Genomic DNA, 144,179 nt, shown 5'->3' with positions numbered 1-144,179 from the left:
TTGTAAAAGAAAGCCTGATGGTCACTGCCTGAGGAAAATTCTTATCTGCCTTCATGACCTTGCAGGAATTCAGGCCTGGTGAGCTGGCTGGAGGGGCAGGATTGTTTGGGTATATAACTGTAAAGCTAGAGACTGAGAGAGGATTAAAGCAAGTGGACTAAAAAAGCTCGGTGTCCTGAGATTCTTTTCCTGAATTAAATCTCACTTTTCTGAGCCCCTGAGAAGTAGATTACTAAGATTTTACTTCTTATGAAATTTTCTCATATTTCAGGTAAATTTTAGGTCAGAATGCCAAGTCTCTTTGAAAAAAATCTGTGGAATTCTTATTGGAGTTATTATAAGCACATTGAGCTTTATACATGAATTTTAGAAGAACAGACATCACAATGATTAAACTTCCTGAGTGATAATAATACCATTATATCGACTATGTGGATTTTCCCTATTGCTACCCTCTTATGTTACATGTGTGCCTGTTTGGTTTATAGTACTATAGTTATCTGAATTTTCTACTGTTTACTATTAACATTTGCAACTTTGTTTTGTATCCCATAAACTTGCTAAACTGGAAATTTAGTTCAATAGCCCTGTGATGCTCTTTATCAAGATAGTATATCATATATTTTGTGACTACTTAGAGAGGAGAAACATAAAGGCTCCAGCACAAAGGAAAGTGAGGAGAAATGAGTATTAATTATTCTGACTTGAACACTAAATGTTGTATGCATGTATTTAAATCATAAAGTACAATCACTGTGTATTCACAACATTTAACAAATGTGACTGAAGTGGCCCAGATCCACAAAGACAAACACTGAATCTTCATCTCATATGGAGATGTTTGTTACAAAGGTTTAGCTTTGTATATTTAATTTCTTAGTGTCTGCATATTCGGGAAATTCTAAGGGGCCCATGGAAAGAGAGAAAGGAAGACACCATAACATTGGGAGGGCATTGTAGAATACATGCTATATGAAGAGATTAAATACCTGGGATTAAAATTTTATACAGAGATGGAGCTGTATAATTTTTATCAGAAATAAAGAGATCGTGTGAGAATATGATTTGCAGTCTGCGAAGAAAATAGAAACATAAATGAACTAACCCAGCACCAAACCTACATGCTGCAATATTGACATGCTAAGTAAAGTTTGCCTAATGATATAATAGTGGCTTGGACAATTATGAGTATAATCAAACATTTTCACATTTAATTTGAGGATTGTTCTCCAGAAAGGAACTTGTACCTGACCCTGAAAACTTAGTAAAAATTACATGAATTAGGAGGTCATGGACAGTTGAATGGAATTGACTACTTTGCTAAATGGTCATTTTTCAAAATTGTCTTCTAATTGTTTTTGTTTAGAACCATACATAAGTGGTATTTTCAACCTTGGAACAGACAAACTTCCTTTTGCAATGAGCAACAGTCAATACAGAGACTCATAACGGGTCAAGATGCTGAGAAATAGAAACTGTTTGGTGTTCACCCTCAGAGAGCTTTGTAGAAGAAGGGTTGAAAGAATATATGAGTGAAAAGACAGAAATGGAGAATTCTGTGGAATGTCATCTAGAGATGACATGACATTTGCACTCCTGAATTAATGGAGCTATGGTTAATCTGTACAATACTTACACAAGGCCAAAAACTGTTTCAATATGGGTGTGAGAGAGACTCATGCGGCTCCACTCTTAGCTGAAGAGCAATTTGTAATAGAGAAATGCATTTTCCTTAGAGGTTCTGGCCACTGGTAGATTGTCTGTGCTTTAGTGGGTGGCTCTGTACCTGTGTTCATATAGGCAACACTAATTAGACTCAATGAGTTGTACTTTTGTTCACTAAAATAGCATGTTAAGGTTGTACATGAAGTTGGGGCTATAGTACAGGAGGACAGAAATTTTGGTTTGTGAAACTTTGGTTCATGAGGAAAGATGAAACATTTATTTATAAGGAAAGATTGATTAATAAGTGTTGGAGTTATAATAGAAAAGTCTGAAGACAACGGGAGCAGAGAAATTCCTGATTTAGTGAAGTCCTGGGTAAATGTATATTGTTGACATGACAATAGCCATGCCAAAGAATTCAATGCCTCAGGTCCATGGGAATGACTAAAAAAGAAGCCAAAGCCTTCCTTGACTGTCCAAATGGGAATGATTGATGTGTACAAAAACTAGAAAATAAAGTCTCCTCCTGGAAGTTAGCCTTCAGAGACCACAAACCTTGAAGCATGTCTTAGATTTTGTTATTCTTTCTCCTTTGCATTTTTTTTTCACTAATTTTGGTTTGGGTCTTACCATGGACTTGTTTTGAATTTAGTTTGCTTTTCTTTTTCTAAAACTTTGAGTTGCATCATTGTCATTTATTTGTGTTCTTTCTGATATTTTTAACTACCATTTATTTAATTTTTATACAATATATTTTGATCATGTTTTTCTTTTTCCCTAACTCCTCCCAGATCCTATTGTATATACTTCCTTACCCACCTAAATCCATTGTGTTCTCTCTCTCTCTCTCTGTCTCCCTCTCTCTCTCTCCAACCCAAAACAAACAAACAAAACTAAAACAAAATCAAAATAAAAGCATACAAACAGAAAACCAATAAAACAAACAATTTAAAAACAGCATGAAACAAAAAATATTCCCACATACAGATAAAATAATTATTTTGTCTGTTTTGGCTAACTACTTCCAGGCACGGAGCCTGCCATAGAATATGGTTGATAGACTTAGTGTCACTTCATTGTAGAAGACTGACTTTCCTTTTGCAAGCATTTATCATTTTTAAATAGCTTCTTGGTTAATCTTGGGACCCTGTGTCCACTCCCCCATCTCAGTGCTGGAACTTTATTTTGTTTGAACCTGCATTCTCATTGAATTCATATATAAATCAGGCATGTTGAGCCTAGAATATACTGTTTCCATGGAGTCATTTACCACTTGTGGCTCTTACAACCTTTCAGCCTTCTCTTCCTCATGATGCTTTCAGGGATCAGTTTGATGTGGGCTACCAAGATATGCTCTATCAGAGAGCAGCCTCTGTATGCTGCTGAGAAGCTTTGTTTGGGTGCTTGGGTGAAACACTATGTTAAGTCTATTTGACATATGATGTTATTTAATTCTTTTATTTTTCCTCTTAATTTTTCTCCAGATGATATGTCTTTCAGAAAAAGTGAGAAATTGAAATCACCTAATATTTAAAGGTTGATGTAATCTTTTTTCTTCAAATCCAGTAGTACATTTTTTTTTTTTTAAATGAAATTGGGTACACCAGAGTTTGGTCCACGTATATTTAAGGGAGTAATGTCATCTTGGTAAACTGTTCCCTTGATTAAAATGATGTTCCCTTCTTAATCTTTTCTCATTAGTTTTACTTTGAACTCTATTTAGTCAGATTAAAGGCTGGTGAGACTTTGTAGTATTTTCTCCATCTTTTTACTCTAAAGTTGTGCCTATTTTCAAAACTAAAGTGTTTCTTTTAAAAAAACTGATAGATGAATTTTATCCCATCTCTTACTTTTGGTTAGAGAATTGAAGCCATTGATATTTAGGGGTATTATTGAAAGGAGTATGCAGATTGCACTCATTGTGTGTCTGCTATTTGGTGGTGTTTTCTATTCTCGTTGTTTTATTGACTTTTTATATATTTCTCCACATCTTTCTCTCTTCCACTTGAAATACTGGCATGATATTTCATGTAACAAATTGAAAAATTAAAACAAAACTTTGAAAAACAATAAATAAATTAAGTAGTATTTCAGGATTCCGAATAAACTTGTACAAATCAGTAGCTCTTATATACTCCACCAACAAACATAAGGAAAGAGAGATTATATACAGACTTCTATTCAAAATAGTCTTTCTCACTCTTTCTGTTCACTCTGGCAGACATTCCTTTCCCAGCCATAAGCCGTGCCTGCCAGAAAACCAGATAGGCCAGCCACCACAGCCCTCACCCACTCCCAATTCCATCAGGCAAACACCCCATGCGCAACCACAGGCAACACCTGCCAGAAGACCAGGTAGGTCTGCCAGCCAATAAACCTACTCCACTCTCTCAATGTCCTCTCTAGAACACTATCCCCAAAACAGGTCCCAGCCTCTAACTCAGGTAGAGACTCCTTGCTGGATCAGAGACCAAGCAGGCCACCATAACTCTAGGCAGGAAGCTGCCAATAAATCTCTGCCATCCTCTCAGTGACTTTCCTTCCCCCTGAAACTGTCCTCAATCGCCACTTCCTTTCTCATCTCAGCCCCCAACTGAGGTGGTCACCCTGTGCTCAACATGACATTACACCCACCACCAGAAGTCCAGCCCTGAACTCTGGTGGAGACACTCACCCACGCCCCACTCAGGCTAACTACTGGCCACACAGGCTGGAAGACTGGAAAGAAAATAGAAACCAAGGAACAAAATATCCATCCAACAAGACAAACCCAGAAATTGTCAGGTAGAATTATAATCAGCCCAATTCTGGGTACCTAGATGCCAGGGTAAGAACACAATCAACAACAGCCATATCAATGTATCACCACCAAAGCCCAGCAATCCTACTACAGTAATCTCTGAATATTCTAACACAGCTGAACACAGTAATAAAAGATCTTAAAGCCAATTTTATGAAGATTGTAGAGGTCCTTCATGAATGAGTAAATAAATCCCTTCAAGAAGTTGAAGAAAAGTCATGAAAAATTGGAGCAATTTAATAAACTCCTTCAAGAAAGCCAAAAAAAGAAAGTGGAAATAAATGAATAAAACTATTGAAGACATGAAAAATGAAAATAGAAGCAATAAAGAAAACACAAACTGAGGGAATTCTGGAAATGAAAAATATATGTAAGTGAAAAGGAACCACTGACAGATGTAAGCATCACCAATAGAATACACAGATGGAGGAGAAGATATCATGAGTTGAAGGTGTAATCAAAGACATAGATACAGTTATCAAAGAATATGTTAAATCTAAAATAATTCCTGACACAAAACATTGAGGAAACCTGGGACACCATGAAAAGGCCAAACCTAAGAATGATAGGAATAGCAGAAGGGGAAGAATCCCAGCTGAAAGGCACAGAAAGGATTTTCAACAAAATCATAGAAGAACATTTTCCTAACCTGAAGAGGAACATGCCCAGAAAGGTGCAAGAAGTATTCAGAACACAAAATAGATTGGGAGAGAAGAAAAAGTTCACTTGCCACATAGTAAAGAAAGAAAGCAAAGAAAGAAAATTAAAATCTCACAGGGAAAAAGAGTAAGGAACTTATGTGCCAGAGACGGCTATGAAAAGTCTGACGTGTTGCCAGTGGAATCTATGCTGGAGGTCCCCAAGAATGAGGACATCAGTCCCTCCAGTCCTGCCCCACTGGATATTCTACTAAGCCCGCCTTCTGTGGGCCAGGGAGAAAACAACCCTTGTATCCCGGGGCAGACTTTATGGCATATGCATGTCATGTTCTCACCCATCCAACTGTTACTGGTTCTCGTAATCCTCCTCCTCTATTTGTTCTTTATGATGTTCTTTCTCTTTCCTGGTAGTTTCCATGAAATTAGAAATGATATTGAGATTGTGACAATGGCAGGAGTTAAAGCTGCTGCTGTGGGATGGTCTGCATGTCAAATTACTCTGATTGGTCAATAAATGAAACACTGATTGGCCAGTGGCTAGGCAGGAAGTATAGGTGGGACTAACAGAGTTGAGAAGAGAAAGATCAGGAAGGCAGAAGGAGTCACCGCCATGTCAAGCAGCATGTGAAGATGCCGGTAAGCCACTAGCCATGTGGCAAGGTATAGACTTATGGAAATGGATTAATTTAAGATATAAGAACAGTTAGCAAGAAGCCTGCAACGGCCATACAGTTTGTAAGCAATATAAGTCTCTGTGTTTACTTGGTTGGGTCTGAGCAGCTGTGGGACTGGTGGGTGACAAAGATTTGTCCTGACTGTGGGCAAGGCAGGGAAACTCTAGCTACAAGCTGCTATGCAGGTCATGGGAAGAACCCAGAAGGCTGGTGGCAGAAAACTGTAGATTGAGTGAAATATAGATAGGATAAAAGACAAGAGTTTTCAAGAGCTAGTTAGAAGACAACTTGATGAATTACAGAGAGATGAAGGATTTAGGCTTAGAGGAAGCTGGCAGTCTGGTACCTTAAACCATTGCTCGTATTTCTGTGCTTTCTGAGAAACCACAAGTAGGTGGCCTCTGGGGTGCTAACCTCAGATGTTCTGATAATTATTAACCTGTGAAAGAATAAGCTGCTATGCTTTGCTTTCTTCCAGGGAACTTCTATGTGCAATCAAGGGGCATGGGTATACTTTGCTGATTTACAAAAAGAACTTTTTAAACTATTGTGAAGAACCCAATCACCTGTTGAATTTTATCATCCCCTCTTTCCTTGTTTTATTACAATAAAAGACTGGGGTTGAGTCAGGATGAGATAAAGCAGAGAAGATGCACATCTTCAGATCTGACAAGTTTTTTTTTATTTTATAATTTGATTTAATTTTGCATATCAGCCATGGATTCCCCTGTCCTCCCTCCTCCCTCCACCTCCCCCCTCCCCAAACCCACCTCTCCATTCCCATCTCCTCCAGGGCAAGGATTCCCCTGGGGATTCAGCTCAACCTGGTAGATTCAGTCCAGGCAGGTCCAGTCTCCTCCTCCCAGGCTGACTTTGCTCAGATCTGACAAGTTTGCACCAGCTCTTGTGTCCCAGTCTTTTCTTGTGCCTGCCAGACATCCCTGCCCTTTGAGACTCTCAAAACTGCTGAGGCTGGCCCCAAGCACTTATGAAGGTAGATCTATTAGAATTATTATACCCAACTTTTCTTTTTTTGTTTATTTTTGCATTTGTATTTTTTTCAAGACATGGTTTCTCTGTATAACAGTCCTGACTTTGCTAGAACTCACTTTGTAGACCAGGCTGATCTCAAACTCCTGGAGATCCATCTACTTCTGCCTCCCAAGTGCTGAGATTAAAGGCATGCATCACCTGTCCAGCTTGACACCCAACATTTCAAGGGAGACTCTAAAAGCCAGAAGTGCTTGGACCAATGTGCTGTAGAATCCAAGAGATCACAAATGCTATGCCAGACTACTATACTCAACAAAACTTTCAATAACTATAAATGGAGAAAACAAGATATTCCCTGATAAAGTGAAATTTAATCAATTTCTAACTACAAATCTAGCCCTACAGAAGAAAACTCTAACCTAAGGGGTTTAACTATATCCATTAAAACAATAATAGTAAAATAATCTCACACTAGAAAAACCAAAAGAAGGGAAACACACACTCACTCAAATTTATACAAATACACTCCAACAACAATGACAACAAAATAACATGTACTGTGATATAATCCTTCTGAACACTGTGAGAATATGTTGCTCTCATTGTTAATAAAAAGGTGATTGGCCAATAGCTAGGCAGGATTTTTGGTTCAGAGAGAATGCTGGGAAGAAGAATAAGGGCTGAGTCTGAGGAGTTGAGAACCAAATGCAGAAGAAACAACATCAGAAGTTCATAGATGAGGTAAACAAGCCTCAGGGCAGCACATAGATTAAAAGAAATGGGTTAAGTTATAAAAGCTGGCTGGAAACAAGGCTAAGCTATTGGCTGAGCATTAATAATTCCTATTAAAGCTCTAATATGGTTATTTGGGAACTGGCTGGCAGGACAGAAAAGTCTGTCTATAAACGGCATTCCAGTGTGGGGTTGGAATTTCCATGTTAAGATCTAATAAAGTTTAAAAAATGTTTCTACACACACAAATGGAGCCACCCTCGGATTCCTGATACTCATCTTTGCCCAGGTAGGCTTGGTACTAATGACAAACAGAGAATAACACGGCAGAGCTCTTCTCAGAGTCCCTGCTATTGAACACTTAAATGGGGTTTAAGAGCCGTGGGCAGCATGCTGCTTGGTGACAGCATGGACCCAACAACTTCCCAGAGCTGGGGCAGTAAATATGACTCCCACCAGTTCTTCCCGAATGAGGCTAAGCTCTCAGGGAACCACGTGGGGAGGAGCAAGCCACCAACTGCCATGTGCTACCACCGTACACTGAGCAGAGCAGTATGGGAGGCTGGCATAGCAGTTTAAAATCCATATCATGCAATCAGAGAACAATACAGATGCTCAGTAAAGACAGATCCAAACAGGAAACAAAAAACTCTAAATGGGTTACAGTGTATTTAAAAACATACATAGGCTAGGGAGAGAAAAGAGAGAGAGTATGAACACTAGATTAAAACTTAGAAAGTAAAGCCCTTAAAAAAGAAATAAAGAAGTAAAATAAAATAATAATAATAATTAATAATAATAATAATAATAATAATAATAATAATAATAATAAAACACATAAAATTTCGAGTGCTGGGAGGCATGTGCCACCACCACCCAGCTGAAACTATAATTCTTATTTAGTAACTGTTCTATCATATATAATTTTACTATGTTAAAATTAAAACCTTCCTTTTTGATTAGACAAAAAAGGGGAAGTGCTATGGGATGTCTTTCTGTATGCTGTGAATATGTGTTGCTGTGATTGGTTAATAAAGAAGCTGCTCTGGCCTGTGGCAAGTCAGGAGCTAGCTAGCAAAAGGCCTGCCATAGACCATACAGTTTGTAAATAATATTAAGTGATTATTTTATAAGCGATTATGGGACTGCAGGGCCAGGTAGGACCGGAGAAAACTTCTGGCTACAGTAGTTGATATATGGAAGAACAGAGATCAGGAGGAACTTTGAGGACTTGAAGGAAAGGAGGCTGTGGTTAGGATGTATTACATGAGAGAATTGTAAATAATGGAAAAAGAAAGAAAGAAAATAAAATGAGATGTTTTGAAATAAACATAACCAAGGAGGTAAAGGACACTTACAATGAAACCCATCAATCTACCTTAATCCTCTGAAAAAGACAAAAGTATTAAAATATGGAAAGACATTACAAACTAATAAATGGAATTACAGAATTAATAAAATGGCAACAAACCAATAAAGTGACACATTTAATGCATCCCAATCAAATTCCATTTTATTCTTTAAAGAAATTGAAAAAATTCTAAAATTCATATAGAACCACAAAAGACATTGCATCCCCAAAGCAATCCTAAGCAGGAGAACAATGTTAGAGGAATAGGCATTCCAGATCACAAGATAATTTTACAAAGCCACAGTGATAATATATATATATAACTAGACAAAGCAAGCAAATGAAGTAACTGTTGGGAGCCGTGCAGCCTCCAATCAGCATATGAACCTGTCCAATATGTTTCCTCAGGGCAAGGCACCTGTGGAAATGGACTCTCACTTAACAATGACCAGTAGTACACAGGACAGCACAGGACTTTGTAAAATTCATGCAGCTTATAGGCTTTTTTTTCTCTCGTTATATTGGTGATTCTTTGGGTGGTCTTATCTGGAATGACTAACTACAAATCCTAATCCTGGGAACTTTTCTGACTCAACAGAGATAGGTACATATGAGAAAAACACACTGGGAACATTAGCCATGGCTCACAGTTCTGGAAAGGAGATGCATAAGGCATACATACACAGACTAGAGGAAAAGTCTCAGGAATACACATAGTGCCAACTGTTGGGAGTAAGTTTCCTGGACACCAAACATAGAATCATTGGTAGGATCTGGTATGCACCAAGAGGAAAGAATACAATGCAAAATGTGGGAAAAATAGATCCATCTTGACCATAATCAGGAGCTTATATTGGTGGAAGAATTCTGACATAGTGAGATGAAAAAAAAAGTGCCTTATCAAAGTCTGTCTTTCACAGAGAGACTGAAGCATGATACCCTCTTGTAGAAAGGGAACTGTATAAAAAATATCTTGCAGACATGAAAGAACTGTCTGGGTTTAAATATTGTTGCTCTCAGAACATTGTACCCATGTCTATTATTTTTTTAACTTTGTAACCGCGAGTAGCTGCCTGCTGACAGCAGGATGTGTCTGACTTGATAGTTAACTAAGTCTGCAAAAGTGCTGAACTCTGTCTAGAATAAGGTTGTGTAGGGGTGGGAAGGTGTATTTGGAGAAGGATAAAAGGGAACAAGGGGGGCTTTCATAAGGATCACAATGTATTCCTTAAATTATGATGCAGTTTTTAATCGAAAAGAGAAGCCAAAACTAAAGTTGTTCATGTAACACTGGTAAGAAAAACTCTGATTAAGTATAAATAAAGATGGCCTGAGCTATTCAGAGCCACTTAATTGCAATTTGCTTGGTGGTCAGAATTTTTCATTGCACCAACACCCCTTCCCCAACTCAAGACCTGAACTTGAGCTGAGGCTGGACTCAGTAACAAATGGAACAAAATAAAAAAAAAAAACAAAACAAACTGAATCATGAGAACATGTAACTTCATTCATTTAATATTTGACAAAGATTACAAAAACATATACTCCAGAATAGAAAGCATTTTTGACAAATGGTGCTGGGAAAACTGGGCAAATATCTAAAACCTTGCAAAAATTAATTCCAAATGGATCAAAAATTAAACATGAAGTCTGAAACTGCAAGAAGAAAGCATAAGCATTACCTTACATGATGTAGTTGCAGAAATAAGGTTTCTGACTAGGATTCCATCTGCCGAGTAATTAAGGCAAAACCTAATAAAATCAGAAATCTTCTGCACCCCTTAAGTAACAACAAATCAAGTGAAGAGGAAGCACAGAGAATGGGAAAAAAAATCTTTGCAAGTTATGCCTAGTTATATAACAAACTCAAAACAAAACATAGATTCAAAGAAACAAAGATCCATTCAAGGAAATGGGCCTAGGATCTGAACCAAGAGTTTTCAAATAAACTAAAAATGGCTAAGATATATCTCAAAAAATGTTCGTTGTCTCTTACAGTTATGGAAATGCAAATCCAGCAACTTTGATAGTTCTTCCCTCAGTCAGAATTCCAAACTCAACAAAACAACTAACCACAAAGGCTGGAGAAACTGAGGGGAAAGGGAAACCTGTTCACCACTGGTGTGATTGTGAACTGGCACAGCCACTCTAGACGTCACTGTGGAGAATCCCAAGAAGGTAAAAATAAATTTACCATATGACATAGCTCTACTGTTTCTTGACACGTGAGCTAGACAATGTATTAGACATTCTGTTTCACAGATACTGGCACATCCATGTTCATTGCTATTCAATTTACAATTGCTAAAAAGTATAAAAAATAAATATTTTTACCTAATTAATGAATAATGAAAATGTGGTGTAAATACACTAGATAATACTGACTAGCCATAAAGAAAAATGTAATCATGCAATTTGTAGACAAAAGGATAAGACTAGAAAAGATCATATTGAGTTATCTAACCCGGACCCAGAATGACAGACACATATTCTTTCATGTCTGGGGTTCCTAGTTCCAAATCACTGGATGTAAGCTTATAACCTAGAATAATTTCACAAACATGGAAATTAAAATGGAATTATTAGTTGAAAAATAATAGGAGAGAATCAGAGTAAAAATGATTGGGGTGAATGGGTAAAATGTGGAGGTTCTAATGAAGGAGGAGGAAGGTAAATACAGAAGAATGTGGGAGGGAGGGTAAAATAACAGGAAGTATGTCTGAAAAACTTATAAGGAATCAGAATATCATCTCTCTACCTAGAAATACCTCTAATATCCCTAAGTTAGTGTATAAATATACATATACAGTTTAAATGAAATATTTCTATCTGGGCTGAAAATAGTCCCCAGAAGAGTCATAAACTATATAGCAAAAGCCCTAATGCCAAGCATGAGAGACCCCTCTTTGAGTCAGGAGTATCTAAAAGACTAACATACATTACAGGATATGACTAATTGCCCTGGGTTGTACCCTAGAAGTACAAGGTATATCTCTCTAGCTGAACATATAATAGACTTCAGACACAGAGCCCAGGAGAACAAAGCCAAATTAGCAGTCAAAGTCATCTTTCAGGGGATTAGTTTTCATGATTTCAGAAGGTGACATGAAAGCTTCCCATATGACAAACAAGGAATCAGCTAAAATGCCCACAAACTATAATGACCAGCATGGCATGATGATCTATGTTTGTGGGAAATTTTAAATATATTTAACCAAGTAAATTTTTTTAACTTCTAGAATTTATTTCTTTGAATTTCAAAATCATAATGAAAATATATTAGTCTGGTTTTCCAAACATGATCAAGCTCATGCTTATGGTTGAAGCAAGCAAAACACACCACTAGAAAATTAATCCATTAAAACACTGACCAAAATGTGTAAAAACCCTTATTATGGAAAAACTGTGATGTGAATTTAATGTCTAAAGTCACAAACATTATCTACCATTTGACAATAATGGGGAATTTTTTTAGAGAAAAGGGTTCTTAATTATGTTGAAATGTGTTCCCTCTTCCTTATTAAAGTGGAAAGAAAACTGAAGCAGAAATAGGTTATAGGATATTAGAACCACAGAGAGTAATGAGATAAATATCTACTTTTTTTGTTTTTTTTTATTAAGAAATTTTCTACTTACTCCACATACTATCCACAGATCCCCCCCTCCTCCCACCCCCTGCCCTCTTTCCCGAGCCACCCCACATCCCCATATCCCCCAAATCAAGGTCTCCCGTGGGGAGTCAGTGAGTTCAGCACACTGAGCCTAGGCAGATCCAAGCCCCTTCCCACTGCACCAAGGCTGTGCAAGGCATCACACCACAGGCACCAAATTCCCAGAAACCTGCCCATGTACCAGGGACAGATCCCGATCCCCCTGCATGGGTGCAGACTCAGAAGGACAAACATAGTATGTATTCACTCATAAGTGGATACTAGGTGTGAGGAAAGGGATGGCTAGACTGCAACCCACAACCCCAGAGAGGCTAGCTAACAGGGAAAGACCCTAGGAGGGACACATGGATGACCCTGTGAAGGAGAAGTGGATGAGATCTACATGAGCGGACTGGGTGTGCAGGGATGGTAGAGGATGAGGAGTGGGGGATGAGAACATAGGGAAATGGGAGGGTAGAGCTGGGACAGGGACAGAGTGGGAGGGCAGGGAGGAAGATACCATGGTAGATGAGGACATCATGGGAATCAGAAGAGGCAGGGTGCTGGGGAGGCTCTCAGGAATCCACAAGGTTGACTCCACCTTGTCTGCTGGCAGTGATCCAGTGAGTGTCTGGACCGGTCTACTCTGGTGACCAGCCTAGCAAATAACCTAGCTGTCATCACAGAGCCTTTGTCCAGTGACTGATGGAGGCAGATGCAGACATCCACAGCCAGGCACCAGGCTGAGCTCCGGGAATCCAACTGATGAGATAGAGAAGAGATTCTGCAGGCAAGGGACGTTGAGATCATGATGGGAGGATGTGCAGAGATGACCGGCCACACTAGTGGAAGCCCAGGAACTGTGGACTGATGGCTGTGGAACCCCCATGGGACTGGACTAGGCCCTCTGGATACGAAATATCTACTTCTAATAGCAAAAATATCCAAAGTGAAGAAGCTAATAATGAAGCATCATTTAGTGGCATTTCTCTGCATTGTCATGTTACAGAAGATTGAAGGATGAAGTTAAGTGATGTACCATGGCAAAGCAAGCAGTAAATATTCTCAGTCCCTCTCTCTGGGATTGTCTGCCAGTCAATTTACTGACTACAAATAATAATAATGCACATTATAAGCAAAGCTGACAGAACCATTCCACATATCATTCAGTGATGAATAACATGAACTTGTCAAAACAGAAAACAATATTTTTATGAGTCATTATACCAGCAGATCATAATGACTATAATCTACACAATGAATATTATTGTAGTGCAGTTTTTAATAGTAGAAAATATAAACTATCTTTCTCTGAATTGTATGAATGAAATGATTTAAATATGTGCTGTTATGTCCCTAATCACATAATTTTCCCAATTACTAGATTATATAGATAACATAAATAAAACACTTAAATGAGTTACTAGTCTTTTTACTGTGTCTTTTGACTATCTTTTTTGTATGTTTGAAGTATTTTTCAATATCTGATGATTTCTGATAATTTTTCTTTAAATTTAAAAATTTGACATTAAAAGTTGATTGAGAGTGGGCTAGAGAGATGCCTCAACTTTTAAGACCACTTGCTGGACTTTCAAGATTCTGGTTCAGTTCTTCACTCACATGTCATTTACAACCTTTGATAATTCCAGCTGCATGATATCTGATGCCCTTTTCTATTTCTGAGGGTACCAGGCTCTCACACCACACACTTAAATACATATAGTCAAAACATTCATACTTAGAAATATTTAAAAAAAAGCCATCCCATCAGTTGGTTACCCAATGCTACGTGGTCACCCTGAGATCATATACAAATATTGTATGAACAGAGAAGATCACATTTATATATTTAGGGATATGTATAGAAATATATATATATATATATATATATATATATGTGTGTGTGTGTGTGTGTGTGTATACATATATCTGTATACTTGTTACAACCATTTAAAAAAGGTTATAAATTTGAAAGTGAACAAAGAAGTACATGGGAGGGGCTGGAGAGAGGAAACGGAAAGGAAGAAATAATGTAACTATATTATAATTTCAAAAAATATTAAAATAAAACTGATTGAAAAATTTTGTGTATTGATGAATTCTTAAAAATACTATACACAATGAGCCCTGCTACAACATGTAGTACACCACCAGTTATCATTACACACAGTAACGGTAGACTCGTCAGTATTCCATAGAAGTTTTGCTTGGTCTACTGTGCTTCATGTCGTTGGGATATAGATCAATAGTCTAAGGCAGCCAGTCACTTCTCATTATAGAAGCTTTTTTTGGTCCCAGTACAGATTCCTGTGCATGTTTTCTGAGAAGAAAACCACTCTTCCCACAGGAGGAGAGAAGGCAGACCCTTGTCTAGATGGTAACGGCTTGGGGTTGCTTGGTTATCGTTACACAATTTATAATAGTCCTCTTTTTAACATCCCCTCCTAGCTTACATGTCTTTAGAGATGTGGAACAAAACGCTAATCATTTCTATTGAAATCTGAAAAGCTTCTGCAGTGCTCTTGAACTGTTCAGAAAAGAGGCCATCCATTTGAAAAGCAGAAAGAGTGCCTTGAAGGGCTGGAGGAAGGAAGCAGACAACTCCGAAACTGTGAGGATAGGGGGCAGCTTGACAACCTTTGTCATCTGATACTGTGTGGCTGCTTCTCATATATTGTTTTATTTTTCTCATCTGTGGCTTCCTGTCCATATGTCCTTGTACATTTTTTCTATAAGTTAATTTTTGTTTCACTGAAATTGTAAAATTGATGGTGATATGTATGTGTATACAAGGTTGATCACTTTTTTGCCACTGTGACAAAATAACATTAAATTCATGAAACATGAAAGATTCATTTTTACTCAAACTTGAGAGGATGTACCCTGTGATTCTTTGGCCTTATTGCAGTAGTCTAGGTGCATCATTATGACATGCATACAGTCAAACACAACCATTTGCTTCATGGCATCCAGGCAAAAGTGTGATACATGTATTAAGATATTGTACACTATGTGAAGATACATGGCTGTGATTAATGTAATAAAAATGGAACAGCCAATAGCTAGGCAGGAGGTATAGGCAGGACTTTCAGGCAGAGAGATGAAGTAGGAGGAATAACCTAGATGCATGAGACATACTCATGGAGATACTGAGAAAGAAGGATTGACAGTATGTAACAGAACACAGAGTAATAGAAATGGGTTCATTTAAGTTATAAGACTAGTTAAAAAACAAACATAAGCTAAGGTCAAGATTTCACAACTAATAAGTCTCTGTGTTATTTATTTATTTTTGAGCTGCTGGTCCAAAGAAAAATTTGAATATATACATATATGTGTATAAACATATACATATATATGTAGCTTGATTTTTCCGCCTCGCCCACAGTCAGGACAAACCTCTGTCACCCGCCAGTCCCACAGCCGCTCAGACCCAACCAAGTAAACACAGACACTTATATTTCTTTCAAACCGCATGGCCGTGGCAGGCTTCCTGCTAACTGTCCTTATCTTGCTAACTGTGTTTTTATCTTAAATTGATCCATTTCCATACATCTATACCTTGCCATGTGGCTGGTGGCTTACTGGCGTCTTCACATGCTGCTGGTCATGGCAGCGGCTGCAGTGTCTCTGGTCATGGCGGCGGCTGCAGCCTCTCTGGTCATTGCGGCGGCTGCAGCCTCTCTGGTCATGGCAGCGGCTGCAGCGTCTCCTTCTGCCTTTCTGTCCTTTTATCCTGCCTAGCCACGGCCGATCAGGTTTTATTTATTAACCAATCAGAGCAACTTGACATACAGACCATCCCCCAGCACAGCCAAGTGCAGACCATCTCAAACACCTGCACTCAGGCCCATGGTCCTAATCATCCTCTATACGGACCTGCTGGGTAACGCCACAAAGAACCTGAGAATGGGCTCCCACAGGACATACAGAACATCCCACAGCATATATATGTATAAACATATACACATATACAAACACACAAATCTATATCTATATCTATATCTATATATCTCTCTATATATATGTACTTAGAGAAAGAGAGAGGGAGGGAGGGTGAGAAACAGACAGACAGAGACAGGTGACAGAGGGCCAGGGAGGCAGAGTGAGCCTGAGATGAAATATATCCTTTAAAAGCTTCAAGGCTCCAGTATCCTCTACTTCAATCAAAGTCCCACATCCCACCTCCTAAATCAATAAGCTAAGAATTCATAAGATTACTTGATGAAGTTAAAGAACTCATTTTGAAATCACCTTTCATGGTCCCACTTTTGAATATAACTTCACTGAGGACCAACCCTTGAATACACAAATATCTGAAAGTATTTAACAGAGGTAAAACAACACAAAACAAAGTTTAATAAAAATCTCAGTTATAGAGTTGGCTAAAGGAAACTTTTCTTCAGATATGTTTCTTCCTCTATAATTTGCTCCATTTCATATTATCTGTTAATCATCCATCATTTTCAAAATTCATCCAAACGTATATTTAGTTTAAACAGAATTTTTCTTCAGTGAGATATTTGACATTGAGTTTTCAGGAGCATCACCATGGCAATTTCTTTTCTTATGTTAACGTCAGTTGTGTAATACTAGGGTCAAATTAATATTGACTTAACCTTTTTATAAACAAATTTTTTATTGAATGTTTGGGCATTACACATCATAAATACCAATCTCACTCATTTCCTGGTCTCTCTCACTCTGCCCTTCACCCTAGTTTCATTCTTCCCAAAATGAAAACTTAAATAATAAACACAAAATAAAAATCAAAAAATTCAAATAAAAATGTTAATTAAAATCCCCAAACAAAACAAATCAAGCAAAAGCCACTTCTCTCCTTCATCTTTGTTGCCTTTCCATTGTCTCTCCATTTGTCTTAGCGGCACTGGGAGCTGCAGTGTATCATGCAGTACACCCTTTGATCCAAACAGCTTTGCTTGCAAATGTTCACATTTGTGTAATGCATTCTTGGCGTGGTACAAACCCCTTGGCTTCAGGTCCACAGTCAGTACTGGACCCTCACCCAAACTCCTCTCAGACATCCTGCTGTTTTCTGAGTCATGGGGATTCTAGGGCTGTGATTCTGCGGGACTTCTCTTCACACACTCCAGCAGGTCACAGATGGGGTAGTGTCGTTGGATTTTCTTTATAGCGCCAGCTCCCAAATAATGACATATAGACTTCTTATGGAGACAAATATTATGAATGCTTGGCCTTAGTTCAGACTTGCTCCCAATTAGCACTTATAACTTAAAGGATCCTATTTATATTAATCTATGGTCTGTCATGTGCCTTGTTACCATACTGCATGTCTGCCTTCCTCCACATCTTGCTGGAGAAATAAGATTATTTCCCCAGTGCCTTTCTCTGTTCAGAAGTCCTGCTTTTTCTCTACTGCCTAGCTATTGACCATTCAGCTCTTTATTAAACCAATCAGACCCCAGCTGCATTAGGACCACAGATCCAGACATGGCATCAGCAGCAGTTTGGGTCCATATGTCACCACATCCCTGGGTGGCAACAGAGGCCGCTCAGATTGGCAATGGCCCAGCAGTAGCATGGTACCAAGATTCAAATATGGCCCCAGGTGGTGGAAAAATTAACTTTTATTTCATTGTTTTTGGCTTTGTTTAATTTTCTATTTTATTTTATTTCATGTTCACATTTTATAACTGTTCTGAGGTTTTGTGTGTTACTTAATGGATATTATAATCCCTTAATTTTCATTCATAAGTTTAATTATCTTATATTTATTCCTATAGTAGTGGTATTCTTCTAATGTACATATTTTATAATTTAAATTTTATGTGTCATTAATATTCACCTTATTCATGCCACACGTTGTATGCTATTGCTTTAAACATATTAAAAATATTTGTATGGCACATACTTTACTAAAAATGTTAAATAAAATATATTTATAAAGTATATGTCTATATAAATATGATTTTCTATAAATGGAATATGATAAATATAGCTATATTATTATGATATCATTTTCACTTTTCTTCTCTATTTCCTAGTTACTCATTTTGGAAATCTTCATAAATATAATCAGGTTATTAATACCTGAAATATAAACACAAAGCTGAAGTTATTGCTTATGTCAAGGATAAGCAGTGCTGTTAGTCAGAATCTCTGTATAGTGTAGACTACCTGTCTTGTCCACATTTAGGAGAATGTATATTTTAATGATTTCTGAATTGTGGTGACTATAATATTTTTAGGCCTCTGAAAAGTATAAGGAGGATGATAATTACTTAAAAAAGACTATTGTAGATAAATTGTCTATCAAAGTGTATAAACTGGGGAGATGTTTTGATATTCTAACTACGATGGACAAGGTTCTGTAATTGGGCGATGCAGAAAATGATGCTTAGCAAGGAAGAGTTTGTTGAATGTAAAAGGTCTGAAACTAGATTATATTTCTATGATGTTGATAATGAAGTCAACATGTTTTTGAAAATTCTAGGTACACTTCTTTAAAGAACATATAAAAATTAAATCAGAGACTGTTTAGGAATAAGTATGTTGTCTATTCCATTTTATCAATGACTACCTACTATTGTGGTGCTTTGTGATGGCGAGTGTTAGTTGTCAAATAGATGACATCTATAATAAATAGGAAACATGTTTCTAGATATACCAGAGTGGGATAATTTTATATAGGTTAATTGGTGTGGAAGGACTCACCTACTCTGGGTAGCACCATTTCTTGGGCTAGGATTTTCTTCCTTGAACTGTACTTTTAAAAGATAGTTATGTGGGCATATGATTTCATTACTCCTTCCTTTCTTGAGTAGACACCATGCAACAAGTCGCTTCAAACTTTTAGTTCCTTGATTTCTGTCATGATGGATTGTACCCTTTAGTTGTGAACTGAGAAAAAAAATTCTCTCTTGAATTGTTTTTGTCAGGAGTCATCACTACAGATAAGAAACAGCAAATTGTTGGTGGATCTGTAGCTTGGTAGCTTAGTTGAGGTTTCCATTGCTGCAATGAAACACCATGAACAAAAATCAAGTTGAGGAAGAAAGATTGTATTTTCTTGACCTTCCCTGTCATTGTTTATTTCCACAGGAAGTCAGGAAAATAACTCAATAGGGCAGGAACTTGGAGGCCAGAGCTGATGCAGAGGCCATGGAGTAATATTGTTTATTGTCTGCTCCCCGTGGTTTGCTCAGCCTGCTTTCTTATAGAACCCATGACCACCAGCCTAGGGATGGCACCACCCACAATGAGATGGACCCTCCCCACCAATCACCAATTTTAAAAATGTCCTAAATGAATGCCTGCAGCCCAATTTCAGGAAGACATTTCCTCAAATGTGGTTCCCTTCTCTCAGATGACTTTAGATTGTGCCAAGGTGACATCAAACTCTCCAATACACTTTGGGAAGCATGTACATGTGCTTCTTAACCCGTGAAAACTGGTTTGTGGGGGAATTTTAAATGATTTTGCAAGTTTGAGACAGAAAAAGCAGGGACTCTGCCAGGAACTGGGCAAGGGGCCATGTGACATTTTGGCTAGAAATTTGGCTCTGTTCTGCCTGTACACTGATAACTTACATGAAATTATTTTAAAGATAATGGCTTAATCTGTCAAAACAGAGCATTCAGAGTGGTGCTAAGAAAGCGACTATAATTGGTAAGTAAATCAGGACCCTGAAGAGAAACTTCCGTTGCAGCACCAGGAAAGTACAAACGCTTTTCAAGAGGAAGGGGAAACCCACCCATCAGAGTTTCAATTTGAAAAGTTTCAATTCATTTGAGAGAAGAAAGCCTAAAGTGAAAGGATTCATTGCTCCTCAAAAGCAATGGCCTGTGAAAGAGTTTTATCAAGATTGGCTCACAGAAACTAATTTAGCTGTGGACCAAGTTGGACAGGCTACCTCTTGAGCTGGTAGGAGAATTTGGCAACACAGTCCATGTGCTACTGGTTCTGGGAGCTAGAAAGACAGAAGACTGAGCAGGCTTGGCTTCATCATTTCAGAGAACTGCTGAGGCCAAACTAGTGGCCTGTAAGGAAACCAGTTTTCTGTGTGACATATTTAAAGGGTAGCCCCAGTAGCAAATGGAACCTTAAGATGTTGGAAATGCCAGAGCCATAGATGCTAGCTGAAGAAAGCTATATGCATGTAGTAGAGCTGATGGAAGTTAGAAGTCAGTACATCAGTCAGGATAGATGGAATTTTGAGGCTAGCTCTCCTGTTAAAGAGTCAGTTGAAGCCGGGCGGTGGTGGCGCACGCCTTTAATCCCAGCACTCGGAAGGCAGAGGCAGGCAAATCTCTGTGAGTTTGAAGCTAGTCTGGTCTACAGAGTTCCAGGAAAGGCACCTGTCTCGAAAAAAACAACCAACCAAACAAAAAGAGTCAGTTGATTATGTTATGAACTGCAGATAAATGACACTGAACTGAATTATTTGGTTCTATTCCTGCTGCATGTTTTTAATGCTTATGTTCAATCATCATTCATTGCTATATCTTGTCTTTTTTTTTCTCTTTTGGAATAAGAATGTCTACACAGTTCTATTTTATGTTGAAAGTATGAAATTATGCTTTTGATTTTATAGGAGTTCAGTTAAGAGACTAGTTTTTTTTTTTTTTTAAAGTATTGATACTCTTAAGCAGTCTGACATTGTTGAGGTTTCATTGAAGTCATATTACATTATAGCATGGTCATGAGCTTATGGGAACAAATGGTGAAATATTGAAGCTTAAAAGTGATGCTATGGTATCAAGTTGAACAGTTTGGATTTGTTAGGGCATATTATTCTGTTAACAATAACCACCAAAAAGGTAAGACACTTACTTTTTTAAAAAAATATAAAAATTTAGAGATTTTCCTTTATTACTGCCTATGATATCTTTTCAAGAAACTCCTACAGGGAAGTTTTCTCATGAAATGTATGTGCTTCTATTTATATTATTTGTTTTATGTATGCATATAGGCATACAAATGTTATTTTCTATTAATATTATGCAGAAAACATTAAAAATCCTAGTATATTCTCTAAATAGTGCTCTTAACATCTAATTCATCTACTCAACAATATTTATTTTATATCAGTAATATGACCATATGAATTCTAGTCCACGCTGTATGAAGAATGTGTGTATATATATATATGTATATATATATATATATACACACACACACACACACACCCATACACAGAGATGTAGAGTGAGAGAGACAGATGGAGAGAAAACAAGGAGATTGTAGAGCTCAACAAGGAAAGACATTTTAAGTGGAAATATTCACAAATGACTCATTTTTTATTAGTGTGATCAATGTTAAAATGAAGGATAAAATATTAAGTTTGGGGTAACAGTGTCATTGAGGTCTTTTAAATTTAAATTCAGATATAAAATATGGATAACATTTAACTGAAGAGAGTGTAGATAGTTAAGAGTAAAGTAAAGGCTCCTGAAAAATGTGTGTACAAAGACTTTGACATACAAAGACTCATTTTAATTTCTGAAAAGAAATTACTGTACATAGTGTAAGGAGGTAAATGATGGAGGAAGTGAAAGGATAATAGAAATATTCAGAATTTAGCCTAAGAGTGTCGAAATTTATGTGAGGAGTGATTCAGTGAAACAGACACACAAAGCTGTTGCATGATGAGTTAGTGGGAAAGAAAAAGGAAACTCAGGAGGCAACTTCAGGAGTTGCTACAAGGGCAGCACACTTTCTCTATTTTATGACCGAGAAATGCTAAGAAGGAGTCATACCCCAGATATATTTGGAAGGAATGTTGCATAGGAATTGGAGATGAGTTGTATATGAAGAAAATTTGCTATTTAGAGAAAGCCCACACTACTGAATAGATAGTTGCAGAAACTAACTTCTCTGGTAATTATAGCTGCAAGCAAGATACGATAGTCATTTCCATTAAGAGGTTTATCTACAAGAGAATAATCAAGCCAATCTACTCAAAAATCTCTCTAATTTTCTCCACCTTTTAGCAGCAAATCAAGATAATAGTTTTAACTATTTACTTGCAATTCTCTTTGGAGCAATAAGATGTTGTTGATAGTTTAATCTCCTACACTATCACACAAATTGCCTTTGCATCAAAGTTGAATTTTAAAAAAGTAAAGCTTTCAGCTAGTCTTTATTTCAACTCTCAAATTGATTATATATAGAAAGAGTATAGGATTAGATGCTATTTATCTCAACATCTATATGACAACAAAAGCTGTGGTCAGTCCTATTACTCAAGAATCTCTTTAGTGATTCATAGTATTCAATGCAAGACTTAGTGAAGATGACTTCAATTAATAGATGTAGTTATCATTGGACATCTATAATGTATCTGCATCTTTCAGCGCTTTTTTTGTTTGATTGTTTTTCCAATAAGGAATGTGAAATAAGCCTTTATAAATTGTATAGTTTTCATTTTTTTGTAATGGATAGCAAGAGGAATTTTTATTGTTTACAGAAGATGCTATTCTTGGGTTTTTACTCACTCATCATGTTTAGTTCAAATTCCTTTAAGACACAAATTTTTCCAGTCCATAGCACATTCAAATGCCCATTTTTCCAACAAAGGCATGCCTCTCAAGACACAGATTTATATATATTATCCATGCTTGCATTAAAGAATACAGCATCTACTCATTGTGTGTTGACTTTCCTTGTTCTTAAGAACTGAAAGTAAACAGAATACTTCAGCAGTTTATTGTCAGTCAATTAAATAGTAATGCGCTAGGCAATTTTAACAAAATATTTTAAAACTAAATTAAATTTTAATGTACCAAAATAATAGGTTAAAAACAGTACTAAGTAGGTTATATTGTACATGTATGGAAAGGAAGAAGGAAATCAATACATTATCTGAAATCAACACAGAGGTGAAGCTGCAGCCCAGGAATTTATTTGCACAGGCCATACCATTCCGTGTATTTGGTTGTCATCAATAATAAAGGAGATAGATTTACATACACATAATACAAAGATTACAATCGATTCTCTTTAGATTAATTTCTTTCTCTATTTTCCCTTACTAATAAGGAGAAAAATACAAATTCCTAAACAAATGTGAATCAAGTTTGTTAGCAAAGTTTTAAATATAAATATCTATTATAAAATCACATATTTACAATAATTTCTAAGCTATTATAGGACCGATAAGAGTTACATGTTTCAGGTGAATCTATGAACAGTAATCCATATCGTGGACCTCTTATATTCAGGCATGACTAACCCACTGATCAGTGGAGAGGACTTGAATGAGTCAAGACAAAGTCCTCAGCCTGCTAATCTGAGAAGATTGCATCCCACAGCTTACAGTGTAAAACATATGATAAAGAATTAAAGAAATCACCAGCTAGTTTTGTAGCTCAAACCCCAAAAGTAAAATCAAATATCCATCATGTAATCACTCTCGTTTGAAAATAATTCCCCTTAAATTTGGGGTGGAAATAGGCACACATTTATTGATTTAAGTAGATTACAATCCAACATGTAATGAAAAAGCATAGAATTAGATGGTTACTATTTATTTCCACATTTATCTTCTTAATAAAGGATATATCATTAACTAGTCATTAATACACTTTGTAAATATTGCACCACTTGTCAAAAGTAGTTCTTTAAACATCTGAGAGCTACATTTTGGATTCTGAAAGTTTTCTTGTTATTAATTCAAATATTTAATAAGATGTATTTTAAAAGGTGCACAGAGAGCTGAGAGTTAAGAACATCTGTAAATATAAAACTTTATGTAAACCATCACTTCCCAAATAAACAAACTTATTGTGCAATAATGAATGTTGCTGTATGCATGTATACGCTACACAGGTAGATGCATTTTCACACTAGAGAGGTGGACACAGTTACACACTAGCATTGCGAGTACATTTACACAACTAATTAGTTGTAGTTATAAAGCAGAAAATGAGTATTAAAGAGTGATATTTAATTGCAGTTACGTGGGGAACTATTGGAGAACTTTGTATTTAAGGTTGAAATTCACTGTGTTTGGATAGGTCTCTCAGTTCAGCACAAAATGGAGAACTCCCTTTCTCAGCAGGACTCATCTTCTCTGCCTTACCTTATTTGGAGAGTGTCCCTAATCTCATATGCCTGACTGTACATGGAGGATGGCTCTGCACAGATCTCCCTGCAAACACCGTATAACTCAGCTCATAAGTTTCCCTCTTTCTTCTCACATGCTCTGGTATTTGAACTGATGCATCTTTAACATTTGTCTGTCTTCCATTAGGTCCATAAGTGAAATTTAGGTGTATTCTTTCCCTTGTTCCTTTATCCTCCCCTCCCATCCCTGACTCCAGCTATAAAATCTTGCTCTGTTGCTTCAGTAAACTGAGATGTCTCTCTGAAGCTTAATCCCAGAAATTATTTCCATTATGCTCACAGTTGTCTGAACCCTGCTCACTGCTTCTGCTCTTTTTGTCCTAGTGGGTTGGAGGCAAACAACTCTGGAGGAAAACCTCTAAGGAAAACAGAGAACGTCTAAGGAAAAAAAATACTATAAAATTAGCATTAATGTACTCCCCCCCCCTTTTTTTTTTGGTTTTTTGAGACAGGGTTTCTCTGTGTAGCTTTGCGCCTTTTTCTGGAACTCACTTGGTAGCCCAGGCTGGCCTCAAACTCACAGAGATCTGCCTGGCTCTGCCTCCCCAGTGCTGGGATTAAAGGCATGCGCCACCACCAGCCGGCAAGCGGATGAATTTTAGAGAGGAAGTCATTTGCTCTACTCATGTTTTTCACAATAATAATTATCAAATAAAGACCCTAATAAGAAAAGTTCACATCAATTTAAATATATATATATATATATATATATTACATAAATTATATATCATATACATCACATATATATTATGTGGCACTATAGATAGATGATGATAGATAGATAGATAGATAGATAGATAGATAGATAGATAGATAGATAGATGATAGATAGACAGACAGATAGATAGATAGATGATAGATGGGTAGATAAAGAGATGATAGACAGATGATAAATGAGATAGATTTAGAGAGAATAGTTTAATTAAAATCAGGCATATAGGACCAAACCCTTAACCTATATATAGAAATGTGCTGTGCTTCTAAAGGGTAACCATATTATTACTCACCATTTGTTGCAGCCTCTCAGGGATTATAAAGAACACACACTATTGCCATAGAGGCCTACAATAGGAAGCCAAGTTTAGTAAGCAAACTAGCTGAAAAATAAATTGCTGATCATGAAATTTTTATTTTCCCTTTTCTTTTATCATAAGCATCTGTTAAAACAGCAATTTTAAATGTAGCCTTGTGTCAGAAGAATGATCAGTAAGCTAGAGACCTTGATTCTGGTGGTATTGGGACTTTTTATCTAGTAAAAAGAATACCCCTGGGATACAAAAAAAGCATAGGTTAGCAATTCTTTCAGAAACCAACACTTTATGGCATTAAATTATTTTCTGTAACTTCAAATGACTCTGAAATACACAATTGATCACTGTGTCATTAACACGCCAGCTTCACTGGAGATATTTGTTCTACCGTAGGAAGATTGAGCATAATTGCATAGATTGCCCTGGAGAAAGAAAGACCAAACAGTGCTAGTAAGGTCAGGGTCACTAAGACTGGAGAAATGGGCAAAGTTTTGGACAGTGACATTTCAGGCAGAGGAACTGGAAGTAAACATGTGTGAGAAAGAGAGCGCACACTAACTGGGGAAAATGAAAGGATGATTCAGAGGAGGTGTGGGATATAGACTAGGAATTGCAACCAAAATATTGTTATAATTCAGATGATCTTAATGACAGGAGCCACCCCTCTCACATTCATTTCCAGACTGGAAACACACATGCACATATGAGTGGAAGCAGATCTTACAGTCGCTCTTATTACGACAAACTTTTCCTTCTTTTTTGAGTTTGAGGTTTATATTACTGTCATGGCCTTTGAGAAAGTTTTGAGGAATTTAACTTCAGTTATTTAGAGCATTGTCACAAGATTTTAATTGGTAATGAAGGAAGATGGTCTGTGTATATGACAGAGTAGTAAAGTATGTGTTTAAGGTGTATATCGAATTAATCCAATCTCTCCAGAAATACAGGAACACACACAAACATACCTACACACACAAAGGATACAACAGTGAAGTGAACTGTTTTTTTTAAAGTAATCTAAAACAGCCAGTAATTTGGTACTATAATACACTTTTATATTATTTCTTCTAAATATGTGTTATTAATATTGTTTAACTTATATGATGAATTAAATTGATATGGAAGAGCATGGTATATATGTATATAAGTATATAAGTATTTGAAATAGGTTGATAGACCTACAGCCTGTTCATGTGTGTGTGTGTGTGTGTGTGTGTGTGTGTGTGTGTGTGTATTTGTGATAGTTTGAGTGTAATTGGCCCCCATAAGCTCATAAGGAGTGACACTATTAGGAGGTATGGATTTATTGGAGTAGGTGTGGTATTGTTAGAGGAAGTGTGTCATTCTGGGGCAGGCTTTGAGATCTCTTTAGCTCAAGCTTTGCTTAATGTGACTGTCAGTTTATTTCCTGCTGCCTTCAGGGTGTAGAACTCACAGCTACTACTCCAACACCATGTCTGACTGCACACTGCCATACTTCCTGCCATGATGATAATGGACTAAATATCTGAAACTGTAAGCAAGCCACCCCAATTAAATATTTTCCTTTATAGGAGTTACTGTGGTCATGATATCTCTTCACAGAAACTGAAATCCTAATGAAGAAATTATTCATATCAATAACATTTTTCTGAAACGATGAAACCAATTTTACTTCATTGCCTCTTATGTATTACCTTTGTGATTTAATTTTCTTCAATCTTTAATTTTTACAAAATAATATTTAATGAATCCCATTCCAACTTTAATGTATTCACTTTTTAAATTTGTCTGATTAAGAATAATTTTGTATTACCCTTTAATTGCTTTATATTTGTCAAATTTACTTTCCAGCTTCAAGGTCAGCTTATCATTATTCATAAAATATTTCTTCTGATATGTGTGTTTGGCTAGATCACACATCTACATGACTTATATTCTTTTCTCTCATCTTCAGTTACAAACAGTAATATTTTACTTTTGATTAATATATAAATTCTTCATGGATATATACTAGGTACCAGACATCATATCAATTTCTGAAACCCTAATAAGTTAAGATAATACTCAAGATCCTGTCTCAGAAATTTAAATTTTCTAATAGAACAAATAGGTTGAAAAATAACATTTGATGCCAAAGGGTTAAGCTTATTGTGAGTAGGACCACACCCGGGCTGGTGGTTCTGGGTGGCATATAAAAGGAGCTGAACAAGTTATGAGGAGCAAGCCAATAAGCAGCAACCATCACTGATCTCTGTGTCATCTCCTGCCTGAGTTTATGGCCTGGATGAGTTCCTGTCTTGACTTCCTTCAATGGTGGACTAAAGTGTGAAAGTATGAACTAAATAAATACTTTCCTCCCCAACTTGCTTTTGTTCATGGTGTTTCATCATATTAATAGTAACCCCTAGTAGGACACACACAGACACACACTAACACATACACACACATGCAAAAATATTGGTAGTATATACAGAGCCTTGAAAAATATTTCCATGCTCACATATGGAAAACATTTTCATGTGCATACATGTACACACATTCATTCTATATACATGAATACACATATGTACACACACATACATACAAGTGCACACACACCTTTATTTATGCTTGTACATTGAGGTATACCTGCACACATAGAAATATGCACATAAAAATGTGTGTTTACTTCTTTACTTAAGCATAATATATAAATAATTTTGTGTGTTCTATGATGTATGAATTATAGAAAGCATATAAGACTATGGTGAAACGTTCATTTTGATCTTGTCTAGGAGCCATCAACATAGTGTTAATAGCAAAAGCCTCTTTGAAATTGTGATAACAGTTCAGGACTGTCAATCTTGTTAGAAAATTGAGGCTGTGCCATAAGGGAACTGAGGAGCTGTATACAAATAATTATGAAAAGCTTACGTTGAAAAGGAATTAACAATTGCAACTTTTATTTCTATACATCTCATGGATATATATATATATATTTACTTCTTAAATACACTTATCATTTTTACCTATTATGTTTTCATAGCTTTGTTTTACTTTGAGTTCCCAGAAGTCACATGAACATTTTCAAGCTATTAACTCCTATTTCTGTTAATGGTTGGTCCAAAAAGGCTATAACTTGATTTTGGCCAATGGGAGAAGTTAATCATATAATATTTAAAATCAATTATAAAAATTTTTATTTTCCAAAATAGGTCCATTATGGGAGATCTGGAAACTAGGACAAATGAAGGGTTTGGGGAGAGTTATTTGCGATAATTATATCTTGAAGCAAACAAATATTTTTAAACTAAGTATAAGCTCAGTAAACTTAAACATTCCTTATTTATACTGATTAACTTTACAGCACTTATCTGTATTTATCATTTGAGCACAGGAAAGTGTTAGTGGAGAATAAACCAGCACATTTTCTTTTTTGCAAGCTGAAGGCATTTATTTCAGCCTGCAGGGATTACACTGGTATTCTATTCCCATCATTTAGAGTGAGTGTGTTGTAAAGGCAAAAATCATCTCCTGATATGTTATTCTGCAGCTGAAAAGGGAGCTTTTGCCTAAACTCTATCAATTTAACAGAAACTAAGATAAGCAGTTAACTGGAGGGCAAGGTTTGCACAAGCAGGCAGTTTAACAGAAGCCAAGATGAGTTAGCTGCTGCATTATGGTCTTGAGTTTCTAGAAAAGAGTTGAATAAATATACATGGTATTTTTATCAAGGAGGTCAAATTCTAAGGCCTGGAGAAGAAAGAAGATTAAGGAACCTCTTCAGTCTCCTGCATCCTGAGCTGTCACAAATTTGCTCTATGTAATTTTCATTTTCTTTGTTAATTTTTTAAATTATTTCAAACAATTTTTAAATTAAAATATATTATGATCATATTCTTCCCTTCCTGAAAGTCCTTCCAGATCCTGTCTCCCTCCATACCCACCAAACTTTTAGTTCTTTCTCAGTTAACAAGCAAAAGCCAATTGAACAACCAAATCTCCCCAAACTAAAAATAAATAAATAAATAAATAAATAAATAAATAAATAATAAATAAATAATAAATAAATAAATAAAATAACACCAAAAAGGAAAACAAAACAACACACAAAACTGTAACCAAATAAAAGAACACATACACATAAAAACTGTGAAGTCCATTTTATGTTGGACAACTATTGCTGAACATGAGGCCTGTCCCAGAGTGGTTGGTATACCCAGTGTCACTCTATGAAAGAAAACCGACTTTCCTTTTTTCAACAGGTATAAATGATAGTTCAGTCGTTAATATTTACCCTAATGGCTACATTTTTATTCATGTTTTTAAAATATAACAACATAAAATATAATAAGATAAAACAAGAGCTATCCCATCGAAGTTGGACAAGATCAAACCACCAGAAGGCAAAGAGCCTAAGAGAAGACACAAGAATCAGAACAACTTGTTTGCACCAATCCCATAAAAACACTAAAGTGGAAGCCATACTATATGTGCTGAGGAGTTGGTGCAGACCTGCGCAGGCCTTGTGCAGGCCACTTCAATCTGTGAGTTAATATGAGCTTTGCTCATGTTGATATGGAGGACTTTGTTTTCTCGGTGTTCTCCAACCCTCCCGGCTGAGTGTTGCAAGGTCTTTCACTCTCCATGTAATGTTTGGTTGTGGGTCTCTATATTTGTTTAGACAATCTTTGTGAAACATCACATGTTGGGGGTCTGTAATAATGGCTCAGTGACTAAAAATAATTGATGCTCTTTGAGAGAACTTGAGTTCAGTTCCTAGCACCCACCTCAAGACTTTCACAACCTCCTATAGTCCCAGCTGCAAGGGTTCTGATACCTTCTGTCGTACTCCAGAAACACCCATAGACATGTGGCAATGCTTCTCACAGGCACACCCGCCTATATATTAAAAAAAAAAATAAGAAACTATCAAACTCTTCTCTTTTTTGTAGTAGTGAGGTAAATTAATGAGATAGTTTGAAAGCAAAAGACCCTCCAACTGCCCAGAGACCCCTGTTTCTATGTTTGAACGTTTGGTCCCCAGAACCATGTGAGGAGGATTAGAACGATTAGGAGGTATGTCCTGTATGGTATGTCTCTATGGGTGGGAATTGAAATTTCAAAAGCCCATGTCAGACCCACTCTTTCTTTTTCTGTCTCTCTGTCTGTCTCTTTCTCTATTTCTCCTCCCCTCTTCCTCACCCTCACCTCCCACCCACATCTGCTGCCTGTGGATCAGGATATAAAGTGCTTAGCAAGTTTTCCAGAGCCATGACTGCCTGCATATTACCATGCTTCCCATCATGATGATATTGGAATACTCTAAGCAAGCCCCTAATTACTTTTTTTTTTTTAAATAAGTGCTGCATTCATCGTGTTTTCTCTTCATAGCAGTAGAATGGTAACTAAGCCAACTGAACTAAATGCTCTTAAATTTTATCAGTAGCAGTACTTAAGATTGCTCAAAATGTGGTATTACTAAATATAATTATTCAAAACTGCTATATAGGACATAAGTGTGTATTTTTTGACCTGGTTAGATTTAATGTTTTCACATTTTTCAGTGGAATATTAGGTATTTTTAAGAGACATTGATACCTTTTAATTTCTCAATTTCACAAAACAGTGAAGTGTAACTAGCATTACATATAAGAAGAAATTATTATTAGGTATATTATATGAAAATTTTCATGTGAGATAAAGTTATTACATGTAGGAATCACTTAAATAGAAAACAATAATATACTGACATATTTTGAGACTAGTCACTTACTTTAGTCATGCCTCATAGAGTGGTTTTTGAGGCATTTACCTAATTATTCTTTATTGATAAATACTCGAGTCAGATACTGAGGTAAGAACCTGAATGATCAAGGAAGTGGTGATGTGATAAGTGACCTCCTCTCTCTCCTTCCTCAATCCAAAGGGCCAAGAATCTCTCTAAGCCCCACTCTACCACTTCCTGGATCTCTCTACATGTCCTTGGTCTTCCAAAACCTCTGTGACTAATTTTGGTCAGCTAGTAGCTAGCTCCACTCTCTAATTAGAAGAAAACTTTATTGGCAGACTGAGGAGTGTCAGAGTGCAATCAAAATATCCCACAACATGTTTGAGTAAGAATGTCTCCCGTATGCTCATGTATTTGAATGCTTAAGTGACACTATTTGGAAAGGAAAATGAAGGGTGTTCATTCATATTGTTGAAGGAAGTGTGTCACTAGTGTGGATTTTGAGCCTTCAAAAGCTCACAACAGGCACAGTGTTGTGCACTTCTCCCTGTTGCCTGCAGATCAGGACTCTCACCTACTCTCAAGCACCTTGTCTACCTGTGTGCTGTCATGCTCCCTGTGCTGATGGACTCATCCTCTGAAGTGTATGGAAGCCTCAATTAAATGCTTTCTAGTATTTTAAATGCCCTGGTCATGGCCATGGTGTCTTTCATAGAAATAAAGTAGAGACTAAGACAACTCATCATTTCTTAGTTTTGTTGACTTGTTTTTTAGAAACTTTACTAAAGAAGGATTTATGGATGTTATCCTTTCAAATATAGTAAGTGTATTCCTAACCACAGTATTAATTGAAATAACATCAGGTAGTGCAGTATGAGCAACAAGTATGGTATGCAAGAGTCTTATATTTTTTGTAAAATTGTGAATAAATTTATATTCAATTCATCTATAAACAGAAAAGCAAATTTGATTTCTATCATTAAGTATTGATTTCTGAAAACATATTTAGAAATTATTATCAAAACTTTTATTGTGAACTTATGTGTGCAAATTTCAGTATATCCATATATGGCTTATTATTACAACAAACATAAAATTTGATTCTAACACTGTGGAATTTCTAAAGAGAAGACCAAGCAATTGTCACAAACTGGAAAAGACTACAAAGCACTAATTGTATCCTGACAGTGGAAGAAAGGACAATAATGGAAAACTATTGAAATCCCGTGGTATTAGTTATATTTCTCATTACTGGAAGAAAAAAAATTAAAAGCTGCACAAAGTAACTTTAGGAAAGTAGTGCTTATTTAGCTTCTAATTTTAAGGAATGGAGACCATTCTGGCAAGTAAAGTGTAGCTCAGGACAAAGAGATGTGGTTAATCATTCTGTGTCAACAAGTAAGAAATGAAGAACATCATTTGCATGTACTCATATTATTTTCCTTTTAATACAACTGGAACCACAACCACTGATATTTTGGTTGGGTCTTCTGACCTTTGTTAACCTAATCCACATAATTCCTCACAGATTCAAGAGCAGATTTGTTTCCATGGTAAGTTTAAATCACATTAAATCAACAAGATCACATCTGTTCTAGTTTTGGTGTCCTTACATGAGCAGATTAACACATCTCTTGGTATATGTTACACAGTACTGATCTAGCAAATGCCTTTTTTCAATACCATAAGCAGTGTCCATAAGGAGTACCAGAAGCAATTTGCCTTCAGTTGTCAAAGCCAGCAGTGAACATTTAGAGTTTTACTTCAAGGATATATTGACTCTTTGGCTCAGCGTCATAATTTAGTTCAAAGAGAGCTTGTTCATCTTAGGGATATACTGAAGAACAGTGGGGACATCTAGCCTCATGGATTTAACAACTATGCTGTGGATTATGCTTATTGTTAATTAGAAAGTTGATTGGTTGGTAGCTGGGCAAAAAGAGAGTGAATGTGAAAGTCAGATGGAGAACTCTTGGAAGAGGAAGGGCAAAGCCAGAGTTGCTGGCAGATGCAGAGGAAGCAAGATGACAACGTCATACTGAGAAAATGTACCAAGCCATGTGGCTAAGCATAGATAAGAATTATGGGTTAATTAAAGAGCTAGTTAGTAATCTAGGTGGTAGTGGTGCATACCTTTAATCCCAGCAATTGGGAGGCAGAGCCAGGCAAATCTCTGTGAGTTCGAGGCCAGCCTGGTCTACAGAGCAAGATCCAGGACAGGCACCAAAACTACACAGATAAATCTTGTCTTGAAGAAACCAAAAAAAAAAAAAAAAAAAAAAAAAAGGCCAACAACAACAAAAACAAAGGTAGTTAGTAAGAAGACTGAGCTACTGGCCTATCATTTATAATTAAAATAAGCCTTTGAGTGATAATTCAGGAAGTGACTTCAGAATGAGGTGAGACAGAGAAAAGCCTCCACTTACACAACTACAATCTTCTTGGATTTTCCACTAGGAAACCGTCATTGTTTTATTAACTTGACCACAACCTGTAAGTTACTCTAATAAATTCATTTTTTAATACACATAAATCCATTCTATGAGTTCTCTTCATCTACCAAACTCTGACAGCTGCATCCCTTGTAAACTTGATCCCCAAAGAGAATAATCTTAAGAAATAATCATCTAGTCCTTGTCTCCATGGCCGCATGGCTATTGGAGATTGCAAAACATATTCAGTCCAACTTCAAGAGTTTTCATAGACTTTTCTGATTCCAACATTATTTAAAACACCAAAGCCCAAGTACTGAGACTAAAGATAACCTTTTATCTATGTACCCATATGAAATACAAAGCAAGCAATAAATATTTTATTTTCATACAATGGCACAGAATCAACATTCTCTTTAGAAAAAGGCGGAGGAACAACAAGCAATTATTCCACTAAAGCAAGACTGAAGGCAAGTATAGAAACCCCACACACATTTGGCAGCTCCATTGTGGATTCAAAAGTACTTGCTTAGCACCACACAGATATATCTAACTCCAATAGCATATATGGTCTCTCTATTGGTCTGGTTCCACTCCAAACCTGCAGAATTATTAAGCCATATAACCTATGGCTCTGAACCCTTAGATATGCTTGCATTCCCATAGTAATGTAGGCATCACCTTCATAGTTTCAAGAGGTAGCCTCTCAGGGTCTTTTTACAGGGACTCAAACACTCTACGTAGTGCCTGACTTCAAAGCTTTCTCAAGCCATGATGAGTGACACCATGGCATCCTCAATCTTGCATCTTTCATGATTTCAAAAATAATATGTAGATGTGCCTACAACATGAAAATTGATCTTAATCCCCATACATTTATTGCCCTTTTTGTACTGAGCCTGTGGAAATACCAACTGTGCTGTTTTACACCAAGAAGTCTACATTTTCTGTTGAAGCACTCTCCTTTAAAATGAGTTTTCATGTTTACAACATGGAATCTTAAATGTTTGGGTTCCAGAACACGTTTCCTATTGTCCAAGTGCTAAGCATAGAGTTTCTCTTCTATATTAATAATGTCTTTAAGAGCTATAAATTCTTAGTCATCCTCACTCTCATTGTCTGACACTTTAAAACTGCTCTAATACCTTCCCTCATTCCAACTTTAAAATGTCTTACCCTTTTCTTTCACTTACTGCTTTCTTGCTTTTAAATGGAGAGAAACTCAAAGCAATTTCACTAAAATCAGGAACGAGGCAAGGCTGCCCACTCTCCCCATACTTATTCAATATAGTACTTGAAGTTCTAGCCAGAGCAATAAGACAACATAAGGAGATTAAGGGGATACAAATTGGAAAGGAAGAAGTCAAGCTTTCCCTATTTACAGATGACATGATAGTATACTTGAGTGACCCCAAAGATTCCACCCAGGAACTGATAAAGCTTATAAACACCTTCAGCAACATAGCAGGATATGAGATCAACTCAAAAAAATCAGTAGCCCTCCTATATACAATGGACAAAGAATCTGAGAAGGAAATCAGAGATACATCACCCTTTATAATAGCCATAAATGACATAAAATACCTTGGGGTAACACTAACCAAGCAAGTGAAGGACCTATATGACAAGAACTTTAAGTCCCTGAAAAAAGAAATTGAAGAAGATGTCAGAAAATGGAAAGATTTCCCATGCTCATGGATAGGCAGGGCCAACATAGTAAAAATGGCAATTTTACCAAAAGCAATCTACAGATCCAATGCAATCCCCATCAAAATACCAACACAATTCTTCACTGACCTGGAAAGAATAATACTCAACTTCTTACTTTTGTTCTGCATGAGAGCAGTGAACAGTAAATAATATACATCCTGAATGTTATCCTGTCTTGAAATATTTTGCATCAAAAATTTAGTCGATTGTCTTTAAATCAATCTCACTGAAATGCTCAGGGCATAGGCAGAATAAAGTCAGATTCTTTCCCATAATATTATGTAGCTTGAGTTTTCCTGCCTTGCCCATAGTCAGGACAAATCTTTGTCACCTGCCAGTACCACAGCTGCTCAGACCCAACCAAGGAGACACAGAGACTTATATTGCTTATGAACTGTATGGCCATGGCAGGCTTCTTGCTAACTGTTCTTATATCTTAAATTAATCCATTTCCACAAATCTATACCCTGACACACAGCTCGTGGCTTACCAGCATCTTTTCATTCTGCTTGTCAGGGTGGCGGCTGGCAGTGAGTCCTTCTGCCTTCCTGTTTTTTTTTATTTCTCCTCTCTGTTAGTCTCGCCTATACTTCCTGCCTAGCCATGGGCCAATCAGTGTTTTATTTATTAACTAATCAGAGCAACTTGACATACAGACCATCCCCCAGCACAGCCAAGTGCAGACCATCTCAGACACCTGCACTCAGGCCCGTGGTCCTAATCATCCTCTATGCAGACCTGCTGGGTAAAGCCATGAGGAACCCAAGAACGGTCCCCCACAGGACATACAGAACATCCCACAGCAATATTATATGATGGTTGGTAGGCAAGTTTCTAGTAAGGTGATTATCTTTCACTGAAATCTCATGAGCTTGTTGCCACTGTCTATATTTCTCTAAATATTCTTATGTCCATAGCTCCTAAAGTCATAAATCATTAAGCTCTACTTACAGTATTCATTAGCCTTTTATACAAAGGGCTACAGTTCTCTCAGGGTGCTGAATCTTGAGCCCCACCTACAGTTTTCTTTCTTTCTTTTTTTCATTCATGTTATATATCAACCACAGATTTTTCTCTCATTCCTCCTCCTGCTCCCCTGCTACCTTTCCCCCTACCTGTCATCCCCTCCTCTAATAGGATAAGTTCTCCCATGGGAGGATAGCTAAGGCTGGTAATTCAGTTGAGGCAGGATCAAGATCACTATATCATCAGTGAGAAAGGTGTCCAACCATAGGTAATGGGATCCAGAAAGCTGGCTCATGCACCAGGGATAAATTCTGACCACACTGCCAGGGGGGCCTCAAACAGACCCAGCTACTCAAATATCTCCCATAAGCAAAGGGTCTAGTCTGGTCTCAAGAAAGTTTCACAGCTGTTGGTCTAAAGTTTGTGAATTCCTTTGACCTTGGCTCATTTGTCTCTGTAGATTTCCTCATCATGATCTTGACCTCCCTGGTTCATATCATCCCTCCTCCCTCTCTTCGACTGGACTCCTGGAACTCGGCATGGTGCATGGTTGTGGATCTCTGTATGTACTTCTATCAGTTAATAAATGAAGGCTCTATGATAACAGGGTACTTACCAATCTGATTACCAGGATAGGCCATTTCGGGCCCCCTCACCACTGTTGCTTGTGGTCTTATCTGGGGTCCTCCTTGTGGATTACTGGGAATTTCCCTAGCAGCAGGTTTCTCCCTTACCACATAACTTCTCCTTCTGTCAAGATATCTCTTTCATTGCTTTCCCACTCTATATCTCCCCCAGATCAACCATCTGGTTCTATCTGGTTCTCATCCCTTATCCCTTACCTTCTATTGATCCCCATCCCTTGTTTGCTCATCAGCATCTGTACTTGTTTCCCCCTTTCAAGGTGATCTATACTTCTTCTTAGGGTTCTTCTTCTGTCCATGCTTCTCTGGAGCTGTGAGTTGTAGTCTGATTATCCTTTGCTTTACATTTAGTATCCACTTATGAGTGAGTACATACCATGTTTTTCTTTCTGAGTCTGAGTTGCCTCACTCAGGATATTTCTTAGTTCCATCCATTTGCCTGCAGATTTTGTGATGTCATTGGTTTTTTTTCCCCACTGGAGTAATACTTCATTGTGTAAATGTACCACACTTTCCTTATCCATTCTTTGGTTGAGGGGCATTAGGTTGCTTCCAGATTCTGGCTATTATAGATAATTCTGATATGAACATAGTTGAGCAAGGGTCCTTGTGGTATGCTTGAGCATTCCTTGGGTATACTCCCAAGAGTGTTATCTTTGGACCTTGAGGTAGACTGATTCCCAGTTTTCTGAATAACCACCATGCTGATTTCCAAAGGTGCTGTATAAGATTGCACTCCCACCAACAGTGGAAGAGTGCTCCCCTTGCTCCACATCCTCTCCAACATAAGCTGTCATCACTGTTTTTGATCTTAGCCATCTGACATGTATAAAATGATATCTGAGTCAATTTTATTTGCATTTCCCTGATGACTAAGGATGTTGAGCAAGTCCTTAAATGTCTTTCAGCCATTTGAGATTCTTCTGTTGAGAATTCTCTTTTAGATCTGTATCCCATTTTTTAATTGGACTGTTTGATATTTTACTGTTTAGTTTCTTGAATTCTTTATATGTTTTGAAGATCAGCCCTCTATCAGATATGGGGATGGTGAAGATCTTTTCCCATTCTGTAGGCTGTTGTTTTGTCTTATTTACTGTGTCCTTTGCCTTACAGAAGCTTCTCAGTTTCAGGAGGTCCCATTTATTAATTGTTGCTCTCAGTGTTTGTGCTACTGGTGTTATATTTAGGAAGTGGTCTCCTGTGCCAATACATTCAAGGCTACTTTCCACTTTCTCCTCTATCAGGTTCAGGGTAGCTGGATTTATGTTGAGGTCTTTGATCCACTTGGACTTGAGTTTTGTGCATAGTGATATACATGGATCTATTTGCAATCTTCTACAGGTTGACATCCAATTTTGCTAGCACCATTTGTTGAAGATGCTTTCTTTTTTCCATTTTACAGTTTTGGCTTCTTTGTCAAAAATCAGGTGTTCATAGGTGTGTCAATTAATGTCAGGATATACAATTCAATTTCCATTGGTCCACATGTCAGTTATTATGTTAATACCAAGCTGTTTTTATTACTATAGCTTTATAGTAGAGCTTGAGGTCAGGGATGGTGATGCCTCCAGAAGTTGCTTTATTGTAAAGGATTGTTTTAGTTATCCTGGGTTTTTTACTTTTTCATATGAAGCTGAGAATTGTTCTTTTAAAATCTGTGAAGAATTGTGCTACAATTTTGATAGGGATTGCATTGAATCTGTAGATTGCTTTTGGTAAGATTGCCATTTTTATTATATTAGTTCTTCCTATCCACGAGCATGAGCAACCTTTCCATTTTTTGACACTTTCTTCAATTTCTTTCTTCAAGGACTTAAATTTCTTGTCATATATGTCTTTCACTTGTTTGGTTAAAGTTACCCATGGTATTTTATATTATTTGTGGCTATTTTAAAGGGTGTTGTTTCTCTGATTTCTTTCTGTTTATCTTTTGTGTATAAGAGAGCTACTAACTTTTTTGAGTTAATCTTGTATCCTGCCATATTACTGAAGTTGTTTATCATTTGTAGGAGTTTCCTGGTAGAATTTTGGAGATCACTTATGTAGACTATCATATCATCTGCAAATAGCAAAAGTTTGGCTTCTTCTTTTCCAGTTTGTATCCCCTTGATCTTTTCTTTCTTATTGCTCTAGCTAGGACTTCATGTACTTGAATGAATATTGTACATTGAATAGTTATGGGGAGACTGGACAACCTTGTCTTGTTCCTGATTTTAGTTGAATTGCTTTGAGTTGCTCTCTATTTAATTTGATGTTGGCTGTCTGCTTGTTGTAAATTCCTTTATTATGTTTAGGTATGTCCCTTGTATTCCTGATCTCTCCAAGACCTTCATCATGAAGGGGTATTGGATTTTGTCAAAGGCTTTTTCAGCATCTAATGAGATGATCATGTGGTTTGTATCTTTCAGTTTGTTTATATGATAGATTACATTGACAGATTTTTCATATGTTGAACTATCCCTTCATCTCTTGGATAAAGCCTACTTGATCATGATGGATGATTTATTTGATGGGTTTTTGAATTTGGTTTGCCAGTATTTTATTGAATATTTTTGTATCAATGTTCATGAGGAAGAGTATTCTGTAGTTCTCTTTCTTCATTGCATCTTTGTGTGGTTTGGGTTTTAGAATAACTTTAGCTTCATAGAAAGAGTTTGACAATGTTTCTTCTGTTTCCATTGTGTGGGACAATTTGAGGAATATTGGCATTAGGTCTTCTTTAAAATTCTGGTAGAATTCTCCACTGAAATCATCTGACCCTGGGCTTTTTTTGATTGGGAAATTTTCAATGACTACTTCTATTGCCATAGGAGCTACAGGTCCATTTAAATTGTTTATCTGGCCTTGATTTAATTTTGGTATGTTATACCTATCCAGAAAATTGTCCATTTCTTTTAGATTTTCCAATTTTGTGGAGTACAGTTTTTTGAAGTATTACCTGATGATTCTCTTGATTTCTTCACTATCAGTTGTTAGGTCTCTCTTTTTCTGATTTTGTTAATTTGGAAATTCTCTATTTGCCTTTTAGTTAGTTTGCATAAGGGTTTGTTTATCTTGTTGATTTTTTCAAAGAACCAACTCATTGTTTCATTGATTCTTTGCACTTTCCATTTTGTTTCTATTTTATTGATTTCAGCCCTGAATTTGATTATTTCCGATGTCTGCTCCTTCTGGGTGAGTTTGCTTCTTTTTCTTCTAGATCTTTCAGGTGTGCTGTTAAGTTGCTAGTGTGAGATTTTCTATCTTCTTTATATAGGCATTTGGTGCTATGAACTTTCCTCTTAACATTGCTTTCATAGTGTCCCAAAAATTTGGGTATGTTGCACATTCCTTTTCATTGGATTCTAGAAAGTCTTTAATTTCTTTATTTCTTCCTTGACTCAGTGGTGATTCCATTGAGCATTGTTCAGTTTCCATGAGTTTCTAAGTTTTCTGTAATTTGTGTTGTTGTTGATTTCTAACTTTAAGGCATGGTGATCCAATAAAATACAGGAGGTTATTCCAATTATTTTGTATCTGTGTGACTGAATATGTGGTCAATTTTAGAGAAAGGTCCATGGGGTGCTGAGAAGAAGGTACATCTTCTTGTGTCTGGGTGGAATGTTTTGTAGATGTCTATTAAATCCATTTGAGTAATAATATCTGTTAGTTCCCTTTTTTTCTGTTAAGTTTCTGTCTGGCAGATCTGTCCATTGGTGAGAATGGGGAATTGAAATCTCCCATTATTAGTGTGAGGGGTTTGATTTAAGCTATATTAATATTTATTTTTTTCCAAGACAGGGTTTCCCTGTATTGTTTTGGTTCCTGTCCTGGATCTTGCTCTGTAGATCAGGCTGGCCTTGAACTCACAGAGAACTGCCTGGTTCTGCCTCCCGAGTGCTGGGATTAAAGGCATGGTATCACTGCTGCCCAGCTCTAATGTTTCTTTTACATATGTAGTTGCCTTTGTATTGGGGGCAGAAATGTTCAGAATCGAGACTTTATCTTGATGAATTTTTCCTGTGATGAATATGTAATGTCCATGCTCTCTTTTGATTAATTTTAGGTTGAAATCTATTTTGTTAGATATTAGTATAGCTATACCAGCTTGCTTCTTAAGTCCATTTGAATGGAAAGACATTTCCCAGCCCTTTACTCTGAGGTAGTGTCTGTCTTCAAAGTTGAGGTGTGTTTCTTGTATTCAGCAGAAAGATGGATTCTGTTTTCATATCCATTCTATTAGCCTGTGTCTTTTTATAAGTGAATTGAGCCCATTGATATTAAGGGATATTAATGACCAGTGATTGTTAATTTGTGTTATTTTATGGTGGTAGTGTTGTGTGTTTCCCTTCTTTGGTATTTATTGGTGTGGGATTATCTTTTGACTGTGTTTTCATGGGTGCATTTAACTTCATTGGGTTGGATTTTTCCTTCTAGTGCTTTCTGTAGGGCTGGATTTGTGGAAAGGTATTGTTTAAATCTGGTTGTATCATGGAATATTTTATTTACTCTGTCTATAGAAATTGAAAGTTTTGCTGAGTATAATAGTCTGGGCTGGCATCCATGGTCTGCCTTTATATGTTACTTGGCTTTTTCCCTTTGCATCTCAATATTTTTTTTTTATTCTGTATGTTTAGTGGTTTGATTATTATTTGGTGAGGGAACTTCTTTTTTGGGTCCAGTTTATTTGGTGTTCTGTAACTTTCTTGTATCTTCATAGGCATTTCCTTCTTTAGGTTTGGAAAGTTTTCTTTTATGATTTTGTTGAATATATTTTCTAAGCCTTTGGGTTGGTATTATTCTCCTTCTTCTATCCCTATTATTCTTAGGTTTGGTTTTTTCATGGTGTCTCAAATTTCCTGGACATTTTGTGCTATGACTTTTTCAGCTTTAATGTTTTATTTGACAGACAAATCTGCTTCTTCTATTATATTCTTCATGACAGAGATTCTCTCTTCCATTTTTGTATTCTATTGGTTATGCTTGCATCTGTAGTTTCTGTTTGCTTACTAAGATTTTCTGTTTCCAACATTCACTCTGTTTTTGTCTTCTTCATTGTTTCTATTTCCATTTTCAATTCTTGAACTGTTTCCATCACCTGTTTAATTGCTTTTCCTTGTTTTTCTTGGCATTCTTTAGGGTTTTTATTGATTTCTTGCAATTTTTTGTTTGGCTTTTCCTCAATTTCTTTTTTTTTTTTTTTTTTTTTTTTTTGGTTTTTCGAGACAGGGTTTCTCTGTGTAGCTTTGCGCCTTTCCTGGAGCTCACTTGGTAGCCCAGGCTGGCCTCGAACTCACAGAGATCTTCCTTGCTCTGCCTCCCAAGTGCTGGGATTAAAGGCGTGCGCCACCACCGCCCGGCTCCTCAATTTCTTTAAGGAAAATTTTCATTTCATCTTTAAAGGCCTCTATCATCATCTTAAACTCATTTTTGAAGTCATTTCGTTTTGGTTTTTCTACATTGTGATGTTCATGTCTTGCTGATGTAGAACCACTAGGTTCTGGTGGTGGCACATTGCTCTTCCTGTTATTGAACGTATTATTTTACCGGCATCTATTTATCTCTTCCTCCAATTGGTGCAAACAGTTTCTGTGTCTCAGGGAGCTACTCTTGGTCTAATTGGAGCTCTTGGTCCTGTTTTCTTGGTAACAGTAAATTATAAACTTCAGTTTTGAGAGTCAATGGACATTAAATTACTATTTTGAAAAGTGTAGGTATCTGGAATTTGTTCTAAGTTCAATTTCAAACTCTAGATGGAGAACTTGCATTCAAAATTACCAAGAAGAGATGAGGGAAATCGTAGCCCCGCTGCCTCCCAGAGCCTCTCTCAGTCAGGGATTTGCAGCCACATTTAAGGCACCACTGCAGAGTCTGCTGTGAGGCCCTGCCCACACTTCTGAGATTTTACTTTTCTTTTTTTTCCTGTTTTTAAATTGAAAATATTGTATGTTATTTTACATATACTAAGACAACTTTCATGTTAAATAACATTATCATAGAATCACCTTTTGTAATTTTAAACAAAGAATCAATTTTCAGCCTATAAAACTCCCTCAAAAACACATTTTAAAAATCCATTTTTTCTTTTCTCCGTTATTAAACTTTTAGGTCACAAAGCAGTACCCAAATGGCAGTATTGTTAACAATGTTTTAAGAAGATGGCCATTGTGTAATCTAGGGCAGATTCTTATTGGGTAAACAGAATGGTTCTTTCCAGTAAACAGAATGATTCCTATCATAAACCAGCATCCTTCAGAAACCTCACAAAACAAGTTTTTGTTTTTCAAGATGCTGCCACTTCTCTTCACTCTCTCTGACAGTCTACCGACTGAGGTAACATGCAGTTCCCAGTTAACCCCAACATCCTGCATCAACTCAAATACCCCAACCCTGCTTACTGTCTTATAAAATCCTCTTGTTTTTCTACTCGCTGATTCTGTCTACTTTCATGAGATAGTCTGACTTCTTGCACACCAATAAATGTTTGTCTACCTATAGAGTTGTCTGGTTCAGTGGTTTTCCTGTATCCTATTACAAAGATAATTTTATTTAAATTAACATAAAATAAAAACATCTCACTTATAAGTTAAGAATGTCACTCAGTGTGCATCCAGATGTGATGAGAAGTGGGGAGAAACTGAGAGGAATAGAGAGAGGGGAAACTGCAATCAAAATATATTGAGTTGTCTATTTCAATGGTTTTACTGTATTCTCTTACAATGGTCATTTTATTTAAATTAACATAAAATAAGTACATTTCACTTCTAAGTTAAGAAAGTCACTCAAAGTGTGAATCCAGATTTGATGAGAAGTGGGGAGAAATTGAGAGGAATAGAGGGAGGGGTAATTGCAATCAAAATATATTGTGTTAGATAAAAAATTTCAATTTCTAGTAAAAGGAAAAAAGAAAAAAGTCACTAAAACATTTGCCCATTAATGTATAGTCAAAGTTATCTATATAGTAGAATGCCCATTCTTTCTTTGGTTAGGGATTCACATTTGCAGAATCAATTACACTTTATACACTTTTGAACACAATAAAGAAAAACAAAGTTATGGAGTTTAAACAAGGAAAAAATAGCTTTGATCCACTTGTGTGACTTGTCATTTGCCTTCATTTTATCCTTCCTCATGACATTTTATTACTCTCTCTTCTTCCCCTTTTTAAAGTTTATATTATGTGAACAATGACATCTGCTTACATGAATATACCTTAATATTATGGGCTAAGATCCACATATAAAGTAGATTTTGCTTCCAATTTTGATTTTCTTTCTGTGTTTGAGTCTTTGCTCCATATTATGATGTACAGGTTTGTTGATATTTCTACAATATAAACCTTTATTTCTGTTTATCAACTTATCAGTTATATGCCAAAGGCAAAATGTACTTTCCTGGGGACATGGAGGTATCTAACTCTTTTTCTGAGGGCCTCCTTTTTATTCATTGCTAGTAGCTTGATTTATTTATATTTCCATTTGCTGTATGGCAGCTGCCAAAATTTACAGCTTGCATGCTCATTGTTTTTTCCTTAAATAACAAAAGTTGTCAAATTTCATTTATAGAGAACTTCTAAATTGTACCATAGAGACTAAAAAACCAAAAAAGAACCAGTTTCCCCAGTAACTTTCTACAAACTGTATCAAAGCCTAAGAACTATGAAATAAAACAGAGCAATGCTAGTTGATCTGGAAAAGAGGCTGACACATAATTCACAATTCCTTCAAATATCAGGCTTATTAAAATTAAAAGACCTCAAGACTATGATTGAACTTTGGGTTTAGAGGGGGCCATTAGACAGAAAAGAAAATATATATGGAGATGTATACACAGTGGGGTTTTAAAGGGAAGGATCTCTTCTTTAAACCTCGCAGAGGAGGTTCCTTAACAGTGAAAAAGAGAAGGAAGCACAACAAGATGCAGACAACTTGCATGGGAGAGCTGGCAAGAGAAGCCAGAGGAGTCTCTATGGAGATTGGCCTTCAAAGCAAATTGTCTAAGAAGTTCCTGGAAGAACGTTTGCAACAAACCACAAGGAAAAAAGCAAGGTTTAACTTTTCATTACCTTTTCAGCATGGTGGGAATTTTATATCATGGGAGTTCAACATAGGGAAAAAGCAAGGTTTAACTTTTCATTACCTTTTCAGCATGGTGGGAATTTTATATCATGGGAGTTCAACATAGGGTATAGGACAATAGAGTCAGGTAAGGGTTAAAGGCCTAAGTCAGGAATGTCTTTTTGGTTCTAGCCCAGACAGCTTCTTCACTCCCTATTCAAGAGAGCACATGCAATGAGGTCTATAGTGTAGTCCCATGTTACAAAAGAAACCACAAGGTTGGGTTAATAATAGCAACTTCCTTATTTCTCATTGATTTTCTCATCCCTCATGACCCTGAAACACATCATCTGCACTTTTCTTCTATGAGGTCCACTCTTTATTTCAATATGCAATATTTATTTTTCTATTACAGTAACAAAATTGATAATATTCTCATCTTTCTTAGGTCTAAAAATTGTATAGATCAAATCAAATGTAGCTTTTACATTGCCATTGTTCATTCTTACATGGTCAATTATTTTGTTTTATTTTATATCTTGACACTAGTGAGAAATACCAAAGTAAATATTATAATTTAGCTATTAATTGACTTTATTTTTAATATTTATGCAAAGAAATTTAATAGCTAATTACATTTTAATTATACTTTTGGGTTTTAAAAAATATATCTCCATGGTTTCTTGATGCTTGCTGAGATATTACAATTATATTTTAGTGAATCAGATGCTCACTTCCTCAGTATTCTAAACATAATTTAAGATTTTTGTGTTTTTATAATAACTACTCAGCTGGAGTAAAATGTCTTATTTTGATTTTTAAATTGATAAATGCTTGGTAATGACTTGATTTTGAACCATTATTAATATGCTTCATGGCTATTCATAAGCTTTCCTTTGAGACATGACTGATCAACTTATTGCCTGTTTAGAATATATTATCTAATGTTTCAAATAAAAAAATTGAAGACAACTGACACATAATAAATGAATACTACCAATATGAAAACACTTTTATATAAGTTACTCTACCGAAATATTTTAGTTTAGTTGAATAAAATGATAAATCGCTGGATACCTATGATAAGGTAAGGCTGAACCATGAAGAATCAGAAACATTGAGAAGAGAAATGAGTAATGAGATGAAATTTATAAGTAAAGAAAGTATTTTATGGAAGAATAATTTCTAACAGATAAATAATATCACTGTTTAAATATATCATTAGTTTAATTAATAATTAATAAATATTTTTATCAACTGATCATAAGCTATTGAAAAAAAGATACAGATTTGTCCCTAAGTGATTCAGAGACAATGATTACTCTGATATCAAAACCAGAAAGTAATACGAAAAGTTGAAAATGTACATTAATACATCTTTAAAATATAGATGCAGAAATACTAAAGTATTTGCAAAATGAATGCATTAATACCTCAAAAATGATAATATACAAATCAAATTTACCAGATGGATACTAGAATTACTCAATTTATGCTCATCAAAACTGGATCACAGACAAATAAAAAAGCATATATTGATATTGGATGAAAAAATGAATTCATTACAATCAAATATCCCATCAAGCTAAAACCTCTCAGCTAGCTGGAAAAAAAAAACACCATACACCAGCACAGTAATCCATATACATTAGAAAACTGCATATGATCTGGAATTGAACAGTGAATAGTTGCAGATATTTCTCTTAGCAGAACAACGTGACATAGATGTGAATACTCACATTTTTGATGCAACATGAATTACAGTTTCTAGCCTTGGAAACTAACCAAGAGAATGAAAGACATGGCTCATCCATATTTGAAAGAATGATTTTAAATTGCCTCTGTTTGCTTGTGGTACATTATCTTATACAGATAAGGAAAAAAAATTCTATCAAAACATAGTGAAGATTGATGTTGGCTACAACAGTGAAATTGCAAGATACAAAATAAACATGCATAAATTATTATTATTCCTATGTTACAACAGAAAAAAACTGAATGATAAATTAAGACACTAATCTTATGATATTATGTATAATATATTATAAATAATATATTATTTATGTAAAAAATACAAATATAACCAATTTAGGGGCCCTTCCTTCAGGAAGACTCTTATACTTTCAGCATCCTTAGTTGCCAGTATTTCTTTGTCCAGGGTGGAGCACTCATGAGTCTTTTCCTTTTCATGTGAATGTGTCTGTGGTAGTTTGAATAATAATGACCCCCATTAGCTCATATATTTGAACATTTTGTCACCAGGTAGTAGAAATACTAGAAATGATTATAAGGATCAGGGTCTATAGCCTTATTGGATTGGGTGTGGCTTTGTTTGAGGAAATGTGTCACTGGGGGTGGACTTTCCACTTTCCAGTTTCAAAAATACATGCCAGGTCCAGTAGCTATCTTTTTCTCCTGCCTGAAAATCTGGATAAACCTCCCAACTATCTCTCTAGCAACATGCCTTCTATACTCTCTGGCATGCATCCTTCCATGGTTATAATGGACTAAACCTATGAGATGTTAACCAAGCCCCCAATTAAATGCTTGCTTTTATAAAAGTTGCCGTAGTCATGGTGTTTCTTCACAACAACAGAATAGTAACCAAGATAGAAATTGGTGCCAAGGAGTGTGGTATTTCTGTGACAGGCATGATTATCCTGCTTATTGGAGGGAAATGGAATACTTGTGGACTTTGGACTAGAAAATCAGTCAGACATTTTAAGCTGGGCTTAAGGGGTCATCCTTGCAGATGCATGATGAAGAGTGCTGAAAGTGCTTTGGACTCTGGGAGCTCATCTCAACAATCTTCAGAAGGGAGCAATGTTAGCAAGTGGCCTAGAAATCATTCTTGTGATATTTTTTGCTCCAAATACAAAAGCACCCACATTCATAAAAGAAACACTACTAAAGTTTAAAACACACATCAAACCCCACACATTAGTAGTGGGAGATTTTAACACACACACCACACTCACCAAAAGACAGATCTACTAGACTGAAACTTAACAAAGAAATAAAGGACCTAACAGATGTTATGACTCAAATGGACTTAATAGATATCTACAGAACATTCCATCCTAACACAAAAGAATATACCTTCTTCTCAGCACCCCATGGAACCTTCTCAAAAATTGACCACATGCTTGGACAAAAAACAAATCTCAACAGATACAAAAAATTGGAATAACCTCCTATATCTTATCAGACCACTATGCCTTAAAGTTGAACCTCAACAACAACAAAAATTATAGAAAACCCACAAACTCATGGAAACTGAATAATGCCCACCTGAAACATCAATGGGTCAAGGAAGAAATAAAGAAAGAAATTAAAGATTTCTAGAATTCAATGAAAATGAAAGTACAACATACCCAAACTTATGGGACACTATGAAAGCAGTGCTAAGAGGAAAATTCATAGCTCTAAATGCACACAAAAAGAAGATGGAGCAATCCCATACCAATGAATTAACAGCACAACTGAAAGCTCTAGAGCAAAAAGAAACAAACTCACCCAGGAGAAATAGACACCAGGAAATAATCAAATTGAGGGCTGAAATCAATGAAATAGAAACCAAGAGAACAATACAAAAAAAATCAATGAAACAAAGAGTTGGTTCTTTGAAAAAATCAACAAAGTAGTCAAACCCCTAGCCAAATTAACCAAAAGGCAAAGAGAGAGCACCCAAATTCACAAAATCAGAAATGAAAAGGGAGACATAACAACAGACAATGAGGAAATCCAGAGAATCATCAGATCATACTTCAAAAACCTGTACTCCACAAAAACGGAAAACCAGGAAGAAATGGACAATTTTCTGGATAAATACCACATACCAAAAATTAAATCAAGACCAGATAAACCATTTAAATAGACCAATAACCCCTAAAGAAATAGAAACAGTCATCAAAAGTCTCCCAACCAAAAAAAAACCAGGACCAGATGGTTTCAGTGCAGAATTCTACCAGACTTTCAAAGAAGAACTAATACCAATACTCTTCAAAGTGTTCCACACAATAGAAACAGAAGGAACACTACCAAACTCTTTTTATGAGGCTACAATTACCCTGACACCCAAACCACACAAAGATGCAACAAAGAAAGAGAACTACAGACCAATCTCCCTCATGAACATTGATGCACCAATACTCAACAAAATATTGGCAAACCGAATCCAAGAATACATCAAAACAATTATCCATGACGACCAAGTAGGATTCATCCCAGGGATGCAAGGATGGTTCAACATACGAGAATCAGTCAATGTAAAACACCATATAAACAAACTGAAAAAAAAAAAAAAAACACATGATCATCTCATTAGATGCTGAAAAAGCCTTTGACAAAATCCAACACCCCTTCATGATAAAGGTCTTAGAAAGATCAGGAATACAAGGAATATTTCTAAACATAATAAAAGCAATTTACAGAAAGCCAACAGCAAACATCAAATTAAATGAAGAGAAACTCAAAGCAATACCACTAAATTCAGGAACAAGAAAAGGCTGTCCACTCTCCCCATATTTATTCAATATAGTGCTAGAAGTTCTAGCTAGAGCAATAAGACAACAAAAGGAGATCAAAGGGATACAAATTGGCAAGGAAGTCAAACTTTCACTATTTGCAGATGATATGATAGTATACATAAGTGACCCCAAAAAGACTACCAGGGAACTCCTACAGCTGATAAACTCCTTCAGTAAAGTGGCAGGATACAAGATCAACTAAAAAAAATCAGTAGCCCTCCTATACACAAATGATAAAAGGGCTGAGAAAGAAGTCAGAGAAACATCACCCTTTACAATAGCCACAAATAATATAAGATACCTTGGGATAACACTAACTAAACAAGTGAAGGACCTTTTTGATAAGAACTTTAAATCTCTAAAGAAAGAAATTGAAGAAGATATTAGAAAATGGAAGGATCTCCCATGCTCATGGATAGGTAGGATTAACATAGTAAAAATGCCAATCTTACCAAAAGCAATCTACAGATTCAATGCAATCCCCATCAGAATCCCAACATAATTCTTCACAGACTTGGAAAGAAAAATACTCAACTTCATATGGAAAAACAAAAGACCCAAGATAGCTAAAAGAATCCTATATGATAAAGCAATCTTTGAAGGCATCACCATCCCTGACCTCAAACTCTACTATAGAGCTATAGTAATAAAAACAGGTTGGTACTGGTATAAAAACCGACATACGGACCAATGGAATTGAATTGAAGAACCTGACATTAGTCCATGCACATATGAACACCTGGTTTTTGACAAAGGAGCCAAAACTATACAATGGAAAAAAGAAAGTATCTTCAACAAATGGTGCTGGCATAACTGGATCTCAATATGTAAAAGATTACAAATAGATCCATATCTGTCACCATGAACAAAACTCAAGTCCAAGTGGATCAAAGACCTCAACATAAATCCAGTTACACTAAACTTAATAGAAAGGAAAGTAGGAAGCACTCTTGAATGCATTGGCACCGGAGACCATTTCCTAAATAAAACACCAACAGCACAGACTCTGAGCACAACAATTAATAAATGGGACCTCTCAAAATTGAGAAGCTTTTGCAGGGCAAAAGACACAGTCAATAAGACAAAAAGACAGCCAACAGAATGGGAAAAGATCTTCACCAACCCCACATCTGACAGAGGATTGATCTCCACAGTATATAAAGAACTCAAGAAACTAGACATGAAAATACTGAACAGTCCAATTAAAAAATCGGCTAAAGAGCTAAACAGAGAATTCACAAAACAAGAATCACAAATGGCTGAAAGACATTTAAAGAAATGCTCAACATCCTTAACCATCAGAGAAATGCAAATCAAAATGACTCTGAGATACCACCTTACACCTGTCAGAATGGCTATGATCAAAAACAACAATGACAGTCAATGTTGGAGAGGATGTGGAGCAAAGGGAACACTCCTCCACTGTTGGTGGGAATGTAAACTTGTACAACCACTGTGGAAATCAGTATGGTGGTTTCTCAGAAAATTAGGGATTGAACTACCTCAAGACCCAGCCATCCCACTCTTGGGCATATACCCAAGGAATGCTGATTCATACCATAAAGATACATGCTCAGGTATATTCACAGCAGCACTATTTGTAATAGCCAGAACCTGGAAACAACCTAGATGCCCGTCAATGGAAGAATGGATGAAAAAAATATGTGGTACATATACACAATGGAGTACTACTCAGCAGAGAAAAACAATGAAAGAATGAAATTTGCAGGCAAATGGATGGAACTAGAAAAAATCATCCTGAGTGAGGTAACCCAAACCCAGAAAGACAGTCATGGTATGTACTCACTCATAAGTGAATTCTAGATATAAAATAAAGAACAATCAGACTGCAACCCATAGAACTATATATATATATATATATATATATATATATATATATATATATATATATATTTTTATGGAGGTCCCTAAAACGACTGTGGCTTATAATAAATTTTGGTTTTACTCAATTATTGAAAAAAAAATAGCCAAATGAATGGAAACACATGAAGTATGAACCAAAGGCTGAGGGGTCCCCAGCTGCATCAGGCCCTCTGAATAGGTGAGACTGTTGATTGGCTTGATCTGTTTGGGAGGCATCTAGGCAGTGAGACCGAGTCCTGTGCTCATTGCATGAGTTGGCTGTTTAAAACCTGGAGCTTATGCAGGGACGCTTGGCTCAGTCTGGGAGTAGGGGACTGGACCTGCCTGAACTGAGTCTACCAGGTTGATTGCAGTCCTTGGGGGAGGCTTTGCTCTGGAGGAGGTGGGAATGGGGGGTTGGCTGGGGGTAAAGGGAGGGGGTGGAAGGGGGTAGAACAGGGGAACCCATGGCTGATATATAGAACTGAATGGTATTGTAAAATAAAATAAAAGGAAAATAAAATACAAAAAAAAGAACTTTAGACTTGAATTGTGTTGACTATGAAAGACTGATGACCTTTGAAGTTAGACACATGCAATTTTTCACTATGATTTGTCTACCAGGCCAAGGGTGCCAGGAAGTGGAATGTGGTGATTTGAATATAAATGGCCCCTTTAGACTTATATAATTGAATATTTAGTCACAATGGACTGGAAGTATTTGGAAAGATAATAAGTATTAGGATTTGTGGCCTTGTTGGAGGAAGTGTGACACTGGAGTTTGGCTTCAAGGTTTCAAAAACCCATGCAGATCAGGAGGTAACCCTAAACCATTTCTCCAGCACTATGCCTTCCGTGGCTTTTATGTTGTCCTGCTTCCTCCCCCCATGATGGTAAAATAATGAACTTCTGAAACCATAAGCAAGCCCGGATTAAATTCTTTCTTTTATAAGAATTGCCTTGGTATTAACGTCTCTTCACAGAAGTAGAATAGTTACTATGACAATGTGCAAAATTGTGTTGTCTTCATTCAGTTTGTTTATGCAGCCAAGTCAATAAGATTTCATTTGTGCCATTATTCTGGGACTGGTGATTTGTGAAGAAGACATGTCTTGGTTTTATTATTTCAATGTTATTTCTGTTTCTACACTGGGACTTGCATATCCAGATTTAGTTTGTTGTTCAAGTATTTTTTTTTCTTGCTTTTGAATTTTTTCTATTGCTGTTTCAAAAATACCACAACAGAAGAAAGTTATAAAAGCACATGTTTAATAGGGCTTATGGTTTGGGGGAGTTAAAGTCCATGATAATTTCACAAAGTTGTAATGGTCGGAGCAACTGAAAGCTAACACCTTGATGAAAATTAGGACACAGAATAGAAGGTAAATTCTGGGGATGGAAGTTCTGTTTTGAAACCTCGATGTCTGCCTACAGTGATTCACTTGCCCCGGCAGAGGCATACTTCCAAATTATTCCTAAACTATTTCAGAAAGTGGGGATCAACTGGACAAACACATGTGACTAGGTGCCCATTCTTATCCAAACTACCACTAAAACTAGAGTCCTTTCTTTTCTCTTTCAGTGATGGCTTTTGCAGTAGTCACTGAAGATCCAGTTTTAGGAAAGAGTATAATTTCACATTAGGGGGCTGGTTTTTAAAGCTGGCATGTAGGACCAGAAGCTGAACTCTTGTCTCACTCTGAGTGTCAGGTATTACCTTGTGTCACCTCAGGCCTCTTGCCTAGGTCTGCAGCTTTACTGTGAAGAAGATCTGTGTGTGGGCAGATTTTTCTTTGGACCACCAATTCACAAAATATGATACTAAGACTTATTATTACTTTTAAAAGTTCAGCCTCAGCTTATGCTGGTTTCTAACTCGCTCTTATAACTTAAATTACTCCATTTTCTTTAGTCTACATGCTGTCACATGGCTTGTGGCTTTTACCTCTTGTCCTTCATGCCCTGCTTCCTCTGCATCTGGCTGACAACTCTGCCTTTTTTCCTCTTTGAGTCCTCTCTTCACACAGAAGTTATGCCTAACTTCTTCCAGCCTAACTATTGGCTATTCAGCTCTTTATGCAACCAATAACAGTGACATATTCTCACACAAATAAATATTCTGCAACATTTTTCCCTTTTTTTTTTTTTTTTGGTTTTTCGAGACAGGGTTTCTCTGTGTAGCTTTGTACCTTTCCTGGAACTCACTTGGTAGCCTAGGCTGGCCTCGAACTCACAGAGATCCGCCTGGCTCTGCCTCCCAAGTGTTGGGATTAAAGGCATGCGCCACCACTGCCTGGCACATTTTTCCCTTTTTATCTAAATAAAAAGGAAAGGTTTTAACAAAAACATAATAAAACTACAAATAATATGAACAATTATCAGATAAGAATTACATTCATAGGTGCTGGGAGATGGCTTGGAGGTTAAGAGCACTGTCTGCTCTTCCAGAGGACCAGGGCTCTATTCCCACAGCACTCAAGTGATAGCTCACAACTGTCTGTAACTCCAGTTCCAGGGGACCCAACACACATAAAAAAAAATATATTCATAATGCCTGGCCAATTTGTCTTTGTTAAATTTAGAGATTATCTATCTATCCTATCTTGGTGAGTCCAAAGTTTATACCTAATTTAATTCCTATTTTAACTTTTATTACTAACTCAAAACTATTTTTTTACCTCAAAACATTTTCTTAGATAAGCAATTTAAACTTTTATGTCTCTCAACCTTATACACTTTACCCCACTTTTGTGAGTTGTTTTTTCTGAAATTTCTAACAAGTAAAACTGTAATTATAACTATCTAGTCTTCAACTCCATCAGAGACCCAAGAAGGATATAACATTACCAGAGGAAACAGAAAGTATAGACCAAACAACTTCCAAAACTACAGAAATGAGAGAAAGAGCTGCCTGGGCAATCAGCCAAGGTTCCTTTGCAAAACTGGGGCATCCATCTTCAGCCCACAGGCCTAAATTACCTGACAGATATTTCTGCGAAGCAGTAATTTTGAAGGACTGTCCTACCTTGTCTTGGCAAAATTAGCAGTTTTATTTTGTGTCTTACTTTTCCAATTTGGACAGCATACTGCCAGCAGTTGATCAAGGGAAGTTTCTTTGCCCAGTGGCTCACTGAGCAGACATGTTTAATTATCATGTAAAGATTTTTTATTAAAACATTAAAATGTCATATTATGTTAGGTCTCTGAAGTGTTTGAAGACCATTTATCAATTTAAACAGTAACTCTGATTGACCTTGGAAACATATCTAACAAGGTATACCTAATATTGATTGTTATAGATGATTAAATACTAACCAGTGTTTTTCAGTATCATAACTAGCTAATAGGCATAAAGCTTTACATTACATTATTAAATGAGCAGCTTAGGTAAAAGATGTTAAAGAAGAAATAGAAACATATAAAACACTATAACAAAAACAACCTTAAATTTGCATCAATATACAAAAGTATCTTACAAATAAATATAAACATGTATACAGTACAACAAAACTTACTCTAAATTTGTATTAATATACAAAACTCCATACCTATGTAAAATATGTGAGGCTAGTAGTTGCTGAAAAGTAAACTCAACAATCCATACTTTTATCCCATTATTTCTATATAATATCCAACATCCCCCTTTAGAAACTGATCCCTGAATCTAATCCCCTTTGTTTAGTCTTTTTCCTGACCATGACCAGTAAAAATTTGTAACCAAGTCCCCTAAATTTTGACAAACACTGTTTGGATGCTTGAGCCCCCACATTGGATGCCATATGTAGGCAGATTTGGGCCACCAATGCACAAAAATGACATTGAGACTTATTATTAGTTATGAAAGCGTGACCTTAGCTTAACATTGTTTCTGACTAGATCTTATAACTTAACCTATTTTTATTAATCTGCATGCTGTCACATGTCTTGTGAATTCTTCCATGGCCTGCTTCCTCTGTGTCTGGCTAGTGACTCCATCTTTCTTAATCTCTGAGTCCTCTCTGTCCTCAGAAGTCCAGTCTAGACTTTTCCTGCCTAGCTATTGACAATTCATCTCATTATTAAACCATTCACAGTTACAGAGCTTCAAAAGTGTAAAAGGAATATTCTACAACACCTGTGGGCCTTACCCAGAGTTAGAGCGTTCCCCACTATAGATCCAGAGTTCTACTAAAGCTACTGAAGTATGTAGAATTCCCTGAGCTTCAATCACCTTTACTCAGGCTTGTAATCACCCCTAATACCATCCTCTTGGATGGAAAATTTATCAAAAGCCCCTGAGATTTGCAAATCTTTTAAGTGATTTAAAGTCTGATTCTGGATCTGAAGCTTTGGCTAAAGGTGCTGCAAGATACGTGATTTCTTTTCTCTTATATGAAAGAAAAGAAATGGATAAATAATTGAGTGAAACAAATAAAAACAACACAAATCAAATTAGATATTTCCAGAGACTGACATTTTACTGCCAACTATGATAGGTCATCTTTTTCTTTTCTTCCCCTTCCTTTCTTTTCTTTCTCTGTAGTTACAGTTGCTTCAGATTTTGGTAGTCTTCATCAGACTTGATTCTGAGATTTAGTTTAGATTTTTCTAAGACCTCTAGATTCTGCTTTCCATCCAAAATATGAAGGGACAGAAAAATGATTGCTGTCTGATTATGAGATGCTGAGAAACTAGCCCAATAAATATGATTTGAATTGACTGAATTTTTGTAATGACATGGTCTCTGATGCACGCTGATTAAAAAGACATACTCTCAGTAAAATCTTACTACGTAGGGTCCAACCAATGTGTACAATGCTGTGGGATGTTCTGTATGGCAAATGTATTGCTCTGATTGGTTAGTAAATAAAACACTGATTGGCCAGTAGTCAGGCAGGAGGAAGTATAGGTGGGACAAGGAGGAGAAGAATTCTGGGAAGTGGAAGGCTGAGTCAGAGACACTGCTAGCCGCTACCATGACAAGCCACATGTGAAGATGCCGGTAAGCCACAAGCCACGTGGCAAGGTATAGATTTATGAAAATGGATTAATTTAAGCTATAAGAACAGTTAGGGCCGGGCGTTGGTGGCGCACGCCTTTAATCCCAGCACTCGGGAGGCAGAGCCAGGCGGATCTCTGTGAGTTCGAGGCCAGCCTGGGCTACCAAGTGAGCTCCAGGAAAGGCGCAAAGCTACACAGAGAAACCCTGTCTCGAAAAACCAAAAAAAAAAAAAAAAAAAAAAAAAAGAACAGTTAGTAAGAAGCCTGCCATGGTGTAGATGTAACCAACCGTCTTATTAAATAAGAAACACAGAAACAATGTAAAAGAGAAAGCCGAGAAGTCAGAGCTCAGAGCTAAAATCTCACCCTTCCTCCTGCTGTCCCAGCTTCGCGAAAAGAGACCTACTTCCTGTCGGTTCGTATTTTTAAAGTATGTTGTTCTGCCTTCTCATTGGTTGTAAGCCCAAACACATGACTGCCTCATCACTGTCTGAATGTACAGCCCCCTAGGTCTTAAAGGCATATGTCTCCAATGCTGGCTGTATCCCTGAACACACAGAGATCTTATGGGATTAAAGGCGTGTGCCACCACCGCCACACTCTTGCTATGGCTCTAATAGCTCTGACCCTGAACACACAGATATCTATGGGATTAAAGGCGTGTGCCACCACCGCCACACTCTTGCTATGGCTCTAATAGCTCTGACTCCCAGACAACTTTATTTATTAACATACAATCAAAATAATAATTCAGTACAATTAGATTATCACCACATTTCCCCTTTTCTATTTTAATAAAAAGAAAAAGAAAGCAAAAGGTTATAACTAACAAAAGAAAAACTATATACAAAAGTACAATAACTATATACAATATATACAAGTAATAAATACCTAAACAGGTATTTGACAAATCAGAGAAAATAATTCCATTATCTATCCTATTTTGGTAAATCCAAGATGTATCTAATGCACTTTCTATCCTAATTAATTTTCAACTATAACTAACTAATCTTCAATTCCCTCAGAGACCCAAGAAGGGAATAATATTAGCTAACAAAAATAAAAACAGGAAGTGCATGCAAGCAACTTCCAAAAAATTTTTTGAGTTGACAGAAACAGCCAGCTGCCTGGGCAGTCACCTGAGGTTTCTCCGCAGTGTTGGGGCATCATCTTCAGCCTATAGGCTTAGTGTATCTGACAGACTCATTTGTGAAGTAGGATGTACACAAGGTCAACAGTTCAACCTCACATTGGGTGAGAGCAGTCCACGTACCAGAAACACCTGAATTCCACTAGTGTCCTGTCATGATTCAGGATTTTTTTTTTTTTTTTTTTTTTTTTTTTTTTTTTTTTGGTTTTTCGAGACAGGGTTTCTCTGTGTAGCTTTGCGCCTTTTCCTGGAACTCGCTTTGGAGACCAGGCTGGCCTCGAACTCACAGAGATCCGCCTGGCTCTGCCTCCCGAGTGCTGGGATTAAAGGCGTGCGCCACCACCGCCCGGCATGATTCAGGATTTTAAATTCTGGAAATTGTTGACAGTTTTTTAATTCAGCTGTCCATTCTTCTTGGCTGTGTATATATGGCTTCATCTCAGCATCCCCTTCTTCTCCACATCCCTCTATTAAATGCCAGTCTACTTTTGAGAGGCATGAGCTTTCAGCTGCTGTTCCATTGTACAACAGAATCCATCGGCCCTCTGCCTGTTAAGCTGCCTTCGAAGAAAAGGGCACCGTACCTTTTCCGGATGCGAAGGCCACTTCAGGGATGGGGCCATATTGTCCTGGCCTCAGAAGATGCCTTTTGATAAAGCCATAACCACACTTGTTTTGGCAAGAATCAGTAGTCCCTTGTTTCGTGATCTGTCTGTCCATTTTGTCCTGTTGATTCGAGGATACTTTGTTGTCCAGTGGCTAACTTTTGCCAGAATGAAAGTTGACTCCATATGCAGTTTCTTCAATGCCCATATTTTCTCTAAAGTAGATTGGTAATGCCAGGAGCCGACATGTCTCAAAAAAGAAAAATTTTCTAAGTTATTAAAACATTTTAAATGCCATATTCTGTAGATCTCTGAAGGGTTTGAAGATGACCTGTCTAAAACATCTCTGCTCAATTTTTAAAACATATCTAATATGACTACAAGTTCTATGATAATGTCTAACTACTAGCTTTCATTTCTTTATATCCTAATAGTTGATAATAATAACATTCAAGGATCAGAAATTTGCATTACATTGTTAAATGGATGGAATAAATACAATTAGAAATATACATATAGCATTTTCTAACAATATCAGTTTCAAATTTGTGTACAATATAAAACAATTCAATCCAATGTAAAGTATTTAAAACTAGTAATTGTCTTTTTCTTTTCTTTCTTTTTTTTTTCTTTCTTTCTTTCTTTTTTTTTTTAAACAAGAACCTTAAATTTAATCTCCTTTGCTTAGCCTTTTTCCTAACCCTTGACAATAACTTGTAACCAACCCCCCTAAATACTGAAAATTATCCCAGACCCAAAACCCATTAAAAAGACCAAAAAACCACCCGCCCCACACCACCTCTTTGGGAATGTGGGCGTCGTATTCTTAAAATTGCTTCCTGCTGGGTATGGGCGAAGTTTTCTTTATCCTGAAAGAAAAATTTTAGGTTAATTGTCAAATTCTAAGAGAGGTAACTATATCCTTCACTATCCAGTCTGTGTATAATGCCAAAGTTCAGGGTTTATCTCAAGTCCTTATTCAAGTAGTCTTTGAGACTGGATCATCTCAGCTAGTCATCTCAAATTGTAAGCAATATAAGTGTCTGTGTTTACTTGGTTGGGTCTGAGCGGCTGTGGGACTGGCGGGTAACAGAGATTTGTCCTGACTGTGGGCAAGGCAGGAAAACTCTAGCTACAAATGGCGCCCAACGTGGGGCAAAAGTTTCTACCTAAAACCTGAGAAAAGATTCTAAAATGGAGCTAAAAACAGCTTCCTAATTGTCTCTCTCAAATGAGCGGCAGCCTGCCGGTTTGAGTTACTGGCGGGTTCCTGGTGTGTGCGCTTGACCTGCAGTATGGCGGGAATGAGGCCTCTGCAAGTGGCACATTAAGCTGCGTGGTGGATTTAGCCTTTGCTAGTACAAAACAAAAAGAGGTTTCTGGGCTACACGCTGCTTGGATAAAAGCACAGACCCACGATGGCTCCCAGAGCTGGCGGAAAACGTACCACTGCCATGTTGGGAAGCTGAAGTGGGAGGAGCCAGCAGCCACAGCGCCGTTTTAGGCTTAGAAAGCTGCAGTTTAAAGCAATAGGCTCAAAGTAATATAAAAAATAAGCCATGTAAAGATGGCTACCACACAGAGAATCTGGATTATGTTCTCTTTGATATTTGTAACTGAAGAGAAACATTTGATTGCAAAAGCTGTTGAGTTATGCCAAAATGTGTATTTTAAAGGTACCTTAACTTCAAAATTTGGATGTAAGGATATGTTGCTTTGGAAAGGAGGCTCTGCTTTTGTTTCCACAGAAAGCCAGAGGCTATGGATTTGTTCCAGATTAAGATACATCAGGTTTGACCAGCCAAGACCACCTGAAAGGTCTCCGATGACACCATGGCCCAGATAATCCAACATCCAGAATCGTTTCAAGTCACGGACTACTCCATGATCCTAAAATTTTCTTTGTGTCCCCATAAGATACAGCGTCCCCCTCCAGCAGGAAGTAGTAAGAGAAGCTACGCCCAAATTCCCAAATATACCAAACTGACTTTGGAGATGTGTAAAAGTTAAAACCTTCCTTTTAAAAAAAAAGAAAGGGGAAGTGCTGTGGGAAGGTCTATATGTCAAATTGCTCTGATTGGTCAATAAATAAAACACTGGTTGGCCAGTGGCCAGGCAGGAAGTAGGTGGGACAAGGAGAGAGGAGAATTGTGGGAAGCAGAAGGCTGAGGCGGAGAGACTGCCAGCCGCCGCCATGACCAGCAGCATGTGAAGATGCTGGAAAGCCACCAGCCACGTGGCAAGGTATAGATTTATGGAAATGGACTAATTTAAGCTATAAGCACAGTTAGCAAGAAGCCTGCCATGGCCATACAGTTTGTAAGCAATATAAGTGTCTGTGTTTACTTGGTTGGGTCTGAGCGGCTGTGGGACTGGCGGGTAACAGAGATTTGTCCTGACTGTGGGCAAGGCAGGAAAACTCTAGTTACACCATGGCCATACAGTTTGTAAGCAATATAAGTCTCTGTGTTTACTTGGTTGTGTCTTAGCGGCTGTGGGACTGGCGGGTGACAGAGATTTGTCCTGACTGTGGGCAAGGCAGGAAAACTCTAGCTACAGTACAACAGACTCAAAATTTGAACAAAATTTCAATGACTGACACATTTCATTAAAATCATAGCACGTAGGACAGATATGGGTCACAGGATAAATGGATTCTCTGCCAGTACTAGACACTTCCAGCTTTACCTTTCAAAGAAATGATTTGAATGTTAAGTTAGGAGAAGTATATATGCTTCCCTGTGTATTTTCTCAGAATCTATGCATACACCAGCTTGTGATTTTATCATTATTTGCATATTCCCTACAATTCTACACTAAAACCTACTGAATGAAATGAATTATTGGACTTTAGTGAATAATGAAAGAGTTTTATAATTCTGTCAGATAAAAGGTCAAAAAATTCAGTGAACCAAAATTCAGTTTTATAGTGCCATGTGCCTTCTCTAATGATTTGCATAAAACATTTAGGATGTTCTAATATGTATGATATTTGAACTAATATTTGATCAATCTTATTTCTGTATTTCCAAAAAATATTATATACTCTACTTTAGAAGAGATTTTTTACTTGAAGTCATATTGATTTGAACATTTTGCCCTTAAAATGATATAGCTGAAGAGTGCCACCTCCCATGTCTCTGAACTGGTGTCCTCATTGATTTATGTCTGACATCTGAAATATATCTGTTCTGCTAGATTTCTTCTAACTATCTGCAATCCCACAGATGTGCACTTTCTTCTTATGGGAAACACAGTTAACCATTTCTTATTAGAACAGCAAATTGAGTTCAACATCACATTTAATAAAACAAAGAAGTATTCCACTTTATATTGCTTTTGATTTCTTTTTGTGATTATGGTAATTTATTAATCTTTATATAAGACATAATTATGTGAGGTACTAAAAAAACACAGGATACAAATAGGGGGTAGATTTTGAAATAGAAAATATAAAAGGAACCAAATTAAGATGGATTGATACTGCTTACCCTGTAGGTATGAGTGTCTGAGTTCAGATCCTGAGAAGACTGGCACAGGCTTGCAATCCCAGCACTGGGAAGGTGGAGACAGAAGGATCCTTGTGGCCTGTTGGGTGTTTAATCTCACTAAATCAATGAGGTTCTTTTTCAGCAGTGGACCCTGTCTCAACAAAGGAAGTACAGAAAAGGACAAGAACGATACCTAGTAATTCTGGCCTCTGAGTGTGTGTGCTCTCTTCCCTCACTATTCAGGAGCTAACTTCAGTTAAAGGAGAGGGTCACGATTTGTTTATATATAAATTTGAGAGCATTAGAGTTTCAGGGGAATAAATCAATGTATGATAAATGTTACAGAGGAACAGTCATAGACAATGACTGATGGTTGATGCTATGTTAGTTTAGATAAATGGAAAACACAAACTAAGTGTTCTGTTTCTGGTTTCTTTCTCTTAATATAGTTCCAAGGACTAAATTGATGTGTCACAAGACTTGTCCTTGACTCATCAGTATATTTTATCAACTCTCAAGTCAACATCCCTTTTGTTTTCTGCTACTTTATCCCTGTTCCTCAAATTTGACTTTCCCACTGAGGTTTAACATAAGTTTTATATAGTTTATCACAAACACCAAGTAGCCTTCTGAGTATATTAGAACCTTAAATTAGTGATAAAAATGAGTTCCCAGTATAACATCAACATTATTTTTGAGCATATAGCATTTATTTAGGAAAGATTCTTCTTAAATCAACAGTGAAAACATTCATTTTATTTGTTTGTATGCATTTTGGCATGCAGATTGAGATTTAAAATATGATAGAAATTTAAAAAATGATATATGTAAAAATGTGAGAGTTTAAAATGATTATATTTAGAATTAAGGGTTTCCTATGCTATTATCAGTGCTTTAAATTAGACTGAAGTTTGAAGTTAGAGTTTCACCATGTCTTTCATATGATTATGTTCAGAGTTCATCACTTTTAATACTTTATAACATAATTAATTCATATATTTGCAAAAATGTTTCTGATCTACATTTTTATTTATTCTTATAGACATGACATTTTACATCAGCTGTATCATAGGATTAGATAAATATTATTGGCTAACAAAAACATTATTTTATCTAAATTATTCATTTAACTAAAGAGGAACTGTAAGATGTTTCATTTTTTAAAATATATTTTGTGTGTGCCTATCTGTTTGTATATATTTATTTATCTATTTTCTTTTTTCAATAGAGTATTTTTTATTATGTGACAGTTCCACTTGTGTGAACAATTCATCTTAATCCCATCCACCCCACCCCATTCTCACTCTGCCCAGGCACCCCCAACATGTTCCCCTCTCTTTACTTCCTCAACTTCAGTAAGGAGAGGGTCCCTGGAGGCCTGGCTGCCTCAGACAGGGATGGCCTGGACCCTGCATCTCCTTCTTCTCTCCTCCAATAGAACAGTTCTTTCCCGATGATAACAGAGAGGCCAGCAGCACTGGAGTCACAAAGTCCTGCATGGGTGTCTGGATCTTCCTTCCCTTCTACCAGCATGGCCGAGGTGAGGAAACCTGGGCCACTTCCCAAGAACGGAAGAGTTTGCTTTGGCTCACAGTTAGAGGGAGACAGTCCATGCCAGCAGGGATGCGGAAGCCTGGGGCAGCTGATCACACGGCATCTGCAGTCAGGAACCAGAGAGAGATGACTGCCTGTATCCACTTATGTTCTCCTTTTCATTCAGTCAGGAACCCTACTCCATAGAATAGTGTCACCCAGACTGCTGGCAACGGTCGAGAGACAGCTGGAACTGACCTACTCTGGCGATGGGATGGCCAAACACCCTAATAGTTGTGCTAGAAACCCCATCTAGAGGGATCTGGATACAGAGATCCACGGCTAGGCCCCAGGTGGAGCTCCGGGAGTCTAATTAGTGAGAAAGAAGATGTTTTATATGAGCGAGAATTGTTGAAATCAAGGTTGGATAAAGCACAGGGACAAATAGCCAAACGATTGGAAACATATGAACTATGAACCAAAGGCTGAGGGGCCTCCAACTGGATCAGGCCCTGTGAATAGGTGTAGATGTAACCAATCGTCTTTTTAAAATAAGAAACACAGAGCCAATGTAAAAGTGAAAGCCGAGAGGTCAGAGCTCAGAGATAAAATCTTACCTCCTGCAGTGCTCCTAGCTTCCCCGAGAGAGAGCTACTTCCTGTTTGTCTGTGTTTAAATAGTCTTTCTGTTCTGCCTTCTCATTGGTTGTAAACCCAACCACATGACTGCCTCATCACTGCCTGTAAGTACCGCCCTCCAGGTCTTAAAGGCGTATGTCTCCAATACTGGCTGTATCCCTGAACACACAGAAATCTACCTAGCTCTTCTAACCACCATGCTCTTACTATGGCTCTAATAGCTCTGACCCCAGGGCAACTTTATTTATTAACATAAAATTAAAATCACATTTCAGTACAAATAAAATATCACCATAAATAGGTGAGACTGTTGATTGGCTTGATCTGTTTGGGAGGCATCTAGGCAGTGGTACCTGGTCCTGTGCTCATTGCAAGAGTTGGCTGTTTGAATCCTGGGACTTATGCAGGGACTCTTGGCTCAGTCTGGGAGGGGGGGACTTTACCTGCCTGGACTGAGTCTACCAAGTTGATCTCAGTCCTTGGAGGCTTTGCCTGGAGGAGGTGGGAATGGGGAGTAGGCTGGGGGAAAGGGGAGGGGGGTAGGAGGGGGGAGAACAAGGGAATCCATGGCTGATATGTAGAACTGAATAGTATTGTAAAATAAATTAAAAGGAAAAAAAAAGAAATATATAGGAGATAAACTTCTAATGTGTCTGTGGACCCCCCTCTGTATATATTTAAATGTTTGGTGTGTTTGTGTTTGGCTGCATGAGACTGTGAGGGCCAAAGGTTGACATCAGGTATCTTGTCTTCCTCAAGTGTCTCTATCTTATTTTTTGAGTCAGGGTCTTTCACTGAATGTGAAACTCACTAATTATTTAGAATCACTGGTTATCCTTCTGCAGTGTTATTACAGGAAAGCATGTACTCCTGTGCCAAGCTTTTCAGAGATGTGCTGGGGATCCGAACTCAAAACTTCATGCTTATATGTCAAGTACTTTACCGACTGAGACTGCTCTTCAGTACACTAATTAATTTCTGATAAGACTTTATTTATTAAAGTTTTATACATATTAAGTCATCTTATTTTTATATGTTTCTTATAAATCTGTATTTTTTAATTTAATTAGTATACATACTAACAGGCATCAATATATCATCTTTTGTCTCTTGTCTCTCTAAAACCACTATATCTTTCAATATACAAGTACATCATCATACTATGATTTGTGCCTTTACACACAAGGATATTTTCATCATACTAAGATCTAATCAAAAGGAGACAAAAAATTGTTTACTATACTGACAACTAGCAGTGTAAAATTGAATTCATTTGAAGATACCTCCAAAGAAAATAGAAACAAGTACAAGAAAAAATTGCTTTTAAAGGATATCATGAAAATATTTCATTGTACTTTCGTTGTCCTTATAGTTATTTACAATATCTATGAACTCAAACAGTTCTTATATTTTACAATGTCATTATTCCTGAAGATACAATATTGTATTGCCTAACTTCTGAAAATGACAAAGCATATAGTCCTTTTCTTTATAATCTGTTTAATACTATCTATAATTTAATTTGCTTTGGAGAATGCATGTGATATTTCATAGTGGTGTGTGTGTGTGTGTGTGTGTGTGTGTGTGTGTGTGTGTGTGTGTGATTCTATTCATGCTTGTGCAGGATAGAGGGGGTGTCCTATCGCCCCCTTTGTATCTATGGTCCTATTCTTTTGAGGCAGGGTCCCTCCTTGATACTGGAACTTAATCATAGCTGTGTTGGAAGCCAGGAAGCCCCAGCAATCCTATTAGCTTGTCACTTAGTTCTTCAGTTACAGGTATTTGAAAGGGATTCTGGAATCAAGTCAGAGAGCAAGCACATGTAAGTCCTGAGCCATTTTATCAGCCCACAGCCCTTATTTATTTATACTTTGGCAGATTGGTTGATCGATTTACATGTATATTCTTATAAGATTATTTTAAAAGTTTTTTTGCAACTGGTATTGAGGTAACCCTGTTTCTATTTTCTAATTTAATTCATGCCCCATTCTCTGAAAAGTACTTCTAAATCTCCCTCGCAGAATGTACAGCAGTGTTTACCCTATTTTTTAACTTCAAAATATAAAATAAAAAATACCACTGGCCAGGATGCAGCATCTAAACAAAGAAGTCAGCTCTAGGTGATGAAGTTCACAGCATGTGTGAGGTAGTGACTCAGGCCCTGTTGACAATGTGCATGTTGAAAATGTGTTGTTTCCCAGGATCTGCTGAGTCTAAACTGGTGCAAATACTGGCAATTGTTGGAGCAAACTGTGGACAAAGTAGTTTATCAGTGTACGTTTAGTCTCATGTAAGGTGTCCTTTAGACTCGAATGCCAGGACAGTGCCACATTCTCCTTGGTGCAGTTATTTCCATTATTTTCATTTTTCATATTTGTCTTCTACTCCCTCACAGTTACCGATTTAGTAAATGTAAATTTAGCTGTTAGTGTTGTCATAAATTCTTAGTTTTCTCACAATGTGGGAAAAAAGCATTTCTGTGGAAAGATTTTTTTCTGCTTCTTGATGCTTAGCCATTGGAGCCAAACTGAAACTGAAAACAAAAAGGAATCAATCACTAGATGTGAATATTTATATACTTTTTTTGTATTAGAAGTATTTTCAAAGTGATTACACATTATGACTTCATTTGATGCACCTAAAAAATAAAAGCACAAGGTTTTGTAAATACATCATTCTGCCATTATTCTTATTCAAAACACAAGCATTTGCTTAGAGATAGCCACACATTTTAAAATGTTAAATACTTTGTTATTTTTTTAGTTTGCAGTACAATAAATACCTCTATATAATTAAAGTCACATGTGGCACTTTTACTAAGTAGGTATCTGTTAACAATGTCAATGACAGCCAGTGTGTAAGAGGGGAGATTATCGCTTTTCAGAGCTACAAATCTGTTCAGACCAGTGAAATCAGGCAGATTTTCCATTTTTTTTAACTCCAGAATAGTTACTATACTTAATATATTTTATTGCTTTTTTTTTTTTTTACTTTTGTGAAAAATAATCACATAATGTTCATGTAGCCAAAGACTGAATGACCCCCTTCAGGATAACCCGGGGACTGTAGAGTAGCATTGCCCTGGGGGTTGCATTCGGATTGTAAACAACTTTTCCCTGTTCTTGGGATGATCATAGCTAGAAATGAGAATGTCAGAGATGACAGCCAATCTGCCAGTGACAGACTGGATACCACACGCTCCATGGAATCTCTTTGTCTTGATATCTAACCACTAGAAAAGCCAAGAGTGTCTAAAATTTTAAAAGAGAAACCTCTAAGAGAGAACTTTAAAGAAATGTCAGCACTTCTAAAGGTAGTGCTTTTCACAAAGTACTTTTTTGACACTATAAAGATTATATCAAATTATTGGCAAAGCGTGTGTGTGTGTGTGTGTGTGTGTGTGTGTGTGTGTGTGTGTAAAATTAAGTTTGAAATAACTGAAAGTGCAGCTGGGGCAAATTACTTTTGAAAGGAAGATTTCTGAGGTAAATGAAATTCTCTTGTTTTAAAACACTACCACCTTTCTAAAAGCATCTAAATTTTGCCACCTTCTGTAAGAACAAATCCATACTCAGGTTAGATTGCTGACAATTTTTCTTTTAATGTGGAATATGACTACTAGCATTAATTGGTTAACTATTTTCCTGCTAGCACAAGTATTCATGAAATGTTGTTCTTAATAAAATGCATTAATTCATAGAGTTTGAGTTACAGTCTGGCCTGCAAGATGTGATAATGCAATGGTGACACAGAGCTTGGGTTAGTAATCCACCGATGACTGATTTGAATGGAGGCCCAGACCGTTAGATGGAACTTTATAACTGACGACTGTCTTAGTGTTTGTTCTATTGCTTTGAGGAGATACCATGACCATGGCAACTCTAATAAAGAAAATAATTTTGTTGGGTTGCTTACAATTTCAGAGCTTTGTTTCACTGTTATCATGGCAGGGAGCATGGTGGCACCCTATCACAAGTAGCTGAGAATTCTACATCTGAATTCATTGGCAGCAGGAAGAGAAAGACACTAAGCCTCATTTGGACTTTTGAAAACTCAAAGCCCATCCCACCCCATTTTCTCCAACAAGGACATACCTGCTCCAACAAAATCACACCTCCCAACCCTTCACGAGTAGTGCCACTTGCAGGTGACCAAGTATTCAAACATATTAGCCTATGGTGGCCATTCCTATTCACACCACCAAACCAAAAGTGCTTGGATGACCAAGAGCCTGAGACTAGATAGTCTAAAGACTTAGAGTAAAACAAAGTACTACTGTCTTTAAAAAGAAAAGTAGCAACTAAATGACATCTAATGATCTTGCACTATACTCATAAATCAATGCCTTCTGCAGCCATTATCAGATGAGCTTCTTTCTACAGCATATGGGAACAAATACAGGGATTAGAGAGAACAAATAGGGAGACTCACTGCCACAGTGTGCAGTGAATGAGTGACCTTAGAACACTCAGGCTTAAATGGGATATCTACATCAATCCTCCCCCACCCCCCACAGTGTGCAATGAACCCTGCTGAATAGGATACGGAAAGATTATGAGAGCCATAGGCGATGTAAGACAGCAAGGAAACAAGGCCCTCTAAATCAGTGTGTGCTCAAAGCACATTTGAACCCAGAGAGTGAGCCATCATGCATAGGGCCTGCATGGGTCTGCCCCAAGGCCTTTGCAGTTATATTATGGATTATAGTTTAGTGTCTTTATGAAATTGCCAAGTATGTGACCAAGTATGTTTTGTTTCTTATGCCTTCTCTTGGATTCCTTTCCATTTGTTTGTTCTTTCCAATTTCAATGTGTTAGTTTATAGTATAGTACAGTGTAGTACAGCACAGTATAGTACAGTATAGTATAGAATTATATTCCCTTAGAAGCCTGTTTGTTTTCTTTTTTTTTTTTTTTTTGGTTTTTCGAGACAGGGTTTCTCTGTGTAGCTTTGCACCTTTCCTGGAGCTCACTTGGTAGCCCAGGCTGGCCTCGAACTCACAGAGATCCGCCTGGCTCTGCCTCCCGAGTGCTGGGATTAAAGGCGTGCGCCACCAACGCCCGGCCCGCCTGTTTGTTTTCTAATGAGAGACAGAAAATGAATCATCCAAATGAGAGGGGAGATGGGGAAATACTGGGGGGGGGGGCTGAGGGAAAGGAAACCACAACCAGGATATATGATGAGAGAAAAAGATCTTGTTTCAATAAAATAAAAAAATTTAAATGAGGTAATGAAATCTCTTCCCCTTCTATTTACACATCAGGCTACTCTTTTAGTATCATCATTTGATTCTCCTGCCATGCTCAGTATTCATTTCTGTACCCATCCCTTTATGGGCCTCTCTGGTTTGATTTCTGTTTATTTTCCTTAAATGTCCACTTTCACTGTCAGAAGTCCCATCTCTGTGCTGTGTAGCTCCAAAAATCTAACTTCCAATGAGATATTACTTGGTAGTATCTAGTTCCACACACAATGCTTATGGATATCTACTTGGTTGACATAAAAGAATCCATGTAGACTCCATTTGGCTTTCCCAAATTTTTTTCTTTTATATTTTGCAAGAGCTAAAAATCCGGTAATCATTTTGCTTTTCCAACAATCTTTTTAGTCCAGACTGAACATATAACTTTATAATAATGATGAGAACAGGTAATTATGTTTGAAAGTGAGTGTGTGAGTTCAATGAACACTTCCTGTTCACCTGGGTTTGGTTTGGTATCTCTCCTTTGGGCAAAAGAAGATAGAACAAGATTCTAACATTTTTTTTTCCTTAGGCTCTAGATTTAAAATCAGTCTTTATTGTCTAGTAGTACAGTGTAGCTATTAAGAGTAAGTACTGCCAGTTTAAGGATGGATGGAGAGAGAGAATAATCAAAGAGATACCTTGGCAGAGTGAGCCAGTATGGGTTAGTCAAAAACCTGGTACTAGAGAACCCCCCAGGAACCCACAAGGATGTCACCAGCTAAGAATCATAGCAATGGTGGAGAGGGTGCCTGAACTTGAATGGGGGTGACAGTTGTGTGGCTTGATCAGTTTGTGAGGCCCCTGGAGGTGGGACCAGGATCTAACCTGGGTACATGAACTGGCTTTTTAGTAAGACATCTGTGGTGGGGTTCCTTATTCAGTCTTGATGCAGGACAGAAGTGCTTAGTCCTGCCCCAACTTGGTATGACAGCCAGTATTGACTACCCAAGGGAGACCTTAGCCCTATGAGGAGTGAATGGGGGGGTGGGATAGGAGGAAGGTGAGGGAGGAATGGGATAGGGGAGGGAGGGGGAACAGTGGTTGGTATATAAAATGAAAAATAATAAATAAATAAATAAATAAATAAACAAATAAATAAATAAAGAGTAGGTACTGCTCTTAGAGAACTGATTTTGTTTTCTAGTATTCTTATCTGACATCCCACAGCCACTTGTGACTCCAGTTATAGGGAAAGGATTACATGTCTTCTTCTGGCCACTCTGGGCACTGCACTCATGAATACACACCTAAACATACACACAGTTTATACCTGAAACAGTTTTGATGAACTTTCTGGTTTTTTTTTCTGTGAACTCTTCCCAAGGTCATAGAGAGATTTTACTACTATAAAAGTTTGGTGGGACTTTGGTATATTTTACTATAATTTGCATATTGTTTTTTGTGTACATTACTTAAGAATTACCCAATAAATTCTGCCATGGAATTTTTTAACCCTTTGTCGATTCTTTGTGAATTCCAAATTTTGCACCCCAATCCCATTCATCTTGTTCCTCTACTCTTGAAACTTTCCCCAAAGGAAAAAAAAAAACTAAAAATAAAAAAATAAAAACAACAACAAAAACATATTGTGGTGGAAGCTGCAGTGTGTTCCAGTGTGTCACATACCATACCCTTTTACCCAAACGGCTTTACTAGCAAATGTTCTTTGCAATGAGTACATTAGTCTGAGTCCAGGCCTCTGGCTTCTGCTTCCTCATCGACACTGGATCATCACAGGGATATTCTGTTGTTGTTCTGTGTCATGGAGATCCTGCAGCTTTGGTTCTGCAGAACCAGGCCCAGCAGTTCTTATATAGGTAGATATTGGCGTGGGATAACTCAAAGCCCTGGATCTGGGCCTGGGTGGTAGCTGACCTCTCCACAAGGGCCAGTTCCCCAGCTTTGCACAGGTGAGGAAATGGACCAGCTCTCCTGCCTGCAGCAGCTGGCAAAAGACAGGAATGCCTCTTCTGCTCTCATGCCCTGAGACTTGCTCTCCCATGCCCACACCAGGCAAGGTGCAGCAGCTCTCCCACTGTAGGCTTCAAGGGAGAAGGGGTGGGACATCTCTCACCCACACTATCACCGGGCTGATGAGGGTCAGGTTCAGCTCTCTGGAGCTCGTACACTCAGGGCTCTTCACATCCTACACCTACTTTCAGGGCTAGTTCTACTGTGCTGCGAGTCAAGGTGCCAGGAAAGCTCTCTGGAGTGCTGCAACCAATATGAGGCAAGGCCATCTATGCTGCCCTCATGCAGTTCAGGGAGCTAGCTTTCTTTGTCCAGGTGAGGGGTGGGGTCAGCTTTCTGGAGTGGAGTGCCAAAGCTGGTGAGGGGTGGGCCCTGAGGAGGCCAGCCTGTGAAGGCTGGGACATCAACATGGCCCAAGGCAGTAACACAGAGCAGATACATCCACATGGCCTTTCTTGTTAACGTGGGCCATGGATATCTACCCAGTCCACTGCTGCTGCAGGGCTATGGACCTAGACATGGCCCTCAGGGGCAGAAGGCTTGGCCAGCTCCGTGGCCTCAGGTGACAGTGTGGCCACTCCACTAGCATCATGCTGTTCCTCCCCATCTTTTCATCTCAAGTTCCAGCTCTCTTCATAATGCAGATATTGTTCGATTCTCTTTCTCTCCCATCTCGCCTCCACATTCCTGTCCATTGTGTTGGTGGTGTGTTCCACCCATGTTGCATGGCTGCAGGCAGGGGCCTCTCCAGTGTTTCCATCCCGTCCATGACATGTGATCTGCCTTAGCATTTTTAATTTATTTTAAATTTATTCTTTGACAATTTCATAATAAGTAAAACTAAAAATATTTAAAATAACTGTTTACATCTATTAGATCATCTTTGTGATGGTTGATCTTGATTGTCAACTTGACTACATCTGAAGACAACTGAAATCCAAGCTGATAGGCATATCTCTGAGGGATTGTGTTGAATGTATTATTTGAAGTGAGAAGACCTACCCTAAACCTGCGCCATACCTTCTAAATTCAGTCTACTTAGAAGGTCATGGAAAAAAGATTTTGTTTTCCCTGCTTGCCCTGACTCTCTTTGCCAAGTGCATCTATCCTGTTGCTATGGCCATTATTAAATACAACTTTAAGATTCCAAGGGAGACACAGATTCCAGCATCAGATTGGCACTGAACAGAAATCAAATTTCTTGGACTGAAAAACTATTGTCTTTTCTCTCTGTCTATTGTGAGATAGGCATTGTTGCAATTGTTGGACTACCAACCTATGCTTTTGTCTAAGAGATCTCACAAACACATTATTAATTTATATATATACATATATTATAGATATTCATATATATATATATATATATATATATATTCATTCTCTGAGTTATGTTCATTTAGAGAATGCTGATTAATACAACCTCCTCTGGAGAAGCCAGCATCCATCTAAATAATTTGAATACTGTGCTGACTAATTTAATGTCAACTTAACACAGGTGAAGTCATCTGAGAGGAAAGAGGGAACCTCAATTGAGACATTGACTCCATAAAATCTGGCTGTAGGCAAACCTGTAGAACACTTTCTTAGTTAGTGGTACAGAATATCCAAGGCCATTGTGAGTGCTGCCACCACTGGGCTGTTAGTCCTGGATACTGTAGCTGAAGTTTTCCTGTGTCCTGCCTGGTCTAAAGCAGCTCAGACACAAGTGAACACACAGAGGCTTATATTAACTAAAACTGCTCAGCCATTAGCTCAGGCCTACCACTGACTAGCTCTTACACTTAAACTCAGCCCATTTCTGTTAATCTATATGTCACCATGTGTGGCTTTACCTGTGTGCCATCACATGCTGCTCCCTATATTGTGGCTGGCGTCTACTGACTCAGCCTTCCTCTTCCCAGAATTCTCCTTGTCTGCTTATCCCATCTATACTTCCTGCCTGGCTACTGGCCAATCAGCATTTTATTTATCAACCAATCAGAGAAACACATTTACAGCTTACAGAGCAACATCACACATCATTTAAGGAAGCAGGTTGACCTAGCCATAGGAAGAAGCCAGTAAGCACCTCTCCACCATTTCTCCATCAGCTCCTGACTCCAGGTCCCTGCTCATTTTGTGTTTCTGCCTTGGCTGCCTTCATTGAACCATGCCTTGTAGTTTGTAAGTAAATAGTACCTTTCCTTCCCAAGTTGTTTTTGTTTATGATGTTTATCAGGACAATAGTAACCCTTAGACAAATACCATGTTTTTAGGCACTATCATGTGGACAGAGAAACACACAAAGACATTTGTAAAAATATCTGTTCATACTTCCCACTCTTACAATCTTTTAACATTTTTAAATACAACATTTAAAAATTACTTATGTTTAAAACACCATTATTCTTTGTTATTTACAACACAATGTTGAATTTAAACATGCTGTAGTGAAGCCTCTCTGCAAGCTACTTCCTTGGCACTTCACATTCTCCCTGACTGTTCTTTCCACTTTCTGCCTTCAATTCCCAGACACTGAGGTTAGTCTTTAACATACTTCTCTGCAGCAATGTTGGTTTTCTAAAAGTCGATTTTCTTGTATTTCCAGCATGAGTGTTGCTGGAATCACTTTATCTCCAGGACTTTACAGTTCCCCGGGGCTGTGGGTCCCAAAGCAGACTCTGGGCAGGACTGCAAAACCTCCATTAAGTAGAGTTGGTTGAATGTAATGATCTGTGTGTCTTCCATGGGATGTTATGAGCTCCCTAAGGGGAAGGATTGTGAACTTCTTACTCTAATGTGTTCGATGGTAACCAAGTCCATCAGTTGTTTATTTTTGTGGTATAATAGATACAGAAGATACAAGCAAGTCAATGAGTGGTAATCTTCAAAATGTTCCTATGTAAACATGAGTAAGATACAATTTTTAAATAAATGCAGGTAAGACAATTTTTTAATGAAAGTTACATTTATTTTTGAAAAATATATAATGTGTATTTTCTTTAAAGTTAACAGCTATCTTGTGTCAAGCACTCACCTTTTGCTTACTGCTACACCAGTTCTAAGCCCCATGACACATCTCCAATACACCATTCTGTTCTAATTCTGTCCACGAGGAAACTGGAGCTCAGAGAAGTGAAGCGGTATGATTAAAGTCATATGACTGCTCACTGGCAGCTCAGGGAGGAAAGACAGTTTGCCTCTCAGGACTCCATCTATTGAAATCATGCCTCTGTTTTATCATCAATTAATTGGATTAAAGACAATCCTGAGATCATATTCATTTCCAGTGTTGAAATGCTCACAAATACTGGTCAAAACCAGTACAATGCTGCACGGAGAGTAGACGTGGGAAATCTTCAACTTTAGGAGTTAAAGTTTCTGTCCATCAGAGAGCAGCTTCCCTTTGCTGCCTCCTGCAGACTAGAGTGTCAACGTTACTCTTGATATCTAGATGAGTTTATTTAAAACGCCTCTACTTATGTCCCCCCAAAACACATACATAGACACTATTCTACAGACAAATGTTAATGGATTCAATTTACTTAAGGTGAGAAGAATGCAATTTATTATTTTTCTTCCAGGTACTCATAAATATGCAGCAGTATGCATAAGATATACATGAGGAAATAAAGTATTTGCCTCTTCTACTGTAGTGACATAATTAGCATGGAAATCAGACACTGAGAAATGGACATTACATATGCTTGCTTTACTTTATTTTAATAGACAATTTAATATGTATACAAGCACAAGGCAGTGTGGCAAGAATTGGTAGGAGGTCTTTTTATTAATAAAAAACCTGAAGCCAGTTCTGTTCTCTGACCCCTATAGCTAGAGTTTTTCTCTCCGGGTCCCCCCAAGCCCCAGCAGTCCTGTAGCCCACTTATAAAATAAACACACAGATGCTTATATTATTTAAACTGCTTGGCCATTAGCTCAGGTCTACCATTGTCTAGCTCTTACTCTTATACTCAGCTAATTTTTGTTAATCTATATGGCTTTACCTGCTGTCTTTACATGGTGCTCCCTGGATGGCAGGCTGGCATCTCCCCCTCTCCGCCTTCCTGTTCTCTCAATTCTCCTCTCTGCTAGTCCCACCTATACTTCCTCTCTGGCTACTGGCCAATCAGTGTTTTATTTATCAATCAATCATCCACAGTAGATCCCAAATAAGTTTATTAGGATGCACAATATTTTGGGGAACACAATATCACCACAAGGCAGCATCATATAAATGACTAGATGTCTAGCTAGGTTGCTAGTCAATAATATTACTGAATACATAAAAGTTCCATTCATTGTGATACCATTCAAAATAATCTTCAGAAGCCATGTATGTCTATTTCCTTCCTTGCCTTCTAGTTTCTTATAGGCATGTTCAACCTTTTAAAATTTGGCAGAATGTTATAATCTACACAGTTTGTTCTTAAAGACCACGCACTCACAGAGGAGAAGATTAAGTAGGTAAGAGCACTTGCTATGCAACATTGAAATCCTGAGTTTGATCTCCCAAAATCAGCTGAAAGGCTGGATTCAGTGGGGTGCATCCATAATCATAGCACTCTTAAGTAAAGACAAGAAACAGAAACAGAAGAATCAGCTTGAAGCTTAAGGACAGCTAGCTTGGGGTATTCAAGGCAGTGCCAAAACAAGAGAGCATCTACTGCAAAGATGTCGAAGGGGGAGAACAGACTCCACAGTTTTCATGCAAGCCCCATGTGTACCACAGAAAGCACCCCCACACAGACATATCTATCTGTGTATAGACAGATATACAATAAATTAATAAACGATTGCCACTTGTAAAAGGGAAACAACATAAAGTTAAAAATTACAAAAGAGCTTATGTTTAAAGTTGATAATTTTATGTTGGGATGCATTCATAGTTAACTTGTGGTGCATATTATCTCATGGGCTACAGGGCAGATATATCTGGATGGGTAAACAAAATCATGAACACCTGCTTGTAGCATTCAAGGTCATGTTTAGGGAAGTACATGATGGAATAGCAGTATATTGGTTGAAAGTCATTTGAATCTATCAGGATCCACACTGATTTCCCTTTTCTTCGTACTATTCAGTATTTTCATTTGAATTTATGACATGCAACATTGAAGACTGTAACTGGGCTATGGTTATTTTGTGTTTATTCAAGGAAAGTAAACTACAGGTTCTTGGGTCCAATATTAGAAACCAAATGAGAGTCATCTGACTTCACAGTCTAATATTACAAGTGTTATAATTTTAGTTTTCACAGTTATGAAGGCTAGAGAGTCCACAGTTAAGGAACTGACAGATTCAGTGTCTAAGAAGAACACCAATCTGCTTCTAGGGTTATTATATCAAATCTCTAACTTCACATAGTAGAGGAGATAAATGGGCAGACAGAACTCAAGCTAGTCCCCTGAAGTTAGAAATTTAAGGGACTGCTCCACTAAAAAAGACAAACTTTATTGATATTAATTAATCATTTCACTTAAAGGAAACCATAATGGAGACTAAAGTTCAACATGAATCTTAGAAGTTACCATCAGTCAAAGCATGATATTGGGAGGATATCAGACCTGTGTGTTAGAAATTGGTAAGTGCAGAGTTCCTGGCTTTTTAAGGGTTATATTTGAACTGGTTAAGTTACAGTCTTCTTCCTATTAATGTAGAATCCTCAAGCATGCAGTGGACACTTAAAGCATGCCTGCTTATTGACTCAATGCTTCAAATTGTGATATTCTTCTAGTTATATGACATTCTTCTAGTTATGATATTCTTCTAGTTATGCCTGGTGGATACTGAGTGTTTCTGCATACCTAGTAGTTCCTTAAGTTTAGTTAAAGGAAGATCATATATAATCAGGGGTAAAATTGAAAACATTCAGCTATCTATAGGAATATTATGTTTCTATTCCTATTTCTATTATAAATCAAAATGCATGCTTTGTATTATCACTTATTGTCGTGAGTGCTGAATGTCTTGTCCACACAATTAAACAATAATAATGGAACATGACGCTTCCTCAGTCACTTTCCAGGATCATGGAAGCATGCTGATAGAAGAAAGTCATCAGGTACATGTTATGCTTATGTTAGTACTTACAGATTCTACTGATTATATTTCAAAGTTAACCTTTTCCATTTTGAATAGAAAACTATCAAATAACTAAATACTACACAGAATTAATAACTTTATATCAGAATATTAAAGTCTCAATTTTTAAATTTTGGAAAAATGTATTTTTGATAAGTTTCACTCTTAAACATGAAAAATACTTTCTGAGAGTTAACAACAGTTTAGCCTATAAAAATGAAGTGGCCTATGTGAAAGAGGATAATTATCACTGAGACTTTTTCTATGGAAACTATTTTACAAATTTGAAAATTATAAGCAATGTCTTTATTTGGTTCTGAATTTGCAAATGTTAAGAACAATTGAAATTCAGATAATTGACCATACTTTCCACAACATTTTTTCAAAAATGAAAGATGCTTTAGCTTCCTATTTCTAGCATACTACAGAGGTTTCCATTACATATTACATGGGTGTGATCTTATATCCCAACTCGAATTTTGCAAAAAGATATAAGAAAGTGATCAGTATGTGAGAAAAATGTATCTATATGGAGAGCTGAGACTTAGAATGTTATGCTCTTTCCTATATCACATTATTTACCTTTTTCATTATTTGTTTTTACTATACATTCTTTATGGTGTTCTTTTTTGCTTTGAGATCTTCAGTATTAATTTATTCTTTGATGGTATCTGGCCAAGGTTTTCTGCCAATCTCTATAGGGAATCCTCAGTAACGTCTTTGCTTCTTTGCTGTGCATGGATTTACTTTGGTATTGATGTTCTAATTTTTTTTCAGTCCACTGCTATAATAGTCCAGACTTTTGTATAATTCAGGAAGTTATTTCCTATGCCTATCTCTGGAATTGTTTTCCTATAGCAGTTTTAGGTCTGACCTTGCAGTCTCTGATCATTTGTTGTGAGGAATTTTCTCCAAGTGGAAATTTCCTCAAAGTTGAAATCTTCCTGAGGAACACTCATTAATATTTATCTAATAAACAACTCACAAGCCTCAGGAAGTCTCTAAAAATTATGAGATACATAAGGGTCCTTACTTCCCAAAGTTAGATCACAGTAAGGACTACCGAGTGAAAGAGCATCTCTTAGCTATTAAACTTTGTTTCACAGGTGAAGTAAGTTCAGGGATTCTGCTTTCTGCTTTCAGTGAGGAAGCCAGACTTTGGTCATCCATGGTCTTGTAAATGTCCACCACTAAACTTGTTGGTTTAGTAAATTGGATCTTGGTGGTATTGTTATTTTTGTCTGTTCATCAGTTTCTTATATGGCATAAATAGGTATTTGTTTACATCTCCCCAGCAATAGTGGTATACAGCAGCATTTAACATTTATTTTTGTACATCTAGTTTCATTCTTCATTATGTGACTATCCAATTTCCCAGCCCCATTCTTTATTCTCTAAGAAATATTTGGATAATTAAATAAAACAAAAAACAAACAAACAAACAAACAAAAAACATTTGACAGATGATACGAGAATTGATTTCTGGGTGACCTGTTACCTTCATTGGTAAACATGTCTGTCTTTCTGCTGATAATATGCTCAAGGTAGTTTTATAAACAGTGATGATTTTGATATAGGATATAGAAGGTGATGTCATCTTACCACCCTTCATAAAAGGTTTGTAAAAGAGACAATGTGTATTCATCAGGTATTTATAAATAGAAATTTTAATAACTTTTTACACAAAAGAATGTATAATGTGCCGGGCGGTGGTGGCGCACGCCTTTAGTCCCAGCACTCGGGAGGCAGAGGCAGGCGGATCTCTGTGGGTTCGAGGCCAGCCTGGTCTCCAAAGCGAGTTCCAGGAAAGGCGCAAAGCTACACAGAGAAACCCTGTCTCGAAAAACCAAAAAAAAAAAAAAAAATGTATAATGTGTTTGTCTGCTATGGAAACCCTAAATAAAACACAATAACTTAAAAATTAGGAGAAATATAGATATTATATGAGTAAGATATTAGTGCAGAGTAGAGAGGCTAGATAGAATTATGAAAACCAAGAAGTCTGTAAGTCTGTAACAGTGGTGTCCGAGTATGGGCCTGCCACTGGCAGCTCTCATAACTAACTGAAAGATCGAGGGAGAACTGGCCAACTGGCATTGAGTTCATTAGAAAAATAAGGTTCATTTTAAAGGTGCAGAAAACAACTGTCAAATTGATTCAGCTGTTACTATGGGAAAATAACCACACCCAGGATGAGAAGGCAGTGCTCACATGATTCTCACAGAAACAGGTACTACAGCAGGAAGGGAAGAAGACCATTCACAGAACATAAATAAAAACAGCTGTGTTAACAGCAATTTCTTTACAGAATCCTAATCTCATTCTGAATGTATCTATGCATACATATCCATGGAAACCTGGATGACAAAAATACACACACACACACACTTTACATACAGCCATGCTTGACTTAATAATAGAAATACTCTATGCTTAACATAATAAAAATAATTTTTAGAGAATGCCATTATTAAGTGATCTCATTACAGAGGGCTCAACCACATAATCAGATTTTCAGGTTTCCACCCACCTACCCACCTAAGCTCAATGATGTAGGCTTGTAGTGGGTAGCCATTCCAGCTTTGATCTGGAAGTTCCAACCCCCATTGAGACTCTGGCAACTGTCACGCCTACAAGTAAAATAGCAACCTTAGATAATTTACACTGTTATGAATTCTTATATGTTGATACAAATGTAAACTATTTTTATATTTCTGTTTAAGATAATTTATATATTGATACAAATACAGAACTATATTTGTTATAATGTACATATATTTCTACTCTTATTTAAAATATTTTTATATTGATACAAATGTAAACTTATATCTGTCATACTTTATGTATGTTCTACTTCTGTTTAGGATATTCAGTATATTGATATATATTTAAGATTATTATCACATTGCATATCGCATTATATATTCCTATCTCTGTTATAAATATCTTGTGTATTGTCACAATTTTGAAATCATAGTTCTTTACCATACATTTGCTTATAGACTGTTTACCTTGTTTACATGAAGCCTTAGTCCTTAGGTTATTTCAGTAGATAAGACTTATAGATTTATAGTCACCTATGCTTGTCATCTCTATAGTTATGTTAGTTAGGTTATCCAGATTTACAGATACATAGGTCAGATGAACAGGTAATCTTCAAACACTTCATAGACCTAGAGAATATGGCATTTAAATAACTTAGAATTGCTCCTGGCTGTACCAATTTGATCCCGAGATAATTTGATCCCAATAATAATATAGGCTTTTGTTACCAGACAACACTCTTATATATGAAGGTAGTCTATTGAATGGTAAAGGCAAATGATACCCAATGATAAGCATTCAAGCATGTAAGCATATGAAAGAATCAGTAAATATACAGTAACCAAAAATTATCATGTATACCATGGACAGAACTTGCCTGCCTACAGGAAACTCCAAGTGATTCATTAAGGGAGTGGTGGGAAAAATAGGACGCCTAAAGACATCACTTTATTCTGCTGTGGAATTATAGAAACTACATACTTAGGTAACATTAATTTTTTTCTTTCTAAATATATTAATAGTAGCTAAATGTAACTTAAAATCTTTGTATTTGTATAAAATATGTGTATGACATGAATGTTGGTGTGTGTGCATGCATATGATCATGTGTGTGAGTACAGGTTCACCATGCCATGGCTCCTGTGTAGAGGTCAGAGAACAAATCCAGTTATTGGTCTTTGCCTTTTAAGTTGAGATGGAAGTCTCTATTTTAAATATTTATTTTATATTTATTTATGTTGATATGTACATTTCTGCAGGAGTACATGATCTCAAGCATACTGGTGCCTTTGAGAGAAAAGGGGAGCATCAGATTCCGTATGCTGGAGACATACACTTGTGAACTGTCTGATGTGGGTGGAACTGAGCCATGGTTTTCTGCCAGGGCAGTAAATGATCTTGACTGCTGAGACATCAAGACAGACTCTCTTATTCACTACTGCATGTGTTAAGCTAACTAGCCCATGAAATTCTGGGGATTCTCCTGTTTCCACCTCACATCTTGTTGTAGGAGCTGGAATTACACACCTAAGCTAGCATCCAACTTTTATATGAGTTCAGGAGATTCAAATTCAAATCTTAATATTTCATGGCAAGTGCTTTTACCCACTGAACTGTAGCATGAATCTTAAAAGTTCTTATTAATAGAATCAAACCTGAGGCCAGTTATTGGAGTGAACACTAGAAGATCAGAGAGCCAGAACAAGCCACAGCTACTTCACCTTGCCGGATCCTCAGCTGTTCTTGCTTCCTCAGACTGGAGGCCTCTGAGTCCTCATCCAGAATGGGTCTCAGCTGAATTGCTGTTCAAAAGCCTGCATGCTTAACCAGGCCAAATGCTTAACCAGCCAAATGCTCCAGTTTCTGGTCCTCACGCCTTATATACCTTTCTGCTTTCTACCACCACTCCCTGGGATTAAAGGCTTGCTTTCTGGAATTAAAAGTGTGATGAGTCACCATGCCTGTCTGTATCCTTGAACACATGGATTTCTGCCTCTGGAATGCTAAGATTAAAGGCATGTGCTACCACACCCTATCCTTTATGTTTAATATTGTGGCTGCTCTGTCTCTGACCCCAGATAAGTTTATTAGCATGCACAATATTTGCGGGAACACAATACCACACTGAATATAACATTTTAAGTTAACAAACTTAAGGTTTTTAAATATTTGGACCTTTGCAAAATGACTAAGGTTAACAAATGTGATGCTACACAATTAATTTTTCATTATATCCTTATTATCTAAAATTGTCTCCTTTTATATTTATTTATTTATCTATCTATTTATTTATTTATTTATTTATTTATACTTTTATCTTTTTGTGATTGCAAAAACCTAATACATAACTATATACACTTAGGTATAGTAAGAGTCAGGACCATCAGTATCAGAAACTTCCCCTCCACATCTTGTCCTACTTAAAAGCTTGTTGAGGCAATAATATGCAAGGAGCACATGACAGCAAGACTGCTTTGTATATCTCCTGAGGGACAAACCCGAGATTCTTGGGAACATTTTCATTTTTGAAGGTAGAAGTAGGGAACTGTACAAACTAGTATAAGTATTATGGAAAGCAATATACACAATTTTCAAAACAATGTAGAGAGAATTATTACATGATTCAGATCACTCTAAAGTCCTCTTATCTTGCTATAGACATTAAAAGTTAATGTTTATTTTGCACTATTCATGATAGCAGAAATTAGAGCAGCCTAGATGTCCAATCATAGAAGAGTGTAACTGAAAGTTTTCCTGTGCTCACCAGGCTCCCTCGTCCTAACATCCCTCAGCTGCTCAGACTCAAATGAACACACAGAAGCTTATATTAATTACGAACTGTATGGCCTATTGGCTCAGACTTCTCGTTAGCTAGATCTTGCATCTTAACCTATTTCTATAAATCTATACTTTGCCACACGGCTCGTGGCTTACTGGTATCTTTACATCTTACTTCTCATGGTGTGTGTCCTCTGTTCTGCCTTTCTCCTTCCTCCTCTCTAGTTAGAATGTCCTGCCTAACCTTATTCTGCTTCACCATTGGACACAGCTTTATTTATCAACGAATCAGAACAACATATTTTCACAGCATACAAAAAGACATTCCCCCATCAGAGGAGTGAATAATGTAAATGTTGTGCATGTATACAATGGAATTTTAATCAGCTATAATAAAAAAGGAAGTTCTGAAATTTACAAAAAAATTAATGGAACTGAAAAATATACTATGCAATTTACTAAATTCAAGAGAACTTCAACCACAAGTTCCCTGTATGTGCAGATTTTGGTCTCTAATATTTATGTATGTAAATAAATGGATATAACCATTGGTAAAACTAAAAATCTAGACAATACATCAAGGGAAATAGAAAGAGTTGTCAGAGAAAGGGGTGGCATGAAAAGCAGAGAATGACAGGAAAGCAGAATGGAGACCAACATAAGGGGGAAATGTGGTAATAATGTGTCTGCCAATATGTTGTGCACCCTAATAAACTTATCTGAGGTCAGGGAACAGAACAGCTACTAAATAGACATAGCGGCCAAAAATGGTGGCACACATACCTTTAATCCGAGCATTCAGGAGGCCAAGATCCATCTCAATCCCTATAAGTTCAAAGCCACACTGGAAACAGCCAGGCATGATGACGCACGCCTTTCATGCCAGGAAGTGATGGCAGGAAGCAAAAAAGTATGTAAGGTGTGAGGACCAGGAACTAGAGTCTCATAAAGCATTTTAGGTTTTTAGCAGCAGTTCAGGTGAGATCCATTTCGATGAGGACACAGAGGCTTCCATTTTGAGGAAACGAGATCAGCTGAGGAATTGGCAAGGTGAGGTTAGCTGTGGCTTGTTCTGTTTCTTTGATCTTTCAGTGTTCACCTCAATACCTGGCTCTGGTTATTTTATCAATCAGACCATTTGAAATTTGTGTTACAGAAAAATAAATGTGAAGGGCAAATATAGAAGGGAGAAGGAGAAGAGGGGAGGAATTTGAGAAGATGGGAGAATCAACTATAACTCGTTTTATGGCAAATGACATTATGGTACCTAATACTATGTATGCTTATTAAAATTGTTTTATTTAAATATTACAAATATGTGCACAGTAACTTACTTAATCTTTCACAAGACATTTGCTTGTGAGCATGTACCACAGACCTTCTGCATTAATACAAACATGTTGGTTTAAGATCTGTACATTCGAAGGCTTGAGGAGCTTATTGAGTTATGCAAAATTTCTTTCAAATCCTCCACTAATTTTATTTTTTCTGAAATTGCCTTCTTTTGACTCTTTTTCAACTATTCATTTACTGAATGATGCAGAATTTTGAGTAACATTTCAAACTTATATATACAGTCTTTTGTTGAATGTGGTGTGGTGCATTGTATGCACTTATGAACACACACAAAAGTGTGTGTATATGTGTTTGTCTGTATGTGTCTGTATCTGTGTACAGTCACTGACCTGTAAGGGAATAGTCTATTATACTTTGGTTTTAGGATGATTGAAAGCTATTTTCAATTGGCAGAAAATGTATTTTGAAGTCTGTTCTTTTTTTAGGATATGCAAGTAAAACATTGCATTTTGATATTGGGAAGTGACTCATAGCTCACATTAAGCTAGTGACAACCTAGTACTTAAAAACTTATTTGTACCAGTCAATATTGCTTCATTATAGATTAATTAAATTGTTTTTAACATAGTAAAGGCAGGGTTGACTTAACTATTTTCTTTAGTGGGTTAAATGCTTTAGATGCATTTTAAATTTATGTTACTCTGAACTTTTGATAAATTTATTGTGATTCAATACCATATTAAAGAAATGATCATGTGTATTCAGTTATTTCTTCATGACTATATATATGTATATATATACATATATGTGTGTGTGTGAGAGTGTGTGTGTGTGTGTGTGTGTGTGTATAAGTATAGGTAAGCATGTTTTTATGGCCACAGTTCTTCTTTCATTATTATTATTGTTATTATTATTATTATTATTAATTATTTTTACCACCATTAGTATTATATTTTATTATTTAAAACAATTAAAATTCAAATATATTTTCATCATATTCTTAACATCCCCAACTCCTTACAGATCTTTTCCTCCTCCTTACCTACCCAATTTTAAGTTCTTTCTCAAAAAAAGTAGAAATTTATAGTCTTGTACTTATAAATATTTGTGCGTATGTGTGTTTATGTAGATGACTAGTATACTTGTCTATCTACATGTATGTATACGAACATACTTCACAAGACATGTATTAAAACATGTATTTATTATTGTATAGTTATGTTGCTTGGAAAACTATTTTTATAAGAGAAACAACTCAGGAATTGTATATTTCTTTAAAAAATAACAGGCTCTGTAGGCAACAACTTCTTAAGATGCTGCAGCTGCCACTGATAATTTTACAAGTGAAAAAAAAAGGAGCAAACATGATCAATTTTAGACAATGCAGAATTAAAAAAAAACTTCCATTTTAGGACCCTGGAGGTTAAATTTCAAATATATTTAGTGTATTGAGTACTTTCCACTGAAATATTCATGCCATTTATAGCTTTGGTAATATATGCAATGTAACAACTTTTAAATATTACCAGAAACATTTCATTATGACATATAAAGGCATTTAATTATATATAGTGATAAAAAGTTTAATACAGATGAATACAATGGACTCTTTGAAGAGCATTGCCATGGCCCTTGTCCTAAGATCATTAAATAAGCTTTTATTCAGATAAGGTGGTGGGTGTCCTTTTCTGAACTTGGCTCTTCAGTTTCTTGTTCCTTTTCTTTACGTAAAGACTGGAAATCATAGTCAAGCACTTTTTAAATTAACAGTGAAATAGAAGCACCTGTGGTTCATTAAAAGCAAGACCAGTGAGACAGTGAATGACACCTAAGGTCATGATAGGTTACACTCAGAACAATTTCCCTACAGCAGGGTGTGTGGTGGGGGGTGGGAGGTGGGTAATGTGTTAAAATAAGTCTTCTCTTTCCTCATTGTTTGACATCACTTGTTAAGATGGAAGGCCAACACAAAATTTTAACTAATTGCTTTAAGTGAATGATCATTTTAATTCAATAGGAAATTACTAGGTGGAAAAAATAAAGACAGATCCAAGTATAAAGTTACATTAAAAGACTCACTTTATTTTAAAGTTAATATTTGAAATAAAAATAAAATGAATACCAAATCACACCCTCAATAAACTACAAACATAAAATGTTATTATTTATTTGATGTCAATGTTAAACAGAGGTGAAATAAGGAGAATGAGCATAAACAAAATGAATATTTTATAAAGTATTAAATTCTACAACCCACCAATAGACTTTTTGTTGTTGTGCTGGAAATGACCCCATGATCTCTAACTATCAAGGAAATATATTTTGTGATACATTTCTAGATCCACACAATCTGATTATAAGTCTTCTAAATTACAGCTTTGCTGGAAAAAAAGTATCTATCAAAACTGAATTCTATAAAATGTTCCCAAACACAACTGTTAAAAAGTACAGAAAACAATGTATTTTTGCAGATGTACAGAACTAGGAAATGATTAATAAATTAACTTTATTCACCTTATGTTGGATGAGTATAATATGCCTTCAAAATATTTACACATACCTATATATAGAGACATAATAAACAACAAACAAATTTGAATTTATTAACACAGTCTTATTCTTTGTGATGAGTGTGTAGTTGGGCCTGAATGTGTGTTTATGTGTATATGTGTATGTATATATGTGTGTGTGTGTGTGTGTGTGTGTGTGTGTGTGTGTGTGTGTGTGTGTGTGAGTTGTATACACTAGGAAGGCAGAGGTTAAAATTAGGTGTCCTTCTCAATCATGGACTATGGTTGAAACATTGAGAGTGAAACCTAAGTTAGCTTAGATACCCCAGCACACAAAAAAATCCCAGGATCATGAAATGTCTGTTGAGAAAAACTGCTAATAGCACCATGTAATGTCTAATGAATTTGTGGCAAATGGAAGAATTTCCGGGTGGTGATTCCAGGCCCATCATTGGTCCTGAAACACATTATGTAGTACAGGCCTTGATTGCCATACTCTAAAGTTAGTTCAATATGTCCTTTCTCTATCTCTCCCTTTTAGAATGTGATATTTGATTCAAAAGCATACTATAATAATTTTATTAGAATGCATTTGTATCAAAATAATTATCATCATTCTCAACTCATTTCTTTACATGAAATGTAAAAACTACCTAGATATAAATAGAATATAATATTAAGTAGATTTTAAAACTGATAAATGTAAAAAAATTAAGCCTAACAGAAATACTTGGATAACTGAGAGAATATACAGAATATATATGTGTAATTGAAATTAAAAAATAACATAAAGGAAAGCAGCAAAACTGCTTAATCTTAATAACTTAATCAATACTCTGAAAAAGTTATTCATGAATAGGATTAGTGTGTGATGTTTCATATTTTAAAAGTATTGAATGTAAGTATAATTTAATGGATATAAACATAATTTAAAAGTGAGACATCATATGGAGGAGAGACTGAACACCTTGGTATGTTTGAGGAAAAACTGAAAGTATTTTACAGTTTTCAAGAGAGTATAACTGACAATTTGTCTTAAGAAGTATTTAGTTGTTTTAGAGAAATGTAACAGAATCTATTAATCACAAATTCTACAGATAAATATATTGACAAGGTAAGAATATCTTTGTAAGATTAAAAAACTTCAAGGGATTATAACAATGTCTTCAAAAACAAAAAAGAGTAAAACAGGAGGCTAGAATAAAATATATCTCCAGCAACCAAGAAACAAGACATTAAAACAATAAATAATTTAATTACTTTAAAGATGGAAATTGAGGTTTTCCAATTTGCTTCTGTTTACTCAATTTTTGTTTTGTAATGAAAATCATTAACATGTTATCCAAGACTGACTTTGAATCAATTTAATCTTCCTGTCTCTACTTCCAAATCACAAGATTATAGGCATAAGCCACCATGTTCAGACTGCTCAAAGTTTAAGACACTTACTGTGAGCAATATTCAATTCAATATTAGGATTTTGTAACATGCAAAGGCAGTCTTATGATAGATTAGTAATGAATGATTCTTTGTACATTTTTTTTTTATCAGCCCTGGATATTTTGGAGGTTGGTTACAGGGATAGGATCTCATGAAGCCAAGGAAGTCAGTATCAGAATGAATATGAAATTGGTGATTAACTCTCCAGATTTTTGTGTCAGTCCTTGGTCTTTGGGGGTGGGGGCAGGAACTTATATTGTTCAGGCCAGATTTGAAATCATTATCATAATAATTATTAGTATAATAATAGCATTATCATGTAGAATTTAATATATGTGGAAGAATTCAGTATTTTAATTAAATTTACTTTTTACTAATACTTTTATTTTTACTGTTTACCTTTCCTTGGTATCTACACAGAACATCTAATATAATGACTTTAATTTACAATTTCATAATAACCTTTGTTATATTTGTTAAATTTGTTATATTCTAATTAGAGCTAAGTTCCAAATGAAAGTATAATCAAATTTATAACTACCTAGTATATTGTAACAGAAAAGAAAATATTTGATCCACTAAGCAAGTTCTCCTTCTGATCTCTGAGATTTGTTCAAAATACTGACATACTTGGTCATGGTCTCAGTTTAATGACTGTTGTAGCATGCAAACCTCCAGTATTATAAAAGCACAACCTTGGATTTAAAAGTTACAAAGTCTGAGAAATCTCATGAAGTGAGAAGTTATATAGAATATAATATTATTTTAATAGAAATCTATACAGTTTGAAGGACTGAGATGATCTACCCGGTACTGGTGATTCATATGTGGGTGCTTTATTTAGAGCCCTCAGGTTATGCTGCCCTTTGAGCCTGAAAGAGCAGAAAACTGTATATTAACCTGGCAGAAAATGAACTCAGTAATTACAAAGCTTTTACTTGCTTGTTTAATGTAAGTGTAAATTTTTGGAAAGCATTTTCATTTTATTTTACAAACTGTTGAGTCAAGATAGTTGTACATTTCTGTAACACTTTGTGTTTCAAAGAAACACCTAACATGTCTATCATCCTAGTACACACAATTATCTTTAAATACAACATTGGATAGGCAAGTTTTGATTACAATGTTGTGTCTTAAATGCAAAAACCTAGTAAACATACCATTCTTTATCTTTTTCACATTTAATTATTATTTGTGTGTATCTTTCCTTCCACTGTGTGGGTCACAGTAATTGAACTCAGATCTTCAAGTTTGGAAGCAAACTTTGTCACTGAGCCATCTCTCCAGGAATCTCCTTTTTTGTTTTATAAATTAAGAAATTTGATATTATGTACATATTTTAACTGTTATTTCAAAATTCAGAAACTTTAATTAATATTGAACATGTTAAAATATAAAGCTACAACTGATGGAATTATCAATTGTTGAAAACATTTGCAAAATCCATTCTAACACATTCACTGATATTTTTTTTTTCGAGATTGCATGTAAATGTAAGTTGGTTTTGTAATCACTGTTTTTTTGAAACATCCTGATTGTTTTTTTCTCTCCCCATCTTCTGCTTCTATACTGTATTCTCTCTCCTCTACCTAATAACAGGGCCCCTTTTCTCCATTTCTCCCTTTATATTACTTGTATTGTGCAATTCTGTGGCTCCTGATGCCATTAATATTAGAAGAGGACCTACTAGTGCCACTTTCCTAGGACAGTATAATTCTTAACTACATTTTACAAAGCTATTCTTATGCCCAATGGTAAACGTAGCTGTCACACTTTATCAAAGAAGCTGATTTTTGCAGCATATGTGAACTATTACAAAAGCCATTAAAGAAATACAGAGAATAATTGACCATGAGGCACCAAGACACAAGTGATATATCTATAACATGTCTACACTGAAGACTGGGTAACATCTCAGAAGAGATAGCAGAAAGTATAGAGACAGAGAATCAGAAAGTCTGCTGTGAGATTGTGTCATCTAGGTATAGAAAAGAGGTAGCCATGAAATTTCAATGATATTCCTGCTGAAAGAAAATCTGAACAACTACAACACCAATAGATATCACAATATGGAGGGGGGAACTTCATAGTCATTCCATATATGAAGAGCTACAAACACTAGAAATAGTCTTCCCTAGGGATATTACTTTGTTATCCAATACCAAGTGGTCATCCTTAAAACTATGTACACACAAACAACAATAAACAGACAGGATGGGTTGTTTTTATTTATTCATCATTATTTATATAGAGTAAGAATAAATAAGTAAAAAATAAAACTATAAATTGGAGAGAGACTGACAACCTAGGAGGGATGGAAATGGATACACCTTAATTAAAATTCCAATTCCAAAAAACTAGTTAAGAAATTTAACAGAATTCTATAAAAAAGAAATATTAACAGCTGAGTTTTTTTAATGTTCAGTATCTTAAGCTATCATGTAAATGCAAATTAAAACTTCTTTGCAATTGCATCTTACTCCACTAAGAATGGCTGATAAAAATAACAAGAAATTCTTGTGTAGAGTTAGGAAAAGGAAACACTCCCTCAACGCTAGTAAGTGTATGTGCTAGTTTGCTTTAAATTTATGTGAGAAAACACTGAATTTTGCATCTTACAGTCTATCCCTGAGAAAATCCAGCACAGGAACTCAAAGCAGAAGCTACAAATCAGGAACTGAAGAAGAGGCAATGGAGTATGCTGCTTACAGTCTTTCTCAGCTAAATTTACTCTACCACCAAGGATAACCGGTCCAGGTATGGCAACACCAGTAGCTGGAGATTTCAAGCAAACACAGAGAGACTTATATTACTTATATACTGTATGGCCGTGGCAGGATTCTTGCTATCTAGTTCTTATATCTTAAATTAACCCATTTCTATAAATCTATACCTTGCCACATGGCTTATGGCTTACTGGAACTTTACATCTTACTTCGCATGGCAGGTGGCTGTGTCTCCTGACTCAGCCTTCCTGTTCCCAGAATTCTCCTCTCTGCTTGTCCCCCCATATTATACTTCCTGCCTAGCTACTGGCAAATCAGCATTTTATTTATCAACCAAATCAAAGCAACACATTCACAGCATACAGAGCAATTGATATTCATAGCAAACACCTACATCAATCATTAATTATGGAAATTCCCCCACAGATTTAACTTTAGGCAATTTAATGAGGGAAGTCTGTCTACTAAATTTCACTTTGCTCAAATAACTGTAAGTCTGTGCAAAGTTGAGAAAAAATAAAACCAGCAAAGAGTGCAAATATATAAGACTACCACGAAAAATAGTAGGGAAAATCCTTAAAACCTAGAAATAGATCCAAAATATGATTCTACTGTTCCTCCATTCAAAGTATTCTATATCTGACAACAAAGGTATTTCCTTATCCATACTCACTGCTGCTGCATTATCAAAAACCAGGAAAAGAAACAACCAAGATGTCTATCAGCTGATGAACATGGATAATGATACTTTTACATGGTGGAATATTTTTCATTTGTTACAAAAAAGAAATTATGAAATTCACAGGTAAATGAATGGAACTGGAAATAATTCTTCTAAATGGGGTAACAAGATCAAGAAAAAGTAAACTTCCTTTATTTTATGTGGGTGCTAACTTTATCATATATATAATCTTATATATAAATATAAGATATGCCAACATGGACAAAGGTAAGCCCACAAAGCCACACTCCTACACAAAGAACAAATGACAGCTAAGGAATGCTGAGAACAGGAGAAATCATCTTCCTCAGGGAAGATCTCACCAACTGGTTTTTCAATAACAAATGGTCAGCCCTGACTTGACTTTTGTGAGAGGGCACCTCCCACCTTTTCAGGGTTCCTATGAGGAGGAGAGAGGAATAAGACATGTGCAGATAGAAAAACGGTGGAGAGGAGACAGACAGAAGCACAGGACAGCTTTTGGAGGACCTGGATCAAAATCTACCATCCTCTTCAGTCTCTTCAAAAGGGCTTTTTATAACAGTGCCATGGGGCAGGGCAGAAGAGCTCCCCCTTGCTAGATCAAAGCACACCACACAGCCAAAGTGCAGACCTTTCCACACACCTGATAACCACTCCCATGCAGCCCTGCTGGGTAAAGCAAGCTCAGATCTCACTAGGAAAACCTCTGTGGGCCCCATTATATACACGCACACGCACACACACACACACACACACACACACACACACACACACACACACACACACACACACACATATAGTCTTTAAAAATTCATTCAGTGCCTAGGTGGTGATGGTGCATGTCTTTAATTCCAGCACTCAGGAGGCAGAGGCAGGTGGATCTCTGTGAGTTCGAGGCCAGCCTGGGCTACGGAGTGAGTATCAGGAAAGGCACCAAAGCTACACAGAGAGACCCTGTCTTGAAAAACCAAAAAGAAAAAAGTATTCAATGTATTTGAATACATTTACAAACCCCAATTAATCACACACTTTCTTCTCCACCATTTCGTCTCTTCTCATCTTCCTTTTTGTTTTTCTTTTTCCATCAAGTCCAGGTTGTGCTGCCCTGCTAGCCCAGGGTGTTAGGCCTTTCCTGGCCTTTGATAAACCTATTGATGGTCACATCATTATCTCTCTCAGCGGTTATCAGTGCCAATAGCTATTCAACTGGTGGTTGGATTTGATGCTCACATCCCTCCTCTGTGCTAAGATGTTAGATAGGTAGAATTTGTTCCTTTAAGAATGCTATCAAAATCCCTGAGTAGTCCCATATGAAACTGCCTGTGTGTCTTGAAAACTCTGTATTCTTGATTTAATTCATCACCAATGGCTCTTAGAATCTATCTCCACCCCTATTCTGTGAAGAACCTTGCAAGCAAGAGTGTGATTATGTATGTTCTATATAGTGCTGAACACTAAACAATCTATTTTCTTCATATTGATCAATTAAGGGTCTTATTGTTAACTACAGTCTATGGCAAAGAGTAGCTTCTCTGATGAGGGTTGAGAGATGCTTTGATCTATGAGTATAACAATAAGTTATTAGCAGTCAGTGTAATATTATGTCCAGTTAGGAGAATAATAGTATTAGATTTTCCCCTAGCGCTTGTGACCTATACAGCCATTAGTTCTTGTCCAATTTAATGGTTTTATATATGGGTTTCATCTCATGGAATGGGCCTCACATCTAACAAGAATATGATTGATTACTTCCATAATATTTGTGCCACTATGCACCAGTATTATCAGGTCAGTCACTGCAATTTGCAGGGTTCACAGATGGGTGAAATTTAGAAATACTTCTCTTCTCCAACAGTGTGCACATCACTGTTAGCACCATAGGAACTGGTCATAGGAATGAAATTTTTAGGGGAGTATTAGCTAGGCTTGTCAGTAGGATATGATTAAAATACATGGTGTCTTCAAAAATAGTATCTTTTTGTTATAATATTTTTATTGCTTTTTCCTTTTTTCATTTTTTAAAATTTATTTATTAAATTTAATTTTACATATGTTCAAGTTCCAGAGGATATCCATGGACACTGGCAATATCTTGTAATGTTTAGAGATTTTTGAGACCCTATTAACTAACAATACAAAAAGAAGCAACTCATTACTGGCACTGGGATTCTGTTTTATATATATATATTTCAGATATTATTTCTCTGTTGCAGTGTAACTCCATTGATCTTTTTCTATATGCGTATATATGTATTTTAATAAACTTCTAAAATAGCAGATTTCCATATGGCTTTTGAAAAGGCTCCTAATATTTTTTATCCCTGTACATGGTTCATTTTGTCCTCTTATTGTCCCAATTTAACTCTCCATGTTCCATTTTCCCCTTTTATCTCTTTATACCACTATGTTCCTTCTCTTCCCCTTTCAAAGTCCCTCCTATCTATGGCTCCTTAGTAATTTTTGACATCTGTGTGTTATTACAATTGAAAAAAATAATTTAAAGGTTTGAAATAAACATTCTGAAATGAGAGACAGCATGTGCCATTTGCCCTTGGGCTTCTCAGTTACATTTCTCAAGATTATTGTTTCCAAGTTACAGTCATTTATCTGTAGTGGGTAGCCACTCCAGCTTTGGTCTGGAAGTTCCAACCCACATTGAGGTTTTGGTAACTATCACACCCACAAGGCGGGGCCAAGGGAGGGCCTGAAGACCCATGCGCTCTTGCTGCTGGGAGCCCAGAAGCTAGAGGTAGATGGAGAAGAGTTCTCCAAAGAACATCGCCAGACTACTGCTGCGTCTTTCCCAGAACCCTCAACCTACCTATTCCTTCATTTGTAAGTTACGCCATTAAATAAATCTCCTTTTAACTACGTGGAGTGGCCTTAATAATTTCACCAATATCTGGAGCCCAACTGAATTTTTTTTCTATTTCATTACTTAAGCCATGGTTTTATTATATCTTATTGTTTACTTTTTAAGCAGTGTTTTAGATTATATTTTCAAAACTTTTAAGTTTGGCATCACATTATTAATATGTAATATCTTCAGTTTTTAAATGTCATTTATTTCTACAGGCTTTTCTATCATTCTGTCCCATATGATTTGGATGTTGCTTTTTTATTTTCATTCAGTTATATTAATTTTTGTATTTTCTTATTGATTTCTCTCTGGATCCAATATTTATTCAGAAGTGTGTTGTTGGGCTTCTACTGTTCATGTACTTTCTGCCATTTCTGCTGCTGTTAATATACAGATTTATTCATTTGCCATCAAATAACATGCAGGACATTATTCAAATTTTCTTAAATTTGTTGACACTTTCTTTGATGCATCATACAAAGTTGATTTTACAAAATGTTACATGAGCTGCCAATCAGAAAGAGAGCTTAGGGGAATGGGAGGTCCAAGCTGGATCAAGAACAGAGAGGGAGAACAAGAAATAAGAGACCATGATAAATGAAGACCACATGAGAATAGGAAGAAGCAAAGTGCTAGAGAGGTCCACAGAAACCCACAAAGATACCTCCACAATAGACTACTGGCAATGGGTGAGAGAAAGCCCAAACTGACCTACTCTGGTGATAGGATGGCTAAACACCTTAATTGTCATGCTAGAAATCTCATCCAATGACTGAGGGAATCGGATCCAGAGATCCATGGCCAGGCCCCAGGTGGAGCTCCAGGAGTCCAATTGGCGAGACCAAGGTTGGAAAAAGCACAGGGACAAATAGACAAACGAATGGAAACACATGAACTATGAACCAATAGCTGAGGAGCCCCCAACTGGATCAGGCCCTCTGGATAAGTGAGACAGTTGATTAGCTTGAACTGTTTGGGAGGCATCCAGGCAGTGGGACTGGGACCTGTCCTCAGCGCATGAGCTGGCTGTTTGGAACCTGGGTCTTATGAATGGACACTTGGCTCAGCCTGGGAGGAGGGGACTGGACCTGCCTGGACTGAGTCTACCAGGTTGAACTCAATCCCCAGGGGATTCTTTGCCCTGGAGAAGATGGGAATGGGGGGTGAGCTGGGGAGGGGGTGGGGGGACAGTGGCGGGAGGGGGGGAAAGAGAATCAGTGGCTGATATGTAAAATTAAATTAAATTATAATATAAAATTTTAAAAAAAGATAACAAGAAAAAGAAAGAAACTGTATCTTTAGTATAAGGTTGGGCTTATATTTAAATATTTGTCAATTACATTTGATTTATTATGTCATTTAGTTCCTGAGTTTCTCTATATAGAATTTGTAAATCATTCACTGTTACTGTCTTGTGGCCAATCTGTGATTTTAGATACAATATTGTTTTCTTCAGGAATTTAGGACCCAGAGTTTCTTGCATAAATGTTGAGAACTGGATGGTATTCTAACTAGAATTTTTAAAAAAGAATATAAAATGTCCTTCCCCAATTATTCTGATTAGAGTTGATTATAAAAGAGTATTTTTTAGATATTAGAGTAACTTTGCTGGCTATTTTCTTTATTCCATTTGTTTGGAGTGATGTTTTCCATCCTTTCACTTTATGGTGTTGTTTGTCCTTGGTAATGTTATTTGGTTCTTAAAAGCCACAAAAAGAAAGATCTTGTTTTCTAATCCAATCTATTAGCCTGTATCTTTCCATTAAGTATTGAGAACATTAATACTTAGATCTTTTTCACTGAATAATGTTTAATTCCTGTTATTTTACTGTAGTTATGGTGTTGTCTTACATCTAATTTGGCTAACTATTCTGCAATTGTATATTTCTTATGCTCTATAGGGTATATTTAATCTTCTCCTCAGAAAAAGTATTCCTTCTAATATATTCTGTATACATGACATTATGTACATAAATTCTTAAACATATATTTATTAACATGAAAACACATTTTTCCTCCATCAATTATGATTGATAGTTATACTGGTACAGTGATTTGAGATGGCATTTTAGTCTCCTAGAATATGTAGGATATTAGTTCCAGCCTCTCTGGATTTAAAATGTAAATGACAATATCAGGTGCTGTTTTGATGGACTTGCTTTTGTATGTGGCTTGGCTTTTCCCTTTTGCTGCTTCTAATATCCCTTTCTATTGTTTACATTTAGTGTTTCTATTTTAATATAATGTGAGGAGTTCCTTTGCTCTTCCTGTCTAGTTAGTATTCTGTATGCCTCTTGAACTTTAATAGGAAGCTCTTTCCTTAGATTTGGGGTGTAGCCTCAAGTTTCTCTGGTCCTGCCCAGCCACACAGTCAGAACGAACCTCTCCCATGTGCCTCTTGCAGCCGCTTGGTCCCCAGTAAACACACATGTAAGCTTTCTAGTCATAGACCAAAACAGCTTTATCTATCAACCAATCAGAGCAATACACATTCACAGTGTACAGAAAGACATCCCACAGCATTGGGGCATCTTCTTGGACAATTTTTTGAACCATTTGAACATTTTTGTTTGTGTTATTCTGTAATAAACTCAGGAGCAGAACATTAAAAAAAACCCAAGTAACAAGAATATTATGTATATCTGAGATGTTATATAAGAGCAAATATACAAATGAAAGTTATAGACAAAAAAAAAAAAGAAGAAACACAGGTCTTATGCAAGGAAAAATGTTCAAATAATTCAACAAACTGTCCAAGAAGATGTCCTGGGTTTCTTCCTTTCTTACTACAACTGTGTATGTTAACTCTTTTGACACATCCCAGATACACAGAATATTCTGTTCCTGGGTTTATTTTGATGTTCTGCTCCTAGGTTAACTTTAAATTTAACATTTTCTTTGACTGTGTTATTCACTTTCTTTTTGTGTCTTAGAGCCCTTAAAGTTTCTCTTCCACTTGACCAACTCTGTTTCTGAGACTTCTGTTAGATTTTTTTTAAGCTTTAAATTTTAAAGTACATTTTATTTTGTCTTTTCTTGCAAGATTCTATCAGTTTATTAAATTCCATTTTCATACTTTGAATTATTTTTATCAGTTCCTTCAAGTTTTTATGTTTTACAATCCTCATTTGGGCATTTATTCATTTCATATCATTTTTGTGTTCCTTAATCATACTTATAATTGCTATTTTGAAATAACTGTACTGTACACAAAGCTGTTTTTGTAGAGAAAAATAAAATCTGGGTGCTAGTTTCTGAAGGAGACATAGTGTTAATTATTCATACTGGTTTTTATTTTGTTTGTTGAACCAACACACCTGGAATTGTGTTGTAAGTGTTTCTTGGTATGGCTATCAGTTTCGTCTTTGTTATGTAATTATTATGACCTTGTTTGTAATTACTCCAACTTGTCAGGCTGTGGATCAGATAAATGGCACTATGTGTTCAGTATTGGGTCTTTTTTATTGGTGTGGAAATGGGGTGTCAGAAGAATTCTCTGCTTGTCTAGGGATAAGTGAGACTTCTGAGTGCAGGAGTAAATATTCTATAGGTTTAAAAGATTATCTCTGCTTACTGTATGTATTTTATAGAGTGCTCACTGGATCTTGATTGTAGTCCTAGATTTCTGGGTTGGACTCCCTGTTGTATAAGTCCTGGGAAGGATAGTAGATGGCACTAGTAGAGAGGCAGATGGGAGTCTAGTTCACCAATGGACTCCAGAAGTTGTGGTGGCTAGAAAGGGTGGGATAAAAGAAAGGAGTTTGAGCAAGGGAATGAGTACAGAGACATGATCTGGTATGACTACAAACATTGTAGGCGCCAAATGGAGTTGTTGATTAGGACTCATTATACAATTTAATAACATTTAGGAAACTACCAGTATTGCACAGCAATTTAAAAACTTTAGAGCATTTCATTAGCCTGAAAAGAATCTCCATATTCATCAGCCATTACACACCATTACTCTTCTTAGTTTGTCTACATGTTTCAGATGAATGAAGCCACTTTGTAAAATTGTGTGAATAGCTTCTTTTATTTAGTCAGTGACCTCAGGATTCACCTATGTAGTAACATGCAAACATGCATCAGTACCATTTTCTACATTGAATAGTTAGTTACTGGTAGAAATATATATATATATATATATATATATATATATATATATATATATATATATATATATATATATATCACATTGCCACACCTTATTTTTTGGCTCTCTAGTGTATATGTCTTCTTATGACATGTTTTCAGTGTTTTGGGCATCAGATTCTGGATATAAACTGCCGAATACCTGCATTTCTGTTGTTGCAGGAGCTGTTTGGGATGGTTAGCATTGCTTTCAAACAGAGAACTGTTTCCTTGAAGGAGGGCTGAGTTACTACTGCAGACTCAGAAATGTAATGCATACCTAAGGGTTTTATACATTCAGAATAGGTGCCACTGGAACTCTATATCTTCTCAACAGGGCTACTTTGATTTTGTTTAATTTTTAATCATTTTGGAAAATAGGGAATTCTACTTGATTAAAAATCTACTCTTACTGCTATTTACCCTCCAATACAGAACCAGGAAACCTTGGGTACTACCAAGAAACCCTTTGGATTTTATATGTTTTTCAAATTGCTCTTCAGTCCCAATGGCTTGACATTATTTCTTTCCAAGAGATTAGTATTTCTCTACAACAATTACATAATCAGATAATTTTATATTTTTTATAATTTTTCTGTGCCTTTCAAATATCTGATCGACAGCAATATGTAACACACTTCTTAGAAAGGTTAAGTCTTGTCAATTCTTTATTGTGAGATTCATGGAAATTTATCCCACAGCTTTATGTTATAGGAACACTTGAATCAACATGAAGGAAGGCTCCTAATTGCCAGTGGACTGAAAACGATTAAGCTAAGAAATGACACTTTCTGCAGTACTGCAGGGACTGATGTTACCTGTTTGTTTTTAAGGAAGGTGAAATGGGACAGTGCTTACCACCCTGGCAATCAATAAGTAACTGGCATTTCCAATGGGTCCTGAGGGAGCAACACAGGATGCAGGATGAGCCCAACTTTGACCAAATAGGATCTCCAGCTCAGAGCATCATACCAGGTTGCCCTAAATTAGGACACACAGTGTGGGTTCATTATTAGAAATGAACCATACAGGAAAACATGACCTTTAGAGGTGCACCTGAGGTCAATTGCTTACAGAGAAGTCAGGTGAGGTGATAAAAATTACCCTTAGGAGAAACACAGGTAATATGTCCCACTGATGTCCACATGTGTAGCAGGGCAAGAGTTACGAACAGAGTATCTCTCCTAGGGTTTTTTCCTATTTAAATATGCTATTAGATATTGAATAACTAAAGCACTGTTTCTCTAAAACTGGAATCTAACCAAATGCAATCCATTTGTAATTATTAACACAGAAGGAAAATAAAACAAACAAACAAAAAGTCCAAGCCAATCCTACTTTCTTTACTTTTATTTATGTCCTATATGGGAATTCTGTGCCTGCAAATGTCTGTATGTGTTCTGTATCTGTGTTTTTCCTTTATTAAGATTTTTTTTATTCATTTTACATAACAACCATAGATTCCCCCTCTCATCCCTCTTCCCACCTACCCAGCCTTCCCTACCAAACCAACCTTCCATTCTCTTCCCCGAAAAGGTAAGGCCTCCCATGGGAGTCAACAAGCCTGGTACATTCACTTGAGGCAAGTCCAAGACCCTCCCCCTACATCACGACTGTGCAAGGTGTCCCACTACAGCTAATGGACTCCAAAAGGCCAGCTCATGCACCAGGGATAGATCTTGATCTCACTGCTTGGGGCCCCTCAAACAGACCTAGCTATACAACTGTCTTGCTTATGCAGAGGGCCTAACAATTCCCGTGCAGACTCCAAAGCTGTTGGTCTAGAGTTCATGAGTTCCCACTAGCTTGGTTCAGTTGCCTCTGGATTTCAACATCATGATCTTGAAGCCCCTAGCTCATAGAATCCCTCTTTCCTCTCTTCATCTGGACTCCTGGAGCTCAGCCTGGTGCTTGGCTGTTGGATCTCTGCATCTATTTCCATCAGTTACTGGATGACGGCTCTATGGTGAGAGGATATTTATCAATCTGTTTACTGGGATAGATTAGCTCATGCACCCTTTCCACTATTGCTAGTAGTCTAAGCTGGGATCATCCTTGTGGATTCCCGGGAACTTCCTCTAGCACCACACTTCTCCCTTTTCCCATGATGTCTTCCTCTATCAAGATAACTCTTCCATTGCTCTCCCACCCCATCCCTGTTCCAGCTTGACAATCCCATTCCCTTATGTTCTTATCTCCCATCTCCTACCCTCTGTTACCCCCTACCCCTTATCCTCAGTTTACTCAGGAGATTTCATCTCTTTTCCCTTCCCACGGTGATCCATGCAACTCTCTTAGGCTCCTCCTTGTTTCCTAGCCTCTCTGGTTCTGTGGGTTGCAGTCTGGTTGTTCTTTGCTTTACATCTAGTATTCACTTACGAGTGAGTACATATCATGTTTGTCATTTTGAGTCTGGGTTACTTCACTCAGGTTATTTTCTAGTTCCATTCATTTGCCTACAAATTTCATGATGTCATTGTTTTTCATTGCTGAGCAGTACTCCATTGTGTATATGTACCACATTTTCTTTATCCATTATTTGGTTGAGGGGCATCTATGTTGTTTCCAGGATCTGGCTATTGCACATGATACTACTATGAACATAGTTGAGCAACTGTCCTTGTGGTATGATTGATCATTTCTTGGATATATGCTCAAGAGTGGTATCACTTGGTCTTGAGGTAAATTGATTTCCAATTTCTGAGAAACAACAATACTGATTTCCAAAGTGGCTGTACAAATTTTTACTCCCATCAGTAGTGGAGGAGTGTGTTCCCATTGCTACACATCCTCTCCAAAATAAGCTGCCATCAGTGTTTTTGATCTTAGCCATTTGACATGTGTGAAAGGTATCTCAGAGTCATATTGATTTTCATTTCCCTGATAACTAAGGATGTTGAGCAGTTCCTTAAATGGTTTTAAGCTATTTGAGGTTCTTTTGTTGAGAATTCTGTTTAGATCTGTATCCCATTTTTAAATGGGATTGTTTGGTATTTTGATGTCTAGTTTCTTGAGTTTTTTTTATATATATTCTGGAGATCAGTTCTCTATCAGAAATAGGGTTGGTAAAAATCTTTTTTTCCATTCTGTAGGCTCTGTTTTATTTCTTATTTCCCATGTCCTTTGCCTTACAGAGCTTCTCAGTTTCTGTTGTTGCTCTCAATGTCTGTGCTATTGGTGTTATATTTAGGAAGTGGACTCCTGTGCCTATGTGTTCAAGGCTACTTCCTACTTTTTCTTCTATCAGATTCAGTGTAACTGGATTTATATTGAGTTCTTCTATCCACTTGGACTTCAGTTTTGTGCCTAGAGATAGATAGGGATCTATTCACAATCTTCTACATGTTGACATCCAGTTATGCCAGCATCATTTGTTCTTTTGTTCCATTGTACAGTTTTGGCTTTGCCAAAAACCAGGTATTCATAGGTGTGCAGATTAATGCCAGGATCTTCAATTAGATTCCACTGGTCCACATGTCAGTTATTATGTCAATACTAAGCTGTTTTTATTACTATAGCTCTATAGTAGAGCTTGAGGTCAGGGATGGTGATGCCTCTATAAGTTGCTTTATTGTAAAGGATGGTTTTACCTATCCTGGGTTTTTTTTTCCATATGAAGTTGAATGTTGTTTTTTCAAAGTCTGTGAAGAATTGTGTTGAGATTTTGATTGGGATTGCATTGAATCTGTAGATTGCTTATGGTAAGATTACCATTTTTATTGTGATGGTTCTACTTATCAATAAGAATGGAGTAACGTTCCATTTTCTGATATCTTCTTCAATTCTTTCTTTAAAGACTCAAAGTTCTTGTCATACAAGTCTTTCACTTGCTTAGTTAGAGTTATCCCAAGGTATTTTACATTGTTTGTGGCTCTTATAAAGGTTGATGTTTTTCTGATTTCTTTCTCAGCCAGTTTATCATTTGTATATAGGAAAACAACTGATTGTTTTGAGCTAATCTTGTATCCTGCCACATTACTGAAGGTATTTATCAGCTGTAGAAGTTATCTGCTAGAATTTTTTTGTCACTTATGTATACAATCATATCATCTGAAAATAGCAAAAGTTTGACTTCTTCCTTTCCAATTTGTATCCCCTAGATCTTTTGTTGTTTCATTGCTCTATCAAGGACTTTGAGTACTATATTGAATAGATATAGGGAGAATGGCCATCCTTTTCTTGTTCCTGATTTTAGTGGAATTGTTTTGAATTTCTCCCCACTTAATTTGTTGGTGGTGGTCAGCTTGTTGTAAATTGCCTTTATTATGATTGGGTACACTCCTTGTATTCCTGATCCATCTAAGATCTTTGTCATGAAGGGGTTTTGGATTTTGTCGAAGGCTTTTTCAGCATCTAGTGTGATGATCTTGTGGGTTTCGTCTTTTAGTTTATTTATATGCAGTATTACATTGACTGATTTTTGTATGTTGAGCCATCCATGCATTTCTGAAATGAAGCCTACTTGATCATTGTGCATGACTTTTTTATGTGTTCTTGGATTCAGTTTGCCAGTATTTTATTGAGTATTTTTGCATCAATATTCACGAGGGAGATTAGTCTGTAATTCCTTTTTTTAAACATCTTTGTGTGGTTTGAGTATCAGGGTAACTATAGCCTCATAAAAAGAGTTTGGCAATGTTCCTTCTGTTTCTATTGTGTAGAACAATTTGAAGAGTATTGGTAATAGCTTTTCATTGAAATTTTGCACTGAAATCATGTAGTCCTGGGCTTTTTATGTTTTTTGGACACTTTTAATGAGTGTTTCTATTTCCTTAAGTTTTATAGGTCTGTTTAAATTGTTTATCTGGTCTTGATTACATTTTGGTATGTGGTACCTATGCAGAAAATTGTCCATTTCTTTTAGATTTTCCAATTTTGTGGAGTACAGGTTTTTGAAGTATGATCTGATGATTCTCTGGATTTCCTCATTGCCTGTTGTTATGTCCCCCTTTCCATTTCTGATTTTGTTAATTTGGATATTCTTTCTTTGCCTTTTGCTTACTTTGGATAAGGGTTTGTCTATCTTGTTGATTTTCTCAAAGAACCAACTCTTTGTTTCATTAATTCTTTGTATTGTTCTCTTTGTTTCTATTTTATTGATTTTAGCCCTCAATTTGATTATTTCCTGGCATCTACTCCTCCTGGGTGAGTTTGCTTCTTTGTGTTCTAGAGCTTTCAGGTGTGCTGTTAAGTTGCTAGTGTGAGATTTTTCCAATTTCTTTATGTGGGCATTTAGTCCTATGAATTTTCCTCTTAGCACAGCTTTCATAGTGTCCTATAAGTTTTGGTATGTTGTACATTCATTTTCATTGAATTCTAGGAAGTCTTTAATTTCTTTATTTCTTCCTTGACCCACTGGTGATTCAATTGGGCATTATTAAGTTTCCATGAGTTTGTAGACTTCTGGTAATTTATATTTTTGTTGAATTCTAACTTTAAGCCATGGTATTCTGATAAAATATAAGAAGTAATTATTATTTTTTGTATCTGTTGAGATTTTCTTAGTAACCAAGTATGTGGTCAGTTTTAGAGAAGATTCCACATAGTGCTGAGAAGACGGTATATTCTTTTGTTTTATAGTGGAATGTTCTGTATATATCTGTTCAGCTCATTTGAGTTAATTGAGTTCATTTGATCTAACATCTGTTAGATCACTCATTTCTCTGTTAAGTTTCTGTCTATCAGGTCTGTCCATTTGTAAGAGTGAGGTGTTGAAATCTCCCATTATTAGTGTGTGGGGTTTGATTTAAGCTTTAGTAATGTTTATTTTGCATATGTGAGTGCCCTTGTATTTGGGGCATAAATTTTCGGAATGAGATTTCATCTTGATGGACTTTTCCAGTCATGAACATGTAATGTCTAATGTCCTTCCTGATCCCTTCTGATTGGTTTTAGTTTGAAGTCTATTTTGTTAGCTATTAGGATAGCTACACTAGCTTGCTTCTTATGTCCACCTTTTACTCTGAGGTAGTATCTGTCTTTGAGGTTGAGGTGTATTTCTTGTATGCAGCAGAAGAATAGATCCTGTTTGTAATCATTCTGTTATTCTGTGTTTTTTATAGGCAAATTGATATTAAGGGACATTAAAGACCAGTGATTGTTAATTCCTGTTATCTTTTGGTGGTAGTGTGTGTGTGTGTGTGTGTATTTCCCTTCTTTGGGGTTTACTGCTGTGGTGTTATCTATTGCCTATGTTTTCATGAGTGCATGTAACTTCCTTAGGTTGGAGTTTCCCTTCTAATGCTTACTGTAGGGCTGGATTTGTGGATAAATATTGTTTAAATGTGGTATTGTCTTGGAATGTCTTGTTCACTCCATCTATAGTGATTGAAAGTTTTGCTGAGTATAGTAGTCTGGGCTGGCATCTGTAGTCTCTTAGTGCCTGCTTAAAGTCTGTCCAGGACCTTCTAACTTTCAGTCTCCATTGTGAAGTTGAGTGTTATTCTGATGAGTCTGCCTTTATAAGTCACTTTGGCCTTTTCCTTTTGCAGCTCTTAATATTCTTTCTTTATTCTATATGTTTAGTGGTTTGATTATTATGTGGCTAGGGTACTTTTGGGGGGGGTGTAATTTAGCTGGTGTTCAATAAACTTGTATCTTCATAGACATTTCCTTCTTTAGGTTGAGAAAGTTTCTTCTTTGATTTTGTTGAATATATTTTCTGTACCTTTGAGCTGGTGTACTTCTCCTTTGTCTATCCCTATTATCCTTAGGTTTGGCCTTTTCATGGTGTTCCCAGATTTCCTGGACATTCTGTGTTATGACGGTTTTGGCTTTAGAGTTTTCTTTGATTGACAATTCTCTTTCCTATACTGTGTTCTCCACACCAGAGATTCTCTTTCCATCTCTTGCACTGGTGTCTACCTATCTCTTCCTCCAATCAGTGCAAGAGGTGTCTGTGTCTGAGGGAGCTGCTCTTGGTCCAATCTGTGCTCGCTGTGTGTCTCAAGGGGCCACTCTTTCTCCAATTGACAATCTTGGTCTAGTCAGAGAGCTCTTGATCTAATTGATGCTGTAGGATTCTGTGTCTAAGGAGCTACTGGAGGTCGCAGGGCAATGGATGGGTTTGGAGGAAGGAGTGTGTGTTGTAGATTCCAGGGTGTAAAGGGGGCTTGTTGGTGGGGAAGCCTGTTCACAGGAATCTTCCCTACTGGCCTGCAACTGGGGCAGCAATGAGTGGTGTTGGAGACATGGGTTGTGCCTCAGGGCCTAGGTCCTAGAGCACCAACCCTACTTTCAGTGACTCCTTCTTTGTTTAGGTTTTTGCTGAGGGTATTCCCCATTTTGTTTAGATTATATATTTTTTTGTGTATTCTAACGGTGTGTTTCTATATCCTATTGTTTTCTCCAGATTGTCTCCATAGTCTGCACACAAATCCTCCACTTTGTCATGAGCAATTCAGGCAAATGGATCAACTTAAAATTATGTATACACCACTGAAGTAATTGGAGAAGAAGTCTTAAAAAATTAAATTGGTCACTTCACTATTCAGCTATAGCAAATTTCTTTTCAGTGGGCATAAAGATAATTTTTGTTGTTTACTATTTGTTTGAGGCACATATGTTACACTGTTCATTGGTTTGAATAAGTTGTTATATAATGATTGGGCAAACAGTTTACAGAACTCAGAATTATATGCAGAATGAGACTGAAGCATTAAGAAATAAAAAAGGACATGTTCAAAAATATAAAAGACAGTTTTGATTGAAAAGCAACAAAGTTCTCTGATTTTCCTGTAATTTTTACTTTTTAAATTGTGAAACTTGAAAAATAAAGTATATGAAATGAATGCAAATTGAGCTAACTGGTTTATACACTGCTACATTTATCATTAGAAGCATATTTGAACACATACAATCTATTCAATGATATCTTATTATTTGTCGTGTTGCAGCCTGTGCAGTGTCAGCTTGATGCATGCAGTAAATGTTTGCTCAGTTTGAGTGATATCCCTGTGTATGTGCAGCAGATGCTTTCCTAAGTCAAATGATTCTTAGTCATCGTCATCAAATACATGAAATTATTTTAGAATTGCAAGTATGCAAATGATGATTTCAGGCATCTAAATTTGCATTGGAAATTAGTAAATTATTCATTAACTTCTATTTTTTATTCTCAAAGCAAATTATTTTTTCTTATGTATTTTCAAAAGAAAATGCTGGTTCTAACTCAGGATATTTATGATACTGCAACCAAAACAGATGCTTATATCCAGTTAATTGGAATAGGCCATTTGTTGTTATGAACTATTTGACATGTAAGCTGAAAATAATGTAAATTAAAGATAAGACATTACAGACCATGCTTCATTTGTGAATTTTTTCACAGTAAAAGGATAACCATTATGATATACACTATATAGGTACTTTGAATCCGTTCCTACCAATGTAAAGAAATTCTTATATAACCGGGGATATAAGGTCAGTAGTAGAGTGTGTGACTAGCATACATGGGCACTGAGTTCATTTCCCAGTATGACACACAAAAACAAATTCCATTTCAATATTATGAAATAATAAAATTCAAAGGCTTTGAAAATTGCAGCAAACTTATTCCTAGAATTCTTTAGGATGACTGCAGGGACTAATGGCTTTACAGGTTTCCAAGAATAAATGACAGACAAGACATTTCTACCAGGCCCTCCACACTATAGTGAGCATTGCAGAAGAGAGAAAGAAATAAAACAGCATAAAGATAGGGTAGCAATGTGAAAAGCCATTTCTGGTTAATTACAGACAGACACTGCAAATCACAATCACTCAAAAATTGCAGATGACAGAAATGGATCTTCACAATTGTGGACCTATAAACAGTCAGGAAGGGATGGAGGAGGATGTCAGGAACTCATACAGCTCACTACTGAATTAATGATTTCCTACTGATAGATTGAGGGAAAGACAGAGGCATTCTCTTTATTTGGGTACCCACTGGTGACTCCACTGGTTCTCATGGATCCTGTCAATAAAATGGTCACATCAATGTCATCAGTTAAACTAAATAGATAAAGCAAAACCAAAAGTCATGAATCTGGTATAGGCACAAAAATGTATATTAGCAGGATTTAGATGAAGATAAGATGGGGTAGTCTGAGAGAGCAAACAGAATGCATTGTATGCACGTATAATAGAACTAGCTGAAATACCAAAAATGAAATTGACATAATCAAAAGATAAGACATAAAATAAATACAAATGTTGAATGGGAAGTGAGCAAGCATCAGCAACTAAGGACATTTCTCATGTTTCTAATGCACTGTTTTGAGTAAGAGTAAATAATAAAATAACTCAGTTCTAGAAACTCAATTTCTTTTCCTTTGAAAGCAATAGGTAATAAGCATTATCAGAATCAGATGCTATTGAAGATATGAAGTTTTCCCTTACTTTGACTCTTGAAGGTACACTGATTGTAATTCATTATGATAAAGTAAGCATATTTGTTGCACATGCCTTCTTAGAAGACTATTACTTTAGAGATTGCTATAGCAGTTAGATTTCGTAAGCTAAACAAAGATGTCTCAGACAGAAGCTAGTAGAAAACAAAAAGGGTTATAAATTAGACCAGACTAAATGCTGTGTGTGAACTTAAAGGCACGTTTAATAACGATTAAGCTAAAATTTATTTATAAAAACAAAGTGTGAATATTGTCTGAATTTTGTTTTCAGTTTACTAACTTTGTCCTGAGTTTCATAAGGATTGAATTGTTCTAACTCCATTTGATGAAAAAAAGTTCTCCACTAAATTGCTTTTCATCTCACTCAGATTTATACATATACATTCATAACTATACACACACACATCTGTATGTACAAGCATATACATTTCAACCACTGATATAAATATAGTATTGATTAAGACCAAATAGTTTTTATTAGAGCTCAAATCTTCCAATCAAAATATTTATTGACATTAATTTTTCACCATGAGGTATTCAGAAGTAAAATTGGGGGTCATTTAAGAAGCAGTCAGATTATCTCGGCTCTGGATTAGTAAATCATTAATGGTTTTGTGAAATAATGGGACATTGGGTTATGATGATAGTAAATCTATCATAAAGGCCTTGTTTCTCTCATATGCCCTCTGATATCTCACAACAAAGCTAAAGCTTTCAGAAAGTGTGAACAGTTTCATTTATATTCCTATTCTTCCCAAACTCAACAAAAAGAAATTAGATGGACTTCTGTTTTTATGCTTTTATTTTTATTTTATTGATTTATTTTGAGACATGGTCATGCTGTACAGCCCAAGCTACTGTGCTATGTGTCCTTAACCAATAGAATGTCCTGAGCTGTATATACATTTCTTCTCCCTGTAGTGTGACTTGTAAAACCCCTAAACTGAGTACTAATAGTGCTAGCAATAGATATTTCTTCCATGAAAGACATGATAGTCCTCTGCTACCTGATGCACATTGCTTTACAATAATCTACTTTTCAAATATAGTTTGGAATTAAAATTATTCTTATACATATTATGTAAACTTATTGATTTCACCATGGTGATTCATGGGTTGCTCTTCTCAGCTTTCAACATATACTCTTGCCCCCTCCCTGATCATCTCCTGTTCCTTGACAGCCCCTTAACTGCTTTCAAGCTATTATGTTTTTTGTCTGGTTTCCACCTATGTGGGAAACTACATGGCTCTGTCATTTTATTAATTAAATAGTTAAAAAAATATTGCATATTTCTTTAGACACCTGCTGAATGGCATTAAAAACTCTTCTAGTTCTGCCAACAGTGAATAATCTCATAACAAATATCAGTTTATTTGTAGTGTTGATAAAACAATTGCATGTCCTTTGAAATATACATAGAGGTAATACAGCTAAATCATGTTATATCTCTATTTTAGTTTTATAGAAATTGCCATTCCATTTTTCCATATTGCTTATGATAATTTCCATGCCGCCCCCCAACAGTATAAGACTTTTCTTGCCTTTTCCTCTAAATTTCACCAGGATGTGTGTATGTATGTATATCTACAATGAAACATTTTGTGTTGTGATAGTTTCCATTCTGATTAAAACAGGTTGGAATTTCAATATAGTTTAGATTTTCATCTTTCACTGAATATTTTTTCATGTGTCTTTTCAAGTAATTGGCTTGATATATCAATTGATTATTTATTTTTGATGTTGTTGGGCATTCCAATGCTAACATTGTTAACGTGGTAGGGTCTAGAATACACTAGTAGGGGGAAACCTCTGGTAATGTCTATGTTTTCTATATACAGTTGAATAAGGAATAGAAATTCACTGTAAATTTGAGCAACACCATTCCATGAGCTGGCATTTTGCATTCAATCAAAAGGAAAGACTAAGTCAAGACTCAACATCCCTCTCTGCTCTTGAGTTTGAATTTCATACCATCAGCTGTCTCAAGCCGCCACTTCCATTACTCACAGACTATGAGGCATGATGACCTCATACTATGAGCAAAAGTATGCCCTTCCTCCTTTAGGTTACTTTTGTCAGGTACTTTATCATTACAAATAATGTAACTAATATTTTTGTTTAATGGCTCTTTTATCATTTTTCTGTGTGTACAGTTTTGATTACTTTCTTGTTTTTCAGAAGCATTTTAATTTTTGGTTACCCTATCACAGTATTATTGCTTTCATATGCTGAGATATTTCAATATCAGCTGGAAAACTGCCTGACAAAATGTCTTGAAACATATTAGTATATTTTCTTCTATTAGTTGAAAGCTACAGATAATTTCTTATGGGTTTTGATTCATTTTTAACTGGTTTTTATGATGAATGAAATTACACTCAAAATTCTGGCTTCTACAACTGAACATCCAGCTTTCATGAAAACACTTGTGGTTTGAAAGAAAATGGCCCCATCAAGAGTAGCGCTATTAGGAGGTGTGGCTTTGTTGGAGTAGGAGTAGCCTTGATGGATGAAGTGTTTCACTGTGGAGAAAGGCTTTCAGGTCTCCTATGCTCAAACTACACACAATGTTACACTCAGTTCAATTTCTATTGTCCAGGGATCAAGATGTAGAACTATCCATTCCCTCCCCAGCACCATGTCTGCCTGCACACTACCATGAAGATAATGGACTAAAACTCTAAAACTAAAGCCAGCCTGAATTAAATGTTTTCTTTTATAAGAGTTGTCATGGTAATGATGTCTCTTTATAGCAATAGAAACCCTAACGCCCATTTGATCAGTCGTCTGTCCATTCTGTAATGTGCTTTCCCCAGTATTATGTAGGATCAGTTAATTGCTGATGCTTAAAAAAATGCTGCATCCTTCCCTTTGCCCAAGTGTTGTAAGTGAAATACTTTTTGTTTTTATGCTCCCCCAACTGTCTCTGTAGTATGCTTTGAATTAGATATTCGGAGGACCCCAGTATGGTCCCTTTGCTCAAGTTTGTTTTTGATTTTCAAAGAATTATTACTTAAATATGAACTTCAGAATTTTTTGTCCTGTTTTCTCTTTTGGTTGATGTGTCATTGCCAAGGATTGGTATCACGATATTAGTGACTTTGCAGAATTAGATAAAAAGATATTTCTTTTTTAATTTATGGGATAGTTTGAGAAAATTTGGTATTAATGCTCTAAAAGCCAGCAATGAACACACATAATGGAGAACTTTTCTCTGCTCAGAGGCTTTTTAAAATACTGTTTCAACTCCGTCACCTATTACCCTTTTTTTAAATTCCTATTTCTTCTTTCAGTTTGAATTTGTTCATACCTCATATACTGTCTAGCAATTTGGAATCTACTGCTTTGAAATATTCCTTAAATATTCTTGAGTTTCAGTACTCTCTACTATAATGTCTTATTTTTAGTCCAAATTTTATACATTGTAGTCTTTCTGGATTCCTTTTGGATAATTTAGATAATTATTCATCAACTTCTTTATTCTTACTATTATTGATGCAATCTATAGATAAAACTATTTCTCTATTTCTATTAGATGTGTGTAGAGTTCTCTTTTCAATGTGAGCTGACATATTATGCTTTTGTGTTAGGCTGACATATTTCTAACAATTCCTCTTGTAATAATCATGTGGTATTTTTTTAGATTTTGGCACAGAACATCCCATATGAAAGCAGGAGATTGATTTCTGTGAGATAACGCTTTTGTACACTGGTTTAATAAAACACTGATTGGCCAGTAGCCAGGCAGGGAGCATAGGCAGGATGAGCAGACAAGGAGAATTCTGGGAAGAGGAAGGCTGAGACAGAACATACCAGCCCACCATCCAGGGAGCAGCATGTGATGGCACACAGGTAAAGTCATAGAACATGTGGCAACATAGAGATTAACAGAAATGGGTTGAGTTTAAGTGTAAGAGCTAGTCAGTGGCAGGCCTGAACTATTGACCAAACAGTTTTAATTAATCTAAGCCTCTGTGTGTTTACTTGGGTCTGGGCGGCTGTGGACAGGTGGGGCACAGAAAAACTTCAGCTGCAATTGAGTGTTTCTGCAGCCTTGTTGAGTGACACTGGGACAACAGACAAATGTGACACAGGCAGCAGAGGACTGTCCTCTGAGCTCCTCTCGTTGTGAGATGGATTTCCTCAGGCACTGTATTAAGAGTAGCTTTGCTGCTTGAGAGTGATTCTATGTTGGTTGTACCTATCATGTTAAAATATTTGAAGCCATATTCTTCTGTGTGAAACTGTGAGTAAATATAAGTCCCTTATGGAGAAAGAGGGCATTCAGGCCTAGAATAAAAGTGACTCAGATTAACATGATCTGTCCAGGTCAAACTTAAATTGATGTAAGAGGCCCATGTGACAGTTTTAACAACTGCTGGGTTTTGTTGCTTTCATTATGTTCGTTTTCACTCTGTGTCTACTGTGATATCACTTTTCCAGAACGGAGGCCTCAATCTTCAGCGTGGCTACAAAATGCCAAGAGCTTATGCCGTGTTTCCTTTAATGTGGAACTACGTGTCAACATTTTACCATATCTGAATAATTTTTGAGGCTGTGCTCAATTTTTCGAAGGAGAAAAGGGATAGGAGCTCACCTGGACTGCAAATCACAGTAACCTTCACATCATGTAGTGAAATGTCATGAAGCCTGGAGCAGGTGCTTTTCAAAACATACAAGCAATGTTCCGAAGTGAAGAGTCATAGGAACATCTTGGATTATCCATGTGGTGGTGACATAATATTAATGGGATCTCCATAGATGGAGAGAGTTTGAGCAATTTATTTCTGTAGACACTAATGCAAATATAGCATGGGATTTGCATTGCTGTTCTGACTCCAAGAATCTGTTAACTTATTAAAGAAGTAAGCTGAATCAGTGAAGAAAATAGATAATCATCTACAGATAAGAATTTTAGGATACAGGCAAAGGCATCTGTTTCCCTTTTACATTAACTTAGTTTAACATTTCAATCCTATTTCCAAAATATTTGTTTTCTAAATATAGGCAGACTTACCAACACTGATTACACTAGTTACTTTTCTCATTTCTATGATTAAATTCCCAACAGAATCATTTAAGGGAGAATTTTTACCCTGACAAATGGTTGGAGGGATAGAGTTTATTATGTAAGGTAAGACATAACAGTGAGCATGGCTCACACATACAGCAATGGCACTTGAGGTAATTGGTTGCTCTGTTGGCAATTAAGAAGCAAAGAGGTACCCGAGCAAAGACAGCCAAACCCCCAGTCAGCCAGCCCACTTCCCTATATTTGATCCAATTCTCAATGTTTTAGAATCTCTCAAAACAGTCTCACAAACTGGGTATCAGATATTTAAGGATATGAGCCTGTAGGAAATATTCCTCATTTAAACCATGACATGGTCCTCAAAAGCTCACCCTCACATCACAACACATTCACTCCAACTTCTAAAGATCTTATAAACTTTAGTTTGAATATTTGAAACATCTTAAGAGAATGAAGTCAATCTCTGTAAGCCACTGTATAAACACTAATAAAATGGAAAACTTCCAGCAAACAAAGGTACAAAATGAATATCCATTCCCAAAGAGGCAATGTTAGAAAACAGAAGATTAAGTTAAGGTAAGTCCAGAAACCAGCAAGGCAAAGGTCACATCTTGCGACTTTGTGTCTAGCATTCCACTTATGTGGTGACATCTCCTCCATTTGGTCTTGGTATTCCTGCTGCACAAGTCCTCTTTTCTGCAGTGAATGTGGCCTACAGATTCTATTTACCTGTAGCTTTCCTTAATATCTGCTTCCATTTTCCTGACATCTTGCAGTTTTTATTACAACTAATGCTTTACCTACACATGCCCAGTTTACAAAATACCCCCATGCAGGGAATCTGACCCTGCTACATACTGCCTAGTCTCATTTCCTTTTGGTATCCTTGGAAAAGACCAAATTGCCCGCCCCCCACCATTTTTACATTCTTCTTTCCTTCATAACCAGGGCTACATGAGTGAATCAGGCTGATTCTGTAGTGAGCTTGATCTGTAGCCTGGTCCATCTGATCATAGCTTGAGCAGCATTGCACATTAGGGCAGATGAACTTGGTGAACCCCTGCCCCCAGAATTGTTGTTTTGGGAAAGAAGGGAACCCTGTAGGGTTGTTTCTTTTTGGCTATCTGATTTAACAAAAATTTGAATATTTAAGACTTAGTGTGCTCTGTAGGCTACTTGTTTGTATCAATCTATTCTATGCTTTTAATGCAAATGGTGGATTCGAGCCCAAATTGTGTTACTCCTTTTAATAATAAGAGCAGCTTTGTCTGCTTCACGATGTCCTCGATGTCCTCAGGTTTAAAGATGTTCACATTTCGTTTCTTTTTTTTTTTTCCATCACAGGCAATTTATTTTGTTCTATTCATTCACAGTTAATACAGAAAATACTTGGAAACATTTCCATATAATATTTGACACAGAAATCATCAAATAGAAGTATACAATGTTGACAGGAGGCAGTACATTTATAATTTATAACCCCAAATGTATTTATAAATTAGAAATGGAAAGATCTACAAATGAAATTATGAAGGTTCACCAAAGTCATTTAATCTGTCAGTTTCTCATTCATTTTTATGTCTTAATAATATTCTATTGTATGAATAAGCCACATTTTATTTCTCTCCAGTATTTGATAGCTATTTGAGTTGTTTTAACTTTTTTACTATTAGCAACACACTGCTGTAAACCTTCATGTACATGTTTCATAGGTGCACATTTTCAGTAGTTTGAGGTTATATTCCTAAGGGTAGAATTGTTGAGTAACAGAGTAACAATGTTTTGCATTTTGACCAACCACCAGACTGTTTTGCCAAAGTGGCACACCATTTTACAATCTCACCAAATCCTTGTTTTTAAGGCTCTGATTTTTGTACAAAAGCATTCAATCATTCTGTCAGACCAAACCAGGAAAAGTAAGCTATAGTTCAGAGCTGTTCTATTCCATTTACTATGCAAAGCCAATCTTGGCGTTTGCAACTCTCAGCCCTTTTGAGTATTCTTGCAGTGTTCACCTTTTCCTCCACCACTTTTTTTTTCTTCTTTTTTTTCTGGTTTATTTCTATCTATTACAAATGTTTAAAAAATCCTCCATCAACACTGCTGATAGCAGCAGAACCTTGAGAAATATACCTTTGGTTTGCCTCAGAAAAGGAACACATATTGTACTGTAAAGTTTATAAAATTGGCGCAAAACATTATAATAATGTTACAATACCAGTTTTAAGAGTTCAGTAACTAATGGGGAGATGATGGGATACATGCAGAACTGTGAAAGCGATCTCACTTAGCCAGCTGTACACGTAGACTGTAAATCTACATTCAGATCATTTCTGAACTAAGACTATCATCTCAGTTTATCTGTTGAGGTCAGCCAGGAAACCCTAGAATATACCTTGATTTTTGCAAAAAAAAAAAAAATAGGGGGAGGGGTTTCTTCAGCATTTCAGTCCACGAGTAACAGTATCCTAACAGGCAAAGTGTTCTCTCACTGTCAACATAGAATGAACTGCTGCTGGAGGTCAACTTGGGCTTTAATTTGCATTAGCACTTACATGCATAGTAGTCCAAGTTGTTGACATCATGACTTTGAAAAGTAACTCTAAAAAAGTAAAATGGCCCTTCTTGGAAGACTAAAGAAAGACATCCAGCTACAGTTGTAAAAAAAGTCTCATCAAAACAATATACCCTTTTATGAATTACGCCTCAATTAAAAAAAAAAAGTAGCCCCAAATAAGAAGCAGCTCTGAAAAAGAAAATATAACTTAAGATATTTGAAAAAAACAAGGTGAATACAGGTTCAAAAGTAATTAAGATATATTTTCTTAAGGCTATCTAGAATTAGGCTTTAAAGAATTCTACCATTTCAAGTTTACCACTAGTTACTAGATACCTATTTACAAACAAGATGTTCACCTTTTTTGTTCCTTTATCAAGAGAAAAATCTACCTTCAGACTATGAGGATGGTGATGGGGAGGGACTAGAAAACAAGATTCAAACAATCCCATGCAAATATCACATTTTTCAAATGGAAGAACTCCAAACTGCACTAGAAGTTCCAATCACTAAGACACTTTCCATTGAAATGATTTAAGTACAACTACATGGCACCAAGGTTTAGGCCTAATATAGGCCTGACAACCAAGTCCTTGTTTTCTGGAAGAAAGGCCTCAAAAGTCCCACTCAATTCCATATAACAATACTTCAAAGATCAATTAGGTTTCCCTTTCCTTAATACTTTTGTTTTTGACTTCTAATCCTAAAGACTAGATTAAAACTTAGCTCATTTCCCAGAAGGCATTGTTTCCCTTTGCTCTATGAAAGAGTCCACCAAGACCTCTTCCTCAAAACCAACCAGCCCCCAGCCTCCAGCCTTTGCTTGTGATGCATCTTTCTCAACATCCTGAAAAGGTAATGTAGGTAAAATATGCTCATAAACATTAAAACTAGTTGTTAGAAAGACGTAACTAGCTTTATAATTTAAGTTTTAAAGCATAAATACTTGCAGCTTAATCTGCACTGACAATGATTGTCGAAGCCTAGAATTCAACATTTACAAATTCTCATTCACACACACAAAACACACTATTATCCCACAACTTGTGTCTTGAGAGAATCTTCTGCTTTTTAAATCTTTGGCCTCCCAGTCAATCCCAAATTCAACCAACTTTTCTGAGTTCTGGTAGTTACCTGGACCACTGAGGCATTGCCACACGACTTCTTCTCTTTTGAAACATCCTTTTTCTCTAGATATTAGGATAGCTACACCAGCTTGTTTCTTCTGTGGTGTATGTTGGTGTGGGATTATCTATTGCTTGATTTTTCATGGATGTGTTTAGCTTCTTTGGGTTGAATTTTCCCTTCTAGTGCTTTCTGTAGGGCTGGGTTTGTAGACAGGTATTGATTAAATCTGGTTTTATCCTGGAATATTTTGTTTGCTCCGCCTATGGTGATTAAGAGTTTTGCTGGGTATAATAGTCTGGGTTGGCATCTGTGGTCTCTTAGTGTCTGCATGATATTTGTCCATGATCTTCTAGCTTTCATAGTCTCTATTGAGTAGTCTGGTGTTATTCTGATGGGTTTACCTTTATATGTTACTTGGTCTTTTTCCTTTGCGGCTCTTAATATTTTTTCTTTGTTCTGTGTGTTTAGTGTTTTGATTATTATGTGGCGAGGGGACTTTTTTTTGGATCCAGCCTATTCGGTGTTCTGTAAGCTTCTTGTATCTTCATATGTATTTCTTTCTTTAGGTTAGGAAAGTTTTCTTCTATAATTTTGTTGAATATATTTTCTGTGCCTTTGAGTTGGTATTCTTCTCCTTCTTCTATCCCTATTATTCTTAGGTTTGGTCTTTTCATGGTGTCCCAAATTTCCTGGACGTTTTGTGTTATGACTTTTTTGTCTTTAGTGTTTTCTTTGACTGACGAATCTATTTTCTCTATCATGTCTTCAGTGTCAGAGATTCTCTGTTCCATCTCTTGCAATCGGTTGGTTATGCTTGTTTCTGTAGTTCCTGTTCGTTTTGTCAGGATTTCTATTTCCAGCATTCCCTCAGCATGTGTTTTCTTTATTGTCTCAAATTCATTTTTCAGATCTTGGAATGTTTCTTTCATCTGTATAATTGCTTTTTCTTGGCTTGATTTGATTTCTTCCCATTTTTTGTTCGTTTTTTCTTCCATTTCTTTAAGGGAGTTTTTAATTTCCTCTCTAATGGAGTTTTTCATTTCCTCTTTAAGGGAAGTTTTTATTTCCTCTTTAAGAGAGTTTTTCATTTCCTCTTTAAGGAAAGTTTTTATTTCCTCATTGAGGGAATGTTTTATTTCTTCTTTAAGGGCCTCTATCATCTTCTTAAAGTCATTTTTAGGGTTGATTTCTTCTGTTTCTTCTGTCATGGTATGTTTAGGTCTTGCAGGTGTAGAATCACTAGGTTCTGATGTTGCCATATAGGTCTTTATGTTATTGTCTGTATTTTTGCGCTGGCGTCTACTCATCTTTTCCTCTGTGTGGTGCAGGTGGTGTCTGTGTCTGAGAGTGCCTCTCTTGTTCTAATTTTTAGTCTTGGTTTAGTAGGAGTTCTTGGTTAAATTGGTGCTATTGGGCTGTTTCTTCAGGGACAGCTGATTTCAGTTGGTGAATTATATACTTATGATTCTTGTGATCTGGTTTGGTGACTGGGTAGCGCCTTCTTCTGTGTTCCCAGGTCACGTTTTGTTCATTTGTCAACTCCTCAGCTGATCTTGTTTCTTCAGACTTCAAACTGTAGGCATCTGAATCCTCTCCCAGATGGGTTTCAGCTAAGCAGGGTAGTCTCACCAACACCTCCAAGTTGTTGGGTTTCACAGGATCAGCAGTTGGGCCCTGGGTTGTCCCCAGATGGAGCGTCCAGACTCGCCCTGGTTCTGACCCACGAAGACAGCCTCCTCCCCAAGTGTTGGGGCCAGGGGCGTCCCCGTTCCAAGCTGCGTCCGCCCGTCTCCGTCCCCGGGCCTGTCCACCCCTGCGGCCCACCGCCACAGGCCCACCTGCGTCCACCTGTCTCCACGCTGGGCCTGTACGTCCCCGTCAGCTACTGCTGGGTCTGTCTACCTCTGCGGGCGGACAATGGGCCTGTATGTCTCTGCCGGCTGCCACCGTGGGCCCACCCACCTCTTCTTGTCACTGCTGCCGGGCCCATCCCCACATTTCGTTTCTTAACAAGCGGCACATCTCTTTATTTCTTTCTATTGCACTTTCTAATGTCTGCCCATATAAACCCAGGTATAAGCAATAAATTGTAACTGTACCATAGCATAGCACGAATCTGTCTTGAAAATTTCCCTAACAAACAAATCAATTAATTGTTTTTTTATTCCAAGATCCAACCAGCTTTCAGGACACATGTATCATGAAGCTAAATGCCAAGTCATAATGAAACACAAATGACTTTTCCTGCTTCTGAACTCTGGAGCTAACCACAACTGTGCACAATCGGCATCTTCGGATCCTCAGCACTTGTATCAGAATGGTTCATTAAATGATGTAGACAGAATTCTTGATTTCTTTACCTCACAGTTCCAGATTCTTCTTCCTTCTTCCTAGAAGCCAGGTGCAGAGGCCTGTGTCAGGCTTATCACAGTGATGATGCAGCTCTTGGTTTTGATGTTCCATGTAGTTTCCTTCCCATCACTGTTACCAAGTATTTAATAAGAAATAGCTTAAGGGGAGAATAAGTTATTTTTGGACCCTGCTCTGAAAAGATAGAGTTCATTGTGATGGAGGAGACATGAAAAAAGAGACTCCATGTCAATAGCAGCAAGCAACAGCTTTTCCTCATTTCTATGGGACAGGAAATAGGGAGCTCAAGGATGAAGTGTCTTAAGGCTGGAACCCAATGTTTCTCAAACTTCCTAATGACCCTCTAAATACAGTTCCTTATGTTGTGGTATCCCTCGACAATAAAATTACTTTCATTGCTACTTCCTAACTGTAAATTTGCTACTATTATGAATTGTAATGTAAATATTATTGAAGATTGAGTTTTAGCACAGGAATCATAACCCATAGTTTAAGAACTGCTGCTATAACCTATAATGACACCCAATCTTAAGACCTACTATAACATCTAAAACATCTCGAGCTGTGGACCAATTACTCAAATCATAAATCTGTAGGAGACATTTCAAATCAAAATTATAATGCTAAGTTACCTGAAAATAATAAATGCTTAATCACTGTATTTTAATTTTTTCAGATCTTAAATTATCAATGTTAGAACAGGTGCAGCATAAAAATGTAACACTAATGAAACTTTTAATTAGTATAGGCTTATACCATACTTTAAAACTGATGTCATATTTAAGATTATATATCCCCTTATTTTCATTAATTTATTATAAAATTAAATTGGTACTACATTTTATTTCAAAGAACACTTTTTGTTTGAAAAAAATAAATACATCCAACTCAGGAAAATAGGAAATTATAAAAAAAAACTCACAAGATGAATATGTACATTTAACTCTCATGATACATATAGAAATGCATATATCTTAAAGGTTTAAAATTGGAATTGAAAGCTTGAAATATATTTTAAACTCAACTTGTCACTAGAATATCATAATATTAAGGCCAACAGTTTACATATCCTTTTTGTAAGTTTCTAACTTATCATTTCTTTAATTCACTTCAGAAATATTCCAGAATTCTAGTGACTTCTGATCACAAGACAAAGAAATTATAGAACACGTAAATGTTAACATGGGTTACAAGATTCCATATGTCAGAAAACAAATAAATTGTGGAGTCTAGTAAAACCTCTCTGGTGAAGAAAAGACCTGCACATCCAGTTCTAGGGGACTGAATGCCCTATGCTGGCCTCATTGGGCACCAGGAACATGCATTCAGGCAAACACTCAAGCCTACAAAATAAAAATAAATAAATATTAAAAATTTAGATTCTGGAATTGGATGATGGCCTAGGGGTTGATATCAGAACCTACACAAAACCTACCTACTCAGCAAAGCATGGAACTCAAGCTCTAGGATCTCTATTACCTTGTACTGGTCTCAGTGTGGACATAAAGAACATGTTTACTGATTTGACATATGGATATGTGTGATATTGTTCAGACTTAATAGTGCATCACTTTTTAATACAAATATATTATTGAATGTTACCTATTTTTACTTTATGTGTATGAGTGTATGACCTGTATATATGTCCATGCACCATGTCTGTACAGTGCCCACAGTGGCTGCAAGCAGGTGGCAGATCCTCTGAGACTGGAGTTACAAATAGTCTTGAGCTCGAATACAGGTGCTGGGGATCTAACCCAGGTTCTCTGAAAAAGAAATCAATAATCTTTACAGCAAGCTTTCTCTCCTGCCCCAAAGTAAATAACTGCTAAAGATTCATTTTAATTCTGTATCCTTGTGTATGTGTTGATGTTCATTTATTATTCTTTTGGTGGGCCTGCCACCATTCTCCCAAATAAATCACACAGAGGTTTCTTTTTAATTATGAATACCCAACCTTAGCTTGGCTTGTTTCTTGCTAGTTTTCCTTCACTTAAATTATCCCATATGCCTCTTGCTTCTAGGTTTTTCCTGTTCTCTGACTTCTGTAAATATTACTCTTATCCCACAACTTGCTATGTATCTGGGTGGCTAGCCCCTGACATCTTTCTCCTTCTCTGGCTAATTGATCTTCCTCCCAGATTTCTACTTCTACTTATCGTCTCTACTTGTCAGCCTGCCTACCCTTTCCCCTGCCTTGCTATTGTGTAGCTAAAGTTTTCTTGTGTCCTGCCTGGTTCTACAGCTGCTGAGACCCTAGTAAACACACAGAGGCTTATATTACTTATAAACTGTACGGTCATTAGCTCAGGCTTACTACTGACTAGTTCTTACACTTAAATTAACCCATAATTCTTATTTATGTTTAGCCACATGGCTTGGTACCTTTTCTCAGTTCTGCCTTGTCATCTTGCTTCCTCTGTATCTGGCTGGTGACTCCTGACTCAGCCCTCCTCTTCCCAGAAATCTCCTCTCTGATTGTCCCACCTATACTTCCTTCCTGGCTACTGGTTAATCAGTGTTTTATTTATCAACCAATCAGAGCAACACATATTCACAGTATACAGAATGACCTCCCATAGCTGTTCTATTGGCTGTTCAACTTTTTATTAAACCATTAGGTGTTTTACATAGACAGTAACACAGCTTCACAGAGTTAAACAAATACAACATAAACAAAAGTAACCCACCTTAAAATAACATTCTTCAACATTTGCCCCATTTTGCCTAAATAAAAGGAAATGTTTTATCTATAACATAGTAAAACTATATACAATAAAAGTTTTCGGGAATTACATTTACAATATTAACATTTGGAGTTGGCATATTTAGAAAAATAATGCATTATCTATCCTATCTTAGTGAATCCAAAGTTTCAAACCTAATTTACTTTCTATCATAACTAAGGAAAACTAATTATAACTCTCTAATCTTCAATTCAATCAAATATCCAGAAGGGTGTAATATTATCTAACAACAGAGACATTTGTCTGTCTGAACAGTCACCCAAAGATCCTCTGCTATGTTTGTTTGAAATTTTAGGCAGTCTGACAATGGAACAACTATATGAGAAGATTAATGTTGATCGAACTCTGCACTTTATTACTTTTCTTATCCTCATTTTACTATTTAAAAGATAGTCAATTTAAGTGCCAGGATAAAAGTTTTAGAAAAACCTGTTACACCTGTTAAAATGAATTATAGAGAAATTCAGGTTCAGACAGAAGAAATTAACAGTGAAGCTGCTTCAAGATTGGATCATAAGGTTACAGAAAGAAAGCCTGTTTTCACACAGTCACCCTTAATTTATCCAGTAACTGTACAGCAGCTACCTGATCAAGTGAATACACAAAATATTTGGGCTCCAATTGAAATGTTAGATTTAAGAAGGTTTAAGGGGGCAATAGCATCTTATGGCATGCATTCCCCATATGTAAAGCAAATGTTAAACACCTGGTCAACTTATAATACCACAGAACTGGTGGGAGCTGGCACATGCTGTTCTGGAACCCTGACAAAGGCTCCAGTGGCAAATGTGATTCAAAGAGGAGGCTAAAAACATAGAAAAACAATGGAGAGATAAAGGAATACAAGTCTTCCAGGATCAGCTTATTGGAGAAGGCCAATATGCCTCAGTACAAACACAATGTTTATATGATGTCCAAATCCAAATTCTATGTTGAACGGCAGCCTTGAATGCATGGGACAGAGTTGAGGAACCAGGAAAAAAACTGAGTCATTTACAAAGGCTATACAAGGCCCAAAAAATCTTTCACAGATTTTTTTACAAAGACTGGCTTCAGCAATAAAGAGAATAATCCCAGATTCAGAAGCGAATCATATAATAATTGAATCTTTGGCCTTTGAGAATGTGAATGCAGCATGCAAAAGAATAATCAGGCTGTTAAAGGCAAGATCTGTACCTTTGGAAGATTGGATTAGAGACACAATTAATGTTGAGGCTCATGACCATGATGATATGTGGGTAGGAGAAGTAATTTCAAAAGGTTTAAGGAATGTTAGATGTTTTGGATGTGGAAAGCAAGGACATTTGAAAAGGAACTGTAAACAGGTCATTCCTAGAAACAATGTTTCTTCAAGGAACAATGGCAACAGAATATCCCTTCCTTCTGGAGTAGGCAGAAGGTGTGGTAAGGAAAAACACTGGACCAAGGAATGTAGATCAACAAGGGACTGGCCTTGGGAAACTCCCAGAGGGGCCTCAGGCAGGCTCTCATAGCAAATCCAGTTCAAACCTTTCCTGCAGCTGTAGAGAAAACACCTATTCAGAGCAATTAAATAACCAAATGGCTATTGGAATAAATCATGTTGCTTGAGATAATGAAACAGAGAGAATAGAAAATTCAGGAGAAAACATAAAGAAATTTTTTTGGCAAACTTCTATTAATGAACAAAGACCAAAATTAACAATAAAAATAAAAGGTGTTTTTTGGTCTGGTCTGGTAGACACAGGTGCAGACATTATCATAATTGCACCAGAATTTTGGCATCCAACTTGGCCTCTTCAGGAGGTAAATGTTCAACTGTTAGGAATTGGGATATTATCTCAAGTGAAACAGAGTGCAAGATGGCTCAAATGTATAGGTCCAGAAGGACAGAGAGGAAAATTAAAACCATATGTGACTAACATAGCTATGAAGCTATGGGGTCAAGACCTGTTGCAACAATGGAATACTCAGATTAACATCCCTCCAACCTCAGAAACAAATCATAAACTAACACGTTTCTGAGAGAAATATTAGAAGATATTATTCCAATGAGTGTTTACCAGCCATCCATATTATACAAGAACAGGGCACAACTGATGATCTTCCAAAAACAACAACAGCTCTACTTTTAAAATGGTTAACAGACAAGCCTACATGGGTTCAGCAATGGGCTTTAACAACAGAGAAACTCCAGGCTTTAGAAGAGCTGGTAGAAGAACAGTCAAATGCTCAGCATATTGAAGAATCAAGCAGGCCTTGGAATTCTCCTGTATTTGTTATTAAAAAGAAATCTGGTAAATGGAGAATGGTAACAGACCTTAGAGCAATTAACAAAGTAATTCAGCCAATGGGCTCTCTACAATCTGAAATTCCTTTGCCTACTCTGTTACCACAAGGATGGCCTCTCATAGTTATTGATTTAAAAGACTGTTTCTTTTCAATACCCTTACAAGAAAAAGACAGAGAAAGATTTGCTTTCACGGTGCCTACTTATAATAATTCTCAACCAGTTAAAAGATTTAAATGGAGGGTCCTCCCACAGGGAATGTTGAATAGCCCAACTCTGTGCCAATATTTTGTACAACAGCCATTGAAAGCTGAGAAAGAATTGGCCTTGGTAGAAAAGAAAGTGCATGAAGGGCACATGGATTGTATTGATCCAAAGCTGGATTGAATTTTGGTTATTTTACCTTCTAGGTGTTCTCCTACAGGAATATTAATGCAGAGGGAAGATATTATATTGGAATGGATATTTTACCAAATAATCCAAATAAAAAATTAAAAACTTATGTGGAAAAAAATCTCTGGCTTGATTTGGAAAGGAAAATTGAGACTTCATCAATAAGCAGGAATAGACCCAGCAGAAATTGTCATACCTTTAACTAAAGAGGACATTGAAAAATAATGGACAGAAATTGAACCTTGGCAAAGAGTTTGCAGTAATTTTTTTTGGGAGAAATTAACAGCAAATATTCCAAAAGCGATAGAATTGATCTTATAAAGAGAGCTAATTGCATCTTGCCCTGAACTGTGTGGGAAAAACCCATATCTGGAGTTCCTACCTTTTATACAGATGCCAACAAACAAGGAAAGGCAGGTTACACATCAGAAAATTTAAGTAAAGTGGTTCAAAGTCCTTATAATTCAGTGCAAAAATCAGAATTGTATGCTATTCTGTTGGTATTAATGGATTTTTCAGAACCTCTCAACATAGTAACTGACTCTCAGTATGCTGAAAGAGTGGTATTACATATTGAGACTACAGAATTTATCCCTGATGCTTCAGAATTAACTTCACTATTTATTCAATTACAAGATACATCAGGAAAAGGAGTCATCCTTTATATATAACTCATATTCGATCCCATACTGGTCTGCCAGGTCCTCTAGCACAAGGCAATGATGAGATTGATAAATTATTGATAGAAAATGTGCTGGAGGCCTCAGAATTTCATAAAAAACATCATGTCAATAGTAAAGGTTTGAAAAAGGATTTTTCCATAACCTGGCAACAAGCCAAAGTAATAGTAAAGAAATGTCCTACTTGTTCCTTCTACAATCAAACGCCATTACCAGCAGGATGTAACCCAAAGGGTACTCAGAGGAATGAAATCTGGCCGATGGACGTGTTTCACTTTGCAGAATTTGGAAAATTGAGATATGTACACCATATCATTGATACTTATTCAGGATTTCAATGGGCAACTGCTTTGAGTTCTGAAATGGCTGATTCTGTAATCACTCATTTGCTAGAAGTTATGGCCATCATGGGAATATCTGCACAAATCAAAACTGACAATGCTCCATCATATGTCTCTGTTAAAATGAAACAGTTTTTTGCTTATTACAATATAAAGCTTATTACAGGTATACCACATAATCCTACAGGTCAAGCAGTTATAGAAAGATCAAACAGAACTCTAGAAGATATGCTAAAGAAACAGAAAGGGGTAACAAAACCCCCAGAAATAGACTGCATAATGCTCTATTTGAATTTTCTCAATGCCAATGAGAAAGGAACAACAGCTGCAGAGAGACATTGGATAATAGAAAAGACTACAGAATTAAATCAGCCTATATACTTTAAGAATGTGCTGACCACAGAATAGAAACTAGGAAATGTGTTATGTTGGGGATGAGGTTTTGCTTTTGTTTCTACAGGAGAAGGTATGCTGTGGGTACCATCAAAATTGATAAAGATTTGATTTGTACAAGAGAAACCTCTTAATTAGAGGAGGTGCTAGTTTATCAACCAGCATGAACATCCAATTTAAACTAACTTATACCAGTAACACATGCCTTTTCATTTAATCAGATAATAACTTGCCAAAAAGGAACATCCCCAAAATTAGCCTTGGGAAAAGGTTTTTGTTTTTGTCTTTTAGGAGAATGAAGGTTAAGGAATCTGAAGAACACTTGAAAATTAGACAACTGAAGAAAAGGGACAAAACATCTATCCCAGGAAACAGAGTGAAATGGCATATGGGTATATCATCTAAAAAATTTTTGTCTTCCTAAATGTTTGTTTCTGCTCTTCTCTAAAGAAATTTAACACTATGGTCTTCTAATAGTCCCAGTTCAATTAAAATTTAAAGCTGACTTTGGAGTTGGAGAATGGCTCTCTCCTTCTTGAAACTCAAGCATGTTGTTAAAAGGAAAATGCAAACTCCCTGTATCATGCCAGGAGAAAAGAGCCATCTTCTGCTATGGGACAGGACAAAAGCCAAATTAATTAAGGGACTATTCTATTACTAATCTCAACTCTTTGATTCTATTCTGATTCTTTAAACTTTCCTTAAAGTATAAATTTTATATCAAAATTTACAAGATATATATATATATATATATATATATATATATATATATATATTTTAAACTTTGTTAAGATATGAATGGTCATATAGAGTACTAACTAATTCTAGAAAAAAGGCTTCAGTTAGCTACATATATATGTCTTTGTGTTCAAATCTCATCAGATTTTTGCAGGAAATCATGGCCAGGCCTAACATCAACTCCAGTCTCCAGGAAAAAGATGGGCCCTACAACAACATCAATTCCAGGTGGACAATAATAATATTACTAAGCTGACAAACATCATCTACAGATCAGCTTTAGACTACAAAGTGCTCAGAGCAATTTTGAGAGGGCTAGCTGAGATGATCCAGTCTCAAAGACTGCTTGAATAAAGACTTGAGCTAAACCCTGAACTTTGGCATTATACACAGACTGGATAATGAAGGATATAGTTACCTTTCCTAGAATTTGACAATTAACCTAAAATTTTTCTTTCAGGATAAAGATACCTTTGCCCATACCCAGCAGGAAGCAATATGATGCCCACATTCCCAAAGAGGTGGTGTGGGGTGGGTGGTTTTTTGGTCTTTTTAATGGGTTTGGGGTCTGGGATAATTTTCATTGTTTAGGGGGATTGGTTACAAGTTGTTGTCAAGGGTTAGGAAAGGGATAAACAAAGGAGATTAGATGTAAGGTTCTTGTTTAAAAAAAAGAAAAGAAAAGAAAAAAGAAAAAGACAATTGCTAGTTTTAAATACTTTACATTGAATTGGATTGTTTTATATTATATACAAATTATATATATTGATATTGATATTGTTAGAAAATGCTATAGGTATATTTCTAATTGTAGTTATACCATTCATTTAACAATGTAATGCAATTGTCTTATCTCCAAATGTTATTATTACCAACTATTAGGATATAAAGAAATGAAAGTTAGTAGTTAGACATTATAATAGAACTTGTATTCATATTAGGTATGTTTTCAAGATTGAGCAGATATATTTTAGATAGACAGGTCATCTTCAAACCCTTCAGAGATCTGCAGAATATGGCATTTAAAATGTTTTAATAACTTAAAACATTTTTCTTTTTGTTATGACGATGAGACATGTCCTGGCAGTACCAATCTACTTCAGAGAGAATATGGGCATTGAAAAAACTGCATATGGAGTTAACTTTCATTGTGGCAAAAGTTAGCCACTGGACAATAAAGTATCCTTGAATCAACTGCTGACAACAGGACAAAATGGACAGACAGGACATGAAACAATGGACTACTGATTCTTGCCAAAACAAGTGTGGTTATGGCTTTACCAAAAGGCATCTTCTGAGGCCAGGACCATATGGCACCATCCCTGAAGTGGCCTTTGCAATCCGGAAAAGGTGCAGTGCCCTTTTCTTTGAAGGCAGCTGACAGTGCCCTTTTCTTTGAAGGCAGCTGAACAGGCAGTGGGCTGATGGCTTCTTCTTCTTTTTTTTTTTTTGTTTTTTTTCAAGACAGGGTTTCTCTGTGTAGCTTTGCACCTATCCCTGGAACTCGCTTTGGAGACCAAGCTGGCCTCGAACTCACAGAGATCCGCCTGGCTCTGCCTACCAAGTGCTGGGATTAAAGGCGTGCGCCACCACTGCCCGATGGGCTGATGGCTTCTGATGTGCAGTGGAACGACAGCTGAAACAGTTATTCTTGAAGAGTAACTAAACCCACACTTCTCAATAGTAGGCTGGCATTTAGTAGAAGGATTTGAAGAAGAATGGGATGCTGAGATGAAGCCACACACACACACACATAGCCAAGAAGAATGGACAGCTGAATTAAAAAAATAAAATAAAACATCGACAAATTCCAGAATTTAAAATCCTGAATCATGACATGACACTAGTGGAATTCAGGTGTTTCTGGTACATGGACTGCTCTCACCCAATGTGAGGTTGAACTATTGACCTTGTGTACATCCCACTTCACAACTGAGTCTGTCAGATACGCTAAGCCTATAGGCTGAAGATGATGCCCCAACACTGAGGAGAAACCTCAGGTGACTGTCCAGGCAGCTGGCTGTTCCTGTCAACTCACATTTTTTTTCTTGGAGGCTGCTTGCATGCACTTCCTGTTTTTATTTTTTATTTGGTAATATTATTTCCTTCTTGGGTCTCTGAAGGAGTTGAAGATTGTTAGTTAGTTGAAGATTATTTAGTTATATTTGAAGATTATTTAGTTATATTTGAAGATTAGTTAGGATAGAAAGTGAATTAGGTACATTTTGGACTTACAAAAATAGGATATAATGGAATTATTTTCTCTGAATTTGTCAAATACAAATGGACTAGACATTGTTTAGGTATTTATTACTTGTATATATTGTATATAGTTATTGTACTTTTGTATATTGTTTTTCTTATGTTAGTTATAAACTTTATTCTTTTTATTAAAATAGAAAAGGGGAAATATAGTGATATTTTATTTGTACTGAAATGTGATTTGTATGTTAATAAATAAAGTTGCCCAGTGTCAGTACAATTAGCAAGCCATAGCAAAAGCTAGGCGGTTGTGGTGCACGCTTTAATCCCAGCACTTGGTAGGCAGAGCTGGGTAGATCTCTGTGTGTTCAAGGATACAGCCAGCATTGGAGACACATACCTTCAATCTCAATACCAACCATAGAAGACCTGGAGGTCTGTACAGTCAGGCAGTGACTAGGAAGTCATGTGGTTTGGTTTACAACCAATGAGAAGGCAGAACCGAAACTCTATAAAAAAAGACAGACACAGGAAGTAGGTCTCTTTTTGGAGAGGTACAGTGACAGTGAAGGGTAAGGTTTTTAGGTCTTAGCTATTGCTCTGTCCTCTTGGCTTTCATCTCTGTATTGGCTCTGTGTTTCTTATTTAATAAGGCAGTTGGTTATGTCTACAAGTCTTCACAGTACATTGTCAGCAGCAAAAGGCAAGAAAAGTTTCTTTGCCCAGTGCCTAACACTGCCACATTGAAAGGGAATTCTATAAGGAGTTTCTTCATTGCACATCATCTGTGAAGTAAATTGGTGGTGTCAGGAGCAGATGTGTTTCATTGTCCTGAAAACCCCAAGTTAACAAAACATTTTAAATGCCATATTCTGTGGGTCTTTGAAAGGTTTAAAGACCATCTAACTAATTAAAATATATCTATATATGATCTGAAAAGCATATCTAACATATCTATAAATTTGATTGTTATAAATGACTAGCCGTTAACCTATATTTCCTGAATATCCTATATAGTTATAATAACAGCTTTCAAAAATTAGAATTTTACCTTACATTTTTAAATAAACAACATAGGTACAATGCCTTAAACAAGAAATAAACATATATACAATATGTTGTAACAAAAATAACCTTAAATTTTTATCAATATACAAAAATATTTTAAACAAGAGTAGAAACATATGTACAGTGTAACAAAAACAACTTTAAATTTATATTAATATACTGTATTCCCCCTAAATGATAACAAACATCCATAACCCACGAAATAACCAAAAACAACCCATCACCCACAACTCTTATGAATGTGGGCATAATTTTCTTTAAACTGCTTCCTGCTTGCTGTGGGTGAAGGCATCTTTAGGGGTCCCTGTGAAAATTTTGTAATAGCGACCAAGTCCCAGAAAGACCAGCAATAACCTTTGTTGATAGATATCACCTGTCAAATTTCAGGAGGTCTTCCCTAATCAAACTTGATACAAATCAACCTTGAAGGAATCCACAGCCTCTCATCTCGTGTGGGAACAAAATTCCAAAGCATTTTTTATTTCCATTTGACAAATATATTTTTATTACTTCTTTTAAAGTTAAGGTGTTTCTAAAGTATCTAGGTTGTTCAATTTAGCGTCCATTTCACAATCCCATGTGTCCTAGCAGCTGTCTTGTGCTTCTCAACAAATTCCTCAGAAAAATTCAAAATCAGTACAATAACATACAGGATCTTCAGCCTTTTTTGACCCTATGTGCAAACCTTTAAACTACTAACCTACACCTGGATCTTGCCCATGTGGCTCTAAGTTGGCTCACAGGATTCTTCTTCATTATGAACGCCCAGTCTCAGCCTGGCTTGTGTGTTGTCAGCTTTCCTTAACTTTAAATTATCCTGTCTTTTGCTTCAGATTTTCCTATTCTCTTATTTCTGTAAATCTTACTCTTACTTCATGTCTGGCTGTATAGCGGTGTGGCTAGCCCCTGGAGTCTTCCTCCTTCTCTGGCTACTTCTCCTTTTTCTCCCAGATTTCTCCTTCTATTTATCTTCTCTGCCTGCCAGGCCCACCTATCCTTTCTCCTGCCTTGCAATTGGCAGCTCAGCTTTTTATTGAACCTTCAAGGGTTTTAGACAAGCACAGTAACATAGCTTCACAGAGTTAAACAAATGCAGCATAAACAAATGTAACAATATTATTCCCCAACATGTATGTACATGTAGTGTACATTTGCAGAGGTTCCCACAGATGCCACAAGAGGGTATTGGTTTTCATGGAGCTGGAGTTTCGGGTGGATTTTAGATGCCCAGTATATTTTCTGGGTCTTGAACTCTGGTCCTGAGGAAGAACTAGCAGTCTTTTTTTCTGAACCATGTCTCTGGCCTCAGTTTCTCACTTTTGAGTTTGAAAATATGCTCCTAAAGCTATCCTTCGTTCAGATTATGACAATGAGATTTATTGAACCTTTTATTTTGAAATTAATCCTTTCAATACAGTTTTCTTTGTAAAGCTCAGAGATCATTGTGGACATAGTGTCAGATAGACTGTATCAACAAGAAGGACAGGGACAAGGCTATGCATTTATGGCTCCCAGAAATGTCAGAACCCGTATCCAGAGTATCTCACCATCATTACTCTCTAAACATGGGTTCAACAAAGACAAAAGCAAATAACATGCTAATATGGACAAGGGAGCGTCAGGATGCCTCGGTTGTAACAGAAAGAACAGGGAATTACAAATTCTCAGAGCTGGAGAATTAGCCTTTCCCAGGGAAAGGCACATGAATTCGGCTATCAACTTACTGATCAGGCCTGTACATGCACATGAAAGCAACATTATAAAGACTGAACAAGTTGTAAATATGTAAGTAGGAACAAAAACATAGTACATGTATCATATTAAATTTTTATTATATATCTTTATGTGAATGTAAAAACAATTAATGGGAAAAAGGACCATGCATTAGAAAGAGAGAACAAAGGGATTATGGAAGAGTTTTGAATGGGGAAAGGGAAGGAAAACACAAAATTATGTTATAATCTCAAGATAAAAGAAATACATTTTTCAATATTTTTATTAATTTTTCAGAATTTCATACATTGTATTTTGAACATTTATTTCCTCTCTCAACTGCTCTCAGATTAACCACTCCCCTTATACCTATAAACTTTGTATTTTAATATTCTTTTACACATTGAGCCAATTTTTGCTTCCTGTACACTCTTTTCCAATACATACTTGATTAATATGCACATCCTCACACATACACCCAAAGACACACAGACACACAAACTTACACATGATAATGATTCTGATCACCTGAGAAAAGAAATATATTTTAAAACACTTTAGATTTTCTCTTTGATTGCCAATGTTTCCAAGTAAGCTATTAAAGTTAACTACTGAAAAAATTTAGTGATTTAATAATTTGAAAAGTTTAAGTTCTTACAAGTTTAAAGAATGTAAAGTGTTGTAACTTCCTCCAAAATCCTGACTTATCCATACTGTAAAACCTCCAAGAGTACAAGGGATTTCTCAAGATTTTTTACCCAGGGAAAGATTTCCCAAGCTTCTCTGCAACAGCCAAACAAACACTAAGGCTTAGGGCAACACTGGCCTCATTTGTGATTCTTTCCTTGTAACAGTCAGGACACAAGTCTTCCTTCAGCTATTTGATTAGATCTAGCACTTCCACTTTATAGAAATGCTCACTTAAAAAATTCAACTTTGCATTGTTTGAAAAGTATAGCACATAGGATAAAAGATGCTAGTCATCATTTAAAATAGAAAAAAATTTCATTCAATAAAACTAGCTTTTATTTTGTTCCTTTACTTTTAAAAATGTATTTATTAATTTTTTATTATGATAAAATATAGCATTATGTAAAGAATACATAAACCTACATATTTGCCAAGAAGTAACTGGCAATATATTATCATTAAAAATGAGTATAATAAAAGATGATTACTGAGTACAAAGAAATAAGTTTCATGGTAGTTTTAATAATAAGGTGATTGATTTTACTGAAAATGAAGGGTAATTTTTTAAACTAGAATTTAGGGTGTTCTAAGAAGATGCAAAACTTTTCTCCTATCATGAATTATCTATTTTAATTTGTATTGATTTTTGTAATGTATAATCAAAATTTATAAAACAAAAGTACATGAAATTCATATTTATAGCTATTATTAGCTTCACAATACAAAATTTATCAATAAGATATATGCCAGTAGCATTTTATTACTTATTCCTAGAATATGATAATAACCTATATCCAATGACCAAATATACTACCATAGGATTAATTATTTGAAACCAATGAAGCAAATAATTGATGCAACATTATGAACTAGTAATACATCAGAGTAGACAAACAAATACTTAAAATTATTAATTTGAGTGTGGTAAAGTTAAAGCATTAAATGCAGAAACATCACAGCAGCAACCACAATACTGAATTTTTCACACTCTTTTTAATTATCTTTGACAAAATCATTCTCTCCCCTAATCTTCCATGGATTATAAAAGCTGAATGGATGACCTACAAACTCAAAAAATGACCTGTTCAAATTTTACTAAGTATCATTCTAAGTGACATTGAAAAGATAGAGAAAAAAATCCCAGTGTGCAGAACTTACATTCTAGTACTGAACATTAACCATAAATGTGGTAGATAATTAAATTCTATTCCATACCATATTGACATTGTCCTATTGAAAACAGAATAACCTAAATGGGTTTTTAACTGTTTCTGGAAATTGATAGTTTTCAATTGTGTTGAGATAATCTGCCTAGGCTTTTTTGGGAAGATGACACTTCTAAGACAGAAAAGAGATAAGGGGGTGAGCAATGCTGATCTCAGAGTTAGAGAATAGAGAGTAATGTGAAATAGGAGGGGCTTTTATAAACATGCGACAGATAGTTCATTCTTAATAATAGAAAAGCATCAGTCTCTAAAGAAGTAAATAATACACGAAGAATATTTCTGGTATCATTCTACTTTAGTTTGCACAGAGTATAAATCAATATCACTTGATATTGATACATGAAGTGTCATAATTAAAGAAAACAAGATTACAAGCTAGGCAGTGTGATTTGCCTGTAGCCCCAAAACTCTGGGGGCCATGAAAATAGTGTTAGGCTGATTTTAAGGCCATCCTGTGTGGCAAAATTAATTCCTAGATATTGATAACTTGCATCAAAAAATTAAATAATAATAAATAAAGGAGAGTATAGAAAGTATCCCCCACAGAAAATTGGAAAGTGTACTAGTAACACTGCTGTTTTTTACCAGACTCCGTACTCAGTTTTTAAATTTAACTCATGATGTTGATTGTCACAAATGTAAGTGTTCTCATGTATCCTTGATTTGGATTAACATCTTTCTCTCTTCTCCTCTCCTTCATCTTCTCATCACATCCCTGCCTACCCTGTCAAACCAGATAGTCTCCCACTTTTCTCATATCTCATATATTCTCATCACATATCTTTCTTAAATCACATATATTCTAACACTCCCCATCCCTCTCTCCATATGCCTTGAGACCTGCTTATAGATTGATCACTTAATGAGATAAAGTCACCTTCTTTGTGCTCTTCCATTAATTTTGTTGTAAGCCTGTTTTGTCAGATGTCAGAACAAACTCACGTGTTTGTTTCCTGGGAAGATTTGCTTGAAATATATTTTTGATTCTTTAACCTGAGTTTAGTTGTTGTGTTTTATAAAGGTGTATTTCTTGGAGGTAACAAAGAAATGGTTCCTGATTTTTATCCAATTTACAAGTCTGTTACCTTTTGAATGAGAAACTGATACTATGATCATTTAAAATTATTACTGAAATATGTTTACTGATTTTTATCAGTTTTGTGATATTTGTACTTTTCTTTCTTACTTACTTAGTTATTATTTCAGCATGGTTTCCTCTTTGTTTTTTTTTTTTTGTGTGTGTGTGTGTGTGTGTGACCTCCTGGATAGATTTTTTGGCTTAAATAAGGATCCCTCTGCAGCTGAAAGTTTTCCTGTCTCCTGCCCAGTCCCACAGCTGCTCAGACCCAAATAAACACACAGAGGCTTATATTAATTACGAACTGTATAACCATGACCTATAACTCAAGCTTCTTGCTAGCTAGCTCTTATATCTAAACTTATCCAATTTCTATTAATATTTATGTCACCACATGTTCAGTGGCTTTACCTCTGTATCATTACATGCTGCTCTCTGGATGGTGGGATGGCATCTCCTCCGCCTCTGCCTTTCCTCTTCCTGTCTATCTGCTTGTATTTCCTGCCTGCCTCTAGGCTGCCTTTCCACAGGCCAATAAAGCTTTCTTTATTAACCAGAGTAGCACATATTCACAGTGTACAGAAAGACATCCCACACAATCCCTCCAACTATCCTATATAGAAGTACCCAGGTGGTCATAAATTCCTTTAGCCTATTTTTAATCTTGGAGGTTTTCTACTTCTCCTTTTACTATGACAGATAGCTATGTTTCGTTAATAGTCTGGGTTGGTAGTTGTTGTTTTTCAGTACTTCAATTGCATCTTTCAAAGTCCTCCTGGATAAAGTTTCTGCTGAAATTTCTGCTATTGCTCTGATGGACCTGCCCCAAGAGAGTTTGGATGAGATGTGAAAGCAAAAGTCCTTAATGTTGTGAGCGAAATGTGAGCTTTTGAGAAGGATGGCATTCTGCGAACACAGTACTATGCTTTACTAGGGTGATATGGGCATTTCTCCAAATCCCCAAAGTTGTTCTACAAATTTGAACTCATCACCAGCTTTTTTGTTAAGGACTATCTCGAAGAGAATATTCACCTGTGAACAACAAAAGTGATCTAGACTGGGGCAAAATTACATGTGATATTCCTTCCATAAAAAATTTATTTTAAACACCCATTTTTTTCCGATTTAAATATTTTTTAAAAAACTACTTAATCACAATTTTAAAGGTAAATGACAACAAGATAAAGAGGAACAGGAATTGACAATATGATAAAGAGAAACATCCATAAGAACAAGTGTATTAAATGGAGCAAAATGTGCAATAAGAAATACATTATACTATACTGAGTAGAAAACCGCACACAACAATCCTAAAACCTAGCAACATGCAGACAAGAAAATCCATCATGTGATGTACATGCCAAAATAGAGATGAAATAATATATTTTTGAAAAGCAAATATTCATAGCTAATTATTGGCACAGATGTTCTGAATTGAAACTGAAGTTCTTGGACCGTTCAAATTCTAGCACGCTCGCTCATTTCTGCATGAGAAAGAAGGAGTATTTACAGTTCTCTGCAGCACTGATGTTCTATAAGGTTCTGGCATGTGGAAAAGGGAGGTTTTAAATCTTTCCCTGCTGGTTCCTCTAATCCTTGTACTGTATCTTCCCCTCTCCTGATCTTAGATTTGGTGTGTATGTTTGAATTAATTAATTAGTAATTATTTTAAACATGAATTTACATATTTCAAAATACCTAAGCAAGAATTTTAAAAGGAGGAAATAACAATGAAAAATCCATAGAAACAAGTGTATGGCATGTGGGTGAAAAGTACAGTAGATTAATATTATGAGCTACTATGCTATAGATTTAGGTGTTTTGTTTTGTTGTGTATTACTTATTGCTTGGTTTTGTTTTGAGGCACAGAGTGTCTCATGTAGCCCTGGCTATCCTAGAACTTGCTTTGCTGACCAGGATTGCCTCAACTTGGAAATCACCTGTTTCTGCCTGACTGCTGGGATTAAACGATTGTGCCACCACTGCCTGGCTTAGATCCTAATTTTTAAAAGAAAGATTATCTGCTGTGGGACGGTCTGTATGTCAAATTGCTCTGATTGGTCAATAAATAAAACACTGGTTGGCCAGTGGCCAGGCAGGAAGTAGGTGGGACAAGGAGAGAGGAGAATTCTGGGAAGCAGAAGGCTGAGGCGGGGAGACACTGCAGCCGCAGCCATGACCAGCAGCATGTGAAGACGCCAGTAAGCCACCAGCCACGTGGCAAGGTATAGATTTATGGAAATGGATTAATTTAAGTTACAAGAACAGATATCAAGAAGCCTGCCATGGCCACACAGTTTGTAAGCAATATAAGTCTCTGTGTTTACTTGGTTGGGTCTGAGCGGCTGTGGGACTGGCGGGTGACAAAGATTTGTCCTGACTGTGGGCAAGGCGGAAAACTCTAGCTACAAATGGCGCCCAACGTGTTGGCAAGAGTTTCTACCTAAAACCTGAGAAAAGATTCTAAAATGGAGCTAAAAACAGCTTCCTAATTGTCTCTCTCAAAGGAGCGGCAGCCTGCCGGTTTGAGCTACTGGCGGGTTCCTAGCGTGAGAGCTTGATCTGCAGTATGGCGGGAATGAGGCCTCTGCAGGTGGCACATTAAGCTGCATGGTGGATTTAGCCTTTGCTAGTACAAAACAAAAAGAGGTTTCTGGGCTACACACTGCTTGGATAAAAGCATAGACCCAGGATGGCTCCCAGAGCTGGCGGAAAAGGTACCACCGCCATGTTGGGAAGCTGAAGCGGGCGGAGCCAGCAGCCGCAGCACCGTTTCAGGCTTAAAAGGCTGCAGTTTAAGCAATAGGCTCAAGGTAATATAAAAAATAAGCCATGTAAAGATGGCTACCACACAGAGAATCTGGATTATGTTCTCTTTGATATTTGTAACTAAAGAAAAACATTTGATTGCAAAAGCTGTTGAGTTATGCAAAAATGTGTATTTTAAAGGTACCTTGACTTCAAAATTTGGATATAAGGATATGTTGCTTTGGAAAGGAGGCTCTGTTTTTGTTTCTACAGAAAGCCAGAGGCTATGGATTTGTTCCAGATTAAGATACATCAGGTTTGACCAGCCAAGACCACCTGAAAGGTCTCTGATGACACCATGGCCCAGATGATCCAACATCCAGAATCGTTTCAAGGCAACTGGCTCAGACAATACAGTCTCACGGACTACTCCATGATCCTAAAATTTTCTTTGTGTGCCCATAAGATACAGCGCCCCCCTCCAGCAGGAAGTAGTAAGAGAAGCTACGCCCAAATTCCCAAATATACCAAGCTGACTTTGGAGATGTGTAAAAGTTAAAACCTTCCTTTTAAAAAAAAGAAAGGGGAAGTGCTGTGGGACGGTCTGTATGTCAAATTGCTCTGATTGGTCAATAAATAAAACACTGGTTGGCCAGTGGCCAGGCAGGAAGTAGGTGGGACAAGGAGAGAGGAGAATTCTGGGAAGCAGAAGGCTGAGGCGGGGAGACACTGCAGCCGCAGCCATGACCAGCAGCATGTGAAGACGCCGGTAAGCCACCAGCCACGTGGCAAGGTATAGATTTATGGAAATGGATTAATTTAAGTTACAAGAACAGATATCAAGAAGCCTGCCATGGCCACACAGTTTGTAAGCAATATAAGTCTCTGTGTTTACTTGGTTGGGTCTGAGCGGCTGTGGGACTGGCGGGTGACAAAGATTTGTCCTGACTGTGGGCAAGGCGGAAAACTCTAGCTACAATTATCAGTTTTCCTTACTTACCACCAAGTACCTATTATTCACATTGATTTAAATTCCAATACATTTAAGGAATTTTTTCATCAAATTTGGAATGAGGGAGACGAGAGAATCTTTTATCTGTAGTGGGCTGTAGTTAATTCATAGGTGCCAAATAGATTACCGGCCAAAGAAAAGACTGAGTGTTCATCCCTAAAGGAGTATCTGTTTCTATATCCCAAATCTGTAAGGCTCAGGGAACACCTTGGAAGGCAGAAAAACATCAGAAAGACAATTAAGAAAGGGCTGTAAGATGTTGTCTTTTGGATATGGCTACTGACCTCATGAAATCACATAAGTTGTGTTTACCTATAAATGATCAAGCCAAAATTTAGGCACAGTTGGGGTCATGTTGTTAAGGCACCATTTCATACTGAGGAGATATTGGTTGTCCATGGACAATGGACAAGAAATGGAATATCATTCTTTGAAGATGTGACCACTGGTAAGTTTTCCCACAGACCAGTTAACATTCTCCATTATTGCTTATAAACATAAACACTATTTTCCTCTCTGTAGTACAACATAGATTTTTACCTTTTTTGTTTTATTTTCTTATTATTAATTTTATCATGCTTTAATATCAGACTTGATTATTTTGAATATATTACAGTTCATGACACTGTGAATCTCATAGTTGAAGGATTTCTTCTTTTGAGAAACTTCAAGCCATTACAAAAAGGTTTAAAGACATTAAAGGTTAATACACAGAAATCTAGGGATAGAACCTAGGGATATTTACTTTTGTAAGTAACTCACTTTCCCAATGACTCATCAGTGCATGTATCCATTTTCCCATGAATGAATTCACCTATTCAAGAAAGCAGGACACTGATCATCTAACAATGCTTAAAATTTGACAATATTGGGCTTTTCCCTAGTCCAAGTCAGCACACCTACTGCTGTTTTTCATGTTTTGGTCATGCTTAGGGTCATGATGGAAGGAGGGAAAGTATCATGGAAGTAAGAATGTTATGGTCTCAAAGTACAAAGGAAACATATTTTTAAAGTTAACACTCGGTCTAAATTCTCAATACCTCTTAAAATTTCAACATTAAAGTTTGACATTCAAATTATAGCACTGATCCACCCTTCCAAAATGCATAGGATGGAAGTGAATATATGCCACTTGTTGATAAATGAATAGAGCTGCTCTATAGATTCTGATGCCATTTGACACACAGTGTTATATATGGGGCTTATCATATGGTATTGCCTTAAAATATTGATAAAAGAAGAAATGAGACATAGCACACAGGCCTCTAAGCTGTCCACCACTTGAGTAAAGTTCACTTTATTACACAAACTACAGAAGAGTTTCAGGGAGAACAAAGCACAGTATCACTCTTCTTAATTAAAATTATCTACATTCATAATTTGCTCAGATTCACTTTTCTCATATGACCTTTTCTCCTCTATCTTATTTCTGTTTCATGTTCAATGTATTCTTCCACTTCAATGTATTTGTCTAAGAAAATATTGTCAATTACCAAACTATACAGGCAGCTAGACATTATCTTTCATAGTCTCACATTCTTAGGAAGCATAATAGACAGAACTTGTTAAATGCTATTCTCCATCAGAGTCATTTGTGCTTATCTGCTGATTCTGACACTTAGGGAAGACAAATTTAATTAATATTGCTCTGTCCATCAAACTGAGTTTCTCTTGTTTTGCAGCAAATCAAACCATTCTTTCTCCATTGGCTAATGACATAAATGTGCCAACACAATCCATTACAGACTTTGGTGACCTTTCAGCACAATTAATAAAAGAAATAATTATTTTTAAAATCAACACAAAGACTGTCATCTTTACTTAAGTCTTTCCTTAGACCTCTTCATTATAATTTTAAGGATTTTAACCAGTTATTCCTGAATTGGACATAAAGAAACTAGCTTACTACTAACTGTGATGTAAGAACTTTTATGAAATAATCTGCTCATTAAAAATGCTGAAATTGTGTGTGCATAAATAGATAGAAAATAGATCTGCATATATAATCTGTCTGAAGACAATCCTTGTAAATCTTTAAAAAAAAATGAAACTTTATTCTTGAGGTTATTTAGTCCCAGTCACTTTAGTTAATTTTGAATTCATGATAGTTGATAGCTTCAGTGTCTTAATATATCTTAATGTTTTTAACTGATTCCTTTTATGTATGTGTATGTGTGTGTGAGCATGTGTGTGTGTGTGCGTGTGTCTGTGAGCATGTGTGTGTGTGAGCATGTGTATGTGTGTGCGCGCGTGTGTGTGCATGTGTGTGCATGCATGTGTGTGTGAGCATGTGTGTGTGTGAGAGCATGTGTGTGTGTGTGTGTGTGTGTGTGTGTGTGTGTGTGCGCACGTGTGCATGAGTGTTTGTGTGTGTGTGCAGGTTTGTTTGTCTGTGTCCTTCTGTGTCTGTGTCTGCCGGTCTTTCTGTAGCTCTGTCTGTGTATAGCCATGGAGACCACTAAAGTTTGTCAGATCCTCTGGCAGTGGAATTATGTGCAATTATGAGACATCTGACATGTGTGTTTGGAATCAAACTCTGGTCCTCTGGAAGAACAATGTATCCTCTTAACTATTGAGCTGTCTCTTTAGTCCTATCTTAATGTTCTTAAATGAGTAGTTATAATTAATTTGGGAAAATTTGAAAAATTCCTCAAAGGCCAGGGTTTCAAATAGAAGAATTTTTTTGGTTTCTGATGTCAATCACATCTGAAATTTGGGAGTTAGAGTCTCAGAAGAGAGAGAGCATGTGATGTTTCTCTGGATAAACTCTCTCATTATGATATTTTATAATTCCACTCACTTACCTTTAAATTTCATGATTTCATTTTTTTTACAACTGGATAGTATGCCATAGTATAAATGTACCACATTTTTATTATCCATACATAAGTTGTAGGACATTTTGGGTATTTCCATTTCCTAGCTATAGTGAATAAAGCAGGAATAAGCATGGGTGAGGAAAGAGAAACATGGAAATGTTTAGAGATGTGAAAGAAAAGAGATAAATAATGGGAATTGTATTATAATTTCAAAACGAAAGGAAACAATGAAAAATCAAAAAAAAAAAAGCCAAAACGTATAATATATAAAAAGCAAGAATTTTTCAAAAATCAACTTTCATACTTATCTAGCCATGTAGAGTACGGGAAAATGTTTACTGATTTATCCCTGCATTTTTTAAATTCATTTCTCTGAAGGCCAGAGTCCTGTCATTATGTGGAAAGCCCTTCTCAATGAGCAGAATATGTAAGGCTAATAATTGACAATATGCCTGTCAACATGGGCCGTGTGACATTTTTGCTAAACCAGAAACCATAGCAACACCTGATCAGTGAAATTTGAAGAAATATGTTGTAGTTTTGCATTTGTTCGAGCTGCTGGCCTGTAACAGATATGTATTAATTGGAAGTCTATGTGACAGCTTGCAGCAGTTACCAAGATAGCTAACAAACCATCAGCACCTGTCAAGACAAGGGCTGAGAGATGAATCAACTTCTGTGATGTGTGACTTCAAACATGCTTTCACTCTTGTGTACTCATCATTTGTGAAATGTGTGGGGGAGTGTGGGATTTTGTTAATATATAAATATTTTCAGCAATGTCTTAAGGATATGTAAAAGAATCATCACTTGTCAAGTTAAAAAGGGAAAATTATAAATTCAAAAGAACCCATAAGGTTGACAGCTCTAATCATGTGGTATCTCTGTGATTTTACCCAGCAAGATGCATGCATGCATGAAAGATATTCGTAATACCGATTGCCATAGTAGTGCATTGAACAACACTCTTTCCTGTTGAGTTAAACATGATTAGACAAATTTAGATAAACACCATATGAAATGAAAATCATATATTTTTCACTGTCCATCATAGGCAGGAAACTGATTTTATCAATTGAGACGTAGTTTCAAACCTCTTAAAAAATACTATGATATAGCAATTCTTTTATAATGAATTTTCCACAAAGGTTTTTCATTTTTCCTAATGTTTAGGTTGGATATTTAAACCCTCCTGTTAATTTACTTTGTGAGGATGACTAGATATCTTACAAAAAATTATAACTTAACTGATATTTTATCCCTGAAAACATTCTATTACTTAAAAGTTTAAACATATAATACAAATAAATAAAAAACAACATATAAATACTATACTCTTTTTTTTGGCTTAGCATCATTGAGGAACAAATTTCTCCAAAATTTCTAGACACACAGTACAAAGAACTTTTTTGCCTTTTATAATTATTCAAATATTTCCTGTGATAAACTTGCTATCATTTGCAATTTTTTTTTTGTTTTTTTGTTTTGTTTTTGGAGACAGAGTTTCTCTGTGTTGTTTTGGTGCCTTCCCTGGATCTCGCTCTGTAGACCAGGCTGACCTCGAACTCACAGAGATCCACCTGCCTCTGCCTCCCAAGTGCTGGGATTAAAAGCGTGCATTACCACTCCCCTGCCCATTTGCCATTCTTGTATTATAATTTTCACAAGATATTATAGCAAGGAAAATACACCATCTTGCAAACAATAATTTTACATTTAGAAATTATCTTTTTCTAAAAGGCTACATATACTTTCTTATATACAGTAGATCAATTTTAGATTATAATATAGTATAATTAAAAAATTGCTCTGTTACCTTATTTTTTATTCCATTTTCACAAAAAGGATTATGCCATATGTTGATAGAAGAATCAATAAAGGTATTTTGTGTATCTATTTGTAATTATTATCTTTCACTGTACTTTCTTTGGAAATGTGGTCTATAATGACTTGTCCTCTAATGTCTCTACCAGAAAAAAATTACATTTTATTTTCAATTTCAATCAAAAGGAGTTTGAAGGAGTAATTTTATTCTTTGTTAGTTAAGAGTTGGGTTGTTGTTGTTGTTGTTGTGTGTGTGTATGTATGTTTATGTTAGAAGAATTTTAATATAACTATAATAGTGAATAAGATACATTGACATGAAATAAGAAATGGGTGAGGGGGGGAGTCAATGTTTGCTATTATTTGTTAACCAATTTTTTAATACCAGAAATAGGTGGACTAGGATTGAACAAAACAGAATATAACACTCATATTTTTGAAAACATTTTTATTTTATAATTAATTTAATTTTACATATCAGCCACAGATTCCCCTGTCTTCTCTCCTCCCACCCCCTAGCCCTACCCCCAATGCACCCCCCCATTCCCACTTCCTCCAGGGCAAGGTCTCTCCTGGGGATTCAGCCCAGTCTGGTAGATTCAGTTTAGGCAGGTCCAGTCCCCTCCTCCCTGCACCAAGGTTGAGCAAAGTGTCTCAGCATAGGCCCTAGGTTCCAAAAAACAGCTTATCCATCAAGGACAGGTCCAGGTTCCACTGCCTGGGGGCCTCCCAAACAGTTCAATATCATCAACTGTCTCACTTATCCAGAGAACCCGGTCCAGTTTCATGGGGGCTCCTCAGCCATTGGTCCACAGTTCATGTGTTTCCACTAGTTTAGCTATTTGTCCCTGTGCTTTTTCCAATCATGGTCTTGATATCTCTTGCTCATATAATCCTTCCTCTCTCTCTTGCCAATTGGACTCCTGGAGCTCCACCTGGGGTTTGGCTGTGGATCTCTGCATCTGCTTTCACCAGTCACTGGATGAGAGTTCTATCATGGCTGTTAGGGTGTTCAGCCATCTGATCACCAAAGTAGGTCAGTTCAACCACTCTCTCAACCATTGCCAGTAGTCTGTGGAAGTATCTTTGTGGATTTCTGAGGACCTCTCTAGCATTCTGCTTCTTCCTATTCCTATTACTATTTCACCAAGAAAATTGGGTACATTACTCTGAGTGTTTGCAACTACTTTACATGTATTTTTAAATGATTATATAACTCTGTTGTTTTTTTTTCTCACTTGCTCAGATGCTTCTCCTTTCCTTATTGATTATATTTAAATCTGGACCAATTGGCAGATGTATCAATACATGGTGTGTACAGTTCATTTTGTGGTCATGTGGTATTCTTCAAATTACTCATGCTGAAATGTCAGTGGCTTAGCAATCCGCTGACAAAGAGTTAAACACACAGTTCTTAGGATATCAGATATGATATAAAACTAATACATATGATAAAGTGAACCAAAACATCACTGTCAGCCTCTGTACCATTTTTCTTAACAATATTAAGCTATTCCAAAAATAGTAAGAAAACAAAACTAGCTACCGGTTCCAGGACT

This window comes from Peromyscus maniculatus, chromosome 16, assembly GCF_049852395.1.
Source record: "Peromyscus maniculatus bairdii isolate BWxNUB_F1_BW_parent chromosome 16, HU_Pman_BW_mat_3.1, whole genome shotgun sequence".
NCBI lineage: Eukaryota > Metazoa > Chordata > Mammalia > Rodentia > Cricetidae > Peromyscus > Peromyscus maniculatus.
This window is presented reverse-complemented; position numbering follows the sequence as displayed.